We start from the raw sequence: 143,096 nt of genomic DNA on the forward strand, positions 1-143,096 counted from the left end.
TACTGAGAAGGGTTCTACCCTCCCCTACCTCCCAAACTTCTTCAAGATACTGAAGATTTCCGCCAGTCAGTGCACAATTATGAAGAAAAACGGCGAGCACTCAAGGCGTGTTTAAATAAAAAAGATGCACAATGAAAATCGCTGGCTCCGAATGAGTAAAGAAATTTCTTGTCATGCAGTTTACTGCTTGTGAAAATGAATTTCAGTGTGTAAGGAAGAGGAGAGGCAAGAAAAGACAGAGAGGTTAACCAGACGCACGTCCAGTTTGCTAACCTGCATTAGGTAAAGGCAAAAGTCGGAAAAAAGAGACAGAAGAATTGAACAGGACGAAAAAATCAAGCACGCACTTGTGAGAGCACACAAAGTCTACAAATAATCAATCTTTTCATTGCCTTTTGTGCCTTCGAGGCACATGTTTAGGGTCCTGAAATACCGGCTACAGAAAATGACTTCGAGTCCACTTGGGTCATAGGCACCCGGCGCAGGCCTCGCTGGGTGTCAAAGCAAGCCCAGGTGCGAAATACGTATTCAGTTCTGATTAAACGTTTCAGCTATTTTGATGAGAAACGGGTTCACCTCGGCAAATGCAGCATTTGGCCAAAAGCGACATAGTAGCATCGCATCGGAGCGTAATTTTAACACGGGATCAAGTTCTCGTAGATGACACCTTTGAAAGCTAGAAAGAACCAAAAAGTGCACGATTCCAAGTTAGCAAATAAAGTTGCTTTGCCGCAGCAGTCCTTGATATAGTAATTGGAACCCCTTGATATTCTACATGGGCTGAGCGGGCTGCGTCGTCGCCCGAGTGTTTACCGATAATGCCAGTATGTGCTGGTAGCCTCTGATATACGTATAATATTGTGAATTTAGCTATAGCCTGATCATGACAGTTTCCTGCTGTGTGCATCATTTATTCTATGGGTTCTTTTACGCAGAACAAACTGTCAACTCCAGAGAGGTATGCTACGATTCAACTCGCCAAGAATAATTCAGTCACAGCGCACAGTGTTGTCGATTGCGTCAGAGCACACATCTCACATACGTCCCAAATCTCAGGCCACTATTTGGCCCTGTTGCTTTCCCAAAGACTTCTTGCTACAATTTCGGACATCACAACGAAGTAGCTAAACAGTATTCGATCAGAATTTACGACCGAAACCAGACTTGCATCTCCAGTTATGTTTTATCTACCAGCCACAGGTAGAAAAAGAATACGAGCTACCACTCGAGAGCAGTTATACAGCAAGCGACGCTGCTATTATTACACGAGAAATGCTTGGACTGGAGTCAAGGTCATGCTGATGCATTGGTTTGGTGCAGCAGCTCTTCAGGTGCAGTTTTCGTTTGGGCTGTAACAATGAAAATGAAATTTAAACTGCCTCACATATTGACAACTACGACAGCATGGCTTGCTCCTGAGACAGCGGCCAGCTGCTCTAGAAAACAACATCCTCGTAAATGCGTCTTTACTTGGTGACTCAAAGGTATTTAGTATGCTTGGTACGTGACAGTATGCTGAGTATGCAAAAACGGCCACTCAGTTAAAGAGAACACACGAATTCATAAATTAGGTACTTCAGCGGCGAAAAAATGCAAAAGTAATGAAAACAACTGGGTGTGTAAACCTATTGAAAACTAACAGACAGTGACACTAAAGAAATCATAAAGGGTGTTATTAGTAGTAAGTCAAATGTATTTGCCATCAGGCGTCAGAACATGGTATTACCGTAATGGCTTCATAGTTTAAAGGCAACTACCCACTACAAAAGCACACACGTCACTGCATCCTTAGGCCGTGTATTGATTGCATAGTAAGTTCGAACAGTTTCATACCCCAGGTGTTGGAAGGAACAGAAGGCGTGCGCACGTGGGGAGGGTGCGGGAGGGCCGCACTTTTCATACCCATCTAAGGGAGGCCACCAAATGTATCCCATTCTATTCATTAGAAAATGCCCCATAATTTATTGAAATTCAAGTTTAAAACCATGAAGCAGCAGTTTTCGAACGGGGCTTTGTATACCCCAGAGGGTCCATAAAACCATTGTAAGGGGTACACGAAATCCGTCCCTAAAACAACAACGATTGCGTTTTTGGAGGCACACTATGACACGTGGCAGCGGCTCCTGTCAATTCTTGGTCTACTTCACCGCATACTATTCTAGCACTGCGGCGGATCTAACTTGTTTCCCCTTACTCATAAGATGGCAGGAAAGCCTTTGTTGCGGGTTTCTACAATATAGGCCAGGTTATTGTGACTTTTTTCTAGGATTTCACACTTGACAAGCCATCATAGCTATAAAGAGGTTGAATGTGGCAGCACACCGCACAAGGCATTCACAAGCTGCGAATGTTGCACTTGCTTGGCACTTAAGTTTGACCATTTCTTAGGAAGGCAAAATAGTAAAAGGCACCTGTGTCCTTCATTGCTGCCCTCAGACACAAAGGGGGAACCGAAACGCCCCTTGCTGAAAAGCACTGACATAGAGGTTTCCGACCATAGTTGCGGCTGAGAATCCCTCATGCTGCATTTCAAGAAATATCTGTTTATTCCCACATGTGCGCACATGGAGTGGAAATAGCTCCACTAGAACAAACGCTTTGGGCGTATAAAAAATTCGTGCATTTGCATAGAGAGAATAAAATGAGGGAAAGGCAGGGAGGTTAACCAGAAAATGGAGCATCCGGTTTGTTACCCTGCACTGGGGAAGGGGGAATGGGGAAGAAAGATGAGAAAGAAAGCAAAGAGGGAAATAGACGCGCGCAAAAAAAGGGGGGGGGGAGTGCTGAGGTGCTACAGTCTATACAATAGGCCACTGCCGCGCGAAAAATTCAGTAAGGCCTTCACTGATTTTCTGTGAGCACGCAAATTGTGTCGCCTTTTCAGCACTGATTATTCAGACAAAGGTCTGTCGTTAAGGTGAGCTAACGCAGCAGCTAGTTGCCGTCTTTGCACGCTGTAACGAGGGCAGTGACAGAGAATGTGCTCTATAGTTTCATCGCTGCCGCAATGACCGCAAGCATTTGCATAACATCACCTCTGCCATATGGGATGCGCCAATGCACTGCCCGTCCTTCACAGATCCCCTCTAGGTGGTCCACCAAGCCCGCGAGGGGGCTAAGGTGCTCAGACTCTTGGTCCCCAGGTGGGAGCGTCCTGCGACACAGTTTGAGAGAAATCTGCGTTTTGGAGGACCCAGTAAATGTTTATCCAATCCAATCATGTTTCCCCCCACTCCTTATCTCCGAAAAGCCCGGCATGAAAGACAGAACGTTGGGTGTAGCAAGTAGTCGATTAATTCTATTATTTGTAGCCCTTGTGAACTTCGGCGGGAACTGTCCATTCGTCCGTTCGCACCTGCTGAGTGAGTCATCGAACTAGGTGGTCACGTACCACGACGAGCTAGGAGAGACAGACCCACGGCTTTAGGAGCTTCGCCCTAAAGAATGGCTCACTACAAAGCAAAAATGTACGCAGAGCAGTTACTCCTGGGTTGAGTTGCGCCGAGCACTCACTCTTTTGCACGTGTTGCAACCTGTTTTCTCCTCGGGTTAGCCTTAGCAGCGCCACCCATGACCGTCAGCTTTTTTTTATTACAACTGCCCTTACGGGCACCCACTTTGTTCTTGCCACTACAAAACCTTCTGAAACATTGTAGTAAAAATCCAGAGTCTGGCGTCTACAAGAAGCCAGCGCTGCCCAGGTGGCACGCCTACTCTTCCTCCATGCGTGCCTAAAATTTACACGATGCATCGAACTGGAGAGCTGGCTGAGAATCAGCTAGTAGGACAGAGCCGCCACGAGTTGTACTACGGCCACGTTTTAACGTTCCCTCGTACACGTCGCGCGCACTCAAACAATTTATGTACGCCCTTCGGCACTACCCCCGGCTGTCCCCGATGTTCGTTGTGTGTAGGTACTTTGCAACGTGCCAGACCAGCGAAAAATTGGGCTCTTCGTTGAAAACTGCGGAACGATGTGGTGTGCGCGGTCGGATACTTTCGCGAGACCATGTTGTCGAAAGGATGGACAGTGTCCGATGTGAAGTACGTCTATGAGGCGGAAGAAACAGTTTGACCTTTTGAAGTAGTGGCAAGCATTGGTGGTGGTAGTGCTTAGAAGAGGAAAAAGGTACTAATTCCTGCAACCCGGCTGGGAGCACGGCGCAGCGCCTATGTGCCGAGCATTGTACGGCCACGGCTGCTTCTGGTGCGGCCCCCTGAATGCTCCTCTTCGCCTGTGAGAGCCCTAGTTCCCCTTCTACCCGCCGCATCTGCTGTGGCGCTAGCTATTACCCATAGAGTTAATATACAGACTCTGTATATTAACTTTAGGCTATCGGCGACACATGTGTTTTTTCCAAAACAACCTTCAGCTACAGTGAGCTATCTGTGCCAGTAGTTTCAAGTGTTTCTGATCAGTGCTTTGTCTTGCTCACGTGAACAGGTCACATTAATTTAGCTGGATTAGTGGCTGATGACAGAGTGACACATATTACCGCAAGCGATACGACGCGACGAACACAGAAAACAAGACTATCCCGGCCACACGGATAAAGCCCGGGTACTACGCGATCTCACGGCACGTTAAATAACTCCAGGTTGAAAATATCTTAGCCATGCATCCACTTCAGCGGGGCTCCTATAATCATGTCGAGGTTTTAGCACGTGAAACCCTAGATATTATTTTTATTAGGAACGGTCCGCCTTGGTGCAACAGTGGCTAGAACGCCGGTCTCAAAGCTTCTTTTAGGGGCGAAGCTCCTCTTAGTATAACCTTGTCATGCGTCACGCGTAACCTAAAGAAGAAAAGACCAGAAAGAAAAAAAAGGCAGTATCTGCCGAACAGTATAATAGACGGTGCTGCCTCATAGAAGTACATACAAACTATAATTGAGTGAGGATATTCTAGATGGCGCTGTACCACTACTCTCAGATTGGCTGTTGCGCAGGCTGTGCCTGGGTACACGAAGAACGACTGCCTCTCTCAGTCTCCTGGATAGTTGTCGTACGTGGCGGATCATTGGTGGGGCATGGACGAAGCAGAGCGGCGGGCACGTTGAAGAAGCTTGCGCTCTTTCCTTGGCTCGTGTCTCGTCGGTGTTACCTGCGCGCCGTCTGCATTCTCGAACACCATCGGATGCGTGCACGGGCGGACGGATGGACGCTTCGCCCCGCTCATCATTCACTCCGAGGACATGCTGTAATTTTTTCCTCGTCCGATAACCGCGCACGGTGGCATGGTTCACGTTAGTATTTATTTGTACGCCCGAATGTTTCCGGCCACGCTCGACAGGGTGGCGCTTCATGTCCACGGAACCTAGAGATAGTGTATATGAGATTTGCGCATAGGTATGCAATCCTGCACGCTGAGACGTCCATGCAATGCTGCAAAGCCACCGCTTCAGAATGTAAAAGCCGCTGCAGCAGTGGCTCCGTGCGTTTTCTTACTCGTTCATAACATGTCACTGGCGCAATAACTTTCGCTTCGAAAAAGAAGGGAAACTCGAATTAACAGTTGTCTTAGATATTACTGATGCTCTAGCTTGTTCGGTCACAGTCACCATATGAAGATATTTTTTCTTTAAATGGCAAGAAAAAAGCCTCGATTTAATTTGTGAAGAATTGTGTCACGAGAACTTACGTTCCGCAAGTCGCCACTCGTTTCCCGTGGTTTTTCACCGCTTTAATCGATTAGGCAGATGGGTCGGTGAAACAATTGCTAGAACTATCCTCCCATGTTTTAGAAGTAGCGCAAGCAAACGAGAATCTGTGGCATATCTATACGTTATCCTGTCACCGTGGCCACTACGCAGTACAGAGACACGGCGCTGCACAGACACCTCTAACTCTGGCGTTCACTAAAAGCGGACAACACAAGACGCAATCACAACACCAACAAAATAGCACTTGCGCACTCAGCGGAATCGCTTGGCCGGGCTGCTTGAACAGTGATGGTGGTAACGCCAGTGGCGCGGCGGCTGCCAGAACCCACGCAGCCGCTATAGCTGTAAAATTGGCTTTCTCTAAAATGGACGTTTTTTTGCGCACGTGAATGCGCTTGGGGAATGGGGACGTCAGTGAGCGGTGAGTTTTATCAGTGGCGCAACTCCGCTACCTAAAGGTAGCATATTTAGTAACTCCAGCAGAAACTCCAGTGTAGGTTCCCCATTGCATAATAATATTCGTTCGAAAACTCCCGCTGCCCATTGCCCAATCATCGAAAACCACTGCAACGAGACAGCAGCTTTGATAATATAGCTTTGGCAACCATAGAATACAGCGTCTCATTGCTTAGCTTTTCGCATTCACCGTCACCAAAGGCAAGGGCACACCAGCCATGCGCCAGTGAAAGAAGTCAGAAGTCACAATCTATACATTCTGTGAGCAAATGCAGCTGTGAAGTATTACACAAGTAAACAACACGTAAGCAAATTAGTAAACTAAGTAAGCAGGGGCGTATCCATGGGGGGGGGGGGGGGGGGGGAATGGCACACCATGCATGTGCCCCCCCCCCCCCGAAATTTGTTTTCGCTATGTCATGTAGAGCAAAAATGGCCATTTTAAGGAGGAGCCCCTCCCAAAATCAAGAAGGTGCCCCCACCCCCTCCCCGAAAAAACATTTCTGGCTACGCGCATGTACGTAAGGGACGCAAGAAACTACCACGGAAAAATGACCGGCGTTGCATAGAACTAAATACCAGTTTCTTTTTTTTTTTTCGGCTGTGCACATTGGGGCAAGAAAAAATAAATAATTCCGCCTTATGCAAATTATCACAATCATTCCCACTTTGTTTCACAATCACCTAGTCGGTCACTCGTACAAGCACACTAATTTGTGAACTTTGAAAAAGCGCGCCGCTCTCATCAAAAGTTCACCAACGAACACTTTCATCTGCTAAATTGATATAACAATAAAATATAAAGTTTTTACAAATTTAAATACTAACATGTTTTTTTGTTGCGAAAGAGTACCAAAAATGTAAAAACTATTTAGGGCAAACCTATCGAGTGGCGCCACCGCTAAAGTTCTCCGCTGATGGCCGCTTTCCTCCAATATTCCGGCTGACAAAGAAAATAGAAAAGGCTGTAACCATAAAGCATCCTAAAATAGAAATATCTATGCATGGAGGAAAGATCGTTTCTTTCTCCGTTTATATATGGGTGTGACTTAACACAAGCTTTGATAGAAGATCGTCAGGGTACGCTTCCCTTCCGCCCCCGTTTGTGGCACTTGCCCGAAAATTGAGGCATTCAAACATTTATTTAGGTGTCAGATACACCATAAAGTAAGCTTATAGTTAACTTGGGCATATGTGTATTTACGACAATTTGAAAAAAAAATATACTGGGTTTTTAGTTTTGATTATTTGTACCCCCCTCACCTAGTCGCGCTTCAAACATCAGTTGGCGTTGATGCCTGTAGCAATAGATTTTTGATGCTTTTCCTTTCAAGTTTTGCGACTCGTGACCCGCGTAAAATTTGATCATGGCTTGTGTTTAGGTATCGCTCACTTTTGCGGGTAGTTTCGTGCGTACCTTCTGCAGTTTATTTTTTATTTGCTGACGTGCTGTTCACTGACCTGAGACTTCAGAACTGAACTAGATCACAGAAGGTGCAGATAACCGTTCTTGTGACTGCCACTTTCGCTGGTTCACGACCGGCGTGCCCTCGCCTTTGGTGACGGTTGTCAGGGGTTGATGCATACGATGACACGACTGATTGAACGACAAACAACTGATTTATTAACGATTAAAAGAGATTACATTACTGATACCTCGTGAACCGCTTCGCGCTCGCCAACCATCCCTCTCTGTCTCTCTTGCGGCCACTCTCTTCAACCCGCTAGTAGTTCCACAACATCACAATAGGTGGCGCCAGTGCAGAGGTGCAGTGCGCCAGTGCAGCCTAGAGCAGAGGTTTATAACTACAGCCCAAGGTGCTAGGCTAGAAGGCGACGAAGCTATTGAATATATAAGAACAAGGGTGACAGAAAAATTTCAACAAAGAAGTGCTTTATGCACCACAATAGACAAGGATGAATCAAGTGGCGCAATGGCTTCATTTACACAAGGAGAGTGGGAAAGGGCTGAGAAAAGGGTTCCTAGTAGTACATCAACAGACCCAGATGGCATTCCAATTATGCTGATAAAGACATTAGGTCCGAAGTCTAAGCAGGCTTTAAGAGAGGCAGTGAGCAAACTAATAATCGATGGTGAAGTTCCCTATGGATGGAAACTTAGCAGGATGAGCATGATCTATAAAGGAAGGGGGGACAAAGCCGACATAAACAACTACTGTCCTATAACAGTGACATCAGTGGTCGACAGGCTGGCGATGCAGATTATAAAGGAAAGACTGTAGGCATGGATAGAGGATGAGGGCATGCTGGGGGAACTGCAGAATGGGTTTCGGAAACACAGGAGGTTGGAAGACAATCTGTTCTCACTGACGCAGTGCATCGAAATATCAGAAAAGGAACACAGGCCCCTGTGGCTAGCATTTTCGGATATCAAGGGAGCGTATTATAACGTGGTTCAGGAGGAATTGTGGGGAATATTGGACACACTAGGCGTGGAACATGTAGTCACTCATCTTTTAAAGGATATGTACAAAGGTAACAAGGCAGTTATAAAGTGGGAAAAACAGGTATCCAAGCCTGCAGAGGTCAAACGGGGGCTTAGGCAGGAATGTCCTCTGTCACCCTTATTATTCATGATGTACCTGCAAGCATTAAAGGCCAAATTAAAGGGAAGTGGGCTGGGCTTCCACCTTTTTTTTTTTTTTTGTCAAACAAGGAAAGCTCATTGAACAGGCACTACCAGCATTGATGTACGCAGATGATATAGTGCTAATGGCCGACAACAAGGAAGATTTGCAGAGATTGATGGACATCTGCGGTATGAGGGAGATAGGTTAGATTTCAGACTCAGTAAGGAAAAATCAGCAGTCATGAGTTTTGATGACAATGAAGGTAGTGAGCTTAGAATATAGGAGGTCACGCTAGAGATAACAGATAAATACAAATATCTGGGCGTATGGATAAGCAATGGGGCCGAGTACCTAAGGGAACACGAAATATACTTGACGACTAAAGGTAACAGGAATGCAGCGGTAATGAAGAACAGGGCACTGAGGAATTACAATAGGTATGATGTTGTGAGAGGAATATGGAAAGGGGTCATGGTTCCAGGTCTGACACTCGGCAATTCGGTCTTGTGCATGAGATCAGAATTAAGTTCAAGCAAGATTAGAAATTAAGCAACGTGGAATAGGTAGGCTTGCTTTAGGAGCTCACGGGAATACACCGAACGGGGAGTACATGGTGATTTGGGATGGACATCTTTTGAGGGCAGGGAAGCTAGCAGCAAGATAAAATTTGAGACGCGATTGAGAGAAATTGGAGAGGAGCTTTGGGCTAGGAAGGTATTCAGCTACTTGTTCATGAATAATGTCGATACAAAATGGAGGAAGCGAACCAGAAAATTGACTGGTATATACTTAGAAAACAGCAGGGGGCCATAAACCAAAAAGAATTATCGGTCAAGAAAAAGGTGAAGGAAGCTGAGACCGATATTTGGAGAATTGGCATGATTAAGAATACCGCACTAGAGGTCTATCAAACTTTTAAGTAGGAAATTGTCAAGGAAAGGATCTATGATAATACTCGAGGTAGTTCTCTACTGTTTGAGGCCAGGACGGGAGTATTGCAAACCAAGACATATCGGGCCAAATACGAAGGGGTAGACGGTATGCAGCGCATGTGGAGAGGAAGAAGAAACTGCCGAACACTTGATAATGTTCTGTAAAGGGCTTCGCCCTATATTTAAGGCCCACAGTTTTTCAAAGCAGTTGGGTTTAGGGCAGGGAGGGCAAAACAGACTTTAAGCGGGTAGAATTACCTAGAAGGAAGTAATATGATTGGTGGCTAAAGTCAAGGCACGAGTGAAAATTAAACGCTTCACTGCAAAGTACGGATTCTTAACCTCACTTTTTAAAAGGAAAAAAAAAAATCTAGTTTTTGGTTCATTAGGTATTACGGCTTGGTGGCGCTAGCCACCGACCAATCTAAAGGGTACAGCTATATCTATCCACCCATTCATCCATCCATCCATCCATCCATCCATCTATTCATCCATCCATCAGATGTAACTTGTAATGGCCTAACACCACGGAGGAAGGAACCTAACACAGTGAATGCCACGGAAGAAGTGGTGAATGTGACACGCTTTACTCTACGGCTGCCACTCTCAAGGCTGCTGTCTCGCGGCAGTGGTTTCCCACGATTGGGCAACATGAGTTTCCGAACTAATAATATACTTTTGTGGTCGTGAAGAGTTGTGTCACCATTTCATCTGCAATTTGGCTAATAAAACAACCTTGCTTCTTCAATCTTTCTTGTTCGTTTTCCGTTTCTCTCGCGCACGGAATTTGCGAGCCACAAGGCTCAATAAAATCGCGTATTTATAACGGCACATGGGAGGTCAGCAATCAAGAAAAAAATGCAATTTCGAGCTATGTAAGCCGAATGCACGACGTTGCAAAGGTGAACGTCGCTACCACTTTCAGTTGTGGCTTATTTTTTATAAATATTTGTTGTCCTCATGATAGTGTACTAGAATATTCTAGTACACTATATCGACATAGAGAAAATAGGGGAAGGAATGGTTGTTTCCTCAAGAAAAACTGTCTGGTTGTCCCCTCCATACATAGATGGCGATAGTGCCAACGAGCAGCCACAGAGTAACATTGGAGCAGCTGCTTCTATGGAAGTTGCGCTACCACTTTACTTTTACCCTATGATATTCGTCTAATGTTCAAATATATGAATTTTGAAGGCGATATTACATAATTACCACCGGCTCGGTAAGAACTCTTGTTTACTGTACAATCGCTTTTTATTCTCTTCGTGCGTTAGAACACCCGTGCTTTGTTGACGATCCGCTGCTTAACCTCTCTTTGTGATCACGAAATTCATGTTCGTGTCCCACTCGGGGTTGATGTGACATTTTTCTGTGACCAAGTTGCGCATTGCTAGATGATTCTTGTTGCGTATAGCTAAAGCTCACTTGACAAGCGATGACTTTAAAGAAAGCTACATCTTGTATATTTGGTGTGTTTCCAGGTTTCCTTTAACTTATGGCTCTATCGGAAAAGGAACTCGCTGTTCTGCTGAGGTAAAGCCTTCCTCCATACACGTTCTCTTCTTTCTTTCCTAACTTGGAGAAAAAAACGATCGCTGCAGTTCCAGCTGTACCTTATTCAGGCATACTTTTGGTTCATTTCAGCTTGTTGCAGGATGAGCAACTAGAAAAGCAAACTTTCGAATCCCTAGGCCAGACACTCCAGCACAATTTCGCCAAGCAGGACCACTTCCGAGTCAGCTGTGCCTTGGTTCGTCCAACACGCTGTACCTTTATGTCTTACTTCACTGACATGCATCAAATTTCATAAAGCCCAGTCGAACAACTGACTTTTTTAAAACAATGTAGTGTTTTCTCCTGGGGAAGCTAAATCCTTTCAACAAAGCATGTTGCCAGGAATCTACATTTTGAGCAACACAGATGTGTAGCCCACTTCATGACATCTTTTGCTTGACTAATACTGCACCATTTGGATGTTATGCACTATCGGGCACTAGTGGTGTATGTGTGGTCATTACATCCGATTTTTAGGTTACCCTATGTGTCGCTCCCTATTGGATTTTTCATACATGTATACACTTGTTTCAGTAAAAGAGCTGTTTGATTTCTCACAGTTTTGTTTCTTAATTAGCACGTATTATATAGATCTAAGCCAACAAGCTAGCGATTTGGGTTCACTCATGATAGTGATCAACGTACTAGAAAAATGCGTGACAGAGAGGCGAAGTGAGGACATCTTGAACTGTTTAATCAGTGCTGGTTTCCCTCTTGTAGTACATTTATCTGGGCACCACTATGCTTTGACTCAGATTGCAACAATGCCGAACTGGCTCCAGATTTGAGCCAAAGAACACGTTTGAGCGACATGTGCGGCTGCTCACCAAAGCACTTGGAGGATGGAAGTGGGTACATGTCACTGCATATTGTTGTGTGGGCCATAGCGAAGTTCGGACCTTATTTGTATGGGCAACCGTTTAAAGTAGTGACCGACCACAATTCTTTGTGCTGGCTTACAGGCCTCAAAGACCCCTCAGGCCACCTCGCCTGATGGAGCCTCCGCCTCCGAGAATTTGACATTACGGTGGTTTATAAGAGGGGATGCAAGCACACCGATGCTGACTGCCTATCATGTTCCCCAGTCGAGTCTACTCCTCCAAACCAAACTGACGACGAAAGTTTCCTCGTGGCCGTCATAGCATCCGACTTGGCTCAGAAACGACATGTGATGACCTAGAACTTTGTACACTCATCAACTATCTCGAGGACCAGCTTGAACTGCCACCACGAACATTCAGGCTCATATTTTCATCATTTTTCCTTCACGACAACATCCTGTACAAGCAGAGCTTTGATCCCAGCGCTTGAACCACCCTATGGTTGTACCATCTGCAATGTGAGAAGAGATCCTCGATACATGTCATGACGAACTGTTTCTGGGCTTTTAGACAACGCGTACTCTAGCTCGTATTTGCCACAAGTACTACGGACCTAAACTGTCCCATACCATCAAGCCCTACGTCAAAATCGGCCGTGACTGCCAGCGTTGCTAGACTTGACGCAAGAAATCTGGAGGTTTTAACACTGTGTGGAGTGGAGCTACCCTGACCACTGTTTTAACAAGTTCGCATGAACCTGCTAGGTCCATTCCCAAAATCTTCAGCGAGTAACTGCTGAATTATTGCAACAGATTATGTAACCTGTTGCCATAGAGTTTCCTAATATACACTTGAGGGAACTCTTGCACTAGTGTCCATGGGAGCAGTAACGCATGGTGCTTCAGCGAGCATGGGAATGGTGGGTAGTACACAGATTTGTCTAATCTTCATACTTCTGGCCTGCTTCTGGCTCCATGTGTGTTCGTGTGGGTTGGAGCTGTTTTTTCATGAAACGCAATCAACAAATGTTCAGCGGCTGCGCTTCACCACTTTATTCTTTCAGGCTTACCATTTCAAATCGGGTCACCGAATTCAAAAGGGTTCATTCTTTCGTTAAAAACAAAACCGAAACCAGCAATAAACAATGCCGTAAGTACAATTCGTCGCCTGCAAGTGCGAAGACTAGGCAAATCTGCGTACTATCCACCATTCCCATGGTCGCTGAACGATTGCAGCGCCAGAGTCCCCTCTAGTTAATTTTAGGAAACTCTATGGCCGTTGCTACGAAACACGAGCACTTCAACATGGCACTTCACGTGGTGTCGCCGACTTCTTCAATCTATCGTACTCCACTATGGTGCACTGGCCATGGTTCTTACAGACAGAAGCACGGCCTTCACTGCCCAGCTGCTGGAAGAAGTGATAACACTTAGTCACATCATACATTGCCAGACAACAGCCAATCATCCACAAGCAAACGGTTTAAAAGAATGACGCAATAAGACCATCACAGACGTGTTTTACATGTATGGCGACGTGGACTATAGGAACTGGGACAGTGTCCTTTCATTAACTTTCGTATATAACGCCACCGGGCAGGAAACTACAGGATTTATGCCTTTCCACCTGCTTCACGGCCACGAGGTTACTACGATGTTAGAAGCGGTGCTTTTACCTAACTAACGCCTTTGTAGCCAGCACCGAAAATGCTGACCAGTATGCACAGTGCGCCAAAGAAGCTCTTCAACTAGCTCGCCTGTGCATTTGCTTTCAGCAACATTACGATGCTGACAGGTACAATCTTCGTCATGGAGAGGTTGCCTACCGTCCCAGAGAAACAATATGGATCTGGAGTCCTGTCCGCCAATGCGGCCGGTTGGAGAAACTCCTGCGCCATTGTTTCAGTTCTTATCGGGTTCTTCAATGCCTCAACGATGTCACCTATTAAGTTGTCGCGGAGCTCGGCGCGCGATCCTTCCGCCATGTGGCACAGGCAGACGTTGTCCACGTGGCGAGGATGAAGCTGTATTGCTCACGTTGAAGACTTGCTTTTGCCTTCACACATTCGAAAGCATCGAGTCTTTGCTTTTGGAGAGGTGGAGTAATGACACAGGCATTTAGTGGGTATCTGGCTGTTGTGCGACCTATTTGTTTCGCCCCTACTTGTGTGTGGCAAAGCAATCGCTGGTGGTTGAGGAAGAAGAAGACTCGCTGCTCGACGAGAGGAGTTCTGCTGTTTGCCGTACTGCTACTTGTTCTCCATTTAGTACCATCACAATGTTTTATTGCAAGCACGTGATGCATGGGAGATATGTAATCGGATCTCGGTTATGGTCTGAGGTCAAAGTGAGAGCGCAGAGTGATCCGAGTTGAAGTGTGGTGCTGTGAGAGAGCCAGCTGAATGTACTCAGAGTGCTTGATTTCGACCCGTTTAACGGGATGCACTTTGCCTGAGCACTCTGAAGTGCTCCAACACAACCAGTCGAATGTACCGTTAGTCTTTGTCATTCACATATTCCTGACTGTATCTTAAAGCTTTGTTTGCAGTATGGAAAGGCCATTCCTTACACACCTTGAGTGTATAAGCACATAAAAATAGCCTTTTTTTTTATGCTATTGTCTGTCCTACTAAAATTAGCCAAGAGCTTTCTGCGCGAATGTCGAAGCACAGTACAGGGACATGATCAGAACATTTATTTAGTCAGGGACGTAGAAGCAACCAAACTTGTGACATTCATCCAATAAGTTGAAGTGACGTGATTGGGGTTGCCTGACTACGAGACATATTGTTGCTGCTACCGAGCTCGGAAAACACTTTGCAGTCACTTCTAGTGTATGCATGATGCCATGTCATGGCGGTGCTAACACAAACATCAGGCTTATGTAACCATATAGAGATGCTTAGCTCTTGCTAAAATGATAAATAAATCTGTGTATGGAGGCATAGTTGTCATTCAGCTTTTTAGTCTGCTACTAAAAAGTTGATGGTTTAGTGTGGTATGGTAACATTATATTATGTAGCCTTAGCCTACATCGTGTTGCTAGTGCCGGACCGATTTCATAAATGGAAATTGTATTTTCATTTGTTTGAAGAGGAGTTTAATGTATCACAATTTATTGCAGGCCCTGCTCATCCAACAATCCGATCTCATCAGTGGGCCATGCCAACGAATGGTTGCCCTCTACTTCCTGTACGAAATGTATCGAACGGAGTCAATTCACGTGAATCCTTTCATTTCAATTTTCGTTCACCTACTTGTGAGTATAAACTATTCATACTTGTGGGGCTGTATGTGCTAACAATACTTTAGTTTTTAATAATTCTTTGTCATTGGTGGAAATGCTGGGCTTTTGATGCATTTACAGTAACAGAAGAATGAAAAATGCAATGAGGCAAGCAATGTTTAATTATTAGGGGTGCTGCTCATGAGTTCTACGAAAACCCGCAAAGTGGCGGGAGGGTTAAGAAAGGAAAAATTGACAACCACCTGTTTGTAGCATGAAGCCACAAGAAAATCCATATGAATTTTTCTCAAAGAAAAGCTTCTTAGTTGTCGAAAAATTCGTCCTGGTCTGGGGCTTGATCTTGGGATCAACGCCTATCCGGGGCAGTTGGCTCTACCGATTGAGCTAACCAGGAAGCCAGCAATTGGCAGCACGAGGGTGAATTCGACAACTTGCAGGTTTCTGCAGAATTGGTCTTGTGCTTCGAGTTCTCAATAAATTCGCCCTATCTCGCGCTGCCAATTTCTAGCTTCTTGGTTAGCTCAATTGGTAGAGCAACTTCCCGGATAGGCGTTGATCGCAGGTTCAAACCCCAAACCAGGACGAATTCTTCGGCAACTAAGAAGGTTTTCTGTCTGAGAAATTCGTACAGATTTACTTGTGGCTTCATGCTAAAAACAGGTGGTTGTCCATTTCCCCTTTCCTGCTATAGCCTAAGCGTGTCCTTCTGCTTGACTATTTGTCCAGTTGTTAAAATCCACTAGAAATATGGCTTACAGCTGGGCCACTTGATGGAGGATTAGTGTTCGGTACTTGTATACGTGCTGTAAGCCAGTAAATTCCCTTTCCTAATTTTGAGTGCTATATGAATGGGCTGCAGGGTGTTGGTCAGCCTTTTTTTTTTTATCATTCACTGAAAGGATTAACTATGTTGCGAAACGAAGCAGCTTTGAGGAGGTATGTCCATGTTTAAACAGACGTATATTTATCGCAGTAATGACATGGTTTTGCAGAAAGAAAGATGGGTGAGTGATTTGGTTTGGGTTCATACTGATGTAAATTGCCTGGGCCAAAATTGAGTACAAAGGTTAAGAAAATGACAGGACATGAGCTGTACTCACAACTGAACTTATTATTGAAAAATTGCCCTATATATGCAGTTAGAATCATCACATATATAAAATTATTTTTGAAGGTACAAAATGAACCACATTAAGGTTTTATCAGCTAGAGGAACGTAGCCAAGTAAAAAACACATACAGTAATAATCTGCAATATGAATTGGCACTAAGCTACATGCATGTTGATGAAGGAAAGAAGTGTAAACTTAAGGGCTCATTTACTTTGTTAGAAACAATAATAATGAGAACTGACAGACAATTATGCCAAGTATAAGGGATATTATTAGAAGTAATTGTAATGTAAATGTGAAGAAAGAAAAGTGGATGAAAAGATAACATGCGGTGGGTAGGTACCAAACCTGCAACCTTCGATTAACGCGTCTGATGCTCTACCAACTGAGCTACCATGGCAGCTATCCCCCCATCCATTTTAAGCGTAGAAGCGTCAGTCAGCACCGCCTGTTGTTGCCATTGCGGCAAGTGTAGGACACTCATTTTTTGTCTATCGGCATTGACTGACACTCCTACGTTTAGTGCACATATATACTCCATAAAGGGGCTGGGGAGGGATAGTCGTCGTGGTAGCTCTTTTGATAGAGCATTGGACAATTATTGGAAGGTTGCAAGTTCGATCACTTCCCACGGCAAGTCATCTTTTTACCCACTTTTCTTTCTTCCCATTTACATTACAGTTACTTCTTATATCACCCCTATACTTTCCTTGGCATAATTTCCTGTCAGTTTTCATTAATATTGCTTCTAACAAAGTAAATGAGCCCTAAAGTTTATCCTTCTTTCCTGCACTCGTGAGGTTCTCTTTCTCGCTGACATACAGTAGTGCCTTCAGGTGGTATGCGAAGGATTATTGGTCAGCTGCCAGCTTGTAATAAGATCACATTCTACGTGATGCCAAGAAGCAAGAAATGGGTGTCCCACACTCGTAGCAATGGCAACAGACGGTGCTGACTGACGCTCCCACATTTAATGCACATACATACCCGATAAAATGAATGGGAAGACAGCTGTCGTGGTAGCTCAGTTGTTAGCATAGGACGCGTTATTCAAAGGTCGCAGGTGCGGTCCCTTTTCACTGCAAAATATCTTTTCATCCACTTTTCTTTATACACATTTACATTACAACTTCTAATTATGTCCGATATGCTTTCTTTGGTGTACTTGTCCTACAGTTCTGATTAACACATGTTGATGAGAAATTTGAATTCCTTTGGTTAGAGGGAAACAGATGTATGGGTGACACATTTGTCTTTTAATCTTTTTATGTGGAAAGCTTCAATTATTTCACTCCTTATTTTTTTTATTATGTCATGAATGTATAGCAGGATCAATGAAATGAGGTTGACATGCACATGTAACACATTGCTTGGCCTGATGACAGGTTGTGGCATTAAAAATGGAGAACGAGTGACAGTCTTGTTTTTACAAATGTCGTTAATAATGAATATGATGACCTCGAGTCATGGTGGATAAAATAAATTACAATTTTAGCCTTCTGATGAAAGTTGTTCCTGCATTACTTTGCTCTGATATGCGCATTAATTTTTTGAGAGTCAATTTCAGCTCAATCACTGATGCAAAGGAGCACGGAAGGATAGTCAGGCCAATGAAAAAAAACTATCCGACGGAGTTTTAGCAATTTCTTGCTCCATTAAACACCTGTGCAGAGAGAGGTCTTTGATGCATACCAGCCAACCCTCTCAATTAGTCTGGGCGAGTGCCTAATTTTTAGCAATCCTCCTCATTGTATTGGCATGGCCGCAAATCTCCCAAAAAACAGCCCCATTCCTAACAAGGAAAGACAATAGTTACAAAGGACAATGTGCCACAATTTTCTGGCCTTGTTCTATCGCACAAGAAGTCACTTTTGCCACAGTGCATTTTTGGGGGAAAGTGTACCAAGATTGCGAAGGCACTTTGAGCTGCCGCAAAGCAGCATATTTTGTCCCTTATTACACATGCTGTGCAATTACGAATACCAGTATGATTGCTGATGTGAGAAAAAACTTTATTAGCAATGATTATGAGTTGTGTGGGATGCTGCTGCGGTCTTGATGAATGTTTTTAAAACGTACGTCAGTTTTATTTTGTCGTGCCCCTCCTGCACCCCCCCCCCCCCCCCCCAAATGATCAAGCACAATCATAGGGGTTGGCATAAGTGGGGCAGAAAAATCGCCTCCCCCCAATCGCCAAAGAAGGCAGAGGTCAACATCTGCCCAATACATTGTCTTAGTTGGAAAGGGGGCGGGTATGAACCTTTATTCTGAAGATTCTACATGTGGTAGCACAGTATGCATTACTTACAAAAGTAACTGCATCTGGTTGTTTCCAGAATCCTCCTGAAGAAACTGGTGGAAAGAAGCCAGAGTTTGCCCATGTCATTCCCAAGCTGACATTACAAGAAAAATACTTCGTCACGCAGTTGTTGACTATTCCTGCAAAAGATGTAAGTCGTCGAATTCCTGGCTTAGCTCGTACCTATGCAGTCTCAAGCTTTCAGCTCGTTCATTTTCTCCTTTTAACGTGATAGCGTGGAACAGCTGATCTCGCGAAAATTCCGACGTCGGTGTCGGCATGGGCATCATTGGTTGTGAGTGAAAAATCTTCATCTTGTGTGTTTTGTGTTCGAATCGCCCCGAAGGGCTTAGCGGTGTTTGCGAGGCTTCCCCCAAGCACAACACCCTGAAAAAGCCGGGCGCCAGGCCGGGGTACGCTTGTGCCCAATTTCACCGGTGGGTATCCAGCAGTGAATTTCGAACATGCCACCTCCTGCAGCCGAGTCGGACGTCCTCTTCGTTAGACCACGGCTGCAGTATCCTGTGTGTGACAGAAAAATTGAGAAAGGTGCAAATAAAATAAATGATAAAAATTTTTGGGCCCAAGTGAAGATCTAACCGAGATCGATTGCGTGGCAAGCAGGTGTTCTACGATACAGCCACGCCTCTGCTTGGAATGAGTAAATATAATACCCCTGTGACAGGGCAAATCTAACCTCGTGTGCAGTGAATGTAATTCGTTTGTAATGTCATTTGTTTGCTGTCGCATGAAAAAAGTGATGCCATTAGATGAAAATGTCATTTTCGTTCGAATGAGTTCTCAAAACACATTCGCATTCCTTTTCGGACTGAATGCGTAATCTCGATGCCAGGGACTTTTAGTGAGATGGCTGTTAACTTATGTACATATAACTTTCGTAATGGGTAAATATCTTATTCTTTACTAGATTACCCTATTACGAGTTTGATGACGTAACAGCACATGCGAAAGAGCCAAAATTTCTACAAGAAAGCTACCTTCAACTATAGCGGATGGACGCCAGCCGTGTTTCATTCGGGCTCTATTGTCGTTGTTTCTTGCATCACTGGCGTTGATCGTCCGCTTGCACGTGTTGTGGTGATCAAGGTGCTAACTGAAATTGCTGCTGCTGTCTCACTTCTGCGTATGAAAAGTCAGTCATGCGCCCATGCTTCTGTTCGCTATATACTCGAGCTGCACTGTCATATCGTCTGCCATGTTTGTTTTTGAGCCGCTCTTGGCATGACATCATTCATGTTGTGAAGCTGTGGCAAGTTGTGTAATACGGCTGCGTTTACATTTTAAGAGCACCTTTTAGTGATAAAAATTTATTTTTGAGGATACACGCATGTTACATGAAAGTTCTAATACATTCTTCTTTCTCTAAAAGCCACGGCTCAGGAGGGATAAGGTCATAGTCATTATTTTAAAGTGACAATTGTTGCCTTCAAGTGACAGCACACATGTGAAATGACATTAGGTCTACTTAATGTAATTCGTTGCAAATGATATTCGATTTGCCGTGCGACAGGGGTATAACTTCCTCTGCTGGAAATACAGTGAAAATATTCGTCATTTGCAAATGCGCACTCTAAATACAGGCTTCACAATACTACATGTAATATTGTGGGTACAAGCGTACATTGCCATTGGGCCTGAAAACATTAGATTATCATAACGACTTCATGATTTAATGCCGGCCACCCATTACGAAAGGCGCACACATTGTTGTGTATACAGGATTTTCCGCAGGTGGTTTGCTCATTCAAATCTACGTGGCGCCTCAACACCGGGGACGTCTCCTTACCACAGCCATCCTTCTGCCCTGGCTTCCTGCAGCCTTGCTCAACAACCGCTTTGCGTCGTCTGCTCGGCGTCTCCGTAGCGTCTGTGCGCACGCGAGTAAAAAGCGAAACAGACGCTATGGGGGCGCGACGACGAGCAGACAAAGCAACGCCGGTGCTCAGGAGTGCTGTAGAGGGCCGCAGCAAAAAAAAATGGTCACAAAGGGGAAAGTCCTGCGTGGCGGCACCAATGAGTGCAGTTTCCTTCTGCCTCAATCGTATGATGTCGTCGTCCTACGCTGTGTGGCCCATAAGTTCGCAGGGCACGCGTTTCTTTGCTTTATATTTACGTCCTCAAGCTAAGAGGGCAAATTATTTGTCGGTATTTCGCAGTGTTTTCTAGATTCATTGTCAGATTCTCAAAGACAAGGCTTAGCAGGCATGGCTAAATAAACACAGCTAATGTCTTTAATAAAAACATTGCATACTTGATGTCAAGTCTTGTCCCCAGCATGAGATGACACGAAGCGGTAGCTGATTTCACCATTTATTTATTGCTGTGACAACAGTGGGCGAGTAGCAAAGTGTGAGTTTGGACGGAAGGGGGCGGTCGCGCCTGGAGGGGTACTGCCATGTTGACTTCCAAACCCAGCTACCGGCACTTACGGCCACGGCTGCTTCGCTGGCCCGATGCGCCATGCAAAGTGTTCGCTTGGGCAACTGGCTGGGAGAAGGCTAGTTGACGCCCGAAATGCCGGACATGCCTGATTTCCTGGACTGATCTGTGGCACCCTCAGGTTCCCCATAGAGTCAATGTATTAAAAAATCTGAAATTCTGAGCGTTTATAGCACTCGCCATCTGATTTTTTAGACTTTTTACCGCTAGCCGCAGACTCAATGTCACTATCGATGCCACCATTTTTGTTTTTTTCGGACCCTCGAACCCACCGCACCACAGATGCTGCACCCTCGTAACCTAAAATGTTGCAATCTAGCACACGCCAATATGTTTCCAGCCGTAGCTTAGGTTGCATGGTGCTGTGCAGCCTGGGCTCCCACAGTGGGAAAAACTACTCTGTTGACCTATGATCTGCCGTTGGCATGCCTGCCGACTTGGGGAAGGCGGTACATAACAGACTTTCCGGACCTGTTTTTGTCGCGGGAGCATCATACTGGATGCTGAGACTGCCGTCTCGTGCAGAAAGGACAGAGTGTCCGACGAACTTCCACGAGATCGAAGAGGCAGCGCCTAAACAGTCAACGAGCTCGGAGTTGGCGCGCATACTTGCCAACTCTCCCGAATTTTCCGGGAGACTCCCGAATTCGGACCTAATCTCCCTATTGTACGAATGTCATCTCGAATCGCCCGAAAAGTGGCCACCACAGCAGAGGCTGTTTTTTTTTTTTTTTTTTGCTCTCTCTTTAAGATCATGCGCGTAGGTCAGCCTTTTCTGCTGCGGCAGTGGCGGTGCTGCGGAAGAGCACTCGCCACCACACTTCTATTTCATTGTAACCATATTGTATAGTACCGCTGAGTACATTCTCGGCTCTGCGCATCTTGACGAAGGCTGGCTGCGAGAAGCGCTCGCAGCCGTACCGAAAGAAGGCGAGGGAAAAGGTAGTCTCAAAGGAAAAAGATTGCGGCGCTGTATGTTCACGAGTGCTCCGATAATGAGACGGCGAGACTGTCGAGCACATTCCATTTTCCAAAGGAGGGGTGGCCAGTAGACCGGCGAGATTTCTTGTGGAACACAACTTGCCGCTAAGCGTTAGTGATCACGCAGGGCCGTTGTTTCGAAAAATGTTCCCAAAGTGCGAGGATGCGAAGCGGTACGGGTGCGGACGTACGAAAACCACTGCCATCGTCGGAGAAATGGCTGCACATACTGGAAACACAATGGCGGAGGCTCTGAAACGCCGTGCTTTCGCAATCGCAGTGGACGGAAGCAACGACAGCGGGTCGCAAATGTACCCAATCGTGGCAACGTACTACGTCGAGGAATCGCGAAACGTGGAAAGCCGACTGCTTTGTTTGCAGGAACTTCATGGAGAGGCCACCGGACGAAAGATTGGAAACCTCGTTCTGGACGCGCTCAAATCGCGTGGTATACCGATTGAGAACTGCATCGCATTTTCTGCCAACAATGCCAATGTGATGATCGGCAAAAAAACGGCGTGGCAGCTGTCCTAAAAGAAGCCCAAGATAATTTGATAGTCGTCGTGCCACCTTATAAATCTTGCGGCCGAGAAAGGAGCCGCATGTTTACCTGCAAAATTCGACGAGGTGCTCGTGGACATCTTCTACTACCTTGAGAAGAGCGCCAAGCATAAAGACAGGCTTGTTGAATTTCAAGGGATGCACAACACAGAGGTGCGGAAGATTTTGAAACACGTGCCAACGCGGTGGCTATCGCTTGGAAGGTGTCTCAGAAGATTGCGGAAGCAGTGGCAGCCCTTGGTCAGCTTCTTTTTGAATGAGACAAAGCCAAAAAGCCAGCAGCGCCCAAGCTTTCTGGGGTCGTACCAGATCCCCAAGACAGCTGCAGCTTCGACAGATGTGCGCGACGAAGTCGAGCGAGATCACCAAAAACGGAAGGAGCCAAGAGACAAGATTGATGCAACCCCCGCAAAGAAAGTGAAGCTTTCATCTGAAAGTACCGGACGTGCCAGTTTGACCCGTGAGGAATGGCTTTTGTACTTCCTTACCTCTGATGTAAGCTTCGCTTATGGACTTTTCTTGAAGAGTGTCATCTCTGTGTTTGACAAAGTCTACGCCCAACTTCAGCCACAGGCACCTCAAATTCATCTGCTCCAGTCTCTCGTGATGCAGTTCCTAAGGGATCGTTTGGCTAGGTTTGTCGATCTCTCTGCCATTAAGGCCTGCTCTTCGCCACTGGAGGTTCCCTATCAAGATCGAAAGAACCAAAAAGCCAACGAAGATCTTGTCCTCGGGAGCCGCACATTGTCTGTTGTGGAAGGACTGCGTGCCAGTGAGAAGCAGGAGTTGTTTTCTACTGTTCGGAAGTACCTTACTGTCACATGTGACTATATACAGCACAAATTTCCACTGAAGAATGAAACCTTGAATAAAGCGGAAGTCGCTAATTTGAAGTTTTTGAACGACGCATTTTTAACAAGCCTTTGCTTTTTCGTTTAGTCCTTCCCGCAAATTCTGTCCCAGGGGAAGAATGAGTCAAGAGTAGAAGTTTTCGATGCTCTTGAAGGGGAATTTGCAGAACTGCAGGCACATCGTATTTCTGAGGACATTCTAAGTAAAGAGAGGATTGATGTTCAGTGGTCAGAAGTGCGAAGAATCACTAGCGTTGATGGAGAAGTGAAATTTGGTAGAGTGTCAAAGGTGATGCTGCAGCTGCTTGCCATTCCACACAGCAATGCTGAATGTGAGAGGATATTTAGCATGGTTAAGAAGACGAGGACTGAATTTCGGTCTTCGCATTCAAACAAGGCTCTATGTGACCTCCTCATGGTGAAGAGTCACCAAACTGGACGTTGTTTTGAGCAGGTGTATTCTGACAACTTTTTGAGGCTTGCGAAGTCCGCAACTGCCAGGTGCCTTCACAAGTAAAGAAGTTTGGTTCAAGGAGCAGCTCAAAATAAACATCCCTACCCCTCCCTGATGTCAGTCTTCTCCAGTCTCAGTAACTTCCGCTATGCAACCCCCCCCCCCCCCCCCCCCCCGCTGCGGTCTCCCGAATTTTGATGCTGCGAGGTTGGCAGGTATGGGCACGAGTACTGATATGTCATCGATGTACAGCGACAGCGTGGCGTTAACTGAAATGGAGGCAGACATAATCGGGGGCAAGTAAAACGCAGTGCAAGCGAAAATAGAGAAATAGCCACTTTTTTTTTGTTTTGTGCCTAAGCCACCGAAACGATGCATTAGCTCAATTGCAATGAGAACCCTGTACTTCTGCTGCAACCCTCTCCATCAGTGAAAAATACCTATTAAAAAGTATGGTTTCACTTGCATTCGTTTTTCTGGACTACTATATTTTCCGGACGTTTTCGCAATCTCTTGAGGGTTTGGGAAATCGGACGTCGAATGAACCCCCTTCAGACCACATAGTGTGTGCATAGCAGGTTCGAAAAGATTTCATAAGCATAATTGTTCATCTTATAAAGCGTGCTGCCCTTTATGAAGAATGCACCCATATATAAAAAGCTTCACTGACTGACACAAGCCACTTATAATGGTACCGCTTACATTGTAGTAATTCGAAATTTTTAGTACGCCAAAAATGAACAGACAAAGAGAAGGGTTGATGCATGTTCGATCAGTTTTGTTGGCTTGAAAACTTCTCGAATAACATCATACCATAAGAAGTATGCACTAAGTGGTTGAAGTACACGCTGAGGACAGTATACCGCTATTTGCATTCAACTCGCTATTTGCGCTTCACGCTGAGGCTTAAGGGTCCTCCAATTGGTACGTTACGTGTTTTCTCTTGTTTTACAGTGTAATTAGTTGCCATGTGTAATAACAGAATGAAACCTTAAAATGTGTGGGTAGGCACTGAAATGTCATGCTCTGACTGTTCGCATTTGATGTTTTTACTATAGCACTACTGTCATAGAGAAATCGCTAGAGCAAATTTGAAACTACCAAATCTGCTTAGTGCCCATTTAACAGAATATTCGTGGCGAAGGTGAGTGGTAGACAGAATGTATACTTATAAGGCATTTATATGTTAAATGTGAGATTATAGAAAGGTCATACACATGAGCATTTCACATGCAACTATCATCTTCGTTGCCTTGTAGAACATTTAATTTATCCCTGTCCATATTGTGACACATCAAGCAATCTTTTGGTGTGTATTTGTGTCTTTTATGAAGGTTCTAAGCTAGAGCTCTAAACGCTACGAAACAGCACTGGCAATCATCAAGGCACCTTAAATTGTGATGTAATCACAAAACACTATAATATAAAATAAATGTTTTAACAAGCATTGTCCAAGTTTTGCCTCCGTTGAATGCAATCCTTTTACGTGAGAAAAATGTGTGATAGAGTTCATACAGTTTTGAAAATGTGTTAGTACTGCTTTGAGATTAATACTTAATTGCACAGTGTGTTTTTATTAAATAGAATTTGTTGGTTGTCTGACAGAATCTAATCTAATCCAACTAAATGACACGAAGTGTGATACCCTTATTTGTTATAATTAAAGTGATAACGCGTATGAAAGATTCTTGGATTACCATTTGGGTGTGTGTTCAACAGATGTTTCATGGTAAAGTAAAATTGTTGGAAAATAACTAACAAATTCTTTGTATACATGCATATCACGCAGATTTGACCATATGAAGATGTGTTAATATTGGTGTTTATAACTAATGAAAAAATTTTTTCAATTCTAGCTTTTCAAAAAAACACCTTGGCAGATCTTGAACTTGGATGAAAGCAGCCTTCAGGTTTGGTTGGCATTTATTTTTTATTGGGTTTAAATAATGTAGGCACTGCCTCTTTTTAGAACTCATTGTATTATCTTTGACAGATGGGGGATTCTGGAGGCATCCAACTGTCTTTTGCTGAGCGTCAGTCTGAAATGCCACAGTCCAGCCGGTCTGGAATACCACTGATAATTCATGACCCTGACCTCAGGAGGCCAATGTAAGCCATGAATATTTTTTGGCATATATTAAAGTGCAATATGAAACATTTGTCTTCAAGTATGCCAGTTATTTGAATGTTTTTATGGCCTGTATGCTGCTGTTTTAAATTCAGGCATTTCTTTTTTTTTTGCTGTGAATGAATTTGAGTGAAAGCTTTTTCTGTCTCCTAAAACACAGATGTCAGTTGTTTGGATTATGCTAGTCTATTCCTAAAGGTATTAAAGGGACGCTAAAGACAAAGGGCAATTTATGTCAGAGTGAAAACTCAGTGTATGACAACATCTAAAACGACAATATTAACAGTAGTGCCTTAATTACCAAGAAATCAAGCTGAATGTACCACACGACGTGCGCCATGAGTGGGACATTTGCAAAATCTTCCCGGTGACTTGAGAGTGTCTGACTACAATTCTGCAATTAATCACTAGTAATCAAACTATTTGCAATTAAAGAAACTTTTTGTCCATCAAGAGGCATAATAAAATTCTTGTCCATTTCTGTTTGATTTATAGAAAAAAGAATTGCCTGGCATTACTATGGGGAAAGGCACAAGTGGCTCTAAATATTTTGTTTTTGCCTCGTCATGCTGGATAAGTGGTGCCATCTAGCAGGGCCCAAATGAACGAAGCAAGCAGAATCATGAGATCCGGGGTCGCAGAAATTCAGTCGTCATTGTTGCTACTGGGGCGCCCGCTACTTTTTCTCTGCCACTACTGGTGTCGGCTGCCGTGTAGTTAAAGGCGGGCAATGTTGGGCACGGAAACAGTGACGTTTAAAAGACAACTTTCATGGGGAAGATTTTAAGTGCACTAATGTGATGCGGATCAATAAGATGTGATTTTATTTCAAAATAAACACTTTCTTGGCACAAAAGTAGCACTACGAGGTTTCTGGACGGCTATTTCAACAATCGACGTGAACCTAATATTTGCCTTTTGTATCTCTTTAATCATAAGAGATGCATAATTTCTCTCACAGAGTCATATCAACATCACCCACCATGGCGGCTTAGTGTTCTGCTACTAAGCGAGGAGGTTGTGTGTCTCGATCATTGCTTCAGCAGCTGTATTTTGACATGGGTGAAATTCAAAATTGTTCATGTACTTAGTATGTTCACTGGGATGTAGACGTTCAGTAATTATTGAAGTGCAAATTATGTGGTCAAAGTTAAACTGGAGCCATCTACTTTGGCATAAATCAACGTGCACCTGTGTGTTTCTTAATGTGCACATTTTGTTTTACTTTATTATTGTACTCTGTCTTGTGGTTTTATAAAATATTTAGAAGCTTGTGCTTAGGAAGGAAATTAAAAATACAAAGGAATAAGGGCTGATCCCTCTTAAATAGGAGTCATTCATAGTACAAAAGTGAAACATGTAAGACCTTACCTAAGAAGCCTAATGCATTCACAGAAGTAGTTGCAGCTTTGTTGCCTAATTCAAAGTTTTTTTTTCGTTTCGACTACAGTGGAACATTGATTATACGTCCCTCGGTTTCGTGACGACCTGCATATTATGACGAATCGGTTTGGTCCCGGCGAAATCCTCATAGAAATATTGTATTAAAAACATTACTTATACGACGCAGTTTTATGCCTACCCCGCATCTTACGACTTTCAGATTCCGGCCAAAATATGAAACGACCTTTACTCAAATAAAATATCGACCAAATATTCACAAGTGCGAAATATAAACTTGCGTTCCCCTAGCTTGACGATTGAAAAGTAGAAAGGGAGATGGGATGACCTTTTACAATGGTATATTTATTCTGGAAGTTCATGCAATTCTACATATGCCTTGATCGCATGCGTATGGTATCTCGGGCATTACCTAGTGAAGCTCTACCCACACAGGGTAGCTTCAGCTGGCCGAAAAGCTGATATCTTCACGTTTTCAGTCCATGGAAACTTTGGTCAACATACAGCTGATCTCCTGCCATTGTCGCACTCGCTGTCACAGGCTTGAGCACATATAAGGGCGCTACGCAGCTGTTTACATCGTGCAAAATTACTTTCACTTGACCTAAATGTTCGTATTAAGAGCGGGACACTACTAGTTGCAGTTCACAAGGCAACAAATGACAATGTGCACAGTTCAGTCGTGCACAAAGGCATTGCAAACTCATGGTCAATCACCAATGAGCGATAGTGATGACACTGTGTCTGACTCTTTTGAGGGGAAGTTGTTGGCAATGCTGTTTTGGTTTCGTTTTCACGCGCGGGCAATTTTTTTTTTATATTGGTAGAAAGATGCACGTTGGATTCAATTTTTTTTAAGGTTGCGAATAAAGATTTGCCCACACCTCCGTCAGCTAAGTAATGCTGCCATTAGCTGCCACTGGCTAGAACAATTCAATCTACCTTCTTTGCAGAGGCACAAGGTCGTGCTGTGGGCTTATTCAGGCAGTCCCTGCCCGTTTTTTAAGCAAGGCTACGTGCCCGTTTTTAAGCACGAAACTTGGGTTATATGACAGTTTTGCGTGGTCCCCCGAAAGTCTTATAATCGGAGTTTCACTGTATTCTTTGAAATACCTGCATGCCCTTTCAGCTGAGGTTATTTTCATGGAAGTACAAGTTCGTATTTCCTGGATTATAAAGCATAAAGCACTTGTTAAAAAGTACCTTAATAAACCAAGTAGTGCATTGAACCATGCTTTTATATTTTTTTCTTCTCTCTTTCCAGAATCGGAAGTGATGCACCAAGTCCTGCAAAAGCAATGCAACAGCTTTTGACTACTGAAAAGCCCCCTGTAGAAGGAGTGTTCCAGCCTGAGTTTCTTAGGCTTGTTCCCCCACTGCACGATTGCGATGGTGAGGTGAGTCACCAGTTTCTGTTATTTGAATTCCTATTGGGGAGGGGTATTCGTGCCGGTACCCACAAGATTCTGCTATCAAAATAGGTCTATCTTGTGAACCTGGAACCTTTGCTGAAAGTTTACTGTGTGTAATTCCAGCTTGCATTTTCCGTCTAATGATATGTGTTCGATAATGGCGCATAATTTAATGTACTGGCTATATATTTAGTATTTTAATGATACTGGACTTCACTGCCTTCGCTGCAGAAGTATAGTAAGCTATGCTAGTCAGAATTATTTTGTGGATGCGGTACATGAGATAAAAATTAATGTTTACAAAAGCAAAATTTCATACAGAAAAGAGGCGCAGCCACCAAGGTCAACCTGATGTGACCCTGTGTAAGTTTGATCTCTCTCCTTTATGTTGTTGTCAGCTATTAGTTTGATAGCATTAGGCTTGTGCAAATAGTGAAGTTTCGGTTCGAAGCAAATTTGAGGGAATGATGATTTAGGTCAAATAATTTAGAATCGAATTTTGGCTCGAAAAACGGCATATTTATCATTACCTAACCTGCACAGCTTTTTTTTAATTGCAATGGAGTCAATAGGCAAAAGCATTTTTTCTCATCCAAATGAAGTCGAAACAGCTTTCAATAGTAGCAAGACTTGACTTTAAGTAGGGTGCGAGTAATGACCTGTAAAATGCATAACATTTTAAAATTCATTATACTTAGAGCATACAAGCTGTCATTACAAGCTTAATAAGCTAATGAATTGTTGCGAAGGTAATATGTTCATTCAAAGGGCCCTGCAACACTTCTTCAAGTAGCCATTAAATGAATTCACTAAAGAAGCTTATTGCCTCATGAATTCACCACCGTGAAAATTTTTAAAATCGGTCCAATATGAACGGAGTTGCAAAGATTTCTTGCGCGCTGAAGTTGTATTCTCTCTTCTCGTCCCGACCAAAGTGCTGGAGGCTAAGCGGGGAGTAATGGCACAGGGAAAAAAATTACGTCATGCGCGCACCATGACCTTGAGCACTTTTTCTCTCTTCTTTTTTCTTCGAATACGTGGCTTTTCAGTGTGACTTCGCAGGTACGTGTAGACAACATGTGGCGGCCTCTCGTGGCGGCCCCAGTAACAACAGCGTGCCATACTGAAATTACGACATGGTTGATACAACGGCTGTGACTAGTAAATTTTGAGCTAGTGGCGTCATTTGCCAGTAAAAGAGAGCAATTTTTAGCTGACTTTGATGATTTGTTGTGAATTGCAGGGCACTGCTGCGCTAATATTTGGCTCGCATGTTCTCGGTAGCCTGGACGACCGATTGGACGCGTTTTCTGACCATGGGCAAAGAGTACTGCACTAATATTTGGCTCGTGGGTTTTCGGTAGACTCGACAACCGATTGGCAGCGTTTTCTGACAGTGCTCAAAGAGTGTTGCAGGGCCCCTTTAATTTTAAAGAGAAGCTCCGTGTTAGACTGGATTCCCCCTGGGTGGATGCTTTTACGGCTTAGTACTACTACCGCATGTAACCACCCGTAAGGTGGTTACATACAAAGGTGGACTAATACAAAGCTATTCGTTCATTGTGAACACTTCGAAATTCTCATATAAATAAATTCGAATCGAAGTGTTTGAATATTCATACAAGCCTAAATAGCATCAAAGTGCTCGTTTGAGATGTGTGGTTGTGAACTGAAAAATTACATTGTTCATCATTGGAAATTCGAGCTGGCTGTAAGTGAGATAATAATAAAAAAAAGTATTCAGTTTGAGGAGGACAGTGGATTGAACTTGCAATCGCTCGATTTTAAGTGGGATGCGTTCAGCCGCCTGGCCACCTCACATACGTCCTCCGGCATACTAAAGGCAAGCTAAATATATATGCCACTTAGCATTGGTAATGCTTACAAATCGGAGGTTTTTTCTCAGTAGCTTGGCACAACACCTGGAGGATTCGTCCTACCGTTAGGCCGTGCTTAGTTGCACTGCAGGGCATCAACACTTTGGCTTTCCCTGCGACTCAATTTCGGTCTCAGAGAAGAAAGGCTGGTCTGGCAATTGGGAAGGCGATAAAAAAACGCCAGGCCTGCGTGGAGGGCGCAGCACAGTCACAGCTAAAGCTAGAAAAGGGGTTTTTCAGAACCTTTACGAAACACTCATTGGGTAACTACTGCAAGCACACTTTCTTGACACCAACTATGTCATTATTAATAAATTTGTTTGGGTAGTAAACCGACCTTCTCTATGCTATTTTTCGTCATTCTTGTGAGAAGCGTGGTATCCGCTAAACACTTGCAAGGAATTGTGTGCCAATGGTTAATGCAGTGGCTGGCGATGATGAAGAATTATGGGCTGAAGTGGGTATGCGCCACGGTTAATAGAGGAACAAGAACAAGCTTTTGTGATGGGTTGGAGCATTGGATGGCCCACTCGTTATGCTAATTGCATTGTGCGACAACTGGTTGTTCTTTTCCTGTTTTAAAACGCTTTATAAGACATACTAACGTGATTGCTTTCCCGACATCAAGCGTGCCTAAGACAAGTTTGACAACAAGTCACAAGCACCAGTGTAGCTCTGTGGTATAAAACTGGTCTGGCACCCAGCGGATTCGGGTTCGAGCCTCACTGTGTCATTGGTGCTAGGTCAAGTCTGCCTGAAGCAAGCGTGACCACAAGTTACAAGCACCGGCGTAACTCAGTGGTAGAATACTGGGCTGGCGCCGAGCGCATCCGGGTTCAAGCGACACTGTGTCATTGGTGCAAGTTTTTTTTTTTTTTTTCTAATTTCGCGCGATGTGGTTATGGACACCCATGGCGGTGGCGGACAGCTGCGCTTGACCCGAGTTGTGATATCATAGCAGCTTTCGCTGTGAAACACGGTCCAATAAGGCTATTCTGTAGTACTCTTGGAAGTGAAGCTTAAGGGTCCTTGATGTTTTTATTAAAGTTTAATTATTTATGCCTGTGTTTAACGCAATGTGAATGATTTTATAATATTCAGATTTCAGTGTCTCATGACTTTATGACTTTGCTGGAAGCACCTGTTTCGAGCATAGGTTTCTTCAGTGATGAAAATGCAGCTCCAATCACTCCAAACTGTGATTTTTGCTGGTAGTTGCTCCAAACTCCTTTTGAAATGGCACTGAAAGATTGATAATGACGAACTTTTGCTGTTTGACCAGCTCATTATAGCTCTGATGAAACAGAAAATAATTTCTATACTATCATTCCACTATGCTACTAGTGTGCAGCGTTATTGGCTCTGATCTCGTTTATGTGACAAGAACTGCGACGTTAAGCATATAGCTCATTTGGCAGCTTCCCCCCCCCCCCCTTTTCCCCCAGGTAGATATGCAGGCTAGTGTAGTAAAATGTGAAAATGAGCAGGATTGTTTCTAGTTCATACAGATTATGTACTGCCTATTTGGCAACAGTTATGTGAGACTTCGGTTAGTTCTAAAATGTGGTGCTCATTTTTACCGCTTTCTCTGGTTTCTGCGACAAACACCAGTATTTTAAATATTTAGGTAATCTTGCAGCACATTATTGACAACCAGCCATCGTTTTAATTGTTTGCTTGTTGAAATTTATGTTGATTATTATTTCTGAATAATATTTCATAATAAATACATACTAACATTTATGAGATGCTTTGACAGTACTTTGAACTTCAATGAGTGTATGGCAAGTTTTATGTCTGTTCTTAAAAAACTTGTGGCTAATTCAAAACAGTACTTTTGCTGCTCCGAAGTATGCTCTAAAGTTTTTATATTCCAGGAAATGAGGAACAGGAGACAAGCGAGGGAAATAGCCCGAGTGCTCACGTTGTAACCTTTTTATCTCTTGTTCCTCGTTTAGTGCTTTATTTCATAATGCCTGTTTTATTTTCATATTTCACATTTAACACAGCTATAACATCCACCTCGTGGGTCAGTGGCTAAGAAAATCGGCTGCTGACCCGAATTTCGCGGGTTTCGATATCGACCACAACGGTCATGCTTCAATGGAGGCAAAATGGTACATGTCCATGCAGTGTGCGATGTCAGTGTGTGTTAAAAACACCAGATGGTCAAAACTTGTGCAGCCCTCCGCTACGGGGTCTCATAATCGTATCGGTGGTTTCGGGATGTAGTATAACCCCACTTATATTGATATTAATGCAGCCATGAAGCAACACATGGAGTATTTGGTCCAACACTCATGGCTAAGAGATTTCTTTGAGATTACCATACTGCTGCAGGCAGAAATAAGCTTGCAGTAAGTCAGCAGTGAATAAAAAAATATGTGATGAAGCATAATACTTAGTAATGGTAGTACCATGGCCGCTGGATGAAAAAGCGCACAGTACAGCCTAGCATGTCGAGCGGTTTTCTGTGGCAAAATTCGTGTCGGCCGTAACTATTTGCTTTTACGGCCGCTGCGGCACTGCGGGGCAGGGACGGGAAAACAGGTGCCGGCGGCTTCATTAGGGCAACAGCTGCAGCTAATTAGTTGGTGGTTATCACAACATTGATCTCACTTGACTATTTTAGCATTTTTTTCATCTCATCTGTTGCAGTCCATTCACCTAAGTCCGACCATGGATATGATTAATTTAGTCGTTTAAATGCCCACGTACGTGCCGAGAATATTTTGCAAGACGTGTAAGAAAGTGGTTGTTACATTTACGAGCATGAAAGAATGCACCGTTTGTTATTTAAACATATTTAGATTTCTGTAAAGTTTCTTCAGCACCTTTCACTTTTTTTGGTTCACAATGCTTGACAAGTATTTATTTGAAACTTTGGAAAATGCCCATTTATATTTCTTATACCCAATAATGTGTGCATGAAAAACATAATTTGAATCAATTTCTTAATTTTTGATACAAGATACTGTGCTGAAAAATGACTCGGGTGCAGATGTTTTATACAAGGAGATTCTACGGAGTGATGCCCTCCTTATATCGTAACTTTGTGCGTGCCTGCGCCACAATCGTTTACCCTTTAACGTGATAGCATTAGAGAGCTTGTGTTGCAGAAAGAAATTCTGCCGACGACGTCAGCATTGTTGGTTGTGAGTGAAAAATCGAGAAAGAAGCAAATAAATAATGAATAAAATTTCAGGTCCCATTGAGAATCGAACCCGGGCCGTTCGTGTGTCAAGCAGGTATGCTAGCACAAAGCTATGACGTTACTTCCAGCTGCTTTGGGGAAAAAACACTACATAAATGCCATGTAGTGGAAGGAGTCTCCTTAACACATTTTGTTTGACAGGTGTCATTTGTACGTGCCTGCGCCACAATCGTTTACCCTTTAACGTGATAGCATTGGAGAGCTTGTGTTGCAGAAAGAAATTCTGCCGACGACGTCAGCATTGTTGGTTGTGAGTGAAAAATCGAGAAAGAAGCAAATAAATAATGAATAAAATTTCAGGTCCCATTGAGAATCGAACCCGGGCCGTTCGTGTGTCAAGCAGGTATGCTAGCACAAAGCTATGACGTTACTTCCAGCTGCTTTGGAGAAAAAACACTACATAAATGCCATGTAGTGGAAGGAGTCTCCTTAACACATTTTGTTTGACAGGTGTCATGACGAAAACGAGCCCATTCGGGGATTTGTAGGTGCATTTGGGAGGCCATCAAACTATGTCATTTCTAAAATAGACAATTATGTCCATCAAGCGGAAAACATGTCATGCCTTTTCCAGAGGTGTTGATCAAGCCAACAGCAAACACTAGATAATGTGCTACCATCTGCGAGGCATTGTGAGACTCTTTATGGCCACCGAGATGGCGAGCACGCGGCGTGTATCTTAAAGGCCATGCGACTCTTGCTTTAGATCAAAAACCTGCATGTACCATACATGCGTGTGTGTCTGTGTGCTATCTGCGAGACATTGTGAAAAACGTGTCTCGACTACAGCAGAGCGCTGCTCTAGCAGAGGGAAGTGGCCACACTGCACAGTCACTGCATTACTACTATAGATACCTCGCACTTGCGTGTGTGTGCATTTGTGTGCCCGTGTGTGTGTGTGTGTGTAACAAAACATATTAATAAATATGCACTTAGCGGTTGAAGGGCACACTAGGGGCGAGATTTTGCTATCGCGTTCAACTAAGCTTAGGGGTGTTGTCCCCCCCCCCCCCTTTCTTTTTGTGGTTGTTTTTCCAAATGGTGGCATTAGATGACAACCGGATTTTCGTATTTATACACGTAGGAGCACTAAAAACCTTGTCTGCTGTAGGTGCTTTTGTCAACAATACATGTTAGAAAAAGACACTGTAACAGATGACAGAACATGACTGAAACAGCCAGAGGGCAAGGGCGTTGTTGTGCAACAAAGATTCGCCAGTGCCAAGAGGCGTAAGGAGAAAGAGGCACCTCCTTGATTTGAAACTTGGGATCGGCAGAAAGACGTGGTTTTGTACTCTGTATGTTATGGCAGAAAAAAAGTTGCAGGAGGAGGAGGGTGAGGGTAGTGTGCCACCCCCGGGCTTTGTTCCTTCCAGTGCCCATACAACAGCTAACATGAAATGACCAAGCCGGATGGATTGGTGGTCGGTATAGACTGGAAGTAAACAGGGAAGCAAAAGCTGGAGAAGACTTACAGAACAATATAGAAACATAGCTTTAAAAAAAATCTTTATCATTTTTTAACGTTTGTTTCAGTTATTATCACTATTGTTTCAAAAGTGACCTGCCTTACTTTGTAACTGTCAGGGGCTGTCAATGTGTGGGCTGGCTGCCATATATATCTGTTTAAAAGAAACCCTTATCTTCTGCCGCCAGCTGCTTTTCTTCACCGCCAGCTGCTTTTCTTCTGCCGCCAGCTGCTTTGCCTGGCACATTGTGATGAGGTTAGTTGAGTGTGTGTGCCATTTTGAAAGTGACCGCAAGACAGTTCAACTTTCTCAATGAAAGGGATGCACGTGTTTTTCACGGCAACCGACATCAGTGCCACATAGCATCATTACAGGGCAACAACACTGCAACTCGACAGCAATCAAAAACAATTGGAACCAATCACAATGGTTCCACGGGTTTGGAAAAAATGGCAGAAAATAGAAAACAGGAAGGTGGCGTCACAGCGGCTGGATGCAAGAAAGTTTGCAGCCAGCATCCGTGTGGGTGCAAACGTTAAAACACGCTTGGCAAGCACAGAATATAGCTTTTTTTTTTTTCGGTGTTCTATGTTTTGGCGTGCATTTCGATCTGTCCAGCAGAGAGGGAATCTGACGAAAGACACGGATGACAGAGATTGAGGATCGGCAGTGGCTATAGAATCACGTTCCGATGAAAATGGCTTCATGGAAACAGACGAAACACTGAAGAGCGCAATGACGCAAGCAGTTGCCTTCGTGTGTTTTCAGCCTTTTCATCACTCTTGCCTTTTATCGCTTTCAGAATACCAAATCCGTAATAGCGTGTGCCCAGTTTTCGGTACGGAAGTAGTCAGTCAATAAAATATCAGAGTGGCTAGAATTTCCTCCCACGAAATAGTCATACACATGCTAAGCATTATTACATGTTTGGATAAAGAAAAAGGTTTGTCTCATTTTGTTATATCAAACATTTGCAACTTTTTAGATCACTTTTGTTTCTAAACAAAATGATTAAATTTTCAAAGGCATACTCAGAGCCACAACAAATAATTTCAATGCGTTAAGAAAGGTGTAGCGCCGCCAAGTTGGTTAGTTGTGGTCTTTTGGAATAAGTAAAAGTCCGTTGATTCGAACTTCACGAGACCGGAGAGAATGGCCGAATTAACCAAGGGTACAAATTATCGCAAGTACGAACCAAACACTTGTAAATAGTCTCTTACACCATCAGACTCTTATTTCTTAAAAAGTCTGTGATTGCGGTTTGCTTCGCAATGTGCAACAAAGTCACAATTTTGCGAAGTTCCTGCAGGTGGCTTAGTTCGCACACACTTTCCGAGGAAACCATGCATATGTCCTTCACAACGACCAACGCATACACAGCTTTCGTCATTGTGTGCCATGGAAGCTCGTCTGCATCTCTTAGGTCCTCGTCAGCCGATTCTCATTTGCCATGCAAGACTTCGGTGACAATATCGCTGTCGGTCACTGTGCGGCCCACGGCAACATCTCTGTCAATTGCGAAGTAATCACCCAGGGGCACATCAGCTGGCATGATGCCGTCTTGCTCTTCACCGGTTTCTTCATAGGTCACCACACCCGGATCAGCAGCATCGTGCACGAAGCCGCTATGCTTAAAGCAGTTGGGGACTACTGCAGGCGGTGTGTTGTTCCTCACGTAGGTGAGCATGTGGATTGCGCTTAGTAGGCTTAGTTTGTACTGCTTGCCTGACTTCATGTAGAGCAACATCCACTCGAGTACCTGCCGTTGATAGCGGCTTTTCACAAACTGTATGAGTCCCTGGTCCATCGGCTGCACGGAAGCCATTGTGTTCAGAGGCAGGAAAAGCAGTTCTATGTTCTCGAGCCCGGACACCTTCGTGTGCGCACTACAGCTGTTTAGCACGAACAACGCCTTCCGAGCCTTCGTCCCAAAGTGGTGATCGAGCCTACGTAGCCAGGCTTGAAAGAGTTCGATAGTCATCCAAGCCTTCCTGTTGAACTGGTAGTCGACAGGCAGCTGCTTAATATTCTTAAAACATCTTGGCTTCGCAGTCTTCTCAATTGCCAGCAGCGGCAGCCACTCTGTGCCCGTCATGTTAGCAGCCAGGAGAGCTGTCACGAGCTCTTTACTTCGTTTTCCACTGATGCACGGGTCCACCTTAAAGGCCATTGTCTTGACAGGCGGAGCGCTAAAGAACAGCGCTGTCTCATCAGCGTTGAAAATGTTGCACGGCTCGTACGTAGAAAACCGCACAAATAGTTGAGACCGCCAGTCCCACACAACACTTTCGTCAACAGCTTCTCTTTCACTACACACGTTGCAAAACGCGAGCCTGTTTCGCTTCTTGAAGCGGTCGAACCAGCCTTCCAACACATTGAAGGAGTCAATGTTCATGGTCACCTTGAACTACTCTGCTTGTGCGAATATAAGGGGGCCATTCAAAGGCAAACGTGCAACGCACGAACTGGCAATTCAGCGCCACAGAGCTTCTTCTAGCTTGGGATGCGCTGCCGTTCGAAGTCTCTTCCTTTTTTCGCCAAACATGTCCCCGTCATACGCTTGCATAATCGGCTCTTCATTCTTCACGTAACTGCTCAGCGTGCTTTTCTTCACATTGAACTTTTCTATGACTATGACTTTTTTCCGAGATGCTCCCACTTGCAACACCTTCAATATTTTCACTTTCGCAGCTAAATCCTTTGCTTCGTACTTCGCCCTCTTCGCTGCAAAAGTTGGGGCTGTTGGGGCCGCAGGAGACGCAGGGGAAACCATCCCAGCATCACTGGCGCGGTGGTCACGCCTGCACGCATTAAGTATACAACATTCATACACACAAAAAAAAAAACGCATGGTGAAAAAGCAAAGGCGAATCCGTAAGTTGCCCGTTGCTGATGACAGTAGCTATGCACTGCCTTTCATTTTGGTTGTAAACCACCATGTAGTTTTTTTTAGGGGGGGGGGGGGTGCTCTTGAAATGTACTACTAATTTCTACCCATGGACGAAATTTTGAATCTCAGAGGTCACAATCTGATCCCAAAGTTGTTTAGGTGCGCCATCGATTTGGCCGGCACAATCCACTGCCCCTTCCACATTGTGACTCGACCACAGTCGGGCGTTCGAATTAACTGAAGCACGGCCGAATTTGTCCAAAATAGTCAGAGTTTTCAGTCATAGAACAATGCACATTTTAAATGGGCAGACGCCGTGGCTGATTTGACTGAAATTCTGATATAATGGGGGTCAAATTAACAAGATTTTACAGTACCAGCAGAGTATGCACATGGTTATACTTCTTCCGCGAAACGCAAGTGGTTGTGGAGTTGGATCTTGGGCTAGGCAAGACCGAATATTCCCAAAAGCTGCACATCTGTACAAGAAAGGTCAGTAATTAAATTACATGTAGGCTTTAGACAGATTCTAAAATATGATTTCATGCGCTCAAACATAGCTGTCGCAAGCGCACTGTGCCTGTGATCCTGCGGGCGCTCGCGAAACCTGTCTCCCCCCCCCCCGCTTCCTGATGGCGCCGCAGCGGTGGTATGGGAAACTAGCCCCAACATGCTGGTTTCAGAGCACGCGGCAGACTGTGCCCGTGCACTTTTTCATCCAGTGGCTGTGTTCTGTGGTAGTAGTAGGCACAACACTGTACCTTTTGTCTGTGATGCACTCTTGTTTTTTGTTGAATGCTTCCTGCAAATGCTTTCTGAATAAAATTTGTAGCAATGGTGACCATAATAAATTCTGTAATACAATGGATAACAATTCCCTTCATTAGTATATGATACTAACTTTCTAATTTTTTAAAATCGTGTCAAATTTATAGATTTAGACTGTGAGCACTTAACAAATGTGGTGCGTGCAGCAGGTATTTTAAAACAAACGCCACTTTTGTGGTACTATTCAGCATTAAACTTATGCCAAATGCAGTGACGTTTTATGTATATTCCTTCACAAAGGCTCTTTTAAGCAGTGTTGGACAAAACTGTCCGAAACCACTATATAGGTGGCATATATTTCGAGATTGGTAGAATTGTAATCAAAGTTGAGTGATCAGTTCATAACCTCCTTTCCCCTGTAGCTTTTCTGTCAGTTTCTCACTCATCGTGATCGCACTGCACTTTTGCCGTTCACCCGTTACGCCACCATTCTCACACTGCTGAACTTTTCAGCTGGCATGGCTGATTCCATTTGAGCAGGAAGAACACTTGCCGTTGTGGGATCCTACACTCTGCCAGAGTGACACCACAGGCCCTGAAGCTAAACGCCTCATGGCACGTGCCTTCAAGAGCACCCTCACGCAGCAGCAGCAGCAACAGCTCCTGGACGAACTGACTGCGGACCCAAAGCTGGTGTACCATGTTGGCCTTTCACCTGCAAAAGTACATAATTTCTTCTGATCTAGGATTTGCTTCTCAGAGTATTGATCTATATTCGCAATACTTTCAAAAGTGTTGTAAGGCTAATAAGGTCTTGTAACCTATGCATTATGCAAACCTGTGCTTGTAATTCAGACTCTTTATAATGTTTACCACATTGAATTGGTTTTATTACATATTGCAACCTACTAACTTCCTAACACTGTATTGTAGTCGTATCTTGAATTTGTACTGTAACTTCATTGTTTCTATTTTTGCTAAAACCCTGGCAAGGACACTTTCGTGATTAGGTACACATTTTTCCCTCGTTGCTTTCTTGTTTGCAACACTGACCATTGTAGGTGCTCTTCTCTCCTTCTATATGTGTAAGCAACTAAGCTTATATGAGCACACCTGGAAAATACATGTAGGGGCATTAACAATATATATTTTGAGGACATAGGATTGCACTTTTTGTGTGTATATTTGCATGCACAAAACAAGAAAAAAAAGCGGTGCAAAGTGAAGACGAGCATTGCTGTACATGCGAGGAACGTTTCATGGTTGCAGTTCTCACTAAATAAAATTTGACGAGTGGTGTAACATTTTCTTCAGCTACCAGAACTGGTGGAGAACAACCCACTCGTTGCAATAGAGGTCCTGCTGAAATTGATGCAGTCAAGCCAAATCACAGAGTAAGCGTCTTGCTTTCAAGTGTGCTTGGTTCAAACTTTGTGTTCTTCCCTGGTCTTTATGTATGTCATTACTCCTGCGTATTGCTAAGTGATTCCACTCCTGCACCAAAGTGCGCCAAATCAGATTTACTGCACCATCTTGATAATGTCAACAGAAATTGTGCAAAACTGCGCCAAAGTCTAGGATTTGGGGGGCGTCTATCACTGGCAATAGCCACACCAGCACGTCAGAACATTTGCAGCTTGTGGTAGGGGCCGCCAAAGTTGCCACCAAATACCTAGAATCATTCCGCTGAATGATCAGCGGTCGCGCGTGCAGCATGCTTGGTACCGACACACCTTCTATTGTGCAAGCTGGCACAAAAAACGAACTCACCACTGCGGCTCATGACGTCTAGAGCAATTGTAGCGTGTAAGTGTGGCGGTAATTCATCAGGAGACGTCGCACATTCGAGAAACGCTGTTTATAGCTTGTTTTAAAAGTCACATTGAATATAATTTAAGCAATTGGCGCCAATAACTGTGCATGGGCTTCCAGAATGTCTGTCGCGTCTGTATCTGGACATCACGAATGTAGCGAAGCACTTTTTACACAGTATTTTGCGCTGAAAGCACAACACACGTTGCAAAGTATACGAGCTGTCTCTGATGCCTCCGAAATAGCGCCCGTGCCAGCGATCGCGAGCTTAAAGTCAAAGATCAAAGTTCACAATTGCTGCTGTAACGACTCCCCCCCCCCTGCATTTCTTCGTGCTTATTGAAGACGCGTGGGGTGTTCCTTTCTGCTAGAGTAGCAATCAATAGCAGGCCTATCATGAGGGGTGATGTTATCGCAAGTGCCTTCCGTGCAAGGTTGATAGGTCGGCTCTGTTGATCTTGGCTTCAGCCACGTTCGTTGCACCCGCACGTGTGCCATTTGTCACCCACATGTGAAACATATGATGCAGGATGTTATCAATTCGTACATTACACATAACGTGAAGGTGACCGCAAGAACCAGTCAAGAATGTCTATTTAAGGGGGGACACGGGTCTTAAAAGCCGAAAATCGCAAAAAAAAACTAGTTTTTGAAGTTGAAATTTTCTGAATCTGCAACTATTTTTGCACTTATCTGAGAAGTTTCAAGCTTCTCGCATCATTATTTGTGGCACAAAATAAATTTATAACACACCTGTGAGATGAATATGAGCACGAATAGACGCTAAAGTCGCGTTTTTTCCACGCCGTACCATTGCCGTTACACATGAGCTATCATGGCCATCTTGGTCTCGTTTGGAAGGGTCGTTCTTCATCTTCAATTTCCCGCCACCAGTGGTTCGCCTTGCTAATTGGTTTTTCAGCAAAAACGCGTCATCCAGAAGCACCACCGCGCGATTCTATTGGCTGCTTGGGGCACGTGACAAAACCTAGGCACCCGATTGGCCAAGTGGCGTTTCCGGCGTCTGCTTTTTCATCGTGACGCACACACAGATGTGCCATTTTGTCATGGTGCTGTCGACTGCCTGCCGTAGTAAAGACCCTCACCGCACTAATTTGTGAAGCGGGTGTGGCGATTGTTCGTTCGCTGTGAACGTCAGAAAGAGGCCCGCTATCACTCGGGACAGAGAGGATGGCAAACTCACGGCGTTCAACGGCAGTCGCCGAGTCACCGGTGTAGGCCTAACTCACGTACGAGCCCGTCGGTTGTCGACAACGTCGCTGAAAGCGGCAGTGTTATGGAGCTTCAACAGTTACAGGACGGCAAGTTAAAAAGGAGAAGTGAAGCTACAAGAAATATCAATCTTTGCAACGATAGAATGGAAGCGCTCTTTTATCGCTAAACGTGCCGATGCTGCGTGTTCCCCCCGTCTGACCTGAACTGCGTGACGGGTCGCCAGAATGGAGTTCGCCGCGCGTCGGCAAACAGCATAAAATCAATCCGTTTACGGTGAACGTGCTCGCCGCTTGCGCAATGAAGGCTACTGGCAACAGGTAGAGTGCTCGTAACGACGCGTCCGGAACGATGAACATATTGCGCCGCGGCAATTTTACGTGAAAAGGAAACTAACACCTCGCTGCTCTTGGAGCCTTGAAATTGATGAGCGAGTGCACGAGTTCGGTCTGCGACATCAACAACTCAACCTGGACAAGCCGGAAAACCGCTTTATTATAGGACAGATCGCGGATTACGCGCGCACATTTGTCGCACATAGGCGTCACCGAACTGGTTAGCAGCCTAGTCGGCAGACGAGCCCAAGGCGACCGCATCAGCTCGCAAGTGTGCCTCTGCGGAAAACATGCAGCGGGCATTGAACAAACGTCATTTAGGTGACGCAAAACAGAAGGGACTACATGCCTGGTGCTTACTGAGAAAGCTGAATTTGCAAATCATTGTAAATAAACAGCTTTTCCATGCTACTGTCTGCCCAAAATGGGCTTGTTGTGTTTTTGCATTTCTCAAGATTCAAATTTTGCTGCAGTTGCAAACTTGTCTAAAAGATATCTCTGCCTCCAGAGCAGCTAGGACTGTCATTTTTCTTGTGGCATGTAGCTGTATCTTTAGTTTACTCAATGGTAGGTGTGAATTTTTGATTAACATATTCAAAAAAATTTTTTCCCAGAAATTGGAGCATAAAGTGGGCGTGTGTGCAACACTGAAGTGCAAGGTGCGACAAACCTTGCTAAAATTGTCAAATAAACTACCGTTGTGTAGCTTATGTTCATTAGTATACAGACATGTGCCAATAGTAGCTTTGCAATACAAATTTCCTGTCTCATTATACCGGCAAACAATAGGTAACTAATTTTAGGATATCTCAAAAGCTAATTGGTTTAAAGGAACAGTAATTCCATTTTTGAAATCAGCATAAAAAACTCAATCACACTGTGAATTTTCTTTATAAACGCATGAAAATATCTGACATTTCGTTTCAAGTACAGTGTCTTCCCTTAATTGCTATCACAATAAAAACAAAAGAGCTTTCGCCTTCGAGTCGTCTTGCAGTCGTTACCCTGTGAGGTTTCTTTTTGTACTGCTTAGGCACTAGGGAGGTTTTGGTGTACAGGTGTACACCAAAATGTCTCAGTCATATGCAACTTCACTGCAAAAGGAAAAGGAAGTTTGTTAAACCATGTACTTCATTTCTGCACTCACTTTCTAACACTTTCGCAGAAGCTCGGTTGAAGCGTATCTCCCCATATGGGCAACACGGTACATGCGCAAACTATATTCTGAAAAAACTGCGAGAATGCTCTTGCTCCAGCACAGAGGGGCCGAAAGAGAGGGAAGGGAGTGTCGGAGAAAGTTGTCCTTATGGGGCCAGTCAAGTGAAATCATGTTACGCCCATCGATAAAATGAATACTGACGACCCTCTCTTTCTCGCTGGAGTCGCCTTCGGGAATACATTTGGGACAGTACGAGCCTTTAGTATTGAGGCATTGTTGTACGTCGAAGCATTTGTCTACCATGGTTTCTGATAACCACATAGGTGTATTTAAAATGTTATTTTATAAAGCACAGTTTTAGTGAAACACTGTGCTGTTTATTTTCTTTGTAAATAATCGCTTTGTAAATAATCGCTGAAATGCAACTTGCTTCTCCAGTGTACTCCAAAATGTGAAGTTAGCAGCTACAGAGTGCTCCCATATGCAAAATTACCTCGTACATACAAGGTACTCAAAAATTAAAGTTGTTGCTCAGAAAATCGTTCCTCATCACGAGGCCTCAGTAGCAACAATGATATATTGGTGGATGTGTTCTTGATGTGCTTTTTGTACGCATTATATAATTGCTGTGTAATTGTTGCATTTCAGGTATTTTTCAGTTTTGGTGAATATGGAAATGTCGTTGCACTCCATGGAAGTTGTAAACAGGCTAACAACCGTGAGTATGGAGTTAAAAGTCTTTTCCAAGTACAGTCTTCTTGCATACATTTAAATAAGCATCGTCTGTGCATGAGTCCTGTCTGCTTGAGACAGATTTAGTGGCACGTCCGCAGCAGCCGTACAGACGCAGCCTCCCATTGTGAATGGCTGGCAGGCTGTCTCCGTACGGCTGCTGCAGAGGCGCAACAAAATCTAGATTATTACACCACTCTGTATTGTTACTGCAAGTCAGCATGGAACTTGCCTCAGTGTATCTGCAGTGTGTGATGGCATTATTGATAGACAGTGGTTGCAATGCGAAATTACTTTGCTCTAATGAGAGAAATACAGTACAGTAAACCCTCGTTAGCTCGAACTCGCATATCTCGAAATCTCGGTTAAGTCGAAACTTTTTTTCGCCGTGCATTAACCTCCCATAGGTGCTATGTATTTTGCCCCCTCTTATCTCGAAACGTTTTCCAGGGGGAACAGTGGATATCTCGAAATCTTGACAGGGAGGGCAGAAAGCAAAGTCTACTCCCAACAGGAAACGAGGGCTCCGTGCGAACGCTTAGCTCTTACTATACGTGCCGAACGCAGTCGTGAAGGGCGAATTTGAAATTCCAGCGGACGCAGCCGTTTCCTATCAGCCTTGTCAGGCAACTGTGGGAGTGATCACGTGTGCGCACCTGCGCGCGACTTATGCGCGGTGGGCGGCGTGTGCAGCATGCGCTCGTCAGTACGCAACCTAGCCCTTGCATGTGCGAGCTGGTATTCTTTGTTTTCCTCGCGATCTGTGCACGACGCATCTTGAGCTCAGTTTTGCTGAGTAGTGAGTGGTCTGTGCAACGGACGCTTCCGTATCGACCAAGATGTTCCGCCCAAAGCAGTGCAAATCTCTGACGTTGGAGAGAAAAGTCGCGCTAGTCAAGGAAGTGGAAAAAGCAAGTCGAAGCAAGTCGTGCATCGCCAAAGAATTCGGCATCCCTTTGTCAACCCTCTCGACAGTGCTTAAGAACAAACAAAAGGTTTTGGAAGGCTTCGAGCAAAGCTTCTCAAGCAAGCGGAAGCGCATTCAAGCGTCCAAATTCCCGGACGTCGAAGCAGCACTTCTGTTGTGGCTCCAAAACGTTCAAGCAGCCAATCTTCCCGTGACAACCCAAATGATGATGGAGAAAGCAGACGCTTTGGCACTGCAGATGGGTCACGCGGATTTCAGTTGCAGCAATGGCTGGTTCGAGCGGTTTAAGACGCGAAATAACGTGTCATCGAAGCCTATCCACGGCGAAAGCGGCATTGTTGACGAACAGGCTGCAGACGCATGGCGCAAGCTATGCCTAGCCGAGCTGCAAAAGGAGTACGCGGACAAGGACATCTTTAACCTAGACGAAGCCGCTCTCTTTTACAAGATGCTGCCTAACCGCACATACACACCAAAAGGCGAAGCGTGCTCAGGCGCTAAGCAACGAAAAGACAGGATAACAATTCTTTTTGGTGCCAACGCTACCGGCGATGAAAAGCTGCCCCTCCTCATCATTGGCAAGTCGCTGAATCCCAGGTGTTTGCGAAATGCACGGCTCCCGAGGGATGTGACCTACCGCGCAATTAAAACAGCCTGGATGACGGCGGCACTTTTCGAAGAGCATGTCCGTGCGCTTGATCAGAAGATGGCAAAGGACGGTCGGAAAGTGTTGTTTGTTGTGGATAACTGCCCCGGCCACGGAAAAATCGACAACTTGGCGGCTGTTACGCTGGAGTTCCTGCCGGCGAACATGACGTCCGTTCTCCAGCCAATGGATCAGGGAGTCATTGAGATGGCCCGCAAGTATTATAGGAAAAGCCTGCTGCACCGAATTCTGCTGTCATACGACAATGGGAAAAAGTATGAAATCGATCTGCTGGGTGCAGTCAATCTGATGGCCGAAGCCTGGCGCCAACTACGCCCGCTGGCGATTGCTAACTGCTTCGCACATGCAGGGTTTTCTCGCGCTCTGGAATCGATCAAAGAAGACATTGGCGCAGAATTCAGCGGCTGTGATGAGCTGTGCAATGAAGTGCGCAAGGCAACTGGCTGCGTGAGCAATACTGAAGACGGCGAGATCGCCTTTGAGGAGTATGCGCTCTACGAGGCCGACGTCCCCGTTACCGGAATGCTGTCGGACGCCGATATCGTTGAGATGGCCGTGAACGACGCAGATGACCATGCAGATGAGGAAGAGCCTCGAGAAGTGCCTACGACGACAGAAACACGTAACATGCTGTGCTTGCTCCGCAGCAAGGTCGAATGCAGCGGTGGCGACCAACGGCTCATGCGATGTGTTGAGCAACTGGAGAACGCCTTTCTCGGACCGAACGCTAAAGCGAAACAGGCGAGCATCACGCAATTTTTTGGTCCTCGATAATAAATTTTTTCCCCTCCGAATTCTTGTGCCTTTACTACGGTAGCTGTTTTGTGCAGTGGAGCTTTTCCTAGCAGCACTGGCTTTTCTTTTACAGTGACCTGGGCGAACATTTTCAGCGTTTTGCTTAACTCGAAATACCGCCTATCTCGAAATTTTCCCCGGATTTGATGGCTTCGAGTTAACGAGGGATTACTGTACTGTCATATGTTAAGCTGTTCAGCGGGCATTTAGTTGAAGCAAGTTGTGTCAAAAGACCTTGACACCGAAATTTCAACCTCGAAAACAATTGGGCTGTTTGATTGCTGTGCATACTTGGGCACATCTGATTGATCGTTAGTGGTGAACGTTGCCTTAAGCGTATGTACAGTTGAATACAATCACATTGAACCCACATATTTTGAATTTTTGGGTATATTCAACTCCTCACAAGTTATCCCCTTGAAATCCCTTTGTAAAAGTATAGAAATTCGCACGTTTATATCGAACAGTATTTTTACCCGCCTTCGGATATATCGAACACCGCGCAGGCTGGAAGGTGCGCTTTGGCACTCCCCTTCCATGCGATCTCTCTGGCAGTTCAGCTCCGCGCGCGAGTTGGAAGGCGCAGTTTTGCACTCGCAGCGCCCAGCGACCTCCGCGCGGTACTACGCCTCCGCCAAAGCCTGAAATGCTCAAAAAAAAAGGTGAAGGTGAGAGGGCTCGGGCTACACAATCTCTAACTTGCGAAACGGCTTTTTTTCTTTAAGACGATAGTCTTTCTTGGGCACCTTCGACGCAAAAATTTTGGTCTATTTGTCTGTCTGTTCATTTGTCTGTTTGTCCATCCTTAACGGTATCGTGCTCTTTAAACGGCACCAGGAGATACCCCAAATGGCGGACCTCATCCGCAGCACCCACCAATATTGCTCAAGACTCAGCGTTCATACTTGTGCGATTGTTTAAAAAGCAATAATCGCGCTTATCGGAGGCACCGTAGCACGTATATATTTTGTATATGTGTCTTTTACTAGAAAAGCATACATAAGTAATTTTAAGGACCGCAGCACTTATCACACTGCACTGACCATGCAACACTCGCGCGAAAAGGAGAGTGTTTTCAGCGCTTTGCTAAAATGAGACGGTAGTGGCACCTACTTGTCGCCTTGCGTTCTACACCTTGTCACCTTTGAGACGGCTCAGACCCAGGCATTTCGTTTTTCAAGATAACTGCCAAATAGCGCTGATGTCTCACGTGACCTGACTTGATGCGCTCCTTCGCCTCCGCTGCACGCTCGAGGCACTCTAATGCAGCGGCTCCAGCATACCATTCACCAATTTGTTGCGCAGAACATCAAATAACTATTTTTTTTAATCTCTCCAACTTTTCACGTTTTAAAAAGATGTGCATAGCTTTCACCCGATATTTCGAGGTTATCCGTAGCACGACCTCTGTACCGTGGTCGTGGCTGCGGTGACTACATCTTCATCATGGTTTTATTATCATGACATTTTGCCATCCGCTATCACTACACATATCTCACGCCACTGTCATGATTTTATTACTTCCATGTTTTAACCCGCGTTAGCGCGAAGAATTTTAAGGCCCCTTTACAGCCACCCATCATATCATTGTTCATATCTGTAGTCAATTGAAATGGCGCTCTTTGGCCATCAATTGGCCCTTGCGCCATTAAAACTACTCAACATCATAGTGAGTTCTTAGCAGGTGAGTGTGCTGTGTGTCATTTCATCGTTGACAGAAAGCTTGGCAGGAGAACGTACATGGTCTTTCACACATTAACTAATACCACAGTACCTACGGAATTTCATTCTTTCTGATCCAAAAAGTTCTTTCTTAACGTCACTTAAGCTTGAACGCACGTCGTCCAATGGCACTCCTCTGTAGTGAGTTGTTATTTTTTTATAAATTTAGTGAAAAGTTGCTGAAATCGGGGTTGATTAATGATGCCAGCATTAATTACAAAGTAGGTTCGAATAGTTATGGTTCACTTTCTGAATTATTGTACAGAAAGGTGCTAAGTAAACATCAAAGTGACAAGCAGATTTTGGCTGTCAGGGCTCCACTGAAACAGTGCGGAGGACAGGTTAAGATGGTGAGAACACAACAGCGCTTTCTGTTTTTGTAGATTAACTAAAGATTCATGTTGCAATGCAAAATATCATATTTACTCGCGTAATTAACCCATCTTTTTTTAGAAATGTTGATGCCACTTAGGGGTGAGGGCTCATTACATGGGAGAAAAATAAGTTGAGGGAGTTATCACACCGAAAATTTCGTATGAGGGTTCTTAAACACGCACTGTTCGACCGCTGCTGGGTTTCGATTCGATGCAAACTACGGAGTCTCTGTTCGAGAAATTCGCTCTTCACAAAGTAAACCTGACCTTATTTTTTGGCCCGCAAAATGCGCGACGCACTTTTTGTGAGTGGAGTGTGATTTTGTCCCCCGCTTGGGTGCGGCAGGTGCCCGGCACGTACGACGCGACTGCATGCACGTTGCAGGTGCAACTTGGGCCGTCGGTGTGGTGGGAGCGGTTGAGCTTTGTATTTCGCTTTGTTTTCGTGCCGCTGTGTTTGCGTGGCACTATAAGCTGAAGGATTGTTCTGCGTTCGACAGATGGCACTATGCCGTAAATTGTGCTACTTTTAAAATCCGATCAATGCCGCCCGTGCTCGCTCTGCTCACAACTGTTTAGTATGGTTGTTAAACTATGTTTTGACATTTATGGCGTGACTATTATATGATATATTGGTGTGATTTAATGTTTTTTCAATGGTCAATGGCCCTGGCTATCACATTGAAATAAAATGCACAGATACATTAAAAACACATTTTTTTTTCCTCAAGGACCAAGGTGGGTGTGGTTTCATTATGCGAGTAAATACGGTAACTAGGAAAAACAAAAGAACGAGCCCCTTATTCTACTTTTTGCCACAAATTTTTGCTCAAGCTATTCACCGACTTGCCCAAGCGAATATTCCGCTATTTGAGACTTTTAGGGTGAAATACCATCGAGACAGAGCAGTGCCCTGGTTCACGTGAGCAAGTTTGTCAGTATTATCTTACCAATTTCTGCAAGCCTACCATGAAAAAAAAAAGTGTTAATCTCAACGATAAGCCTAATCTGAGGTGATTGATGCACATCATCAATGCCGAAACAAAACATGAATGGCCACACTGCCAACTATAACTGATTTTGTATGTATCAATGAAGGCAAAATTTTAGTTCAATGCAAACCATGCTGCTTTGAATAGCATGATACAGGAATGCTGAACATGGAGTCGAGCCCCTTTAGAAGAGACACTGTGATATAGAGACAAATCGGTATAAGAGACACCAGTATGCCTACAGTAAAATAGGGGGATATGAAAATGCATGTAAGCTTTCCTGCTTATAAGAGACACCTCGTATAAAAGACTAGAATTGCTGGCCAGAGCTTGCCTTTTGTAAAGGTGTTTAACTGTAGTATTTTTTAGGGGTGTACGAATATTTGAACTTTCAAATATTTTTTTAGTAGTGTTTGCTGTTGGATTCGATTTGGATTGGAATTTCAACTATTTGAACTTCCCGAAGACAAATACAGTGGAAGCTCAGTAAACGGAACCTGAAGGGACCGGAAAAATATGTTCCATTTGACAGGAGTTTTGTTTACTGACAAGTGAACGTGGGTGCAGAATGCAAGCCCGAAACCAAGCATTACAGAAGCAATAGTTCCTTTTAAGCAGTAGTTCCGTTTAACACATTTCCGTTTACTGAGAGTCTATGGTACAGTTAACGTCTGATGGACCTCTCCCTGTTTGCGAAAATTGTGACGTCACCGCCCTCAGTGCAGGTGCTGGTTGCAAAAAAAGTTCCGCCGACGGATCTTTCTGCATGGCATTGCTGCATGGGTCCACACTGCTTTGATCGAAGTTTCTGCGAATTGCGATTTTCTAAAGTCACAGCTTTTAAAGAAAATGGTCACTGCCTATGTGGTGTTTTGCTCATTGTAGATGGCAGCCGTAAAAAAAAAATTGTATCTTTTTTTAAAACGAGCCAGTCACCATGAACATGTTCATGGTGACTGGCTCGTTGAAAAATATTTGCATGTGCACTGCAGTTTCAAACGAGGTACAGCATTGGCGGCAGCAGGGTTTCAAATTTCGAGTTGCTGTGCGCAAGCTCACTGGTAAGATTCTCACTCACTACATGAAATTCTGATTTGAGATGAGAAGAAAAAAAAAAGAAGGATGTGGGAGCACTTTTTTAATGTGCGTCTGGCCGATGTTAACAGATCTTCGGGGAAATTAAAGCAAAGTTCTCCCATACGGCGTTCCTCGTATCCCTCTGAAAATTTATGCAATTTTAACCTGTTAACTTAATTACATACATAAACTCTTCCACAGTTACCTCACTCTATCTGATGCTTAAAATGTGTGTGCGCCCACTTCCTTAGCTCCTTTACCCCTGATACAAAAACTTGGAACACGCATTGTCACTTCATCAAGACCGAGACTCTCCAGTGCTTCCATTAACTCTTTTGTTACCATGCCTGTTCAAATTGATCACCGGTGATCGACACTTTTGGATCATTTATTTTGTTATGATAAATTTGCTTATTGTGCACCTAGCACTTTCTAGTAGTTAGCCCAGTCACTCAACTTTCAATATCAATTTGAATTAATTAGCAGTTATCCACAAGACTGGAAAATTGCCAAGGTTATTCCAGTGCATAAATAAGGAAATGCAGATCATTTCGCCAACTTTCGTCCCATATCTTTAACATGTACTGTATGCAAAATACTAGAACATGTCATCCTCAAACACATTAAGTCATTTCTTGAGAGCGAAAACATTTTATCGCGGTACCAGCACGGCTTTAGGCGAGGTTTATCTACTGTAACGCAGCTAGTAGAACTAACACACTATATATCGAACTGTCTTGATAATGAGAAACAAATTGACCTAATCTTCCTAGACTTTTCGAAGGCCTTCGATAAAGTATCTCATGTAAAACTACTCCGAAAGCTGGAATATGTGCTTGAGGACACAGTCATTGTTACTTGGGTTAAAGATTACCTAACTAATCGCATGCAGTACATAGAATTCAACAATAAGACATCCCCAATCACACCGGTATCATCAGGAGTTCCTCAGGGTACTGTTTTGGCTCCGATTCTCTTCTTTATTTTTATTAATTATTTACCATCACAAGTACCAGTTAACATAAAACTATTCGCAGATGATTGTGTGATTTACAGCGAAATTAGCACAATTCAAAATAGCATAGCTCTACAAAACGCCCTGTCGAAGGTATCCGATTGGTGCAAGGAGAATCAAATGCTGCTGAACTCCAAAAAGTGTTCGCGCCTGACTGTAAGCAGAAAAAGAAACATTTCTGAAATTCTTTATAATATCAACAATAACCCCCTTGCGTGGGTAACGGAGCATAAATACCTAGGAGTTACATTAACCACTGATTACAGATGGGAATTGCATATTGACATCACTTCTTCAGCATTGAAACGTCTGTTTACGCTCCAACGACAGCTGCGACAGGCCCCACCTCACGTAAAGCTGTTGGCCTACACGACATATGTTCGGTCCGTGCTTGAATACGCCAATATAGTCTGGGCCCCTTTTAATAAAGAATTAATCAATAAGTTGGAAGGTGTCCAAAGCAAAGCGGTAAGGTTTATCTTTAACCGATATAAAATGAGCGACTCTCCGACAGAGCTACTAAAACAAGCTGGCCTGTTCACCCTCGATAATAGAATCAAAATAGCCAGATTAAAATTTTTCTATCAACTAATTCACGGCCACCTAAAATTAGAGGTCTCAGACTATATATCCGTAGATCGATCAAGGTTAACCAGGCTAAAACATCCCCAAAGGCTAACAGAATACTGGTTCAACGTTGACTGTTTCAAGTACGCTTTCTTTCCATTAGCAATAAGGGAATGGAATTCTCTTGGCAACTCAATAACTGGTACCACAAGTTTAACAGAGTTCTTAAGGCTGGTAGAAAACCAAATTGACACGATGTGACTATAAGTTGTTATCACCGAGTGAATGTGTGTATCAACTCATTTGTGTTTCATCTTATCACTAAATCATGAATTTTTGTAAAGATTTGTAATGAAAAGGTTTTCTTTTTTTGTAATCCCTTACGCAGAGGAATGTTGTAACCTGTAATATCAAAAACTGTACGGTATATTACTTTTGTAAAATGTATGTGTTCCTTGTTCATACTTATTCAATGAAGAATGTATAATGTGTACTACACTCCACTGACTGTGTAACCCCACATTTCTTGAAAATATCTGACATGTACTGTGCCTATTCCCTTCCTGCAAGAATCCCATGAGGGATTGGCAGTATATTTAAATAAATAAATAAATTTCCCCGTTTTGGCAACATAGTAACTTTTGACAGACCTATGCGCAAACCAATGTGCGTGTATTGTTGAAAAAGTGCGCTAGGCTGGCGAACTTGACAGAAGTGCTTGCCCCTCATGATTATGCTACAGTAACATAGAAGTTCTGCAATGGAAAAAACCTTTGCAAGCCTATTATCGAATTGAAATATCAGCTTCGCAATTTGACAATGTTGAGCAGAAATAATTGCCAGAAATTTATGCCAGATATTTAATAGAGGGCTGTTCTTAAGAGTTGGGGAAAGTTGTTCTACAAAAAATATTTACGAAGGTACACCGCGCGTTTAAAGTGACGAGGTCGCCTTTTCTGACAGTTTCCAGCTGCTTTGGTTTTGCTTGCATTGTTATATCAGACACAGGATCGCATCTAGTGTCACTAGTCGCTCCTATGATGTCATCGTCACGCACACATGGGTGCGCACCTGCGTTGCAAAAAACATGCGTCGCTCAAAACTGTGTTGCAACCACGCCTGAATTGAGTGAGGACGAGGTTAGAGTCCGAGAACGACAGCACCTCAGCTTTATGGTGACGGATGTTTTGCGTCAGCCTGAGACACCTGCAGCCATTCATGGATTCGTTTTGATTACGACCTCAAGTTGTCATCTCTGCCGCAAGTGTGTAGCTGATGACCTTTGTGCACAATCCTATAGCCCCTATAGTTATGTGTGAGGTCCACACGTCCCTAGGCCACGGTGTGCTGGCGCCGGCTGCAGAGACAAGAAGGCCACTGGAGCACATCATGGCTCTTACCTAGGAGCAGCACGAAACCTTTTAGAACTGTGCGCAATATTGTTTTTTAATATGATGTGCAAAATATGCAAAGAAATATGCTTAGATGCTTATATCGGAAAGCCAATCTATGCGGAGTGAGGTGACGCGAGACGAAATAGCAAAGTTCATTAGACATCTGATTTATATAGGGATTATTCACATCACGGGCATAAATCCTATATTGAAACATCTGCAGGCACTTATCACAAGACAACAAGAATTCACTGAGAAAAGTGTATGAGTACACTTGCATCTCACGAAAATCCATGCAATGCTTCATCGCGTGGCATGAGCAACGAACCAGCACTACGGTTCTGATTTTGTGAGTCTATATGAAGAGAAACATTTTGTACAACATTCATTACTTTTTATACTGTTCCTGGGTCATTTATCCACAAAATGTATATTCCGAATTATCTTCGTTTTCAGTATTTTTGCATATACACTCAAACCTCGTTATAACGAAGTTGAAGGGGGACTGCAATGATTTCATTATATTCATTATTTCCTTATATTGATTATAGCACTCATGCTAAGATGGGTGCACATCAATAAGCATGCAAAGAAGGAAACCACCTCGCCCCCCGATGTACTGCTACGCGACCACGCGTGTGACAAAAAATGAACACAGTCGAATCTGATCAATTCGAACACAGTTATTAATTTTCGGGTAATTCGAACTCACGCTGAGGCCCTGTAAAAGCTATGCGTATTCCAATGGGCGAAAATGCCCTGTAATTTCAACGCGCAAGCACTTGCGACGATAATTTCGAACATACCGCGCCCCGAATGCTCTCAGCACCATGCCCGATCCCGCGACGGCACCTCTCAACGCTGCTTGCGAAGAAGGAAAAGAAGGAAATGAAAGAAAATAAAAAAAAAGAAACTGTGGCAGGTCGTTTGCTCTCTTTCAAATGCTGATCTGCAACGCGCCTGTGTCACGCCTTAACTCTTTTCCCTTTTCCGTCTCTGCACGTAGAGAACCTTCTCCTTTCAAGGCCGCGTGCGGAGAGAGAGAGAGAGAAAATTGGCCTCGTATCTGCTTGTTACACTGCAAATGTCGTCTATTAAATAAGAAAATTGGTGAGTGGTATTCTAAAGACGCTGCGTTAGAGTGCCTTGAGGGTGCAGCGGAGACGAACGAGCGCATCAAGTCACGTCACACGCGAGACATGAGCGCATATGGCTGTTATCTTGGAAAATGAAGCGCGCGCGCCCTGAGTGCCCTTCTCGGAGGTGATAAGTTGTAGAACGCAAGACGATCGGTAGGTGCCACCACCGTCTCGTTTTAGCAAAGCGCTGGAAACACTCTCCTTTTCACGCAAGCGTTGCATGGTCAGTGCAGCGTGATAAGTGCTACGGTCCTTAAAATTACTTATGTATGCCTTTTCTAGTAAAAGGCGCACATTCAGAATATCAACGTGTTGTTATGGTGCCTCAGATATGCCCAATAATTGCTGTTAATTGAAAATCACACAAGTGTGAACGCTGAATCTTGAGCAATATTGGTGAGCGCTGCGGATGGGGTCGGCCATTTGGAGTATCATTTCGTCACTTTGGGGCCGTTTAGGCTACGGTTAAGGACAGACAAACAGACAAATTTACAGACTGACCAAACTTTTTTGCGTTGAAGGTCCCCAAGAAAGACTATCGTTTTTAAAAAGAGAAAGCTGTCACGGAGAGTCCTCCTTTCTCGATGCAGAGGGTAGCAGCCAAGATGCAGTGGTTGCCAAGTGAGAAGAAAATCGCTTTCCATTGGGGCGGCGCTTCTCGGTCATGTGACCCGCTGAGCGCTTTCTCAATCCTCTTGCTGGCTGTTTGAGGAGGACGGCTCTCTCGGCCACGAGGGGCGTGGCTGTAAGTTTGGCGCGGGAGTTTGGAAAGAGCCACACCGAACAAGCATCAAACTCCGCAGGAAACGATATGCTTAACACACTACGGTCATTTTTTTAAGACTATTTGATAGACTAATTATAATTTGTTATATCTATTTACCAGTTATTTTACTTCATCACAACGAGGTTTAAAATGCTTGGTTCTCAATGGAGCTTTGAAAGGGAATTTCATTTACTTCGTTATATCTATTATTTCATTATATCCCATTGCATTGTTATGAGATTTGAGTGTATATTGTTTTTTATTCCACTGTTTACTAGCTGGCGACCGAAATATCTACACTTTGCACATTTTTTTTCTATATAAAATATTTTTTGTTGGTCTACAACATATATTTTTCGCAAAGAACATCTTATTGTGCAAAGTTTGGTATGCTGCAGTGCGTGCTTGAGTACTCTTTAAACTGGCAAAAACGATCTTCCAGAGACATATGAAAAACAACCATTTTCGCGTGGTAACGAAAGTATTGAGACGTATGAGGCCTCTGATAATACAAGTTACACTTTTATTACGTTTGTGTTCACCGCGCCGTAGCGTATACGCAACGTCGGCAATGCTAAAGGACGCTAATAGCTATGTGTAGCTGTATGTCAGCCCTGAGATTGTTTTTCTCCAGCGCGTAGTGCAAACGCTGACGTGTACGCACTCATAGATGATCACGTCAAATGCATATTTACAGTGACTAAAATGCCGAATGGTGATTTTTCGTTGACTACCGGTCACTGCCACAAGCCCACCACGAGTGTCAATGTTTTTGCAAACAAGATGCATCATGTTTCACACAGCACAAACTACACAATAATCTCAGTTTCATCATCCGCAAAGGTTAACCAATAAAGTTGATGCCTTTCAACGCGCACTAGACGCTACAAATAATAACACTGCACATTTTTAAAGACGTTGCCGCTTTTTCTCGCATAGGCTGCCTCATGTGTTCGCTTCTGTATGCCAGCCAGTGTGGCAAGTTTTTTGTCATGCAGTTTACCTCAAACCCACATGTTCTATGACTCATACCACAGCTAATCTTGCAAGATTAAGATGAAGTTTAAGCTTTTTAAGAAAGACAGATTTTGCTCCAAGCACCGCGTTACTATACCACGCTGAGACTCCAGCAGGCGGGTTTTTCTAGCCGCCACCTTGCACATGTGCCACTGACATTGTGCTGTGACGTACCTCTGGAGAGATCTATTGGCAGTGGCCCCTTCAGATTTTTTTTTTTTTTCACGCTTTACCACATTACATTGTCGCATTGCAGTGAAGTTGCCTCTCAGACTTTGGTACGGTAGCAAATGTATTAACTCGTGAAACCGCCGATTTCAACATGGATATGAACTGTGCCGTTACAGTATCCCCTTCATATATTTAATATGCTTGATCAGATTACATTATGGTATTGCGGTAAAGCTGCCTATAAGATCTTGCTACGGCTGTAAATGGAAGGATTTTTGAAAGTGCTTGTTAAAAACTACGCGGCATAGTTGGGGGCTTTCATCTATTCTGTTTCAGCACAAGTCAGAAAAAAAATGGAAGATTTTCAGCATTCAAAATATCAGATGTTTTGATACAAGGCATCTTAGCAACTCTGAATTCAAATGTAACACGTTTTTGTCCACCAAATCTATTGGGCTTTCACAGAAGTTGAAGAGGGAAAAGGTGGAGGAAACAGTCTTTTCCTTTCATGTGTAGCGTGTTGTTGACACCACAGTGGTAGCTCCAAATATTGTAAATAAATATAATCTGGCTTCTGCATTGATGAAAACTGAAGCGGACGATGCAGCGCAGGGTAGCAGGGCCGCTAGAAGGGAGAGAAAAAAAAAAAAAAAAGCTGTGTTCGATGAGTAAACCGTTATTGAAGGCACGTTAGTCTCTGTCTTTTACATAGTTAGGTGCCGAAACATGGGATCGAACCAGTGACCTTTAGATGCTTCAGAGACTTTTGGGAACGTGTCATCCTCACCGTTAAGGAAGCACTCAAGTGATGCCTCGGTCGGAGAAGCTTGCGTTTCAACGCTCACCATGCTAGCAGAATTGAAGCGTCAGTTCAATATCATCTGCTTACATACTTAGAGGATGACATCGCGTCAATGGGCACTCTTACAACACCCCACTTCTCAGTCGGCAAGCGTACCGTCACTCTTCCCAAAGTACCCTTAGTGCCCTTAGTGCCACTCAATTGCCCTTAGTGCCACTCAATTCCTCCTTCGAAGAAGTGCGCAGCATCAGGAACATCTACTTCGGTACCTGTGTAAGTGGCGGAAGGAGGAATGTTTTGCCTCCGCATGCCGACTCCCACAGCAAGTGTACGCTGTCATCTACTGTGACACCCGACAACCATGTTCTAGTAGATCTAAATACGCTGCCTCTCACGTGCAAAGTGGGTCGTGTCATTGGGGCATTTGCGAGAAAAGATGTACGGTACTGTGCACACCTTCCTGAAAAAACTCTCAGATGGCCAGTAATTTCAACGTCCCGCGCGTGCAATGACTCTACCCCCTGAATGCACACTCTTGGAAGGCGGTTGCGTGAAGATGATGAAAACTAAAGAGGATGATGCGGCGCAAGGTAGCAGGGCCGCTAGAAAAGAGGAAGTAGTTGTGCACGATTAATAAACCGTTACTGAGAGCACATCAGTCTTTCTGTCTCCTACATGCATTGCCTCATCTTTGCTAACATAACTATGGAACACCGTCCCTACAACACTTCACCAACCTAGCCAAAAGGAACACTTCCCCGTGTTCCTGTCTTGTAAGAGTGGGCGGAAAAATCCTCCACAAGCTTTCTTATGTAGTTGTCACTTCGAAGTATTTGAAAAGAAGTAAAGAAAATATTCAACAACTATATGAAAAATATTTGAATTCATTCTCACTCAGACCTTCATATTTGAATTCGCTTTTCACCTAAAATTTCGTGATTCACGCAGCTCTAGTATTTTTTGAAGTGTATCAAATAACCTGGCAGTGGAGCCTGCATCGAATTTAAGTCAACTCACAATTTCATATAGCTTATTTTGAAAAAGTATCAACTTGGGAGGATTGACTGCTGGGCTAGTTAGTTTTTATATTGTAGTTAAATTGTGGTAGCATAGGGTAAAGACTGTGTGAACAGGCGCAAAAGATGTGAAGGTGAGATGAGACTTTGAAAGTGAATTACAACCATTGGCTGTACAGCAATGATAATAAAAGCTATGGCTGTGAAATTTGCTTGGTATTTTGAAGGTAGATGCAGGTCACACAAGAGCTCAACAGTAGTTGCAGAAGTAGTGTTTAGATTTTTTTAGGAGCAAAGCTCCTTACAGCGGCACCCGTTCGTCCCTCGTAGCCATTGTAGTGTGTAACAAGGTTAACATTTTGATCTCCAAGGTGGTGCCGGTGAGAGATTTCTTCTGTGCATTGTTTTACAATAAAAGATAGTGCTCATTGTATATGCCATTGGCTGCTAAGGGGGACTGAGAGACAGGAGCATTCGGCTTTTAGTTAACGCGCACGCTGCGATCCCCATTAGCAGTTATTGGCATGTACATTGAGCACTATCTGACAAGAAAGGGTTGCTATGTTATACTTGCTGGGTGTAACATCCTTAGTTTTAGAAAAGTTTAGCGAGCGTTGAGCCGCAGGGCCATGAATACAATGAACTAGTATATGCCATGAACTCGAGGTGGTTAAAGGTGGGAAGTAGACCCGAAGGGCAGGCCGTAAGAAAGTGTGCGTGTGCCACCTCTCGTTTAGTCCTTGGAATGTCTGCTGCTTCTATATGGGGAATTTATGATAAAAAGATGCGAGATGGTGGTACTTGGAGTGTTGAATAGATGGACGAACGGACATACAGGCAGATGCATGGATGGACGCATGAACGGACGCAGGAGTAGATGCATGGACGAACGCAGGGACGGGTGCACGCACGGACGAGCCGTAGGACGCATGGATGGTCACACAGACGGATGCATCGACAGACGGAAGCAAGAACAAATGGACGGACGAATGCTTCGCCCCACTCTCCATCATTCACTCCATGGATATGCTGCCATTTTTTTTTTCTACATATGTATTTTGTAATATCTACGATCTGCAGAGCATTGCAATTTTGTAAAAAGGTAGCCTGTGCTTTACAGAAGAGGAACTAAAATTGTGAGCTCACAACAAAAAGATTTTTGTTGTTTTTATGTTTGTCTTGTGAAAATTTACTCATATATATATATATATATATATATATATATATATATACACACACACATACATACATGCATACATACATACATATATGTCAAAAATTTGTTGGCTTATGCCAGCTAGTTCCTGAGAAAGGGATACAGAAATTTCAAGAATGGTTGTTTTGAGACAAATGCAGAAATGATGTAGGTGTTTGCGTATATTCCTTCTCAACGTGTAAAATAAAATGACCAAGTGACCAAACATTCATTTTGAAACTGCGAGTTCCCAAGTCTGATGTATTTTTTAAAAAATAAAGAAATGCACTGTCAAGTGTTTGTAAAATTCCAAAGTTGTATTTTTCAACCAAAAGAGGTCTCTCACCCACCTTAACTGACAAGGATGGGTGCTTCTAACATGTTTATTCATGGGCCACCCACTGATCCATTTTACCTAGTGTGCACGTGCACCATCGCATCATGACAGGATGGGGGAGAAGACGTAGCTTGAAAATTCCTACATGTCAAACTGCATTTTGCAAGAAATTACTATATACAAATACTCTGTGGCGATGCTAACACTTCCTGTAAAGTTGTTTGTGCCTCATGGCGCACACGTGTTTCACGCATAGGCAACAGTTAGGGTTCACAACTGTTGAGCGGTAGGTGGCGTTGAGCTCGAGAGCACTTACCATCATTATCATCATCATCACGGTTAGTGCAGTAGCACCAGCAACGACGCCTGTTGGCGACACTGGCTGGTGGAAGACGAGACATGAGCGGCAGGGTTACCAGATTTGGCTGTTAATAGCCAAATTGGGCTACTTTGTGTTCGAGTTGGCATTGATTTTTCCTCTTTGGCTATGTGGTTATTTTTGGGCTGCATTGCCGTCGACTCGACAAGAAACTTCACGCGATTACATGAAGGCCACAGAAAGACTCAAACAACCGCTCGCCTTTAGGTGCGGTATTCCATAAATTTCTAGGGACTACATCGGCACATCAAAGCACCTCCTTAACAGTAGCAGATTTGAAAACTGTGCGAGTGCAGGGAGCAATCATCTTCACCTTGTGTGGAGGGGGGGGGGGGGGGTTGCTGTTTTGCTTATCTGCACTTGATTCTCTTTTGAAAGATGCTCGTGCCATTGCATGTTTGGCACTGTTTCACCATTAGATTTGGGTTTACTATTTCGTGCTTAGCGAGAAGTAGAGCAGTCTCAGTTGGCCATGAAATAAGCTGTTCAAGCTTGGTGCTTGGCTTTTCGTCGCCGTGACAGGGCAAGCTGCTCTCTAGTCACGCTACCAGACAGCACGCGCACTCGTGGGCCAGGGTTCGCAACACCTTATAGACAACCGCGCTCGTCCGCGGCCTCCTTAATAATGGCACACCTAACTTCTGCGCCAAGCTTGATGAGAGGACCCCCCGAACGGGCAGAGGGCGGAGAGCACTCGAAACTACAAGAAGGAATGGGAAAAGAAGCCAAATTTGAAAGATATGTTTCCTATCTCCGGAACCGATTATTTTACTATTCTGAACTTTATATAGTTTGCTCTTTTACTATAGTTGCCTCACACTGGATGTTTCTTTAGAAAAAGTTCCATTCATGCATAAAATTGTAATGTAAGGTTCCATAAGTGCTCAGTAATTCTGTGTACCAGATGAACAGCTCCTCCATTATTTTTTACACATAGACTGCCTCTCTCCGTCCTCATGCGGACGGTGTGATGTAATGCCTATCTTGCAAAGTAAAATTGCCACCGCACGTTCAGGGCCTGAAACTTCACTCAACAAGAGACGCATCCAAACAACATGAAGTGTTCTGCAAGTCCCACAGCATTCATCTTTTCTCTGCTTTTCATGGAAGTTTTTGTGTTTGTCAGGTGACAAACATTTTATGTGTCTTACAGTAACTACATCGTCATTTCGAATGGCAAAAACAAAATATATTATGCAATAGAACTGATATGCATAAGGCAGCAAAAGAACACACACACTCAAAGGAACAGAAAAGGTTCCATTTGGGTGGTCAGTGCCCTTCTTTGCTCACCAAAAAAAAAAAAAAAACTAACCGGCAGAAATTTCCGTGAGAACCTAATTGCATGAGTGTGAAAAAAATCCCAAACAAAGAAACGAATTGGGCTATTTTTGGGCTACTTTAAATTTACACATTTGGCTACGTTTTGGCTACTATGGATTCCAATTTGGCCATTTGAGGTTTGTGCCATCTGGTAACCCTGAATTGAGCGGTTCTCCATGGGAAGTGGCGGTTTGCGCGAATGGTCGTTTTTTGCGGTGGTTCCGCTGCGGTCGGCACCGCGGGTCGTCTTCCATGGGCTCTGTGGGTCGAGCATTGGCGACGCTGCCTTTGCGCTACCTTGTTTATGTTTGTTATATTGTTGAGAGTTGTGGAATATTGCTTAAGTTTGTTTTAGTGTGTTGATCATAACAGGTGTATTGATTCGGCTGACGATGTATCGTTCTTAAAAGTAATTGAAAAAATTTGTAGTTGTTTGGTTGGGTCCGACCGCATCTGCTGTGTCCATTTGTTCCGAGAGCATAATGCTTCATGTTTACACCCCACAACTCGGAAGAGTGACTGTATAAGTGAAGCATTGATATAGCTTCCATCTTCCGTGCTAGATTTCTCGCAATGTGCTTTACGACACGTGGAATCCTTTTGTCGCCCCCTCTCTCCGAGCTGGGATGATGTGTCAATGCACATTTACAGTTAATTATGCACATACCATTCGGTGGTTCATCAATAAACATCTTAGCTTCATTCATATTTATAGCTCCATTCTTGTTTTTTTATAGTCTATTATTATTTTGCACTGACTTGGCTTAGGTGTATGTACTTCAACTTGGGTCAATGCAATGTATGAAAGTGATAAGGCATCTCTGTTGCTTGTGCAGGCCGTGGAGCTCCCTACAGAGTTTGTACACCTGTATATCTCAAACTGCATATCGACTTGTGAGACCATCAAGGATCGCTACATGCAAAATAGGCTGGTGCGACTGGTTTGTGTGTTCCTTCAGTCCCTCATTAGAAACAAGATTATCAATGTCCAGGTAAGTGGCTCTGTTTCCAAAGGTGGTATTTATGGATGGCTACTCTGGAAAATTTATCTTGAGAATAATTGAAGTGTTATATTCTGCTGTATACATCTTTCACGCTATGGTTTTTCCCAACCTTTTTTTTTTTTTATGAATGTGTTTGTAAGAAACGTTCTTCCAAAAGCTGACATGTTCATTCTGCTTCATAAATTTTCATTCACTGACCTTATGCCAGATATATTATCATGAATTTGCCTGTTTCTTGTGTGTACTTTTTCTCCATGGCACAGTAGACTAATTGGGATAAACATGAAAGTAAAATTGGACGTGTGGGCCCATATTTTGATCAACTCTTTTACTTAAGTGCAGTCCCTGACTGTCCATTGCTTAGATGATCACTTTGCAGAAAGCAATATCAAGATTCAGGGAGAGTACTGTATTTACCTTAATATAATGCATGACCTTTTTGGGGGGGAAAAATAGACCTTCAAATTACATGTGCATTAGATTTTGGTATAGGCGTTTAAACTGCCCCATATCTGTGTTTTTGTTTTTGGGTTATTTAAGTGAGGTGTGTTTTGGAATTGGGTGAATACTCTACTCAACAAAAGGCTTAATAAATTTTTATGACCTTATTGAAATCAGTCCAGTAATCTATTGCTTGTTGCAGACTTTAACGTTCTCCTTGTTGCCTGGGACAATGACTTTCCCTATGCGCTTTCAATTGAAGCTGGACATATTCTTAATATTGTGTTGTTTCATGATTTAACACAACTTGTTCATGCACCAACTCGAGTCCAAGGTACCACACAATCAGTCTTCAATCTATTCTTCGTGAACCACAGGGTATTACAGCAAAATCCGACTATCCGAATCTTAGAGGGTATATCGGACCACAAAATTGTATGCCTGGATATGCAATTAAGCTGCATCCACTAGGTCATAAAGCCAGAAACTTTTGTTCCTGTGTTTGCGCACGCAAGCAATGTTGACGTACTTGGCGTACTAGACAGCTCATTCACACATTTTGTATCCCTCTACGAGTCTGATAAGCACTCAGTTAATCATTTGTAGGCTGTGGAACTTTTTCAGAAACCTTGTGACAAAATGCATTGATGACATTTTACCACGTAAGCGTAAAATATTACGTAAGACTAACCCCTGGATAACCAAAGGGTTAGTACGCTTGGGACGAAGACTTAAAAAAATAAAACAAAAACAGGAACGGCACAACGAAGCATCCACAAGCAACTAGATTTGCGCACTGAGATTGCAGCTTAAAAATTGTATTGCTGTCGCTAAAGCTCATTATCAAAATGTTCAACTAAAAAAATTTATTTCTTCATCCCCGGCGAAATTTTGGAGGTATCGGTCGCCAAATAAAAAATCAGCACCTATTCTTCTCATAGACAGCAATGCTGTGACTACCAGCTCAGAAACAGCACGCATACTCAATGAATACTTCTGTTCAGTTTTCACTAATAATAATGGCACGAAACCTGAATTTTCTTTGGTGATTTGCCACCGATTGGAAATATAGAATAGAGGAAGAGGATGTATTTTTCCTCAAGCTCAAGTTAGACAATAAGAAATTCAGTAGGATCGACAACATATTCAATGCCTTTCTGGTGTGCTACGCAGAATGGAGTTCTATGTACCTAAGCCTAATATTTCGGAAATCACTTTCTCGAGCAGAACTTCCTCATGACTGGCGTTACGCAAAAAGAACTCCCATACCAAAAAAAGGCAAATTAGTACATACCTTCCGCATACAGATTAATATTGTTGTTATGCGCTTGCGGTAAAGTTCTTGAACATATATATTATTTAAGCACCTTTTTCTGTTCATCGAAAAAAGCAACATCGTAATAAACAGTCATCAGCACGACTTCCGAAGCGGCTTATCGACGGTTACTCAACTGCTTGAAATGGTACATGACCTTGCCTTTGGTCTAGACAAACAAAGCCAAATAGATATATTATTTCTAGATTTTGAAATTGTGTTTGACCGCATCTCACACCGTAAACTACTAATCAAATTCAAGCAGATTCTGAAAAATGACTCTTTATTGACCTGGATCGAAGCATACTTGAGCTGCAGGTACCAATGCATCGCGGTCAATGAAACCACAGTCGGTGGAACCACAGTCGGTGGAACCAACTCGCCGTCCACACCAGTTCAATCTGGCGTATCTCATGGATCCGTTCTGGGACCTCTTTTCTTTTTGCTTTCTATAAATGATATTGTCCACAATATACCAGTTAAGATAAGGCTTTTCACAGATGACTGCGTGCTTTATTAAGAATTGAGCGATTCTATCAACCAGCTTCTTTTAAACAATTCTTTATCTAAAATTAAGGACTGGTGTACGAAATGGCAAGGGAACATAAATCCGAAAAAAACTGTTGTGATGACCATAACCTGAAAAAAAGATGCTTTAAAATTTCAATACAATCTAGGCAATCACTCCTTGTCTATTGTTTTGCAATATACGAACCTTGGCCTTGTAATCACGTCTGATTTAAAATGGAATGATCATATAGCTTACATTGAAAAAAAAAAAAAAAAGGCTCTCAGAAAACTAGGTCACTTAAGAAGAACACTAGCTAAAGCAACCCGAGAGACTAAGCTTCTTGCATAAAAAACATACGTAATGCTGTTACTAGAATATGTGTCGTCTGTATGGGATACCCACACACAAGTTAACATAGATAAACTTGAATCAATACAGCGAAAGGCTGTACGGTTCGTTTTTAATGCTTACCGACATTACGCATCTTCATCAGCTCTTTTAGAGAGTGCTAAGCTCAAAACTTTGCAACGGAGACGTTACCATGAATGGAGTTTTTCTACTTCATATATAATGATAAGCTAGCAATTTGGAAAACCAATTACATTGAACCAATTTCGTGCCACGAAACATGCTCCTCCCACCCTAAAGCAATTGGTCAGCTCCTTCGTCACACTAACCTATACAGGTACTCTTTTTTTCTCCCGCTCAATCAACGACTGGGAGAAGTTGTCACTAGAGGCTCTGGAAAGTAATGACCTGAAATCATTTTTCTGTGCATTACCTGCTCCATCTTTCCGATAGCTACACTCCCATTTCCTTTACAGTGCCATTCTTCTTGTGCCCATCGTACTCTTAGTCAAAATGTTTGTCTCACCAATTTGCCATGCTTGCAACTAACATGCCCGGATGTACTTTTTGCATTGTTACCGACTATACTTGTACACTTGATTTATTTTTCTTTTTTTATGCACAGCAAGATCTGCCGAGCACTACTTTCGCGCAGTTTTTGGTATTGCTCTTTATCGCACAACAATTGTGGACTGCATTTTCTGTTTTCTTTTTCTGTGAATCAACGCATTTCTTTTTTTTTTCTACACATTTTTTGTAATGTGTTCATTGTACTGCCTACTGCTGCCCAAAGTCTGGCATTCAGACTGGCAGTATTCTCCTAAACAAATGAATAAATGATACGGCAGTAAGCTGGATGAGCATATGAGGGGGGAAAAAGAAAGCTCAGATGAAGGAAAGGAGGTGAAGCTTTAAAGCTGTTGGAAATAGCATCTCTGCCTTTCATGTGTGAAGTGTTGTCGGCAACACTTATGTTGCACCAAATCATGTACATAAATATATTTAGGCCTCCCCATTGCCCCATTCTTGATAAGACAACTGTGAAACACCACCCCACCAGCACTTCATCAGCTTGACAAAAGAAGCACTTTCTTAGTGCTTTCTTATTAGAATATGCTTAAGAATGCTCTCCAACTTTTTTCTCTGATTTCTCTTTGAAGTATTTGAAAAGTATTTCAGAAATGTTCAAAAATATTTTGTTCGATTCACATTCTTTAATATTCCAGTTCACTTCACACCCAAAATATTGCTACTTGCACAGCTCTAGTTTTCTTTAAATATGGAGCTGAACCAGGAAACATGAGCACTCTCTAGTGCCACCACGTTAAATTTGTATTGAGGGGATGACCAAGAAAGATGTTGAACCCGTTTAGATGGGTGAATTGTCCTTTCAGAATTAGGCTAATATCTATTTGGTGCAAAATATACTGGTTACTACACCTGAAAGCAAATGCTTAACTTTAAGTTTTCTTTTTTGAATTTTGCACCTAACTAAATGTTACAGTATTGCCCTTTAAGGCTCTTTAAACTTGGACATTATGAGGCCTTGTACAGAACATTATTTGCTTGCATGTTGCACTCATGGACCTTTGAATAAGTTTTGCCTATTTTCATTGTCTGATGCGTATGTGAATCAATGTGAAGCTGAGTGATTGAATTTCATGCTAAAAAAAAAAAAACAGTACCTTTAAAGAATCGCTGTGAATGTCATCATCAATGATGATGATGAACTGAAAACGTTATGTTGAGCATTTTTCTTCTCTAGTGATGCGGCCATGTAAATTGTGCTTGATATGTCAAACGTTCTGTTATTTAGCAAAATATCATTGAACCCACTACACTTGTAGTCCACTTGGTCTCCTTGGTAGAATTTCTAGCTAGAAGTGTTAGGCTTCCAGCAATGCAGTACTGGTATTCCATTTTACATAGTAGAAGGAAAGAGGTGTAAATTTAGAGGACATTTCTTTTGTTAGACGCAATATGAATGCAAGTAATAGACAATGATGCCAAGGAAAGTTAGGGGATTGTATTAAAAGTAAATGTAATGATAATGTGAAGAAAGAGCTTCGCCACGGTGGTCTTCATGGCTAAAGTACTCGGCTGCTAACCTGCAGGTTGCGGGATCGAATCCTGGCTACAGCAGCTGCATTTTTGATAGAGGCAAAAATGCTGTAGGCTCATGTACTCAAATTTGGGTGCCCGGCAAAGAACTTTAGGTGGTCAAAATTTCCGGAGCCCTCCACTACGGCGTCGCTCATAATCATATGGTGATTTTAGGACATTAAACCCCACATATGCAAAGAAAAAAAAATGAACGAAAAGATTATCATTGTCTGTCAAATCTCATTAATTCACATGGCAGCTAATTTCAATTAGAAATTTTTGGTTCCTTTTTTTTTCGTTTATGGAGACTGGCTTTTTCACCGTGTGCATGAACAGTGAAATAGTGCTCTATTGTGGGCATTTTAATATGCGCTAGTGATTTTGGCAAGCATGCTGACATTATTTCAGGCACGCTGCCAACTCCTGAAATATGATGGATGTTTGAAACCCGCTTTTTCTTTTCTGTAGGATCTCTTCATTGAAGTCCAAGCATTTTGCATCGAGTTCAGCCGAATCAGAGAAGCAGCTGCTCTATTTCGTCTTCTCAAACAGCTCGATACAGCGGAACAAGGACCGTCATCACCATCTCAAACAAGTACGAAATAGCTCTGTGGATCACCATGGCAAGCGGAGCAGTTCTGTGAAATACGGCGTCGTTCAGAAGTTGTAACTGAAGAGCGTTGTGATTTTTATGCTGCGAAGAATTCTCTTTTATGGTTTTTTCTCGAAAATAAACTTTTTTATGTTTGTGCATCAGCGTCGTCAATTTTATTGGGCAAGTGCCTCAGTGTAGCTTTTGCTGGTAGTTGTGCGAGTAAATCTTATGGGACGCACAAGTTTGTAGGCTAGAGCTAGGTATAGGTGTGTGTGCAACATGCTGCAAGCTTTTGCAAATGGTGCTTTTTGGAGCAGGTAGTATCGATAACAGGTATTGTAAATGAAAAAAACTACGCAGGGTGATTTGTGGGGTGCCAAATTCGTGTTTTTATGAAGTACCACTTTCTTTAGGCTTTGTGTGGACCAACTAAGAGACTTTATGGCAAGCTTTACTAGCTTGGCAACCATCTTCAAAATAACGATCACCAACCCCTTGTCAGCAGCGTTGTGGTGTGTGTAGTCAAGATCATGACATGCAAGAAGTACTGTTTTCTTTTAGCACGTGGGTTGTGCTAGAGTGGAACTCAAGCATTTCACGAAACAGAGTTTATGTATTGGTCATCTTAGTAAGCGAGCTCTAGCTTCTGCTTAGCCTTATTCTGTTTTTGCTTCTCTTAAGTATTATACTAGGTGACATCTTTTCTCGACAGCACTGTGAAAACTATAGCACTGAAGCGCATGTCTGCTGCCGCACCAAAAGAATACGAAGTACTTACATTTTCTGGTAATTTTTTTATTTCATTTGCTTACATAAATTTTGCTTTATTTATTATAAAACTCAACCAGTTGTAGGACTTGATAGGTGAAAAATGTTTATTGTTCATTTTGCAAATATGCCTTTGTTTCCTTTCCATTTCTTAGACACCACCACCTTCTCAACACACCGGTTTTTCAAAAACAAACATGGTGTCAATCACGTAGTGGGTCAATGTGCGGCTGCAGATGCTCTGTTTAGCTCTCTAAGAAAAGTGTACTAATAATGTGACGCTGAAACATACACTGAACCGTCGAGATGTTTCTTCCATTCACATTTCTACTGGATATGATTTTCTAAATGCCTTAACGATGCGAGCAAGCAATACCAAAATCGGCCCACAAGCGATACTACTTACGGAGCAACACAAATGTGCAAAAGTTTGCATTTTGTAGCCTTCGCGCTATTAGTGTCAAGATAGGTTGACGCCAAGTACAGTCCCTCATTTTCAGAATCAAAACATTCAGCACTGTGGGTTGTCTCCTTTTACATAGCTCCAGAGCAGCCCTCCAACAACTGGTGGGATTCTGCGATGAAAAAATTTTATGTTGCGCTTTCAAGAAAATTGGCTCCTTTGTTGCCACTTCATAACATTTAGACAAGACGATTCCCCCAGAGATACGCATTCACTGACAATACAGTAGCTTTAACAGAATAAGTTTAGGTATGTTATGGAGTAGTTTTCTACATTTTGGTATCTTTTAGTAAGAAAGTGAAATCACTCAAAAGTTTTACGATGAATTGGCTAATATTCTCTTCTAAATACTATCCAAAGTTGGCAAATATATGTGCATTTTTTATTGTGAGCAATTACAGCCTTTATATATGTGTCTTGGAGAATAAATGCTGTTATGCGACTGTGGACTCTTGCAAATGATGCTGAAAGCTGCAGTTGTCACACAAGGGCACCAGGCTTCCGAGTGAACGCAAGCTTGAAATGACTGCTCAAAAACACCTCGTTTTTAAGTTGCATTCAAGAACATATTATTGTCAACCTAGTAGCCTTTTAAACAAGACATTTCTTGGGAAGGTGCAGGCTTGAAACAATGCAAAATGGGTGAAAAGGGAGTTTCACCGAAGCCAACATTTCAACAAAAGGACATGTCTTTGTCAGGGCACCAACTACCTTCTTTAACGACATGCCAATGTATGCCCGGCTCGCTCTCCCCAGCCTAAAAATGGAGGAGAACGAGAACAAGTCTGTGAGTAAGAAGAGCAAAGAAACAAGAGGAGGAAGCTATTGAAAATTGAGAGATTTGGATTACAAATGGTTTGTCAGTTTTGTACCGCAAGGAAGTAAAATAGGGAGTAAAATACCACCCCACAAAGACTGAATACTAGTTTTGGTCTCTGTTGGGAGTAGTAAGGGGTCATTTTGCACGGCCACAATCCCAGTAGGATTGCAGTAAGGTGCTACTACATGCCACACCAAAGTGGTTACACTGGTGGCAAGATCCAGCTGAGAAAGTTCATATAATTGCTATTGCAATAAAATAAGTTACTTAACTGATCAGCCACACCTGACAAAAAACTCTCTTGCATGAAAAAGATTATGAATACGTGTTGGATAAAAATTTAAGTCAAATAAGTCCTCTTAGATAATCTCAGCAAGATAAGGAAATGGATAGCATACTCATGCATTTGTCAACTGCTTCATGAATGCAAAAGGCCTCAACGATCTCATGCTCTATCTCTTCCTTTTTTTAAAAACAGTGTACCAAAAAGATCAGAAGAGCACCTTGAACACCTGGCATGGTCGACCAAAAAACCACCAATCATGATATGCACCTTGTATGTTCCTTAGCCCTTTCATTGAAGCATCTTTTAAGATATTTCAGATTCTTTTTCACCCTTTGTTCCAGTGGTTGATAGGCTTGCCACCTGTCCAGCTTTAGACCGGCTCGGTTAGTTTTTTTAGACAGCGGGTGTCACAGAACGAGCGCTAAAAATGAGCGCGCCGCCAAATTCTTGCGACAACGGGCGGAAGAAACGCTGCGAGGTCAAAAAGAAAAAAAAGAAAAAACAAGCATCCAGGGCTCCCCGGGCGCGCGACGCCTCTCCTCTCGGAAGCGGCGAAGCGATGAACCTCCTCACCCCACAGCGGCGGCCGAGCAAGCCCGCGATTTTTCCAGAAGGAACGGGGCGGGGTCAGACCGAGTTGAATCATCCTCCGGGGAGGGCATTCCAACCGTCTCACTCTCCCCTCAGCCTTCGCCGCGTATCGCGCCGACGAAATGACGAGAAATTTCTGGAAGGCGGCGCGGAAGGTATTTAATCGAGCGGCCGAGACGAGAAAGCAGGAGAAGACGGAAAGTTAGCGCCGGAGCGCGTAGGGATTCCGCCGTGGAGTCAGCGAAGGTGCTGTCTGTAGTGACAGAGCAGGAGATGAAGAGGAGTTCCACCTGAGGGGTGAAGGCTCGGGCTACAGGCAAGAGCGTGTGTTTACCGCTATCGAGCGAAGACGCGTGGCAACAGCTGCGTGTGTGAAGCCGACGGGTTCCGGCGAAGAAGTTGAAGTTTGAAGAGTGGCCAATTGAAGACGCGAGGTTTCCTGGAAGAGAAACTTCAGGGGGGCAGCGGAACGACAACAACGCTGGACTTTGAGTGAGTGATTCTCGGAAGAGTATCATTCAGACTTTTGTTCCAAGGACTTTGGACTGAATAGGTTTTCTATCTCTTTAGTCTTTAAGTGTCTTGGTTGTTCAAATGCATGCGACTGCATTGTAGTGCGTATTGTTGTCCGTGTCCGTTGTTTCAAGTGTGGCTGATTGTATTGTGTAGTATGTTGATTGATTGGTTTGATTGGTGACATATTGTATGCAACTATTGTGGAGTGTGCATTTTTGTGTATTATTTTTGATCTGCCATTATTGAGAATATAATTTGTTTGTTTATCAACTCTCGGCTCTGACTTGTTCTTTGGGCCACAGCCGGCGTCCGCTGGCGCGCCAAAAAGGACCACTTCTAAATTGTCCACGCTTTCGTGGTGCGGTTCGGGGGGCCGATACTTCGGCTCTTGGAATTAGCCCGGCGATTGCCTCCCTAATAAACGGGACATGTGTGACAGCGGGCCAGTTGCCAGTCCATACCGGCAGTCATGGCCTGTTTATTTTCACAGCAGTGAACGAAGCGTCATTCTAATCATTGGTAATCATTGGTAATTATTAGCAGCTATAGTATTAGATAGGTCAGCTTAATGTGCCATTTTTGTTTGTACGTCAGGCTTAGTTGGCTGAAGGAAAGCAATGTTACATTAAAAAGCACTGCATGCCAAGGACATGACATGGCATCTATTGTTAAACACTAATTTAATCTCCTGGTAGCTCATTCCCCCACCTCCCTCTATTGAAGAAACGCTTTTTTCTTTGAGAAAAGGTGGCAACCCTACTGGTTGACCAGCCATGCTGGCATGACCTTTTGTTTTTCATAACTGCGTGATTGTGGCACATATATATCCATAGGTGACGGCAATAAAGAGCAGTTGTTGGCCTGCACCCATGGCATTTACTGTGTTTGTTGGTCCTTGTTTCGTAACGCTGAACTTTCCTAAAACGTCTGATATGTACGTTGGAAGTCCCATGTAAATCTCAATACCATTTCTATGTTATGCTGAATACACTCAGCATCGAACACACCAGTGTCAGAGAGGATGCTGCTTGTGTTCTTGAACACATATATTTCATAGTCTATTGTTTTGGTCAGTACCACTAGAAACACCTGGGAGAATGAGACATTTTGGCCATGTTGTGAAGAATGCTGTATTCTTTATCATGAAACCAGCATACAATTAAGCCAAGGAAAGCATAGGGAACATTATTTGTTGTTTTTGATTTGTGTAATAATTATAAAGGAATTAATGTAAATGAAATAGCACCCTTTCCATCCATAGAATATCAACTGACAACTGCGCTTCAGTTGCTTGATCAATTGAGCTACAATAGAGGGCACACACTCATTCATATTTTGTTGGGTATTTATGGTCCCTATATGCCCGGAACTGCTACCTAGTGTCATTTGCAGCCAAGGCAGTGAGTATGGAACACCCTTCACGGATGCTTACCTGTCAAGTGGGAGGGGGTAAAGCGAGCGGAGACATTGCGGGAGCGCACTGCACATGGGTTGAGAGCCAAGAAATATTTTTCAGACAATCAAAAACAGTTATCTGAGTAGAGGGCCAAGTTCATACATATTAGAGGGCCGAGTTCGTATAGCGAGTAGGTCGTGTTCACTTTTCAATTACTAGCAGACTCAGTATGCAATAGTAGAACACTTATGGTGCGGTAATATTTCCATACTGAGAACGCCTAAAAGTACAGGTGCTTGTTCTATTGGGCCTTGGTCTAATATATACTTTTGTAGACTACTGAGACACGTAATGACGCTTTAGTCACGCAACAGATATGCAAAGCACAAGTTAAATATGAAATGTGTCCATGCGATAAAGGTGGAAAAAAGCCAAATCTGTCTGCTGTGCCTGACCCAGGCGTCGGCGAGGTGCCCCTCAGGTCATGTGAAATATTTCTGCATGCTTGATGTGTGCTTTGTCCGGAATGCACATTTGGCATCCGCCTCGACAAAGCGGTGGATCCTGGACACAGCTCCGTGTAGCCACGCTAATGTATGAATAAATGCGTAAGAGCAGATTTTGTCTCGCTTGTGCAATCCTGTTACACGAAGACACCGTGAACTGGTCCTTCTGTCACAAACGAGCGCTCAATAAAGCATGCGCCTCCAAATTCTAACCACTTTGTGGAATCGAGGCGCTGCTCAAGACGTGACAAAAGCTGGTGCAAAGAAGAAATAAGCCTCAAAGTAAGCCGTGCGCATGGCTCTTCTCTCCCTCGAAGACACCGCCACCCCGATTAACCTCTTCGCATGTATTGCCGAGCGAACTTTACAAACATCTCAAAGGAAAGTGGCGTGGTGATGCAGAGTTACGTCCCGTTACGTGAGAGGCCCCGCTCTTTCAACAGCCTTGACTGTGCGGTGCACCCACGAAACGCCTAGAAATTTCGGGAACGCAGCGGCTAGTTCATATAAGCAAGCAGAGGAGAGAGTCGCATCAGCAGATCGAGGCGAAGTGTGTTTTCCTCCTGCAGGTGAAAGCAATTCTCTTTCAAATAGGAGAAGAGTGTGTGTCTACCGCCTGCGGGCGAAGACGTATTCTGCAGTCGCAGCACGTGAATGGCCAACGTGTTACTGATGAAGAAGTTTTGTTATTGAAGTGCAGACATTGGACGACGCGAGAGTTTCCTGGAAGAGAAACTTCGAGCGCAGCGGGATGACAATTGGCGCTGTACTTTAAGTGAGTGTTTCCGTGATGAGAAGCATTAATTAAGGCTTTGTTTCAAGAACTTTGGACTGAATACATTTGACGAATATTTCAATCTATCGGTGCCTTACTCAGCCGATGCATCAGATTGCATTGTAGCGCCTGTTGTTTGTGCCCATTGTTTTGAGTGTATCTTGTTGTGTTGTGTAGCCCGTCCTTTTCAGTATTTTGTGATTTGTGACATATTGTATTGAATTATTGCTGAGATTGCATGTTTGTGTGTGTTTTTCTGCCATATTTGAGAATACTTTTTTGCTTTCCTATCAACTTTTTGCTCTGCCTCGTTGTTTGCGCCACAGCCGGTGTTCGCTGGCGTACCAAAGGAACCAATACTAAATTGTCCGTGCTTCCGTAGTGCAACACAGGGGGACGATATGTCAGCCCTTCGAATTATACCTGTGATTTCCGCCCTAATTAAAGGGACCAGTGACACCTTCCTATGCTCTTGCTTTAGAGTAGCATATATTCCCCTTCCTCCCATAAAAATGCGTATATTTTTTACTTATAAGTACTGTGAACTAGTAGCTCCCTTACAGTAAGGTTGCTTAGGATCTCGTTGATAGTGAAAACTTATTTTTTGTAGGCACAATAACGAAAAGACACCAAAATACATGTTAATTTTTTTGCTAGCCACTGGCAGTAATACTATGTCGTGCATTCTTTGCAATGTTAAAGGTTATCTTACTACTCCTGCAATGTAAATTCATGTGCACTGCTTTGTGTACTACTTGTTTGACCTTAGCCCAACTCTCTGTATAAGCCTTCTCTTGTAATGTTGAGTCTTCTGATATTTAGATCTGTAATATATATCAATTTTTCATATCTGCATTCTCATCTTGTCAGCATGTTGCTGGTCTGCTGGTGAGCGTAGCCGACAAGATCGCCAATGAACAGGAGTCCTGTATTGATGTGCCGTGCAAGTGTATTGTTCCTGCAAAAATGATTGCAGCATATATCTCCTTTATCAATATTGTGTAGAAGTGGTTTGGAGCCTGGTTGAGCTGTGCTAGTCAGGTATACGGTAGAAAACAGCACAATGGGGAGATGAAAAAGGGGCACTAATCTGGGTGCTTCTTTCACTTGTCCCAGTGTTTTTTTTTTCTTTAGCGCTGTTTTCTCTTTGTGGAGGGTGCCGCTTTTCGGACAGAATACGAAAAAGTCTGACGTTGCCCTTGCCTTGATAGCTTGTGCATCCGTATGCGACGAAGTGTGCAGGCATGGTGTCCGTGCAAAACTGCAAGAGCAACGACCTCATGGTATGCCTCAGGGTACCGAAATGCCAAAGATGGGGTGGAGTCATCTGCTACTTTTTCAACTGCTTAAAGGGCGCTTGCGAGAGGCATGCTTGAAAAACAAGGAAAACTGATTGAACAGGCACTACCATCATTGATGTACGCAGATGATATAGTGCTAATGGCCGACAACAAGGAAGATTTGCAAAGATTGATGGACATCTGGGGTAATGAGGGAGATAGGTTAGGTTTCAGATTCAGTAAGGAAAAATCAGCAGTCATGATTTTTAATGATAATGAAGGTGGTGAGCTTAGGATACAGGAGGTCACGCTAGAGATAACAGATAAGTACAAATATCTGGGCATATGGATGAGCAATGGGACTGAGTACCTAAGGGATCACGAAATATACGTAACCACTAAAGGTAACAGGAATGCAGCAGTGATGAAAAATAGGGCACTGTGGAATTACAATAGGTATGATGTGAGAGGAATGTGGAAAGGGGTCATGGTTCCGAATTTGACGTTCGGCAATGCGGTCTTGTGCATGAGATCAGAAGTTCAAGCAAGATTAGAAATTAAGCAACGTGGAATAGGTGGGCTTGCTTGAGGAGCTCACGAGAATACACCAAATCAGGGAGTACAAGGTGATATGGGATGAACATAATTTGAGGGCAGGGAAGCTAGCAGCAAGAAAAAATTTGAGAAGCGATTGAGAGAAATGGGGGAGGATCGAGCGTTGGGCTAGGAAGGTTTTCAGCTACTTATACACGAAGAATGTCGATACAAAATGGAGGAAGCGAACCAGAAAATTGACGGGTAAATACTTAGAAAATAGCAGGGGGCCAAACCAAAAAGAACTATCAGTTAAAAAAAAGGTAAAGGAAATGGAGACTGGCATGTGGAGAATTGGCATGATTAAGAAGTCCGCTCTTGAGATCTATCGAACTTTTAAGCAGGAAATCGCCAAGGAAAGGATCTATGATAACACTCGGGGTAGTTCTCTACTGCTTGAGGCCAGGACAGGAGTATTGCGAACCAAGACATATCGGGCCAAATACGGAGGGGTAGACACGGTATGCAGTGCGTGTGGAGAGGAAGAAGAAACTGCCGAACACTTGATAATGTTCTGTAAAGGGCTTCACCCTGTAGTTCAGGATGGTGACGCAGAGTTTTTCAAAGCACTGGGGTTTAGAGACAGGGAGGGCAAAATAGACTTTAAGTGGGTAGAATTAACTGGAAGGAGGTTATCTGATTGGTGGCTAAAGTCAAGGCACGAGTGAAAATTAAACCATTCACTGCAAAGTACCAGTACTATACTGCACTACTTGAAGGAAAAAAAGATAAACCTAGTTGGTGGTGCACTAAGTATTACGGCTGGGTGTCGTTAGCCGCCACCCGATCTAAAGGGTACAGCCACATCAATCCATCCATCCAGCCATCCTTGAGCATGCGCAGTAGCTTTTTGCAAACTGTCCATTCCTGGTTGTTAGATTCGCAGTAATAGTAAAAGTAATCACTATAAATTCACAAAACCCGATTATAATAAATAAATGCGGCTGTGTTTTCTATTTATTTTTTTGTGATGAAGGAGCACGTTAAAAAAGGGGCGGAGGGGGGGGGGGTGGTTGGTAGAAAGTGAGAGAGGCGTTTTTACTACTGATCTTCCAAAACATACGTCAACCAGCTTCTAAATATATTTGTCAGATGCTGTTAGAGGGTGGACTCGAGCACAAAAAAATCACAGCATATCCACGGACTCTCGTATGCGACTCTTGCTCAGCCGTCACTAACTACAGCAAAGGCCGCATTTCGCCTTAAGCGCTTCGCATCCTCTGCCAGGCACCACAATCCAAAAAACAAAAACAAAAAAAACATGTTCACCCTGACAAGGATCCCCGCTCACGCGGGCCCAGTCCACCCACGCCTCCCCAACCTCAACGAGGTCACGCACTCTCTTGCGCGAGGCCTTGACAGCCGCGCTGGAGCTACTAGAGACGAGATGGACACCATGGACAACCTGACTACCTACAATGATCTGGTTAAGAACTTTTACCTCAGACGCCGAGCCTTTCTCCCACCTCACCCCAAGCTCAACCGGGCACAGGCCACCACTTTGCGTCTACTTCAAACAAACACGTATCCCTCACCTGCCCGCTTTCACCTCATATCCACGGACGTGTACACAGCCTCCCACTGCCGGTGCTGCGGCACTCACCCGGCTACGCTTAAGCACAGGCTGTGGCAGTGCCCGGCCCAGTACAGGCACACTAACGCTACGACCCTTTCGTCGAAGCTCCATGAGGCTCTGCGGAGCCCCGCTCTTGACGACCAAACCTGGGCGACCCAGCACGCCTGTGAGGGGGCGTCGAGACAAGCCCTTGACGTCCCCTCATGGGAGGCCTAGGCCCGGCCGCCTGAACCTGCTGGTTTCTTATAATAAAGTTTATTCCTCCTCCTCCACGGAGTGAATGATGATGAGTGTGGCGAAGCGTCCGTCCGTCCACCTAGTTAACACTCCAAGTACCACCATGTCGCATGATTTCATCATGTACAAGTACCCCCGTCCGACAGACATTTCAAGGACTAAACGGGAGGTGGCTACCTACTACTATACACACATCGGGGTTGCACGACCCACGGCATCATGAGCTTCGCCCCTTAAGTAGACCGGAACAAACAAGGCAGAGAAAACGGGTTCACCGGTATAGTGACGAAAAAATATGGGGCCCTTTTTTGGGGGGCGCCAAGCATCCCTGCCGGGATTCGAACCCGGGACCTTTGGATTAGAAGTCGAACGCGCTATCCACTGCGCTACAGAGATGAGGTCGACCGTGAGAAATTTCTAGTTGATGCGAATTTCGTTCAATGAACTTGTTATTTGCGACACTGCCTGCAGTGAGCTGAAGCACACTTTGCTGACTTAAGTACTGTCGGGTGTGGGCGACAGTCCGTGCATTTTGCTGCAGCGATCATGCTTACTGTAGGTCGACCTCGCTGTGACGTTTGTTACCATAGAGTTTAGCAAACACACCTTCGGCGCTAATCGGCGAGCGTTCGTGCTAAGCCAAAATAGCGCTGGAGGAGACCAAGGAAGTTTGGAACTATATACACCTTCTTACGTGGTGTTCTATATCGCAGTCAAGATGACGGAGCTGCCACGCTAAAGTATTAGTAAATTGGTTTTTGTCATTTTTTACGAATGACCTATTATCACTCCCTTAAAAGAGTGATTGAGAGCATGGTACGTGTCTGTCAGAGGTGAGCGCGATGTGTGCGCAATCCGACGATCACCTAAAACCCGGCACGAACACTTCGATCAATCGCGACAAGGGCCGATTCGGATTAGGCTTGATCCGGACCGGCTGCTGCTGCTACATGGTTACTACTTTTAATTGCGATCAGGCCTGATCGGGATCGAGACGACCAAAATCAGTGCATCAGGATCAAGCACCGGCGTAGCTATGTGGTAAAGCTGACGCGCAGCAGACCAGGGTTCGAACGCCATTGTGTCCTTGGTGCTTCTTATATACTTAGTTTTTTATTATTAACATTTCGAGCTATTGTAGTTACAAGCACTGGCGGCGGCGAACATCTACTGCGAACGCGACCCTTATATGATCTCATACAGCTTTCGCTGTCAAACATATGCCACGCAAGAACCTTGTTCCACAACCCAAAAAGAAACTGACGTTTGGCTAACACACACGTTCCTTCTTCTCAAGATATATAAAGTGCTTCGAGTTCCCGGGCAGTGCTCTCATGGCTTGTACCCAATCTTAAGCTCCTGTAACTGCTGCACATGCGCAGGCGAATGGGCATTCTCTTTATTGATTATCGATAATTCATGTTCCCTTTCACGAACACGCAAAGGAGCATGAGTTATCTCGATAGAACACGGAGTTCAGTGTGTGCTGCCATATTTAGGCAGCGTGTTGCCCCTTATCTATCTCAAGCGCGGCGGCGCAACAACATGAATGCCTCAACTGCCAAAATCAAACGCTAAACTTTCTCTGAAACTGCTTCTTGGGCGAGCTGGTTCATGATTAAGATATATTTACCAACGCAAGAAAGAAATAAAATGCAGAACTTTCTGGAAGGAAACACACATTGCTCTAAACTCACAACTGATTTATTGTTTCGAACGCAGATACTTTTTTGTAGGCACACGTAGGAACAACAGAAAGAAAACACGGCGAAAAAGAAGCGGTGAACATCACGTGTCAACTGCCTGCCGAAAGGACTAACAACCGAAGGTAACCGCGCCATTTAAAATTCTTACGCCACAGTGTACGGCCCTGATATGAAAGAAATGAAAAATATATATATATACTTGATCCTAAAACCAACCTGGGCAAACACGTTAAGCCAGAGGCCTATAAGCAGCCACACACGAAAGATAGAAAATATCTAAAACGTTAAACACTGGAACGAAATATTAAAACTATTGAAAATGCATGCGCCGTAGGTAGCTTATTTCCTTTCTTGAGAGGGATAATAGAGGGCCTGATTGATTGATATGTGGGGTTTAACGTCCCAAAACCACCATATGATTATGAGAGACGCCGTAGTGGAGGGCTCCGGAAATTTCGACCACCTGGGGTTCTTTAACGTGCACCTAAATCTGAGCAAACGGGCCTACAACATTTCCGCCTCCATCGGAAATGCAGCCGCTGCAGCCGGGATGTGAACCCGTGACCTGCGGGTCAGCAGCCGAGTACCTTAGCCACTAGACCACCGCGGCGGGGCAAATAGAGGGCCTGCTTACACGCAATTGTCACGTGGTGTATCGCTTCGTTTTTTCTCCTGTTTTGTTCCTGTTCTTTCAACGTGTGCTTTCAAAAAGGCCGACGTTTAAAGTAATGAATGAGTTGCGAGTTCAGCGCTGTTTGTGTGTGTGTGTTTCCTTCCTGAATGTTCTGTCTTTATTTTGCGTTGGTAAATCTATATTCACCGTGACACTTTCCACCCAGTACGGCGGCAAGCGTGCTTCACGATTTTTCTCTCCTTGAATTGTGCGCTTTTTTTCTTTTCTTGTGAAACGTCAAAAAGACCTTCCTCGACAGTCCGGAACGTCGTCACCATGTGCATCGCAATCTGCAGAGGCACCTTCATGAGGTACGTACGTATGCTATAGCGGTGGGGAGAAACTAGAACAGCGTGACTTGTGACTCAGTTGAACTGTGACATGCCTTGAATGTCGCTACGGGGAATTTGTGCTTTTAGCCGTCGTCATAGTAGCGAATACGGCTCCAGCTTGTGCTAATGCACCTAATGGGCTTATCATTAACCAGTTATCGGAACACACACCCAATGCGAATATCTTAGCCAAAGCATGATCTTTGAGTGCTCGGTGACATAGGCTAAAAGCAGAGATTTGCTTTGCGACAGTGCAAGCGTGTCGCGGTTTGACCGAACAGACAGCCACGCTTTCCGCACTTCACGCTTCTTTGTATCGCAATAGAATGCCGTCATATTTGTGCTCGATGGGCGCAATTTATTATGATGGGTGAGTCGTAATATCTCATTGTTAGCATGCGGCCTGCTCAAAAGCATGGAAGTGATTTGGTGCTGCATACCACAGGCAAAGTAGAGGCAAATTGTGGCTGAACGTTGAAATACCTGCCGTCAAACTTGCATAGACGCTGTTGCATACTTCAAGTTACTGAGTTTGTTATTTTTCCTATTCTTTTCAAATATCCACTGTTGGTAGAGCTCGACGTATTTCGTTGTGAATTGAGTTCTGCGCAATCATCAAAGACCGCACCGCTAAGACTGTGATATTCACAGACAGTGCTCAGAAATATTTTCCTCTGGCCCTGACTGTTGTATCCAAAGACGGCGCAGTGGTGCTCAGACGACTTCTTGAGAAAGGGGCAGCGTGAATGAGCGCTTTCTTAAATGTTGAAGCAGACGTTCCGCTTGTACGTTAACCTCGTGCGATAGACGCACACTTGGCAGTTCAGAATAAAATGGCGTCTGGGGTGCGAGAGTATGCCGCCAGAAGTCCAGCCGCCTGAATGCGAGATAGGCGTGCTCTGGTTTATACACAGGATGAACGGGAACCAATAACTGTAGCATTCGTAACTTACCATGTGGGTGGCACGCTCCTTTCGAAAGGCGGATGCTGCAGTGTCCGAAGCGATTTTCGACCTCTATATCTTACTTACGGTGAGAGCACAAGACATACCAAGTCCTGCCATTACGACATAGGCGCGTGCGCATACGTCGCACGGGGCAGCGAACTTTGAAGCGTGCTCTGCAAACCTTTCACGCCATCTCACTATTGATGACGAAAACATGCTGAAGCCTCGATCTCGGAGTATCGCCAACGGCAAATCGTGTTTGCGACAAGTTCGCAGATCCCACGTACAGTGAAAATCAATGATATGCGAAGCACGAAGGAGGAAGGTTGATATGTGACTTTAAAATCAGCACAACGTTATACGAGGCGGACGTAAATTATGCCGTACATGACTCCCATGTCATGATTGTCATGTTTGAGCTTGTCATTTACCATAAAGTTTCCCACAAACTTTGTGAGAAACTATTTTTGTGAGAAACGTTATGTAATTTACCTTTGTCATCTGTTCACATGACGTGACACAAAATTCTGTGAATGTGGAGCTATATAACGAAACGGCCGCCACCACGCTATGAGCTTAACTTGTAGTCATGACTTACATGACATGCATGTCATGATTTCCACGGTAGGGTGTATCACTTATGCTCGCCATGCAGTCATGTCATACCATACCAGTTTTGCAATATGCCATGTGAACGAAACCGCCGCAAGGGCAGCAAGACCACGACATGTCAATCATGACATTCATGACATGCATGTCATGATTTTCATGTAATCGGTTACGCTTGTCATGCAATGATGCTATGCCACACCAATTTTGGTGTTGATACCATTATCGAAACGGTCAGGAGAGCTAAAAGACGTAGGCGGCTAGATTAGACAGACAGACAGACAGACAGACAGACAGACAGACAGACAGACAGACAGACAGACAGACAGACAGACAGACAGACAGACAGACAGACAGACAGACAGACAGACAGACAGACAGACAGACAGACAGACAGACAGATAGACAGATAGATAGATAGATAGATAGATAGATAGATAGATAGACAGATAGATAGATAGATAGATAGATAGATAGATAGATAGATAGACAGATAGATAGATAGATAGATAGATAGATAGATAGATAGATAGATAGATAGATAGATAGATAGATAGATAGATAGATAGATAGATAGATAGATAGATAGATAGATACGCTCAATGTCGCCGAAGTTTGCTAAGAAATGCTTCGCATTTAATAAATCGCCGGAAGTATGCCAGAGAATGTGTTTTATGTGGCTTAGTCATTTCGCGCAGCGCGTTGAGCGAGAGGTGATAGAACTGACTCCCAGGGCTGCAATTTCTGTTAAGTTTTTTTTTTCGATCGTCTGTAAGTGTATACTTTAAAGCGACATATCCGCGATCATAATACGTCAGTGTAGCAGTAGCAGACTCCAGCGTAAAACACCTTCGTGTTCAAAATACATCACTTTTCTATCCCCTGTCTAAACCTCAATTATTTCACTTAGATTACCCTGCGACTTCTTGGTCGAACCCCCGTAGCGGGTAACAGCACAGAGGCACAAGCAAGCAAGAAACGATGTCTTTGAAAATGCTGGTGGTCACACCAGGATGGAAATGTTCATGAATATATGTACACAATACAGATTTTTGTGGCGATATAACTGCACACGAAGATCTCTCAGCTGATAAATTCTGCCAACGCTGGCATTCCCCTACAAGGGCGCCTTTATCATGGCGCTGGGAACAGAGTGATTAACTATATTGAAGTAATATACGTCATTCAGCTCGAGAAAAAGGAAAAATACATTTCTCGTCAGTAAGCTGCGCCTGGGTAGGGTGATGAAGAGCTAAAACATTGCACTTCCATGGTCTCACTGCCTCCATCACAGACTCCAACGCCCATGATCAGTTTTGCGGAAGCCACGCACGTTGGTACTACATGTACCACCCATTTCTCGACGGTTCACGCACATGAAGTATCACTTTCAGAAATGTCGCTGTTAAATGCTCGAAAACTGCTGCTTTGTTTGCCTTACAGTGAGTTAGTCCATGATGAACACAAAAACATTGATCAAAAAGTGCACTGGTACTGTAAAACTGTTATGGATTGCTTGCGTGCCATCAAGTGGACCATAGCCATAATTTGTAGTCGATGGAAAATCAGGAACCTATACTCCGAGCCTCTTGCAGGCTCTAAAAAAGGTCGTAAATAAATGCAAGTAACCTGTACATAATAGGCTGATATGTCGAAATACTGAAGCGTTGCACCAATACCACATAGCGCGCAGAAGACGAGAAGAAAGAAAATTTGTTTCGAAAGCACGAGGTAGTGCTGCTCCAACCTGTGTCTGCATGGCGCTGCCATGATCGGGCAGCGACGAGGGCGCTGCGACGTCGCTGCCGCGGCGTCCGCGTCGTGACGTCGAGGCATTCTTGAAGACACGCAATTCTAGGACCTGGTGAGCAGCCGGTCCCCCCGTCTCTGCATCCACGCTGCCACAGCCATGCTTGCTGCGCTGCGTTTGCTCCAGCTGCTTATGTGTGTCGCGACCGCGGCAAGCTCGGCTAGCGTCTACCCTCGCAGCTTCCAAAGTGCCTGGGAAGAGGAGTACCGGAAGCGACAGCCGCCCCCTGCCTTCGAAGATCGCTTTAGGCACGACGAACAGCGATTGAACGAGAAAGAGAGTGATTTAAAGAAACAATGGCCACGATTCTACGGTCTCGGTAGGCCGCAGGAGGTGGAAGCCGCGCTGCCACCGCCTCCGGAGCCTGCCGACTTGTTTCGCAGTATTCTACAGCGCGCGAACAGATTCCGAGATCTGCACGATGACAGCAGCAGTATGTTGGACAGTCACATTGCACTATCTGGTCAGGCTGTACGAGAGGTCTTCTCTAACGCCACGGGCAAGTCTAGGACGGCAGACATCAGTCGCATGCGAGTCCATCCGGGTAGCCTCGTGCCACGAAAGAGGCGCGTTGGTCTGCGCCGCTTCACGAGGAAGCTTTTCTACAAACTGCCGAGTGCAACCACAACCACGACTAGGACACACAGGGCCACCACCCCTACAAGCTTACCGATGACGAAAAGTACGACAGCCCATACGACAGCGTTCTCGCTTGCCTTCTACCCAACCCGCCACCGGAAGCTATTCGTTAGGCTTCGCAAGGTAGATAAGAACCGACTAATCCAGAAGTTGGCAACCAAGGGCTTTGTATTCACTACCCCCAGAAAGCGCGCGCTGGCTCAAACGAAAAAGACCCGCCAAGACCGCATCAGGCACCAAGAACCTCGGCGGCGTCAGGAATCCCCACTGCACGCGGCCAGCCCACGAAGTGTGGTAGAACAAGCATACGCGTTTCCTGAACTTGCCAGGAGGTCCCGCAACTCTCACCTCAGTCTATCAGACGGCTTTCTCCGCAAGCGCTTCGGCACATTCAAGGACCTCGAAGTTCACCTTGTCAGCGGTGGTTCGACGACAAACTTCGAGGTACTAGACATAGAGGCCGTGTACAAGCGGGCAGCCGTCTACAAGACGCCCATGGACAACAGCTCCGTGGAGTTGTATTGCTTGGCAGGATACAGAACGGCTGCCAGCGTCACGTGGCGCGTGAATGGCCGGCCGCCTGAAGAGTTCGTCAGCACCGAGACGGCCTTCTCGAAACGCGACGGTGGTCTCAAGGTAATCATATCGCGGCTGAAGCTCCAGAAGCTCGAGGTTCTGCCCACGACTACCGGAAACTACAGCTTCGAGTGCGTCGCTAACATCGACGACTCAGACGCTCGCGCTTCCATAGAAGTGGCTGGCTTGTTCAACAACACCTGCATCGACAGCGGTGACTGCGAAGCGCGGAACGCGCTCTGCACATTCGGAAAGTGCGAGTGCAAGGACTTCCTCCCGGTGCCCTTGAACTCCCGGCATACGACGTGCCGCTCTTTCGGCTACATCGGCTGGCCCTGCCACTACGACGAGCAATGCTCCTACGCTGTGCAGAACAGCGTGTGCAGTGCCAAGGGCCGATGCGCATGCTTGGACAACTACAGGCGCAACCGGGACAACCAGTCATGCGTGCCTCACAGTGGCCTGGGCGCCGAGTGCTCCGACCAGAAGGAGTGTGAAGGTGTCCATGCCGTGTGTCGGGCAGGACACTGCCGCTGTCCAGAGGGAACCAGCCCCAGGGCGGGAAGCTGCTTCGATCTGCCGGCGTCGCCGCTCTTGGAGCGTATGAAAGACAAAATGTTTCTCCCCGCCAACATCACCATTGTACCACCGATAGAAGACTCGTCGATGGCAGCACCGTCTCCCACTGTGCTGCCCGTGAGAAGGCCATCTGTTTCCTCAGCTAGTTGTCTGGGTCGGACTGCAGGAGTGGCTCAGGCCATCCTCCCGCTGTTCGCCAGCCTCGTGTACATTGATATATTTCATCAGATAGCTTCATCGTTGTCGTGTCACTGACTCTCACACTTTGATAACGCCTTACATCAACCACAAAACGTTCTCGGCGGCCACCTGTTCGCAGAGCCTTTGGGCATTTTGCTTGAAGCTGTACTTTTCGACGAGCATAAACAGCAGGCCCATCTGTGGTTATCACGCTGATGAATGCAAAGCTGCAGCTGAGATGTTAGCTTTTGCGTACTATTAACCACACTGGCTGGCTCGAAGGACATGGGGGCTGTCTGTTGGGTTTCTCCGTCATTCCCTGTAAAGCGAAACAATGCGTGAACATAATAGAGCGAGCACGTGCAAATTATTGTTATCTTATTGTTCATACTTATTATGAGAAACAAGCGTGGGGTCTAGATATGGCTTCTCAGAAGACCGACATAGATAAGTGTCACGCGTCCGTTCGCAGTATAGGCCAACTCTTTCAATCAAGAGCGAATTCCATGCACGCAGTCAAGAGAAGAAAAAAAACGTGGGTTGCAAAGTGTGGGAACACTGCTAGCGTAACACTGCTAAGAGGCATGCAACATGTTGTAGTGGTGTAAAAGTGGGTGCCAATAAATGGCTTGTGGCATTGTTACCTATTGGGCCGTGTCCAGCTTATAGCTGCATTTTCTACATATTTTTTGTTTTTTATTATTTTTTCATTTTTTTCTTTTTTTATTATTGCCTGCGGTCGTATGAACGAACATTTATCAGGTATACTGTGCCTGCAGTATGAAATTCATTCATGCATTCATAAAGCCTTCTTTTTAAAAATCACAGCATATTTACGGGGTGAATGACACGCAGATGTCAAGTTATTGCGGAGGTGGGAGTTGGGGGAGCAGCGATTAAATTGCAATGCCCACCACTAGCTGGTACGCCATGGAGTTGAGGGCGCTGCAAGCGGCGCCTCAACGGCAAAGGCGCATTGTGTATGTTGTACACACATGCGCGAGTGGGCAATGTCATGGGCCATTTACGATAAAAACAATCCACGGTGATTCGCCCACCTTTCATGATTCATTCCGTGGAGATGCGTGGATTTTTTTGTTTTATTTTCTTCCCCCTCTCTCTCTATTTTTCGCTTCCTCTTTGTGCCTCTCTTTGTCTCAATTATTTTCTCGTTCCATTAACTTTTTTATTTCTGACTTGCTCTCTTTCTATATCTTTTGATTGTCTGATTCCTTTCTCTCTATCTCTATTTTTCTTTTTATTTGTATTTTCTTTTTCTTTGTGCCGTTTCTTTCGCTCTATTTCTTGCTCGCTCCCTTTTTCTATTTCTGTCTCTATGTGCTTGTTTTCTCGCCAATCGCAGTTGTTCGGACAAATCGGTGCAGCGGGAGTGTGCGTGCAGGGCGTGCGTGTTTGGGCAGCAAAGCAGATGATGAATAGAAGAACGAATTGAGCGCGTGACGCCGAGTTTCTGCTTTGAACGTGCTAGAAAAATAGAGGCCATTCATGATTATGGTAGTTGGTGACGTGTAATGTGAGAGCAGTAAGCTTTAAAAAAAAAGGTATGCTGTTTTTAAACCAAGCGCGAATCAAACCAAGTACCACTTGCCCATGAGCATTAGGCTTTGAGGGGACGTAACGAAACGTGGACGGTGCTAATATTTATTAAAGTGCATATGTATGATTCCTACGGACTCCTCCTGCCCTGTAAGTATAGTGCTGTGATAAGTTACGGCCCCCTCACCATGTTCACCTCCTTACAATAGCACCTGTTCCTTAACGTAGCTTTGTATTGTCGAAAAAAAAATATCATCTTCATCATAAACATCATCGTCGTTGCCATCGACAGAACAGCGCCAAATAAGCTAACGTAGTCGATCCCAGCCCATGTGGAACTATTTATCAGGAAATGCCTTGTAGACTTGCGCGAAACTATGTTTCTAATCACCGATCATTCTTTCAGCGATTATTCACCCGATCAGGCTGTGCACATTTTGACGAAAACTGTCTCGCTTGACATAGACTTGCCATGTTCGACCATGCCTTCCTTACGTGTAAAGAAGATGTAATCATAACGATCAAATTGCAATGAACATATATATCTTTTGCATCGCCAATATGGCACAAGTATGAAGGCACAATTTTCCGAGGATGACGACAGCATCCCGAGGCTGTTTAACGACGATGCGATGATGTGAGTTGAATGCCGATAAATGTAGTGTGGTTGAGGCAACGATGATCGATTAGTACAATGATGCTGCAACATGAGAGGTACGACGACTATGACGCCATACTATTGCGACTAAGACGTCGTAAGGTCATTGTGCTTCCTGTGTTTGTAACTAAAACGACTGCATGACGAGGACAGCGTTTAGGGACGATGAGAACAAAAATATGAAGCGACGACAAGGAGGTATGTTGCCGATAGAACGAGCGTTAAGTCAGGGGGTATTGCATGGTCATTTTAGGATGACGAAGACAGTATGGTGATGGCATGTTGCTGTTTATGCGATCGGAAGCACGCTGTCGCTACGACCTAAGGGTGTGGTCGTATCGAAAGCATTATGACATGCAGATAACGGTGAGACAAGAACTAACACAATGCGGGCCGCATAGCTACAATGGGTCACAGTGAAGGTCTGAGCCGAGCGGAACCGATCACAGTGACTGTATTGACTATGACGGCTTTACGTCGTAAGTGTTATATCATCTAGGCCAACGCGCATCTTTCGATATGACATTTACCTGCAATCTGGGCCACCTGCTTCAAACAGTCAGCAGACAGTCGTAAACCCTAAATATAGGAAGACAACAACCACATTGTCATCTTTCTCCTTTCGGGTGCCATTTCAGCTGTGCCGAAGCGACAGTTCCATACGCGTATCAATATGATGGCACAAGAACCTTGTCAAAACAGGCCAGTGGGCTGCACTTTTTAGCGCTATTAGCAGCGGGGATTTCAACCCAGCTCCTTGTATGCGACATCGACATAAGAGCGACAAAGAAATCAGTCAGAAACCTTGATGGCGAGAACGACAGCACAATTTTTTTTATTCTCGTCGACCAGTGCACTAAGCAATAGCTGTCAGTTCAGGAAGTGACTGCGTCCCGCCAAGTGCTGAGCTACGAGACGCGCCGAGTTCGGCAAGCGGCAGCCATCTTCTCGATGAAGGGTGCCGGCGGTCAGCTGCTTCCGACGCTTTTCACGTGCAGCCGGCGGCCATCTTGACCCTAGACGAGGCTTCCCACCTTGAAGGTGAAGGTGCGCGTCGGGGGAGGCACGTCCGGCTCGGCGTTGAACGCGACCTTGTCGCTCTTCACGTCCTTTGCCAGCTCGTCATCGGTCTGCGACGCGACCTCAGCGTCTGCGGGCGGCTGCTCACCCACCATGACGGTACCAGAATTCGCCGCGGTGTTGATGGGGGTAGCGCCCTCACCCTCTGCACGGGGCAGCTCCACGACGACAAGCCTCGTCGCGGACAGCACCTCCTCGCCGGCCAAGGTGCCGGTCGCCTCGCCGGAAGGCTTGGCCGCCTCCCGGGATGAGGGTCTGAGGATGCCCGTGACACCGCCCTCGTCTCCCAGCTCGGGCTGGCTGGCGGCCTTGTTGGCTTCCAGGACGGCATCGGCATTGGGGCCCAGGGTAGCGGTGTCCGTGGATACGTCCATCGTGTCTGCTGGATGCCGACCGTCTGAGCTGACCGATGACCGGTGCGCTGGCACGAGGATCGCGCTTCGAACGTCGCGTGCCCGCGCGTTCAGCGTGTCGGGTAGCTCATTGGCTGCCCAGCCTTGCGTGATGGACCTGAACTTTCTTTTCCTCTTCCGCGCTGGAATCTGTGCGCGTGTCGCTTCGCGGGCAAAAGAGAAGTGAAAGACGAGAATGAAGCGTACACGAAAAGCCAGTGTTCACTTAGCGCCTTGGTCCACTTAGTGAAAAAAAAAAAAAACGAGAAAGAAGCAATAACATTACGAGATCAAAATCATATTACTTTTAGTCTTAATTCATTTTATTACGAATCATTAGCCGTTTTTTTTTATAAATCCTTGAACTTTTTCGAATGACCTTCCAAATTTTAAACTACTCATTCTTGGCCAGTCTCCCGACGGACGCTGGTCGCGCCCGGCGTACGACTATAAAATATAAAATGCTCGCGTTTTGCTGATGTAGCGTCGCTGTGCCAAGCGTACGGGCGCGTCAACGCTACATCGGAGTATATTGGGCCCTTCATGATGCGCTCGCGGCCGTTTTGCTAGCTCCACATATACCAAACTTGGTGTACCAAACGACTGCGAGTGCATCATGAGCGTAGCATGTAGTGATGTTGTTATATGACACGCATCTCTTGTTTATCTTGTTTGCACCAGTGTCCAGTGTCATACGTTCGTCATTCATTCACATCCCGTAATACCAAATTTGGTATAAGTGAAGCTAGTTAAACGGCCACCAGCGCAAGGCTTGCGCGTGGCGAGTAGTCATGTTGTCACATGACACGCACCTCATGATTATTATGTTTTCAAAAGTCACATACCTTCGTCATCCATTCACGTACTGTAATACCAAATTTGATATATGTGACGCTAGCGAAAGGCCGCGAGCGCATCATGAGTGTGGCATGTAGTGATGTTGTTACGTGACACTCATGTCATTATTTTTATGTTTGGGTCTGTCGCTTGTGTTCGCCATGCAATCATGCCATACCACAGCAGCTTTGCAACATGCCATGCGAACTAAACCACCGCAAGAGCTGCAGGACCATGAAATTTGAATAATGACATTCATTTCATACATGTCATGATTTTCATGTCATGAATAGTCAAATATATTCTTCATACAGTCATGTTATGCCATATCAAGTTTGGTATTGATACCATTATCGAAATGGCCAGAAGAGCTAAAAGTCGTAGCCAGATAGATAGATAGATAGATAGATAGATAGATAGACAGATAGATAGATAGATAGATAGATAGATAGATAGATAGATAGATAGATAGATAGATAGATAGATAGATAGATAGATAGATAGATAGATAGATAGATAGATAGATAGATAGATAGATAGATAGATAGATAGATCCGCTGAAAGTGTCTGCAGTACGCATAAACATGCATCGCATATAAAAAGAAACTTCCTTGTCTGCAAACCATTAGCTGCTCGTACAACTTTAGTGTCCGGTAAAACATAGCCAACATTTGCTATACATTAGCAAACGGTCAGTCAACACTAAAGTTGTCATTAGGTAACTATCAGACGACGGTTATCAACTTGAGCAAATGCCAGGTAATGTTAACCAGGGATGGTATTGCACTGAGTGTCCATAACCGTTTCTTTTTTTGTGTGTGTGTGCGTGTGTGCGAACTCAGCCTTGTGTTTAACTTAGTTTTCTAGATAAAGAAGCGCAAACAACCGGGAAAATGCTGGAGCTGGGATCAAGCACGTGGGTGTTCGTTAATGTGCCTATTTGTGCGATTTTAAAGTTTTGAGCTTGTTCAGTATACTTCGTGGCGGCAACTTATATACAACAGGAGTAACGGGCGCTACAACTCGGTGCTAAAGCTCTGTGCGTTTATATTTTTTTATTAACGCGACACTAACATAAGAGGCGCTACCGCTTTGTTAAAGTTCTCGATAGTAGAATTTTATGTCTTGGTTTACTTCGATCGTATGTAGTTTTCTTCTTGTGTTACCCATAAAATTGTGTATTTGTTCCGTTTTTCTTTATATGAATGCGAACACTGCTTATGAAGTCTCAGTTCGAATCACGTGAATGTTTCGCATTAGAAGGGGTAAGTTTTTCAGTGTACACTGCAGATGAGCGCTTGATGAAGACGGGAATGAAGAATAACCGACAAGGCCCCAGGCGACCATGGCCTTGTCCGCCTAGTACTTCTTAAGGGGGCGAATATGAGAAACTTACAAGGAAAGATCGCAGACCTCATCGTATGGGAAATGCTGCAAAAAACAAAGAACATGTATGCCAAATAACGCGGCAATAACTCTCGACTAGGGGTTAATAATAGCATTCCCTGCGGCGAAAAGTACAAAATAAACCGGAGACAGCTGCTGGCGCTGGGCGTGCAGGATTTACCTGTCGCAGATACGAAAGCGAGGCGAGAGTCAAAGCACGTCTCGCAGGTCACGCCGTGATATCAAAGAACAGCAACGTCCTTGAAGCAACCGAGACGGCACGCGATAGCATCTACGCGAGCGTACAAAGAGAAATAAACTCTCCGGAGGGTGTCTTTTTGTATGGATGGTATACGCCGGCGTTCACCTGTAGAAGATATGTCGTCCGCATTCTTCGGCTGCTGCAGGATTTTCGACGTGGCTGGCGATTAGCTTAAACGACGCTTACCTTTATCTAACAGCCGTTTCGAACTCGCTCCTGTTCATTGTAAATCATATCGTGAAAGAGGCAAACGCCTTTGCCGCCCCGCGAAGTCTACCTGTTGCGATCATCACTGCGATCAATCTTTTCACTGGCGGGTTCAGTGGAAACTATGTTTGATTGAGTGATATGTGGGGTTTAACGTCCGAAAACCACCATATGATTATGAGAGACGCCATAGTGGAGGGCTCCGAAAATTTCGACCACCTGGGGTTCTTTAACGTGCACCAAAAGTGGACACAAGGTTTGAGTGTGTGTTTAGAAAAAAAAATGTTTAATGATTTCGAGTACTTCGTACTCAACTATGGGAGAGCACCGAGCTGTCCCGCTAAAAATAATCTATTCTATGAGTGAGACACTCGTATTATCTTGGGTACCGATGAAATGATACATCGGAAAATTTCTCGCGAAAGCTCTAAGCATAGCGATCCTCGCGACTGGCTCAAGTGTTTTGTATTTCATCTTAGCACTCATTCAGTATTCTCGTCAAGCGACTGGGCTCCCACGAAGAAAAAGAAATGATTACCCTTAAAGCTCATTTCTGTGTTTACTTTTTTCCCCCTCCGACAAGTGGTATTTTATTGCCCGCAAAGCTTGCGGCTGTGTATACGTGCGAGTGATCACATTTATTTAAGTATGCCGTAGCCTTGACATGCGTGTGTTTTGGGTACTTGGGAAAATAATTCCACACGTCTGAATTGCCATTTAAAAAGAAGCATAAGCCTGGCATGGTAAACTCTTATGATCGTTTTCTTGCACAACTGCTTTACTAAACTTGAACGTTGTATGAATGATGAAACTTTACTTATAGTACGTCCGTGTATCACGCCGTTTCATATTTGTGTTTTTTGTGTGTAGAGAAAAAACCGTTGTGACACTGGTGTTTCTTTCAGTCAGAGTATGACCAACTGTGACTTCTATGTAGGCAATTCATTCATTGCTTGTCAATTTACGCCTTATATTCACCCTGCCATTCATGGCAACAGTGAAGGAGCATTTTCACTTGATTGATATGTGGGGTTCAACGTCCCAAAACCACCATATGATTATGAGAGACGCCGTAGTGGAAGGCTCCGGAAATTTCGACCACCCGGGGTTCTTTAACGTGCACCCAAATCTGAGCACACGGGCCTACAACATTTCCGCCTCCATGGAGCATTTTCACTTCCACAATCGACAATACATCCACATTATCTATGCCTCCTTGCTGATACGGTTCAGTTTTAATCTGTTGCAACGCAAGGCGTTCATATGATATGCCAATTAGGCGGATCAACGTTACTTGGGTTCTTTCGCTATCGAACTCAATGGCTTTAGAGCAGCTAAATGCGAAGTCTCTGATCAGGTATATAAAATCAAGAGTATTCTCACAGATGACCAGAAGCACCAAACATTTGGTATGTGCTAATGAGAATTAGTGAAGTACAGCGACTCGTGAAACGCAAATGATCATTTTGTGAACGATTATTCAAGAAACTAAAACAAATGCAACACGTTTCAACATTGTTTTATATCTATCAGTACACGATAAGCAGTACGTGGGGAACAATACGCACACCAAATATAGCGAAATTTAATTTTTTTAATTCCGTTTATTCGATTCGAACCTCCTTATAAGGTTTAAGAAGAAGTAAAAAACGTGTTCGTTATTAAGCATGGTGTGTATCTAAATAAGTCTTAATCCTATGTTACATGCAAAACGCACCAGCTTGTTTGACGGTTCCCATGGCGCTCTCAAAGCTACTTCATATTAAGGTTCTCATTACACAGAAGATTACGTACCGTCAGCAGCAGATCGCAACACATCATTTGTTGAGTAAACGATGAAAAATCACAGCATATTCGTGGAGTGCATGATGATGAGTGGTGCGAAGCGTCCGCTCATTCGGGAATCTGTCCATGCGTTCGTCCGTCTATGCGCCCATCCGTGCGTCAGTCCATGCAGCTGTTTGTCTGTCCGTCCATCCATCCATCTGTTCGTTCTTTAGTGAACACTCCAAGTACCGCCATCTCGCATCTTTTTATCATATTTTCAGCATATAGAAGTAACGCCATCCAGCGGAGATTCCAAGGACTAATCAAGAGGTGGCACTCGCACACTTTCTTACGGCCTCCGCTTCGTGTCTACTTCCCACCTTTCATGGCCTCCAGTTCATGGCTATATAATAGTTCACTATCTTCATGGCACTGCGCCCAACCCTCGCTAAACCTTGCTAAAACCAAGGAGATTACGCCCAGCGAGTTTAACGTGGCAACCTTTTCTGGTCAGATGGTGCTCAAAGTGCGTCTTTCTGATACTAGTTTTTTTTTAGTAAGCATCAAATTGAAGGCAAATTTTATTGGAGATTAAGTCACCAATCCTCGTCTCTGTCAGTCATTTCATAAAAAACAACTATCTTTTTTTATGATCAACGTGCGTGGATTTCCTCCTCAATTCAAAAGGGTGCGTGCGTGCCGCTGCTCTGTAGTCTGGCCGTGTAAGTGGCTTACTACTACTACTACGACTACTACTACTACTACTACTACATACATCGTGGACGCCCAACCAACGGCATAGGGAGCTGCACCCCCAAAAAGTTACCTGGCGTAATGCTACACCCGTACACGCCGGCTATTTACGTCGAGAGGGCAAAGCCTCAATCAAAACGCCGGTAATGACTGCGTCTACACTGCCGCCCTTCAATCATGGGCGTGGGCAAAACCATGCGCCTTGAGGCGTCGATGTGAGCATAGCCATACAGCTCGCAGAACCTGATGGAAAATCGAAAGCTCGGCACAGTCGACTGAGACGCAGAACAGGTCTTCTTGCATATCCAGTCGGAGATCTGCGCAGGAGTGCAATGCGAGCACTGCACAGAGCCAGATATCATGAAACGCTATCGCCGTCTTACGCACGCGCTTACGCCTTGCCGGTGGGTTACGGCGATGGGAATGTTTCGGTGCAAGGCAGGCGGCGAACAAAGCACCTCGTCGAGGCGAGGCCGGCCTTCGGAGCGGTGCCGGCGCAGTTTCCGCGGCGTGCTCTCGTAGACACCGGATGGTCTCAGTGTTTCTTATCAGCGCCGGTGCATGGAGATAAGCACATTTTTCCCAGAGCTCGTGCAGTAAAGGCAGCTATATGCAAATGAGCTTTGTTGCGGATCGACGATAGCACTGCCAGTGGTTCAATATTGCGCGGCTGTATTATTCGAAATTTACGGCGCGGACGGCTATGGCGGTATGGTTTGGTTGGGTATAGGTATACCTGGGCTGCCTTATGGACTACAAAGCGAAAACGCACGACCTTTTACGCATTTTACTGGGGAAACAACAACGCCCTAGAGATGAGAAAGTCAGGAATGCTGACCCCGTTCGTCGGCATTCCGATGGCTTTAGATGCGAAAAGCGATTTTTCATTCAACGACCACCATTTCGTTTCCACAGAGATGTGGGATGTTGTGCATGTAAAACTTGCCTTTGCGCGACGGAAAATTCCTTCAGAAAGAATATTGAAACAGCTAGATGCGTTTATATATATAAAAAAACGGACACGCTTGCTTTGTCGTAGATGTGTAAGGGTTCGTATGCTAGTGGGAAACATCAGTACAAGGCTGAATTCACTTTGGGTGCCGCACGTTAAAGAACCCCAGGTGGTCGAAATTTCCGGAGCCCTCCACTACGGCGTCTCTCATATACATGGTGGTTTTGGGACGTTAAACCCCACATATCATATCAATCAAGGCTGAATTCACACTGAATGTGCGTGAATGTTGACCAAGGCTCACGGCAACTGATGGTTGCACCAGCGACCGCGTCGTCTTTCCAGTCTTATTGATTCTTCGTATACATTCCTCAAAATTGTTGATTTGCAAGCAAAGTAGGCAGTTGCGAAGAACTTCGTCACTCGACATGTGTTAGTGGCTGGTGCGAATTCGCTCCAAGTAAAAACTTTGGCACTGCTCTGCATTGTCAATACTCCCGCGAGTATATAGAATACAGCGAGGCTTTGATGTTAATGGGGTGTAATCCTAACAGAGGGGATGCATGGTGTATGTTTACGAGGTCGAATCATGTGCGCTTTCGCAACCCAATAATACGCATGCGTTCAATTGGGTTAAAGTGGAAACAACGTATATATGCAGGTGACCTGCGGAGTTCCGGTACTTTCACCCGTAGGTCACGGGATCGAATCTCGGCTGCGGCTGCTGCATTTCTGATGGAGGCGAAAATGCTGTAGGCCCGTGTGCTCAGATTTAGGTGCACGTTAAAGAACCCCGGGTTATTGAAATTTGCGGAGCCCTCCGCTACGGCGTCTCTCATAATCATATGGTGGGTTTGGGACGTTAAACCCCACATATCAATCAATCAATTAATCAATCAATCACTACGCTACTAGATGGGTGTGGGAACAACGTCATGCATGACTTAAAAATTGTTTTTTGAATGTTTACGTAAATTTCTTTCCGATTTTCATAAGCTTAGGTGTACATTGATGTGCAGTTATACGCTCTGAATGGGAGTTACCTTCTGCTTCATTTCAACCGAACTGTATGCTTAACATAACGCTCTCAAATACTATCGGAAAATTGCCAAACAGGCATTCACGAACAAGACGCATTGAAAAATCACCAGCAGGAGCTATAAAGATTTTTCACAGGAAAAACTCTAGTGTGTGATGCCTCAATAGAGAGATACAATTACGGGAGAATACAGGTCGATTTTGTCCACCAGAAGTTCTTTAAGCTTCGCTTCATTGAGAGTTGCAGAGTTGTTTTCTAACTACGCCTTCTTCGAAACGGGTTGGCCGTGGGCAGGAATCGAACCAGCGTCGGCGAGCACAGCACCCCCACAATTTAGCCGCTAAACTACCACTGCAGTTTTTTGGAGAATTGTCTTCCGAGAAATGCGGGATCTTCGTTCACTTCATTGTTGCTTATTTTTAAACATCTTGTTTTGAGTACAACAATCCAAACATTTTTTATTGGCACATGATTGTGCCACCAAGGACACTGCTGACACTCCATTGTGCGTATATATATAGATTGTGGCTCCTGGGAAGCGCTTGAACATCTTAAAGTATGCACAGTCCCGCATTCTCCCACAGCAGGCATCGCAGACTAAGAAATACTGGTTTCATGGATTTAAAAGTGGGCAACTATAGAGATTACCTCCTTCCGAGAAGTGTTTCTCGACGCGACAAGACCCATCTAGCTCTACTGACTTTTAGGTACCAAAGGAGCCTGGCCACCCACTTATACGCGTTGTTTTGTGTTTTTTTTTTGGTATGAACTGGTACTCGTTTAATTCTTCGTCATTGTTTTCTTTGCGATTCCTATCTTCTTCTCTTTTTCTTTCCTCCTAACTTCATTTCCTCTTCCCCCCTCCTCAAAAGAGTAAGCAGGCGTTGTGCCTTTCCGCAGTTGCTCATTGTTCCCTTCCTCTTTTATTATGTGTCCTTGCGTATCTGCAAATAAAATAAATAAATAAATAAACAGTTTTAGGAAAACATATCTGTGGCATGAAATGCGCAGCTGATTGCTGCAGGAAATATAATGAACTTTTACCGCTTACTGGAGACAATTTTGTTCAAATTGATCGAGTGCTATCGTGAAAAAAAGACTACTTGTTTTAACGGGAATTTAATAGGTTTTCGTAGTCCATGACAGAATGAACTGTAAAGTTCGTGCGTATAATTATTTTTATCCTTTGAACGCAAAGTCTAGTAACCTACAGAAACTATCCAAAGGTAAACAAAACATCGTAACGCAAAATAAAACAAACACAAACGCGTGGCTGCACTAAGTGTTAGCCAGATTGCCCAGAAACACGTTACTTTAAGGTAAATTTATAAGAAAATAGATAATGGAAGATAAAAGCTACCAAACATAAATTTCTACTTGCCAGTGGCACACCCAAAATATGGTATGGAGAAGGGGGTTGCATGTGTGTTCTGCGTGAGGCATTCGCGTACAAACACGTGCATGAACGTACATAAAGTTGGTTGACCCCCGTCCTCACCCCGAAAAAAACTTCTGCCCGGACCCAAGAGCACCTTGGCCGACGCATATGGGGTCTTGGCTGAGCCAACGAACGTATCTAAATTTATGTAAAATGGTTTCTCTCTCGCTCTACGTCCTTAGTACTTACCTTATACACATTCCCCGAAGGCTGCGTATAGTCGCCTCACCTTACGCGAGCAACAACTGCTCTGCTTGAAAGAAAACCGAGACATATGTATTATAACTTTTATTTCTTTCAGAAAATTGTAAAGAAGATATCTTTTTTAAGAATAAAAGTTCCCGTTACATAAAGGTAAGCAACCGATCCTTGGTACACTTCTGCATTTATTTTGCGATTGAACAACGTTCTTACGAAAGACTTTATTGAAGAATAAATATCTCCCTATTATGGGGACGTTATCACCTGCGCTTCGACAAGTTTGACGAACACGCACGTGCATCGACATTGCGCAGGGTAGCCAACTGGCTGCCCATAGGCTGGTTAACCTTCCTGCCGTTCTTTTCCTCCTATTCTTCTCAACTCGAGTTTCCTTAAGTTGAACAGTCAAAACGCAAGTAGGAATGAGAAAAATCGGTGGAGGTCAACCAACAAAGACCTCTAATAGAACTCCCAGTCTCCACAATTCCGTTCAGGAAATGCACAACGAACATACTGCTACCTTTACTACATAAAGGAGAGAAGGCCTTATGTAGGGCGACTCAGCAAATTGTTGTACAATGTGTATGGATGCGAGGGAAGTATATTGTATATTGAGTTTATCGGTAGTAAAAAAAAATGGGCATGGCAGCGCTTAGGCAATCATATTTTCCCGTAGAGTTCCGCAGATGCCACATTGTAACCTCCCGCTAACTAAAATCCACTTATCTAGTTTTATTTTTTTTACATTGTAAACTGTGAGGAAACGTTCTCGCGTCTTTTCGGGCACATGCACAGCAGCGCTTCTCACTTAATACTGAATACTTTTTAGTTGAACCAGGCTTCGGTAGCTTGGCATAGTGGCTCAAGTAGTGTACAACCACTGGTACCAAAAATGATTATATGAGACCCTTGAAACTTTCAGGGTAATCTATTCCAACCGTTAATCCTCTGATGCAAGTTCACGCGGTTTTCATTCAGTTTCACAGCTTCGCAACCCTTTACTTTCCAGTCTCGCTGGAGCCGAAAGAGAAGCCGTTGTTTATGACAATTTTAGTCGGAACCGCGTCCACTCCGCTTATCGTCCTGCTTGTTTATTTATCTGTCTAAAGCTTCTCAGCGTATATAGCTCAGGATGTATACACGCAACCTATCCAGAATGAGCCTCGGGCAATTCCCCTGTAAGGCCATCGTGTGTATGTGATAACTCGCATAGCAAGAACGGCCACCATGGAAAGAGACGCTAAGTCTCTTGCGATTGCCTTTTATAGTAATTAATAGGTCTACTCCGCTGCATCACGGATACTTCGCTCTACAAGTTCACCGGTGTCCCAGAAAAAGGTCACGTTCCATTCGACGATTGGCATTGCACAGTCCCTTCTATTTCTTGAGAAGCAGACAGCAAGAGGTTTCATGCCATGCTCACACAGAACAGGAAACCATGGGAAACTGAACATGTCAAGGCTTTGCGGACGAAAGCACCGAACACTGCGTCGAACACACGTGAATACACATTTCTCCGGCTATGGAACTTGCGTTGGCAGGTGGAACGAGCGGGTTTCTTTACCATGGCGTGGGCTTTCAACGTTGAAAGCTAGCTCTCACTGGCTAAAACGGTCGTCCCGCGTTCTGGCTCACAAGGAAAAGAATTTGACGAGCGCCTCGTAGAGCACTCTCGGATGAACTCCCGGTTCGGCCGTGTAGCGGACGCCGCGAATGACGCCGTCGTTCTTGTGGAAGCCAAACTCTCCTACGATGGCGCCCTCTGGCGTGCGTTCCTCATATCGAAACTTGCGAAGGCTTCCGCCTGTGTCGACGGTGTAGCCGAGGCGGTAGCTGCTGCTGATGACTCCAGGCTCGGTCAGGTTTTGGCCACTGCCAGTGTAGTCCAAGAACTCATCCAGCAGGTGGAAGGTGGACGAGGCCGAGCCTTCCAGGGCTCCGACGCCGTCAGGCTTAGAGGCGGAGGTGTTCGGTGAGCGCGTGGTGGCACTTGCACTGTTTGTGCTGGTGGTGGTGGTGATGGCGCTGACGCTGCTCACTGTGCTGACGACGGCTCGCGAGGCCACGGGAACAGGAAAATGCTGCTGCTGCAGCTGCTGCAGGTCCTGCGGTAGCTCCGACAGTGGCGCCACTCCGACGGGGGCGGAGTCCAGGACTGTGGCGCTCAGCAGAAGCGCCGCCAGCAGCGCAACCCAGTACACCTACGCCATAAGCAGGGATTCATCAATAACAATTTTTTTCTGACGCCCAGTACCACGTATGCAAAAAGTGGCCCTCTGTGAGTATATTCCTTCAGTCGGTTTAATGAAAAGCTGGTCAGCATCCCTGCTTTTTTATACTACTGATCTTCGTTTCTTTCACTCTGTTTGATTTCACCAACTACCATTCGAAGTGGCATAACTGTCGCCAGAACAACAGAGAGCTCCGTTGGTTGGTATTTATTCTAAAAGACAGGATGTGCAAACACGGACACAAGAGGAAGTCAGGGCACCACAAGGCGTGAAAATCTTGTGGTGTCCTTGCTTCTTTTTTGTCTCCTTACCTACATTTCTTGTATTTTAAAATAAAATAGTATTAACTTTTCACAGTAGCAGTATGGGTAGGTTGGCTTACAGGTTATCTGCACAATGCCTATGATAAATTTTGTTGGTATGTGCTGTATGTATTAAATCATAAAGAAATGCATGTGAAATACACATCGAATGGAGACAGTAGGGAGTCGAACAAATCACATCTAGGTATCACAAGAATGTTTACTTGCGCTATTGCCGAAGAAATGCCGCAAAAATAATACGCAAAAGTTGCATCATGCATGTTTCACAGAGACCCATGTACTCAAATTCCGGTTCAGATTGAGGAACATGATGTGTTTAAAGTTAATCGTTTATTGCTATCCCCAGGAGCACATGGACAGTACCAAAGCTTAAATACAAAAAGCACAAGTAACAAGTACAAAAGCACAAGTTTAAATACAAACAAGGTATCGGAGTTATTTATTTTTATTTACTTACTTATTTACTTATGTTCGCGATGGCGCACTTCACGGTTCGGCACTAGTTTTGATTACATGATGCAATTTCGCATTCCTTGGATTTTATTTTATGGTATAAGCGCCATTTAGGAATCTACACCCTGCGAGTTCATGCTGAGCTGCGCAACGTAATAACAATTAGGTCAATGTGACGAACAAATAGCTGACTTCGTTGTGTGCGGCATAATGAGCAAATTTTTGAATAAATCAATAAGATAGGGGCCAACACAACCACAAGTCGTGTTCGTATGGCCGACTCTGCTCAACAAACGCCGCAGCGGGCTGAAAATTTCTTTCCCACTACCGCACCATGTCATTTGCGTCACTTAGTGCTCGAGCAAGGTCGAGATCGCAGGCGGGGTGCGGCAAGGACAGACAGGCCACGCCTTTGCTGAAACGTGCGTTAGCATCGCGTTGCAGAATTACGCCCGTGGCAGGCCTCCGCCATTGCATCCTTCCTTATTTTTTACAGCAATCTGCTACCTCTAAAGCCACCCAAAATAATGAAATACATTCATGAAGCTTGTCATTTCGAAGCGTTTATTATTAATATTACTCTTACTACTGCCATTTGGTGATATGTCACTAATGATGGAATCATAGTAACTATCTTCATTTATTATTTTTGAAACCCCTATTGTACCAGTGAACCTCATTTTAAACACTCATTAACCAAAACATATTCGAAATTTAAAACAAATAATATCTCTAAAATGAGGTACCATCCGTCTCATGGCCGATCTTCCGTGGTGGGTGGCTCCAGGTCACTAAGGAATAACCAAACAACTGCTAACGATATGCCTATCATCTGCACTCGTTGGAACTTCCTCTTAATATTAATGCAAGCATGAGATATTCATGGTAATTCACTAAAGAATTTTTTTTAAATTGATGAAACTAAATTTTCGTCATGACTACCTCTGCATGGATAAAGTGAAAAAGACGTTTTCGTCACTGCTGCTTGTGAGCCATTTGACCTTTTTGAGTACTCGTCGATAACGCTGACGAAACGCGTAAATTATTTGTGATTTAGTCGTTCGCTACTGTAGTTGTTTTCGTACTTGTAGGTATTGTTTTTGATAGTTTTGACGCGGGACCAGCAATTTTGAGCAGACCACATTTCTATTAACTAACACGTAAATAAAATTCTATCAGTCTGCATATTGCCATATTCTCAAAACCTTTACACATCCTACATGTGTCCCATGAAATACAGTGTGTAATGAAATGCAATGAGATTTACTACCTACATTACCAATAAATAACAAGACAGACACGTCATACACATGATCACACATGCCGATAATGCAAGTGTAATAATAATACTTTCTATTATTCCTGTTTTTTTTCTGGATGCATTCCGGAATGTAATGTTATTGACCAACTTAATGTCGAGCAGCGTATAACTGACCAATTTATAAAAAGGCTGTAAGGTAGACATGTTAAATAATCATCAGCTTGACTGCGTAATATGTAATGTATCTTTCTCGTGATTTGCTTCTTGTATCGCCTTTTATGCTAGTACAATCACCGTTGCAAGTGTGACTTATGCTGTTGTTTTGTCTGTTAAGTTTATATAACGTGAATGTACTATTCAATACCGCTTGACTTGTGCATGTAGTCTCTTGTTGCCTAATTTGTGTTGTTCAGCAAATCTGCTACAGCCAGGGTAACTGTTTTTACTGATGTTAATGGTTTTCCTCTTTTTTTTTTCGTTTACTCCCATTCTTCTTAAAACCCTGTAAGGGGTTAACAGTATGTTGAAAATGAATAGAAATAAATAATAAACAAATAAATAAAAAGATAGCTTTCAGACGCCAACCTAAGCGCACCACATTTGTAGCAACTTGCACAGGGGACGTGCGGCTCTTCAAAATTTTTAAAGCAGACAGTCGAAATGAAAAAAATAACAATGAATCAATAATTACCTCTAGTAAATTTCCCCTCCCCTCAACAACATGCTGGCGGGAAAGCTGGTATACATAACGCGGAAATATAATGAATGAGCGAGTAAGAAATATTTTAAAATCAGGAAATTAAGCAGGATGGCTTCGTGATTGCGAAGCCACGAGTCCATGAGCGTGGTTAGCATCTTCCCTTCACAACTTCGATGCATGACCTAGCACTTTCAGGGTGATTTATTGAACACCATTTGGCGCAGTGCAACTTAAAACGAGGGCAAAGAGGCGACAGACAAAGACGTAACTGATTAGGCAACCACAAGCCCCTGAGAGTCAGTAAAACCAATTTTCTGCGAAGCATAATACACTATTGGGGATTTATTTCCTGATCCTTCTGGTTTTCCACCTAGGATGACAAGCCAATATGGAATAAATGCAATATTCTTCAGGATATCAGCTTTACTTTTTCTGTGATGGCACACCAAAAAGTAAAAAGAAATGCTGATTTCTTTCTTAGTCTACACAAGCCTAGACTCCCATCGACCGTTATCTAGGTAACTGCAATGGCTGACATGCCATGAACTCAGATATGTTTGCGCAGTGCAAGAATAAAATTTAAGATGTAGCAATGTCGGTTGTGTGGACAATAAACGTTATCATGAGGGTATGCGGACGGCCTTTCTTTACGCGTGCGAACGCTTTTCGCCTGGTTGTATTCACGCCTCAGCACGAACGTGCATCAGTATACGAAGGAGCTATGTAGGGCCTTTTCAAATGCAACGCGCATTCTAAGGCGCAGTCAACCTTGGACCAACAGAAAAGCGTCGCTGCCACTCCAGCTGTCGGTCGATGTCCATGTAAAATACCGAAGTGTTAAGGGGTAACGTAGAGACACGTGCATGGCGTTTCTACCCGCGTAGATTTCCATTCCTAATGCTTCAATCACGCCGTCCGCGGTCACGCGGTCTAATAATGCGAGCACGCCGCGCATTCGTTTGTGCCTCGCGCGAGTGACGGCCGACGTTACGAAATTCGTCCCTGTCGATAGGCGCTCAGAATGCGTGCGCAGCCATCACGCCCATCACGACCGACCGGAGGCGATGTTCTGCGCCCGCCGCAATCGATTTCACTCCTGGATTCGCTTGCACTTGTGAGCTTAGTCTCCGCGATGACAATGCTTACGCTGTCCGAGAATTTCAGCTCCTTCAACTCCTTATGTTTTATTCTTTATTTCTTATCTCTATTTCTTAACTAGCTTTCCAACCTGTTCGGTTTCTATAAAACGAAATGTACCAGCGGTAGTGGTTTAACTGTTATACGATAAGGATACTAAGCATGACAATGCATTCTCGAGCTGGGACAATGAAAACCGAAGTTTTATAGGGGTGAAACGCAACAACCGCCTTGTACTTATGTTTAGGTGCTACTAAGATAACCAAGCTGCTTAAAATTAATCTAGTGCCCTCTACTACGGTGTGTTTCGTAATATGGAGGTCTTCTAGGTAGTAAAAGCTTCTTTTATATTTCCTCTTTTCTTACTCTTCTTTCTTATTTATGTTAACTACTATTACCCCTTTCGTTTCCCCCACGTGTAGTGTAGCCAACCGAGCTGAGCTCGGTTAACCTCGTTTCCTTTCCCCTTCATTTTTTCTTTCTATGTCTCTTTCTTCTACAAAACTGATCAAACGGGTCGTAAGACAAAGCGAAGCGAACGCAAAACACGGTTTATTGCCATTAGAGGGTAACATAGAGAAAGCAGAATCTGCGCAGACGACTGAACTATTAGCAAGCTAAACGAAATTCACAGTGCCGAGTATCTCCTGAAGTTATTTCGTCCTCCGTACGCCTTTCGCGCTGGTTTTAAACCACCTCTATATAGTGTTGATCTCAGTATATTCAAATGGTAGTTACCGTTAGCAAGCGAATGTTCTGTCGTCTGCATACTTCTTTTTGTATACTTCCTTCATACTTCTTCCTTCTTACTTCTTCCTGTTCGATTCTGTCGTAGTAATGTCATATTGACAGCCTTGCTCTGTGCAGTAGATTCGTTAATTTTAGGCCACAGCGCTTCACTCTGAATTTTGCGAAAGTTGCTTCTCACAAAACTTGTTGACATTTATAGTTATTTCTGTTCACACAACCTAAAGAAACCAAGTTACGATCATATCATGTTAAATGTAGCAGAAGGAAGAGGAGTAGGAAGAGCGCTTTTGTTAGCAAAGAGGTATTTTTTAAAATAATATTATGAGTATGACTTTTTCAATCACGTTCATTTGTAGTCGAGCTTATATGAATATACTGTCTGGTTGGAATGGGAGAAAAGCAGTTATTGCACTCTTTCAGTTTTACATGCATTAATTTTATCATAAATATTCACTATTGAAAATCCCTTCTCGGTAATTTAATTCTTGGCCGATCCCCTTCAGTGGGTATGAGCCATATTTAGGACACCACCACTATCATCATCATAAGCTGCTCATGAACGTCTAGACATTTCAAAGTAGCCGATTGTTGAACAATCGTCCTTTCAGCGTGCCACTTAACAAGAAGTGTAAGGTACCGAAACACATGCAGTCACGTTCCATCTCCTAAACGTGACGGCATCTGGTCAGACCTGCATGGACAACACCGCAATGCCCCGTGAGGCATAGATGAATTTTAACTAGGGCGCAACAGACGCACCAACATTTAACGTCGACACACACCCTCAGTTGCACTGCAGTGTATACCGCGAACTGGAACCCTAGGAGGAACCGAAATGCCGCTCTACACTAAAATACGCCGTTACTTATAAGCTTAATCGCTTCAGCTTGGCCTCCAATCGAAGACGGAGCACTGTGGAAAAAGAATGAAAAGAAAACGAAAAGTAAGTATAATGCGAAAAAAGAACCGGCGTTGGTATAATCGCTGTGCCTCAAAGCGCGCGGCTACCTCAAGGCCGCAAAATGCGGCATACATATTCGAACACAATTTCTCTCCTTGTTTTTTTTTTTTTTTTCTTTTTGCTTCCACCGGTCAAACTGAGGCACGTTTCAATCCGACAACCACGAGCCAGACGGCTCTTTGGGAGGCCGCACTGACGATAGGTTCGGCATGTCGCGCCAAGTGTTTTTTGTTTGTTTATTTTCTAATTTTTTTCGTGGCTCGATTCCAACCGTTCTGGCACCCATGCAGCGGCCAGCGAGGCGTGTGAAAGCGGACTTTCCGCAGGGTTGGCGAAACGACATTCGTTCTTACTTGAAAACCCCGAGGAACGTTCTCGAATGTGCAACACATTGATATGTGGCATTATATACCCCGTAAGGGCTACAAAAGGCGCCAAACTGCGCGCCTGAAGAGTGGTGTTGCCCGTCTTTGGGCACTGGTTGTGAATTAAAATGTCGATGCCTGCGCACGCTTTTCTGCAATTGAACGCCTTTAGATCGAACAAAATGTTACATTGTTCATCGTTGTGTGCCTCACTAATGATGCCGTGCACCCTGCCCTTTCAACCCGGTCGCGTTCTTTCGCGCCTAATTTGGTCGTCTCTATTTCTCGCACTTGTTTTATTCGTTCGTCTTGATGTGAGCTGTGTACTACAGTGCCTGCCTTTCGGTTTTTCTGCCAAGGAATCGAACGTCTTACGAAGCCTCCAAACCATCAACGCTATCAAGGCTGCGAGTTTGCGGCAGCTGATGCATGAACAGCTTTTCAACGGCGACGCCAACGGCACAAGTTTGCCTCGAGTGTCTGCGTTAGCAATAATTGATATATTTTGAGAAATTGTGCGCATCGAGAAAATGTCGGCTACGATCATTCTCGTACTCGTATAGGAGTCACTAAGTAAAGAATTCAACAGTTTAAACTAGAACTGACATGCTCAATTAAACTTTTTTTCCCGAAAGCAGTTTAACTGCGGAACGTTTTACCCGGATATATTCATGAATTGCCATTTTGCGAGTGTTCTCTTTGAAAGTGGTGTGTAATATATGAGAAAGATAATATAAACATCTTACCTCAACCTCAGTAGGGCTGCAGTTCATAAAAATAGGTATATGAATAAATTTAGTGCGCTTCGTCCTTCTAATATTCAGGGAACAAAAAGAAAAGAGGTATGTATTATGACGAAGCAACGAGGGTGGCACGAAGAATTGACGTCTGTATGCATTCACTACGCGACGAAGTGGGTTCCTTAATGTCCTGGTATCCAGTCTATTGTATACATTTCATATGCTCATTTTGCAGCAAATACCTGATCTAAAATTCTAAAGGCTATAGCTTATACGAAAAAACACGGTGACAAGCTTAATCTAAAAGAAACTGGTGGGCAACAATATACGCGATACAATAAGCGGCAAAATTTTTGAACAGCGCTAGTGAGCTCAAGGAAAGGAGATAAACAAGTAAAGGCGTTGTCTTACGACAACCTTGGTCCGCGGAAAAGAGCGACTAATACAGAGTTCAACGCCCGTACGTGACATGCAGCTACAACAAGTATTTTGAGACACCCATATTTTTTTACCATGTAGCCAGAAGCACTCATGTTATACTCGTCCAGTATAAAACGAGTTTTGAAACCAAGTCGAGAAATTGCTGAAGCCTATGTGATTTCGGGACTATGTTCTGATTGTGAGAGTACTTGGTTAGTTCTCCTGAGTGATGAACGGAATGACGTTTTTTTTTCTTAAATTTGTCATGCAATTTAATATCATTTGCTGACATCTAGCATTGTATTCGACGCTGCTTACGGGAATGGCGTATGCTCGAAGTTAGTGTTATTACTCTTCTCTACTTTTTCACTTACACTAGCTCCATTCAGTATCATAAACTCTAATGACACTCCTGTAAGATTAAGCGGCGATGATTGTGCTAACTGCATAAACTTTGACATCTCATATGTAATTAACAGTTGTTATTCTGTCATTTTTGTTTGAACTCTCAAATCAATTCTTGAAATGGCGCCTAGAATTAGTCCAGTAATGAAAAGCCGGTAAATTCTCCAATGTTGAATCGTTCTGGCTGTTGGACCGGCCGCCGGCAACGCGCGGAAGAACTGGTTGTGCCTGCAGCAAACCGGGTAAGCGGGAACTTTTAGGTTATCCTCAAGAGACATCGTTATCATAGCATCCGGTGCCAACAGGCCAACACTGTTACAAAGGAAACCTGCTCGGTGGCTTTATTATCCTTTCCCGCATATGTATTTTTGACAACTGAAACTATATATGCTATGATGACCGAGTATTTCGACCAGCTGTTCGCTGCCAAAAATACCGCCGAGATGTGTGAAGAAAATCAGCTCAAGGCTAGCAAATCTCTCGTTGATGGGATCTTCGGAGAGTGGCTATCGGAAAAACCCTTTAAAGGTGAAGGCTTGCTACAAGGAAATGTTCATTATGCACTACAGGGCTCACTAACGATAATCACTTTTTTCGCAGAAGCAGTGCTTCGCCTCTGGACTTCCCCAGTACCCGACTGCAAAAATACTTTTTGCTATGGGCGTCTTACTGCAGCTTCATGTTGCTCTGCTAACGCCCAAGCCCACTTCATCATTGACATCTGTTCTTACGTTGCTATGTGCCGATCCACTTTCAAGCTTACAACATAAGAGGAGAAAGCATGTACAAAATGGTAGTATGAATTGCTGAACAACATACGATGTCCGTCGATATCACCGTTAATGGTGACTGTATGTGTGCAGCTTTTTAATTAGTAGCTATTCGTTCACGGAACTTGTGAGTACCACAAACAGAGTCGATTGGTAGTGCAAATATTTTAAAAAGGCAAAACAACGCAAGAAAGAAGCGGGTGCGCTCAAAGACGATGCGCCATTATTCTATAGTGCATGGATCCTATAGTATGGACTATTTGTAGCGGCTGTTTACGAAGCAATTAAATGTAAGCATTGTAAACTTTAGAGTTTTCTTCTCTTACAAGTTATACAACAGCAGTGTCGGTCGAGTATGTGATACCAAGTACAACGTGTGTGAGGCAGCAGCAAATAACTGTGCTAATAAGGCAGACTTTTGTACGATATACGTCACGTGTTCGAAATTCATCCAATATGCCACTATGCGGCCCTCACGCATGGTCCATTTGTAAGACCACCATTTAATTTGACCACAGCACCTGATAGCTAATCATTTAATAATAATAATAGGTCCTTTATTTTTCATCAAGCACAGCATGAAAGAGGCAGGGAGAAAAAGCTGATGAGCAGCTTGATTAGCTCCAACCCCATTTACGTCGTATATCGCGGTTTACATTAAACAAATGAAGGCAGCCTCGACCGCCCTGTTAATCGCGCACCGTAACCCCAAGAGTTCTTCCTCTATCCCTCCCGTCGGGGCAACGCAGATTTGTTTTCCGTGCGCGGACGCGATGAACTCGGCAAACGAGGTCCACTAGGCCGCACGCGCAGCTGGAGTCGAACGCCAGAACTTCCCACGCCTGTGCCCCACTGACCACATCATCCGCCCTCCCGAGACCTACGTGATCCTCCGCGGTCCGGACCACTAAATCGCCGGAACAACCACAATGCTCGCGATAGCGGCGATTCATGCACACTCGTCTGCGTTTGGTCGTGCGCGCACGAACGCGTATGACCATACGCGAGATTTGCTTGCGCACGTTTTTTTTTGTTCTTCTTGTTTCTCGCTCTCTTCCGCCCGCTCGATCACAGTTATTTTCTCTCCATTCTATCGCAAGCTATTGCATACATCTGTGACAGCAAATGTGCCCAAATTAAAAAAACAACAACAAAAAACTGGTTTCCGTCAATACGCGTGGAAGCAGAACCTCGTTGATACGTTCCCGTTTCGTTCGACAATTCGGCGCCAACTTTCTCAAAACTACGCGATGCTTTAGGGAATTCGGATTGTGCGTTTTCTCGGATTGTACGTTCCCGAAAAAAATACGCTTTTTACACGCGCGTTCTTACTTACATAATCGTTTTATGAGGTTCTACTTACATGAGCGGTGAGACTGGTAGTAAACAATAGCGTTTCGTGCTCCTCACTAGGGAAAGTTTCACCTTTGTTCGTGTGGTATCGCACGTTTTAAGCCTTTCCGATGTGGCAACAACAGCGCGAGCCATTTTTCTGGTCACTTATGTGAACAATTTGCTGTCCTAACGAAGACGAAGTCCCCTTGCCGAGACGATTTCTCCTGTGACGTTCCTCAGTCTCGACTCTTCATCCCTTCAAGCATAAATATTATGAAGTACCATAGTTCGTGCCAGAATATTCAGCTTACAGTTAGTTCGAAATTTTCTAGTGTCATTCAGATAGAAATGCAAATAATGACACCTACAATCAATACAGCTCGCTGCCGAGAAAAAATCTTCAGGGTGTGTGTTGCACGCTTCGTAGCAGTGTACGTACGCTATACCTGCTACACCTACAACAGGCCGCTGTTCACCGAGACGACACACTTCACATAACGTACGCAGTCGTATCGTGTGTTTCATCAGAGAGGAACACTCGCCATTACGCCCTTCCATTGGCGGCCTCTTTACATCCGAACAGCCCGACATCGGAGAAATGCAAATGTCGCTAATGCCACCTTATCGCTTCTCAATATTAATTTCGCAATGCACCGTGACTCGAAGCTCGAGCTGTCTCTCTGAATAAACATTTATCTCTATACCAGTTTTTCAGAAGTGTTTCACTAACCGGAGCTTCCGACGATGCTTTTTCTTGCGTGTTGCAAATAATCATTTATTATGTCTTCCTTTAACTAGATCGCTTCTGCCCCGTCGCAGTGGTCTAGCAGCTAAGATACTCGGCTGCTGACCCGCAGGTCACGGGTTCGAATCCTTGCTGTGGCGGCTGCATTTCCGATGGAGGCGGAAATGTTGTAGGCCCATGCGCTCAGATTCGGGTGCACGTTGAAGAACCTCAGGTGGTCAAAATTTCCGGAGCCCTCCACTACGGCGTCTCTCATAATCATATAGTGGTTTTGAGACGTTAAACCCCACATATTAATCAAACTAGATAGCTTCCTTTCCTTCATTTCTGTCTATTAAATCTGTTTATCTGCAACCTGTTTGCAGTAGGCCTCGATTTCAGCTGTGTTTTCACGCTTCAGTAATGTGTGGCATAGAGATAGATTTTAGTGCAGGCAACTTCCATACATTCTGATGAAAGCAATTATGGTGCGTATTTAACCGCAAAAGACACAAGGGTGAAGTATAGAAGGACACCGTTAATATAAGCCAAAAAGATAGGATTGTGTCACAGATGCCACCGGAGCCACCCTAGTATCATGCGAAGTCCCTAAATGAATACTTCAACCGGTCCACAATATCACTGGTAGTCGTGGGTGTCCGTATTTTGAATGATTTACTGTTATACAATACACTCTACCAACTAGTCGAGCTGTCTGCGTTATCTGAGGCAATCGAGCCCGATTTCACCGGTAATGCGCCGACAAGCTGCGAAATTCCTACGTGCAATTGTAAGAAATTCTAGGTTAACGCTGTGCTTCTCTGAGCCAATCCAAATGACCTGCGCCCCTCAAGACAAAATCTTTTCTATCGCTCCTATAGAAAACGTTAGTTGAAGCACATCGGCAGAAGTGGCGTGGGGCTCGAGTATTCCCGTTGCTCTTGCAAATGAATAATATACATGTCACAAGTCTTTTTTTTTTTACGTCCATATTGTTCCAACGTCGATAAAAGTAATCGCCATCTTACAATCATAGCCACGTTACATGGCCATCGCCTGCTAGTGAATGCCTTTGAATCTGTTTTTAGCAACTATTAACTGCAAAGCAATAATTTGATACCTGCGTCTCTTCGGAAATTTTTATGAATGTTATAGAGTGGCTACATCTTAGATAGCACGGCATTCTTAATACGTTGTCATTTTCCTGTTACTTAGTCAAACGGGCGATCTTCAAAGGGTTATGCAGCATTCGAAAACGCTGTAGCGTACAGTTGCACTAGCATTTTATTTAGCTAAGCGAATACGAAAATCTCTTGTCCAAGATGCGAACAATGTTCCTAACGCAAACACACTTTTCGTATCTGTACAACTGTTGCCACCTTGTTAACTATGTAGCGGCATCAAATAATTGAGTCTTTTAAACAGCCGCCCCGCCGTGGTGGTCTAACGGCTAAGGTACTCGGCTGCTGACCCGCAGGTCGCGGGATCGAATCCCGGTTGCAGCGGCTGCATTTTCCATGGAGGCAAAACTGCTGTAGGCCCGTGTTCTCAGATTTGGATGCACGTTAAAGAACCCCAAGAGGTCGGCGTCTCTCATAATCATATGGTAATTTTGGGACGTTAAACCCCACGTATCAACCAACCAATCAATAAATTAGTCAATCTTCCAAACAACCTGCCATCAATGTGCAATGACCGCATGAACATAGCTTCTTTAGACATGTACTTACAAGCTGCGGTGAGCATGCTGGTCGCGATCGTTGAACGAATCTCAAGGGCCCAAGAATTTTTCGTTCCGCCCACGTGAATGTTTGACAGCAAAATTTTAGCCATTGCCTACGCCCTTCTTTGACACACTGCCAGCGACCCGAAGTCGCTAATATGTAAGACAAGGTCACCTGCGCAGTACGGAGCAGCATCCCGATGTCGGCCATGGAAGGACGGCAAGACGCGTGCGCCGCCACAGTCACAGACCGAACAGCATAGCCGCGCGTTTGTGAAGGCCCGGCGCTGAGCGGCTTGGCAGATGTCGCAGTGGAATGGAATCCTTTGTCCCGGTGCCCTTCGGTTCAGGAGGTCCCACGTGCCGAATATTCCCGGTTCTTGAGTGCCTCAGTGTTCTAACGATGTACAGCTTAAAGTAGAACTCAACTAACTTCGTACGGAAAACACCGCTGGTATCAACGCCGCCAGGATCCAAGGAAAGAACAAACGTCTTCTATTCCTGAACGAGGCTTCTCTGGTTATCCGTCAGGAAACTGTAGAGTAGCCCGGCAGTACGGTAAAACAATCTTTTGATGTTGTCCTCTTGGGTTCAGGCTGTCGTTGTCGAAGAGATGATGGCAACTGACGCGAGTCAAGCTCGGCGCGCTTGTCAAGGACAGCTGCTCCGATGGACTTGGATATACTTCCTCACCGTCGGAACGCGCACTCGAATGCGCGCAGGGGACTGCTCAACGACCAACACTTCTTGAGTGAAGACTCTCAGCGCCCGAAAACCACACCCCAGTAGGTAAAAGTGACTCTCCTGGGCTCCGGCGGCTGGGATATCCGGAATGTACTTGCGAGTGATCCTGGACCTCTCCTCTCTGGGAGCGCGAACACAAAAGAGTTGTATCTTGACAGGTGAAAGTTCTTGAATGTCGTTATCTTGAAAGAGAGTACAGCTGCAAGGGACCTGGAGGTTAACGGTAGTCCACAGTTGTCAGCGGAAGAAGCGTGAGCGGAAGGGCAGCGGCTCCGGAGGAGGCCTGGGGCTCCTGGAGGGGGAGGTGACCCGCGCGGCGCAAAGCGTCGCTGCTGCCAGTCGCTGCGGTAGCTAAAGAAAAAGGAGAGCGGCGGCCAGTGGCCGCGCTTTCAGCGACGCCAGCAGCAGGTGCGAGGGCGCATTCCAGTTTCGCTAGCGGCGAGGAAACCACGTGGTCGGTGCACGGCACCCCGCGCGTGTCGTCGAGCCTTTAGCTGAACGCGCGCTCTCAACAGCTGATCCGATCCGCCGCGACGGCAGCCTGGGCAAGGTCGCCCAGTTCGCGCCCGTTGGCTTCGCCGCACTGCGCTACCCTCTCGGGCGAAGACGACAAAACAGGAACAAGAAACACCTCGACTTGTCTCGATTAAAAACGACCCGCTCATTGCTTTGCTACACGCTGGCTTTTCTTTCCCTCTCGCGTCTCGTTCTCTTGTGATGGCATATATTTGTTTGATTCGCATATTGACCCATTGTGCGTGAGCGAGGCAGTTACAGTCTCTGGTATGCCTGCGGGCCATCACGCCGATCATAGCGCCCTTCTCGTATCGGTCCTCCTTCACTTCCCGCCCACCCAAAGCCTGTGATCGTTGTTGGCTTTCGTTTCCGGCTGGAGCCAACTGGTTGGATTGCTCCCCGCAATTTGCTTAAATGCGTGAGCGTGCTTGCGTGTGCGTGCATGCGATCACGTTCAGCGGTGGGCACACGTGAGTGACTCCAGATGAATTAAAACCGAGGAACCTGTCCGAAAGAGGGGGAGAAAGAGGAAGTTCGCTTGGTTGAGAAGTCAGGTCCGGGAAAGCGGAGACCCACTTCCGGCGTGAATACTAGTCCGCAGGTGCTCATCAGAACTGTTAGAGCTGTGCGCTCGACGGATTGGGCTTCAACAGCTGTTAGGTAATTGACGCAGTCATTTGACCATTACCGGCAGCTTCTTATTGAATTTTCTGCCGCCATGTTTGGGAGAAGAAATGACAAGGTGAACGAGTAACGGTAGTAAAACAGATTGTCGGTATCTAAACGGAAGCTCAAGTACACTTTAAAAAATAGGGTAGCAGTACTTGCTATTTTTGGGGCTGTGATGGCTTGTCACATACGTTACAGACCTGCTATTAGGTGCAGTTTAGTAACGGCGAGGGTGGTGATGAATATTACCTTTGCCATTACTAACAGCTTTTAGTAACTATTACTACCCAAGCTGTTACTAACCACAGGTAGTAACCTATAAATGTTTTTAAAAAGTAGTAACCAATTACTATGTTTTATTTGGCACCTTACTTTTGATTTGTTATTACTGGTCAATCACGTCCATTACGGCACAACTCCGGGTGATTTTGCGTGGTGAGTCACGAACGCGATGACTAGACAATAAGTAAACGACCCGAGGAGTATATATAGGCCTTACTTTGAACATGCCTGTTAGAGGATAGCACTTGTGCTTCAGAATGAGCTATAAAATAATGTGAGCCTAGATCACTATACCATGCTACCTAGCTACGTGTGTTTGGGGACGCAGCAAACAAACTGTATAAGCCGTACTTATAGAATATCATACGTCATATCTATTTAGTATAAACGTGCTACAAGAAAGAATTATCTACAACGGCTGAAACAAGCTACCGAACTTAATAACATTGCCTCAGTGCACTTGAATAGATCACTGTGCTGCTATATTGGTGGTTTAAAGGTGATAATCGTCAATAGGGTTTACGTGGCAAAACAGCGATATTTTATTCAGATAGGCTAAGTGAAGGACTTCGAATTAATTTTGACCGTATGTTTAATTTGGATCCACCTGCCATGTTTGCTGTAAAATATGAAGTTTGTTGTAATAGTCTATTACAACGCGAGTAGCACTTGCTTATGCTTCATTCACTTGTACTTCTCCGTTTTGGTATAGCAGAGCGACGCTTAGGTGTATCGGTGACGTAATTTTTACCAGGTTTTTTCCCAATCTGTGAATATCTCCTGCGTCATATTTCCGTTTAGAAATGATCCATCAATACGATTCCTCCTATAAACTAATACAATAGGTATTACCCACTATGTTAGATTATATAGTGAACGGCCGGGTAGCAAAAAAGGTAGTAACTGTGTGGGAAAGTTAGTAATGGCATGCAGTTAGCTACCTACGTCATTCCAGTTACTAATTGTGTATTAACTTTAGTAAACAGGTATTAAACACTGAGTAATGGTTGCATAAGTGGTAAATAACGTATATGTAGTAAAAAGGTAGCAAAGGTTTAGTGATGGTTCAAGGAAGGTAGTAAGCGCTGCAGTTACTACCTATCTGCTTGCCGTTGCTATAGCTTTAATTACTTTAATAGCGCGCGATTCATGGCCTTCAATGTATTCACCCGCACTCTCAGCGAGTTAAACTAAGGCAGGTTCATAGCACGAGCTGATGTCAACTTCTTACACCACTGTATTTAGCGCTGGCTGGTGCAAACGTAGGCTTGTGACTATCACTCCAACCCGCAATCACCGCGCGAACAGAGTTATATTAAGCAATAAAGTATATAGATACTGTGCTGTTTAATGCACTCAACAACACTCTTGTACGTACTACAGGTCTTCTAGAATCACGCATGAAAAATGCAGAGCAAGAGCTTCGGGAAATGGAAATCGAGTCTATCGATCATCGAATAAACAATTGCGCAACATTTTGTGCCGAGTACGAACGCATGTAGCCGTTCCATCACTTGAAAAAGCGGCATCGATGGAACGGTGCAAACAGTTCTCACGACCTTTGGGCATTGCTTTGAAGGACGCAAGACCAGTTGGCTGAGCCAGCGAACCATCCGGTATATGAAGCCGCGAAAAACTTCCCGACCAATATAAGGCTCCACTATTTGTACGTATACGTTCATGAAAGTGTATCAGTCTTCCGTTTTAAAGTCCGGTCAGGAAAGAAGACGCTAAGCGTTGGAGCGTTGTTTCGGTGCTTTCCAAAGCCGTGTTAGCAATCTTTTCCTATGTGAAAATGGCTATAGGTTGACACTTGAGGTGCAGCTGTCACACAATATATAGCGGCATTTAAGCATATATTTGGGCAAGGCGCTGCTTGATGTAAGATTGTCTAAGTGTAGTACTATGAAAATGTTTTTGTCTCTATAACCACGCGTGAACTTTAATAGACTGCGCACAAACACTGATTTAGATTGAACGGCTTCCGTAACGTTCGTCTAATACTCGGGACGAAAATGATGAGAATCAAAAAGCGTAGGATGGCCTTGGAACTGTGAATTTCATTCAATATATTTAAAAACTTTGAAATTTTGAGTTTTTGTTTGAAGTGTACTCATGACAGTGTGTGGCAACGTGACCCTTAAGCATGACGCATGCGGCATTTTTGATAACGTTTCCTGAAGTTTTAATATTTTGTGGAACGGCTACGACTGCCATAACTGATACATGATGCGTGCAATAAGGTTTGAAGGATTGCTTTTGGTACACAGAAACTATAGTTGCTTGAAGTTAGAGAATCAGAAGTTGTTGTGTACCCAGGTGCATCAAGTCTCAAAATTCGAGTACGCAGTATGAGTTGTGTATGAGCGTGAGCGAAACCCAATACGCCAAATACAGTGTATCGGGTACAAGCGGGCATCGGGAACACCCGCGCAGCCGTAGGCCACGTTATGTCGCACGAATTGTTTTTGTGGCACGTGCATACATACAAAGAACTCCAATTAAAGTTCCTGTGTTTTTTTTTTTTTTTTTTTTGCAAGGGCAACAACTCTAACCCAAGTGACGGCCCGGAATTCTTGAGTCCTGGCGGCTTCCTTGGCACACTAAACAACCCAAAGTTGATCTTCAAGGACAGAGCTATGTAACACAGCCTGTAAGCGCACAGAGGCTTGTAGCACACGTCCTTAATATTTCTTACCAATCATTCCACGCTCGCCTATGCAAAATGTCGAACCAACTAACCCAAAAACTGACTATATGTTGACTACTTCATCACACGTTCAGGCGGTCGAGCAAAGTCAGCGTGACAGCGCAGTGCTCGTCAGACCTGGCGTGTGGATTTATCTCTTGGGTGGTTGGTGAAGCGAAAGCGAATAATCATTGCCAATGTCAGGTTGGGCCTGCTAGCGAATGCGCCAAGTATAACCTTTTCTTCTACAGTTTATTAATGACAAGCGTGAGCAGGGTTCCTGGGAAAGCCAACTATGACCTCAGCAACACTACCCCCTCCCCCCTCCTCGAATCGTCTATCGGTGAAGTCCATAAGCACGCCCAGGGTTCCCCTTCAACTGCAGTCGGGCTTCATTCCGGCCGTGGAGGTCGCATTTTGATGGAGGCGAGACGCTATAGAGGCCACTTTCACTGCGTGACTTCAATGCATGCTAAACCACACCAGATGCTTCAAATGTCAGGAGCCCTCCGTGAAGTATCCGTCTTCTTTGCAGCGAAGAAAAATGAATGTGGTCTCGGCATATTTCACTTCTAGCACGAAGCACGCAGCTTTCAATCTCACTTAATATTTCTGTTAAACAGCCAATCCTCCCTCCAACGCATGAAGAGTCGCCTCACGTTCGGAGCGAAAGGTTCGAGATGTGTTCTCAGAAAACTGTGCGTACGCTGTCTTTCAAAGAGGGCTCCGGTTATTATGACTAGCACTGTAATGAGGTTCGGTTTTCCCACACTGGCTGCGTGGGTGATACTTAAAAAAAAAGTCTAGCTCAACCATACTCGCCTAATGCCTTCACTGTCCCTAATGGGACGTCAGTTCCCGTCCAGCGTGTAACGATGCACGGGAAGCAGTGGAGCAACGTTTAAACTTGACAGCTGGTCTGGCACCGCCGCCTACCGTAAACGTTCCAGCCGCTGACCCGTAACCAGCTACTCGTTCCCGTAGTTCTCGCAAAGTGCTGCTGCCACCCGGTCGTAAAAGTCTCGGCGCAAGGCACCCGGAGGTCGGCGACACTCTTAAATCCGCGCCTGTTCCGACGTAAAGGGTTCAGGAGTCATACCTCAGGAATGACTCAAAGAAGAAAAAAAGTTGCACAGAGAAACTTCGTAACATAAAAATACACTCCCGTACAAGCATAGGTAAGGTGAGCTGATGCGGGTGAAGGCTAGGAGCCAAGGAATCATAAGGCACTCTAACTAAAACCAGAAACTTCAGAGAAGCTCTAAAGAGTTGGCTGCCATGCTACCGTGAATTGGAAAGCGAGAAATACAAGTTAATTCAGATCCTTAAATTTACCTCTACAAAGAGCACAAAAATAAAAATAAGGGGTTAGTGGGAGGTATCCAGGGGGAAGGAGGAAAGTAAGCGATGAATAATAATGCCGGGAGGGGGGGGGGGAGACAGCAGTCGGGCACATGATAGCACCATTTCATACACACAGCATCACTGCGATAAAAAACGTTCTCTGAAGAACAACTACACGCACCGCTTGCAAAAATAAACAAAAAAAAACCATTTCAAACGTTGCAGTGAGCGTTTATTGCTCCTGTCAAAAGCGAAGCAAGTCGACAAATCCGGAGAGGAAATGCGAGCTTTCTGGCTCTCAACTCGTCAGACGAGGTCCGACGCGGGCGAGTGCACTCCGCCACTCTACCAGGTTGAATTTCAATCACCTCTCCGAGTACGTTTACACTGCCGCTACAGGAAAGAAAAAAAAAACGGAGAGAAAAAAGCGTCCGACTTGGCTTTCTTGAGAACGCGAGAGCCCTTGAAAAACGGAGCTGTGCTAATTGGATAAGCACCCCGGCCTAACGCATAGTGGGTGCAGTGCAGGCCTCTGGGAAGGTGCGAGAGTTGTTTCATCAAACAAAAGATAAAACGCAGTTGGTATACAGGGCAAGGGTCGAGAGGCTTTTTAGCCTCTTATGGCCCGGCTATTTTGCTTCGAGAAAAGTGTTTAAGCTATGGTTAAAAGCTTTTTTATGTGAGCTAGAAACATTCAAAATTACACTCACACCACTTCACAACCCTAGCAGACGTTTGTTGATTCGGTTAAGAGAAAAAAAAAGAGAGACAAACATGCCTTTTGAAGTGGAAGATTGCCTTTTTATATGCATGTTTTCGCATCTCAGACACACATTTCTCACTCGGAACAGTCCGTGATTTTATTGTTGAGAAGGTGATTTCAAACTATGACACTCAGTGAACACAGACGCACGAGTTCTTTAAGCAATCCACTAACTTGGAAGCAAAAGCGCCATGCAAGTACGCGTTTTCTTTTTCTTTTTTTATGTCACAAAGCGCCCCAAGCCGATGGCTTTGCTGACATGTGGCGTTACATGACTTTCGAATGGTAGTTAATATTACCTGTCCTGGTCTGCCAGTGTGAATTTACGAGTATTGATGCCACATGTCATAAAAGCGTGACAACAGGATACATAAGGTCACAAAGCACAGCATGACGTAACCGAGACGCAAGTGTGTAACAGCATGTACGTGTCACCTCAGCACAGTACGTAACATGTACTGTGCAACCTTCACTCACATGCAAATGTTAAGTCTGATTGTGTTTTGCGCGAAACTCGTGATTCGCGTATTTTTTACGTGTATTTCGAGCTGGGAAGAGGGGAAGGGGGGCGGTGCTGAAATGCATTTTGAAAAGGAACGGGGTTTTCAATGTTTTGCCCGTATTCAAAATTCTATGCAAAATAAAAATCCGGCAGACCCAACGTACTATTGAAATCCATGCAATGCTAAGGACTCAGCGAGACGCAGTTCAAACCACACTCTTTAGCTTTGAGACTACTCAAGGCATTCATGCCGCGGCGCGTAGTTCTTTGTTGTCTGTTTGTAATAAATGAATGGATGTACATTAGACTAGACAACGAGCTAATGAAGCGTATATTCTGGTGATACCTTGCATGTCTCGTTATTTATATTTCTCAAGTTCATGGCGCAGAAATTTTAGTAAATATCGTGTTAATGGAACACCCGCGATGGTACTAAGATTGTCTCATGCAAATCAGGAAGTACACGCTAAGTACGATACTATGTTTTGGTTATGATGTATTGTTTCTTTTACTGATACTCTCTTGTCATGGGAAATAAGTTTGGTGTACATAAAAATAATGCAGCGGCAGAGAGAACACTGAACCGTCGAATAACGCGTTCGATGCTCTAACCGCTGAGCTACCACAGTGGCCTGAGAACACTGAACCGTGTTGTGCAAATCATGAGGTACGTGTTATGCATAGCATGATTTTCATGTTACGACCTGTCATTTACGTTCCTCACACCCACAAGACAACCCTTGCCAACTTTGAAATATATATATATATATATATATATATATATATATATATATATATATATATATATATATATATATATCTTGCCAACTTCGCAATATATATAATATATATATGAATCAGCACGAAGGCCGTCTAATCGAAAATTATGCCGTACATTACACGTATATCATGATTTTGAATGATTTGAAGGTTACAAATGAAGGACGGCGAACTTCAGAGGCTCGTTTTATGTTATTTTTTGCTAGACGCAGTAATAACTAAAATTGACTGAAAATAAAGCCAAGCAAAGTAGAGGGTATGTCATTTGCAGCAAATATGATGCAACTGTCAAGAGCGTGAAGTGGGCGAGAAGATGAAACTTAGCGCAGGCAGGGACCGAACCTGGGACGTTCAGGCGCAGTATGACTGATCTGTGGCTGCGGTTATCCACTAGCAAACATTTTCGGTTATGTCTTTCACATTATCGGGTACATTTTAAACCACAATAATGACACATGCGAAGCGTATTGTTTCTGTCGGCGGTACCATAGAGATGGTATTATTAAGGAATAATTAATCAATTGATTGATGAAAGGTGCACCGCAATACGATAAACTGTTTATTTTCGTTGATATCCGCCTTTCGTATATTCGAGTTAATCAGTAAAAGCTATTATATTACTTAATTTCAATGCAGTGATGACAGGCGACGAGAAACTTCTGGAATTTCACTATATAATGCCGATCAAGAGCCATGCCTGTGACACTTCGCAGTGCATTGTGGGGCTGGGCGAGTCAGATAAACACTGCATAGCTCCGACTGTTTTCTCGAGTTCCAAGTACGATCAGTCCGCTGCGATGGTGTAGCGGTTACGTTGCTTAGCTGCTGACCCGTAGGTCGCGGGTTCGACACCGGCCGCGGTGGTCGCATTTTGGGGAGGCGAAATGGTAGAGGCCCGTGTATTGCGCCATGTCAATGCGCGTTAAAAAACACCCAGATGGTTGAAATTTTCGGCGTCCTCCACTAAGGCGTCTCTTATAATCGTATCGTAGTTTCGGAACGCAAAGACCCCACGCGTTAAGTACGATCGTATAACGACGCTGTCGTCAGTCAAAAGCCCACTCCATTTACCGTCGCATTGCGCATGTGCGATACCTTACGTTTCGCAGCCAGCATTGACACGCGAACACTCCGTTAAAACACACCCTATATATGTTCCCTCTTGTATCGTTTTAAACAGTATCCGTCAAAATAGCTTCATGCAATTAGCTAAAACGGTTGCTTGTATCAGTTACTTGAACCAGCAACAAATATGTGTGGCATCTCCACAGCTGTGCAACCTGGGGAAGTGTGGCACACATGTACCTACAGCGATTCCCGTTCCTAGAGTTACAACTGCTTCGTTTGCCAAAGCGTCGGTGACGCGAACGTTTGAGGTATACATCAAACTTGCTTAATAAGCATGTATGCTTTCCTCTACACGAGTGAAGTATTGTTAGGCGGATTCACAAACTCGATGTGCGTCATGTGCGCTTTATCGACTTCACGCTTGGTATACCGTAGTGGAGATAGGCGTCCTCTGAGGCGAGCTCCGTGAGGTTCTTTCCCGCATCAGATGTAATGGCGTAGTGACGCAAGCACCTACGCCGTGGTGGTGCAGGTGGAAAGGAATTCGCTCGCCGGGGAGGTGGTGCCGCCTTTTCTTCTGCCCCACCAGAGTCAGGCCCATGCGCACCGTGCTTCCGAAATGTTTTAGCGCTTTTAGGTTAATAAGGCAACTACTTCTTGGCTATTTCTGCTATCGTAATAATTTAGACCTTCTTCGTTCATTTCAACTCGGGTTTGAGCATTGCTAGCCTTGTTATGGTCTAACGCGTTACTCGACGCGTTACTGTGAGCGTGATCACGACACATGAGACGAATGGACGACCAACATGGTCCCTGAAGTGCTCTACACTTGAAAAAAAAAGCAGCATTTTGACCTCCAAGGTGGTGCCGGTGAGAGATTTCTTCTGTGCGTTGTTGAACAATAAAAAATTCGCAGCGTGCGCGTTAACTAAAGCCGATTTCTCCTGTCTCTCATTCCACTTTAGCAGTCATTGGCATGTACATTGAGCACTATCTCACAAGAAAGGGTTGCTACGTTATACTCGCTGGACGTAGCCTCCTTGGTTTTAGAAAGGTTTAGTGAGCGTTGGGCCGCAGTGCCATGAATACAGTGAACTAGTATATAGCATGAACTCGAGGTGGTTAAAGGTGGGAAGTAGACGTGAGGTGCAAGCCGTAAGAAAGTGTGCGTGTGCCCCTTCTCATTTAGTCCTTGGAATGTCCGCTGGATGGCGGTGCTTCTATATGCGGAATATATGATGAAAAGATGCGAGATGGTGGTACTGGGAGTGTTGGTTCGATGGACAAACGGGCACACAGACAGATGCATGGACGGACGCACGGATGGCTGCACGGACGGATGGACGCATGAACGGACGCAGGGGTGGATGCATGGACGAATGCAGGGACGGACGCACAGATGGACTTGCGGACGCACGAACAGACGCACACACCGACGGGTGGATGGACGCACGGATGGTCACACAGACGGACGCAAAGACGGATGGAAGCAAGAACGAATGGATGGACGGATGCTTCGCCCTACTCTCTATCATTCATCCCGTGGATATGCTGCCATTTTTTCTAAACACACTTTTTCTTATTTAGGGATGGCTTACTGCTCTCCCATAGTGAGTACCAAGTACTCAAAAGTGTTAAACATTTTTCTAAACACACAGACTTTTCCTAGACACACGAAAACACTGAAAGGGTCACGTGGGACGGCTTTCAGCTATCCCATAGTACAGTACCAAGTAAGTCGTTAACAACTTCTTCTAAACACACAGTCTATGGCCTCGTCACGTGTAAGGCCCAAAAGACAGCTTCCAGCTTTCCCATAGCAGAGTACCAAGTTCTCTAAATTGTTAACCACTTTTTTCTAAACGCACAAACTTTCTTAAATGATTTAGATTTCTAATAATACTACTAAATATATATCTGACTTTAACGTCCCAAAACCACGATTTCATTATGAGAGATGCGTAGTGGAGGGCTCCTGAAATTTCGACCACCTGGGGTTCTTCAACGCGCACCTAAATTTAGGCACACGGGCCTACAAAATTTTCGCCTCCATCGAAAACGCAACCGCCACAGCCGGGATTCAATCCCGTGACCTACGGGTTAGCAGTCAAACGCGAAAACTGCTACAGATTCTTAATTTGCCCTTGTGGAAGTAAGTGTCAACATTTGTCCTAACTGCAACTTGTGAACACACTCAACGTCAAACTCGAGACAAGTGAGGTCGCAGTGAAAGGAAGCATAAGTACGGAAGTTAGAATAGTAAACTGATAAAACTTGCGAAGCAGGCAAGGTGCAGGTGAGCTAAGTGATTATTATCACAATTTTAGGCCTTAAAACATCCTGGTAATCCTCGTCGTAGCGTTGATAATTAAATCGCGCCGTCACGTGTTCTCGTTACCGGCTCGCGTTCTACGCAGTAAGGTCTGGACGTGGTGCCAATATACACCTATTGATTCGTTGAAAAAAGAGAGAGAAATAGAGAGGAAAGGCAGTGAGGTTAATACTAACAAGGATAAAAAAACAACGTTCGAAACTCCATGTACAAGCAGGAACACGAATCTTGTATGAGCGATGGTGATGAACAAACTTTATTTAAATAGCAGAAAGGTCCTCCCCCCTTTCAGGTGCGAGAGGAGAAGGGAGGGCCAAACCTAGACGACGGCCATGATCCCATGGGCCCTGGCGGCGTCTTCGGCCTGCCGTATTAAGCGGGCTTGTAATTGAGAGTCAGAGCTGAGGAGCACGGTATCCCATCCACTCCCGTCTGGAAATTCGCCTCTCATGGGGGCCTGCGGGCATGTCCATAAAATGTGGCTTAAGTTCGCCCTTTTGTGGCAAAATTTACACTTGTCCGAATGAAGCTCCGGCACGCAGCGGTTCATTGTTACCGAACTAGGAAACGTGTGGGTCTGGAGTTGGCGCCACGCCACCGCCTGTCCTTTGTTCAATGACGAGTGCGCGGGAGGATAAATTTTCCTGCTTAGCCTGTAATACTGCGTAATATCTCTGTAAGTGGTCATCCGCTCAAATCTCTCATCGTCCTCCCCGTTCGACCAGGGCAATCCAGAGGCTCGGTCTGTAAGTCCTCGAGCTGTCTGGTGTGCAGCCTCATTGCAGGGTAAGGAGGAGTGAAAGGATGCCTAGACTATATCTATTGTTCATCGTTCTTTGCATCCAGCCAATATTCTTAAAGCTATTTGGGATATTCGCACTCGTGCAAAGTTTCTCACAGCTGTCTGCGAGTCGCTAACAATTAGTGAAGTCGAGGTGGATGCTATGGCCATTGCAATAGCTGCTTCCTCCGCCTCTTCTGCAAAGCTCGTTCTCACCGAGCCGCTGACCTTATGATTTACTTTGTAGTCCACTACTGCTATAGTCAAGTTGTCATTTCCTTTGTATTTGGCCGCGTCTACGTATGTTGTTTTCGGTAAATCTTTTACAATGTTATGTATATTTTTCGCTCTTTCAGCTCTCTTTGCTTTGTGATATTCGGGGTCATGTCTTTTTGGAATCGGTAAGATTACTAAACATTTCCTGATTTCATACGGGATATCTTTTTTGGCGCCAAATTGATTTGCGTAGTTTATTTTCAGTTCCTCTAGTATGGCTCTACCTGTTTTACTCTGCGTTAGTCTTTCATATTGTGCGATTCTTTGAGCTTCTATAAGCTCTTCTGATGTGTTGTGAAGCCCTAATTGAAGTAATTTATCATTAGAGGTAGTAATTGGAAGTCCGATCGCCTGTTTGAAAACTCGTCTAATGATTCTGTCAATCTTTTCTCTCTCGGCCACTTGCAGTCTGAGGTACGGAATCACATATACAATACGACTGATGACAAAAGCCTGTACCAGTCTTATCATATTATTTTCCTTCATACCATAGTGCCGGTTTGCAATTCGTTTAAGTAGACGCATAGTTTGCTGCGCACTGGTTTCAAGTAATCTGATTGCCTCTCCGTTGTGCCCGTTTGAGCTGATTCGGAGTCCCAGAATTCTTATGCTTTCGACCGTAGGTATTTGCGTTTTTCCAACAAAGACTTTATTGTTAGGTTTTTCCTGGATGCTTTTCCGACCCCTACATGTCGGGCTATAGAAGAGAAGTTCCGATTTTTCCGGTGAACATTGTAATCCTGTATGGATGGCATATTCTTCTACAACATTCACTGCTGTTTGTAAAGTTTCCTCTATGTATCCGTCACTACCCTCTGCTACCCATAAGGTAATGTCATCTGCATAGAGGCTATGGTGGAGCCCTGGAATTTCCTTCAGTCTGGTAGGGAGACCTATCATGACCACGTTAAAAAGAAAGGGGGATAGGACTGAGCCTTGCGGCGTACCTCTGCTGCCCAGACTAAACTCTTGGGATCCTGCTTCGCCTAGTATTATTCTTGCAGTCCGGTCAATTAAAAAGTCTTCTATATAATCGTACACTCTTTTTTCTACCCCGAACGCTTGAAGATTGAAAAGCATAGCTTTATGTGATGTTTTATCGAATGCCTTTTTAAGATCAAGGCCAACTATGACCTTTGTGTCGTGTGTATTGAGACCCGAATCAATTATTTTGTGTTTAATCTTAAGCATAATGTCCTGTGTAGACAGTTTCGCTCTGAAGCCTACCATCGTATGAGAAAAGAGCTCATTGTCTTCCATATAATATAACAGGCAAGTTAGGATGACATGCTCTAATAACTTTCCTATGCAGGATGTCAGAGAAATAGGCCTAAGATTATCAAGATTTAGTTTTTTGCCTGGCTTGGGAATCATTATGATTGTTGCCGTTTTCCATTGCTTGGGTATCTTATCTTTTTCCCAACACTTGTTCATATATTCGGTGAGGGCTGTGATAGACTTGTCGTCTAAATTTCTGAGCATTTCATTCGTGATCCCATCGGGGCCCGGGGCGGATGTTGTGCTCAGTTTCATTAGTTCCGATCGTACCTCGGCCTTTAATATGGGTCGGTCTAGGGAATCATTTTCTTTACCTCTGTACGAGCTTAATTGCTCTTTGGTTGTATCCCCAATGTATCTCTGTCTGATTTCTTGAATCAGTTCTTCCTCTGTGCGTTTGTACTTATGTGCAAGTCTAATAAAGTTTTGTTGTGCTGTCTTGCTCACTTCCGAGTCTATCAGACATCTTAACAGGTTCCATGTTTTAGAGAGACCTATTTGTTTTTTCATCGCATCACAATTTTCCTCCCATTGTTGTCTGCATAGTTGCTCCGCGTGCTTCTCAATATCTTTACGGAGGGTGGCTATCCTTTTTCTGAAGCGTTTGTTGTGTTTTTGTGTTTTATCTCGTTTTTCTAGGCTCTTTTTTGCCTCCCACATATGTAGGGCTTACTGTCTGTGCTTTCTAGTCCTTCTGTTTTTGTTATGGTCTTAGTTGCCATTTGAATATTTTGCTTAAGGTTCCCTAGCCATTCATCTAAGTCTTCGATGACATCGCATGCTTCCTTCTCTCTGATTTTTCTAAAACTATCCCATTCAACCATCCTTAATTCTTTGCCTCCTCTTTTACGTGGACCTGCTTTAAACGTGGTCTTAATTATATAGTGGTCACTGCCCATATTTTCTTGTGCGTTAAGCCAATAAGGTTCGATGATATTCTTAGTAAACGTGAGGTCAGGAGACGTGTCTTTGGATACGCTGTTTCTAATCCTACTTGGGAAAAGGGGGTCGGTTATTAACGTAAGGCCCTCCTGTTGGGCGTCGATCCAGAGATTTCTACCTTTGATGTTTTCTTTGTCATAACCCCATGCCGCATGCAACACGTTGAAATCTCCTACTATAACCAGTGCTCGCTTTTTAGTAATGCTGATCGTTTTTCTAAAAGGTGACCTAAATTTGGTTTTTTGTCTAGGGCTGCTATAGACATTTAATATGAATAGACTTTCACCACTCTTCTGCGATGGAACTAACTCAACAAGAACCTGATCGACATCGCAGATTTCTGTATCATGTTCTATCACCGTGAGATTTCTTCGCACGAGGGTTGTTACGGACGTTTTTTCATCAGGGGTGCCATAGGATTTGTAATTCGACAATTTAGCCATTCCTCCAGTTTCCTGTAAGGCGATGACGTCTGGCGCCTCCTTTCTGTTTAGGAACTTTTGTGAGTTACCCCGTTTTCGGCGATACCCACGACAGTTTCACTGCCAAATTTTATACTGATTACGCCGTGCCATGTCTAGGAACGGTCCCTTCCCCTGCGATTTTGATTACTTCGGACGTAGTCAGCCAGTTGTAGGGTTTAGTAGTAGTTTTAACCCTGCCTGCTCCTATAGACCTCAAATCTGTTTGCGTGTTCTCCACCAGCGTTAGTCGATTTTCTATCCATCTATTCTTTGTTTTATTTTTACGAGCTGCAGCTGCAATCTTGTGAAATGTTGAATTACCTTAGTAAGTTCTCCGGGCATATTCTCGACTTTCTTTTTCAGGGGTTTGAGAGGTCTTCATTTTCTACAGGACATATTTCCTCTGCTCTTCGTTTCGCTGCATGCACTCCTGACTCCTGTGCAGGCGCTGGAGTTAAAATTCGACTACACGATGCTATGGAGCTACTTGACTCGCGCAGCTGATTTTGCCGGAGTTAAGCGTTCTCTTCCTTTAGTTGTTTTATTTCGTCCCTCTGTTTCGCGTTTTCACGGGTGAGTTACTCTAGCATTTTTTAATATGGTTTAGTTCTTGACCTAGATCCTTCTGCCACAACCCCAGGCAAACTCCCAGACCGAAGAGACTCCCCTGATACCTCGCCCACCTAGCTCACCGTTTGTCGACTGTCCCGACCGCCGTTAGGACCCTCGTGGGACTGTCCTTGAGGTGATGTCGTTGCCCTTGTCTTGGATTTGGCCCGTGACCTGGATCTGTGTGGACGAGTGGACCTTGATCTGGATGTGGATCTGGGTTCGTGTTGAGTTCCTTCTCTTTCCCTTTCGGTGAGTCGCGGGAAGGAGCTTGAACGATCTCTGCGTCGTCCTCCTCTGTCCTGGGTGGCGTTGCCATTCTCCTTCGTTTGATTTTCTGGTGAATACTCTTCCCTCCATGCCTGTGTTGCTCTAGTGTTCGACAAAATCTTCGTTTCTCTTTGTTCATCGCATTGTCGTTGTTCCTTTTCCCACCATCTTTTCTTCAAAAGGTACGGGGTCCTAAACCGTTCTTTGCATTTTTTGTCCCCTGTAAGATTATCTTACCCGCAAAGGCTGCACCTAGGGTCGCCTAGGGTCGCACTGGTGGTTTTCAGTTGAATTGAGCACCCCACAACCATGACATTTCTTGCTGTCAGGCGGTGGGCAGACATCCGCCCGATGTCCAACTCGTCCACAAGTAGTGCATGTTTCATATTGCTTCTTGTATAGGAAGCACCTATATTCGGCACCACGGTAGTATACAAAATGCGGCACAAACAACCCTTCGAAAACAATGACCACTGAATCCGTAAGTCCCATACGTCAAGCATGTAGAATCGTCGAGTTCCTCAGATTGACCAAGCTTTTTTCTATGTCTTCTTGATTATCATACTTCGGTATTCCGTGGATAACCCGTTTGGATGTGTTTTCCGGTGCTGTTACATAAGCGGCTGTAGTGTAGCTCTTGGCATAGATCATAATTTCCTTGATGTTGCTGTATTCCTTCGCATTGGCCAGACTAGGTGTGATCATGATCATTGCATTTTGTCGCATGTTGATTCTGAGAGTATCTTCCCCAGCAATGTCAGCCTGTACTTTTGCCGCTCGTAGAACACAGTCTCTTATGAGCGCTGGACTCTGTCGCGTCAAGTCCAGGCCACCTCCTGGGCGTATTACTACCTTGTAATCGTCTTCTGGTAGTTCTTTTGGCACTGGCCGGCGAAGCAAATAATCTTTCAGTCTCCGAGACGCCTCCTCTGACGCACCTCTCGCGTTTGTGGCTGGTACCGCGTTTCTCTTGTTTTTTGCCTTCTCGCGTCGTTCATGGGCCACAACCCATCCTTGGGTGTCGTTGTACTCTTCGGGAGACAGCGTCTCCCCCTGAATTTCCACAACATCCATTTCGCAGGCTTCGAATAAGCCGGGGGCCTGGCTTGTCGCCTAGCTGCCAGCGCGTAGATGGCACTGCGTTGGCACTGCGATGGCGTAGCTAGGGCGACGCCGTGGTGGGAACTTAAAAGAAGTGTCACGGCTCAAAAACAGCAAGCCCACCTGTTATATCCTGGCATCGGACGAATCGGGTGATCGTCTGGCGACAACTGTGATGGTCTTGAATGCCGTGGTTGTCCTTATTCAGCCACGAAAATGAAAAACTGGGAGAGCCCAATCGAGAGGCGTCCAAGTGGCTTGGCCCCCTAGCGGCATACCTCTTGTATCAGCGAGAGAAAAGAATTTATTTACGTCAAGCGAGAATAATTTGTTCTCAGAAACCTGACAGAAACCCTGCTTCCAGTATAGATGTAGGGGAAAAATGCATGTGGCCTGTGCCCAAAAGACTTGACGAAAGAATGAAAGAAAAAAAAACAAAAAAGTAAAGAAAGAAGGAAAGCAAGGAAAGAGGGAAAGCAAAGAAAGAAGGTAGAGAAGGAAAGAAAAAAGAATAAAATAAACAAGGAAAGAGAGAAGGAAAAAAATGAAAGAATAAATGAAAGAAAGAAGAAAATAATGAATGAAGGAAAGAATGAATGAAGCAAAGAATGAGTGAAGGAAAGAATGAATGAACGAAACAGTGAAAGAATGAATGAATGAAAGGAAGGAAGGAAGGAAGCGTGTTTCGTTTTGATGGAAATAATTTTCGGCCACCCATTTGCAGCAAGTGTATACGTGGAGAATGCAGGTGTATTTCTCTGTGAAAACAAGCTCCCTTTTCGGCGAGGAATTCTTTATGCTACGAAAAAAACTGAATTATTCGAGGTCAAGAGCATAACCCCCCTCTTGCTTCCTTCTGGTTCTTTTTTATACATATTTCCTCAGTTTTTGATTTTCGCATTGCTCGACCAGTTTTTCGTATGCATAAATAGCTAACATTGCATGAGTAAAGAAAATTATGTTTCACTCACCTCCATAATGTCATTGGCCCCGAGACTATCACGGAATTAAAAAAAAAAATGTTCCCTGAAAACGAGCCCAATGTATAAACCCTCGCCCCTAAACTTGCTTTCCTCATCAAGAAAGCTGAAGCGCGTTACGACGAACATTGATTGATTTATTGATATTTTTTTATTATTTACAGATACTGCAGGCCCTACCCGGGCCCATGCAGGAGTGGGATACAAACAATACATTCAAGCAATAACTAGTAATACACTGGAGTACAGGGCATAAATGAAGGAATACATAACAATCAAGTACAGAAAAGTCAAATATATTTTCTCGCTGTTCAACAGAACTGCGCTCAACTAAGAATATTTTCAACATTTGTAGCCGGATGATTTGCACTCAAATGACACTATTTTCTGCATACATCACTTATATGGTGAAATTAATCTTTTCTATCTGTTGATTGAATGAAGCCGTCGAGGCAGCATTCACTACTTCCGCAGGTAATGCGTTCCAATGAAAAATTGCGCGAGGAAAGAGAGTGAACTTGTGGGCATTAATGTGGCTAGGTGGCTGCCTAAACGTTTTGTTGTGATTTGTCCTAGCTAAAAGTTTAGAAGGCTGCTGAAGGTATCGTTCCCGTGATAATTTAAAGTCCCCGTGATCAAGTTGGTAGACGAATTTTAATCTGGATATTATCCTGCGCTGTTCTAGTATTTGTAGGCTTGCCCTATTACGTAGATTAGTTACACTATGTTGTCGGGAGTAAGCGGAATATATAAAGCACAGAGCTAAATTTTGGACCCTTTCTATTTTCTTAGTCAAATATTGTTGCCAAGGGCTCCAAATAATGTCGGCATACTCCAATTTTGGTCGCACGAGGGCTTTATACGCTTTTAGTTTTAACGTGGGAGGAGTGTTACGCAGTTTTCTTTTCAAAAAGGATAATTTCTTCAGTGCACCCGAACACACATTTTCAACGTGCGTTTCCCAACTGAGGTTACTGGTAAGTGTAACTCCCAGATATTTAACCCGATCAGCTCTCGTGATTGCAGCATTTCCTATGAAATATGTGAAATGAAGAGGTAACGTTTTGTTGGTAAACGTAACGGAATTTGTTTTTGAACAATTTATTTTTAGTCCCCACCTTATACACCATTCGTTAATTGAGCGCAAGGCATCATTAAGTTTAATTTGGTATTCTTGGTTATTTATGGATGTGTACACTACGCAGTCGTCCGCAAATAGTTTAATCTGGATCGGTGGCTCGACACAGAAATAAATATCATTAATATAAACCAAAAAAAGAAGAGGTCCGAGGACTGAGCCCTGCGGAACTCCCGAATGCACTGCCAACTCTTTCGAGAGACAGCCATTTATGGTAACACACTGTCTCCTGTTACTCAAGTAGCTCGCGATCCATGCTACAACCTTCTGCTCAATGCCTATAGCTAATATTTTTGTTATTAAATTCTGATGGGGTACGACGTCAAAGGCCTTAGAAAAATCCAAAAATATGGCATCGGTTTGACCTTTCAAATTAAGCGTTCTAATTAAATCATCAGTTATTTCAGCCAGTTGGGTGACGGTCGACAAACCAGACCTAAATCCATGCTGCTGGGCATAGAGTAGTTTGTTATTTTCTAAGTAAGTGATCATGGCCTTAAATATAATGTGCTCAAATAATTTACAGCAAGTACTAGTTAAGGAAACAGGCCTGTAATTGTTAACTTCCAAAGTGGAGCCCGATTTATGTAGCGGAATTATTTTTGCCGAGCGCCAGTCATCAGGAATAACTGCAGCGTCTAACGATGCAGTGTAAATGCGATGTGAATATCTTGCCACCCAAACAGCATATCTACACAAAAAAGTATTAGATAGTCCGTCCGGACCAGGCGATTTCTTTACATCTAGTTTGTGTAAAAGGCAAAGGACTCCATCCTCAGTGATTTCCACTTCTGGCATGAGGCTATCAGAGTCATATGACCGCAACTGAGCATGCGTGGCTGTCCGTGTAAAAACGGACTGGAAGAAGACATTAAATTTGTTGGCAATGGTAGTCGCGTCAACAATACTTTCTCCCTCGACCCTGATCTCTGAAATGCCTCGTTTATCTTTTGACAGATAGCGCCAGAATTTTTGGGGTTCATTCTTCATGAATGACGGTAGAGTATCTGAAAAAAATCTTTCCTTTGCCGATCGCGTTAGTTCTCGCAGCTTAGAAGTAAGGCTTGAAAAATCACTCGCGTTCTGACGCATGCGCTGACGCTTAATTTTGCGTTTCAAATGGATCATTTCTCTCGCGAACCACGGATATTCCCTATTAACTCGTTTCTTTTTTAACGGCACATATCTTTGCTCGCAAAAGAGAACAATTTCTCTAAAATTTGACCACATTTCATTGACTTTATTAACTTGGCTAAAACAATCAAAGCGCGATTCCAAATATTCTAAAATAGCGTTATCATCCGCATGAGCGTAATCTCTCACGAAAGTATCCGACGGTCTAGTAAATGAACGTGTTCCCGAAACAGGACATGACACAGCAAGCAACTTGTGATCAGACATTCCTTCTTCTACATTGGCTGAACAACCTTGGAACGAGCTGCTAACCAGTGCCAAATCAAGGAGGGATGATGAACTGTCAACCCTAGTAGCCTCAGAAACTAGTTGTTGTAAGCAGAAGTTGAATGCGGTCGTAATCAGTATATCTGCACTTCGAGATTCTTTGCCATTATAAGAAAAATCAGCCCAGTTTATACCCGGTAGGTTGAAATCTCCTGTTATTATAATCCGGGATCGAGAATTTGTATTATCTGCATGGTAGTCTTGATTGGCTTCTAAGTATTCGGGCGAAGAACTCGGTGGTCGATACACGCCCCCTAAAAGTATTCTTTTACCAAGAAATTTAATTCTGCACCACACGCTTTCGTGGTTGTTGATGCCATCCAAAACAGTAAATGCGACGTTATTTTTAATAGCGATTGCTACTCCTCCCCCGCGTGACTCCCTATCTTTACGAATAAGCTTGTAAGAAGACGGTATGACTTCCGAATCTTGCACATCTGCATGTAGCCATGTCTCAGTGATTACTAAGACGTGTGGCTGGTAACAGGAGATAACGTCTTCAAGGGAACTGGCTTTGTTAACAACACTACGCACATTCAGTGAAACAACTCTGAGAACTTTGCTCACAGGCTGCCATTTTTTACTGCTGCTTCTCGTGTTCACTCGGGTTGTTGCAGAATGACCAGAATTCCGCCGGGCCTGCGCATCACGTCGTGTAACTTCCAGCCGTTGGTTTGAAAGCTCGTCCCAGATATAAACTTTATCGTCTACTTTCAGTTTATCAAACAAGAGTGAAACCTTTGCTCCATTGGTTTTTTTCCACTGCTGCCGAATGCCACAACCTGCGGCGTAAGTCGCGAACTCTCTTGGAAAAATCTTCAGATATGGAAATCTGTGTTCCTTTTAGCTTGAAACAAGCCGACATAATTGTAGTTTTCTCAGAGTAATCAAATAGCCTTAACATAATAGGTCGGTGTTTCCCAGCACGTTTAAAACCTACTCTGTGGATGCGCTCTATCGAATTCACTTCGACGCCGAGTAAGTCCTTAAATACTTGTTGTTGAACCCTGTCTTGCAGAGATTTGTTATCTTCTTTTGATTCTTCACTTAAACCATAAATCATCAAGTTGTTTCTTCGACTTCGGTTTGCAAGGTCATCAACTTTAATCGTAAGCTCGTTCACTAGTTCCCTCGTCCCCTTGCACGCTGCATCGTGCTCAACCAGCTTTTCCTCGCATTTTTGTAGCCGTCCAAGCTCTTTTTCAATCGATGCTATCCTTTCTTGAACACCACCTATAGTTTTTTTCCACTTGTTTCAAGTTGGCAGAAAGCATGGTGAGCGTCTTATTGGTTTTCGTTTGCTCTTTTAAGATTTTTCTAAGAAGCTGACTGTTTACAGTAGCCTCGGATTCTGATTCCGAAGATGGACCTGGGTTCAGCTCCACGTCTCCCGATGCTAACAAGAGCAATCTAATGACAATCAAACAGTCACACAGCGAAACAAACAAACATTGTGGGCTTGGCAGCACTATCAAAGTAAGAGAATCGTCACGAATAGACTGATAGACAGGATATTTGTCACCAACCTGGACGAAAAAGCAGAAATGCATGAGCGTCCGTCCGAAGAAGGTGCTGCCAAGCCCACTGAAAGGCCGCTGAAGATGGACCTTGGTTTTATAGCCTAGCTGGTCAGTGTCCGCTGACGTCACACTGCGAACGTCATGGCGTCGACACAACACTTGAGGCGTAGCTTCCCATGATGATGTTCCATCGAGGCCTTGTCCCTGCGCATGCACGATGGTACTGTCCTGTGGTGAGGCAATATCTGCAAATCCCACGGCGGCATCCGCCCGCAACAGGGCAATCTGGACGAAAAAGCAGAAATGCATGAGCGTCCGTCCGAAGAAGGTGGCTGCCAAGCCCACTGAAAGGCCGCTGAAGATAGACCTTGGTTTTATAGCCTAGCTGGTCAGTGTCCGCTGACGTCACACTGCGAACGTCATGGCGTCGACACAACACTTGAGGCGTAGCTTCCCATGATGATGTTCCATCGAGGCCTTGTCCCTGCGCATGCGCGATGGTACTGTTTTGCGGTGAGGCAATATCTGCAAATCCCACGGCGGCATCCGCCCGCAACAGGGCAATCTGGACGAAAAAGCAGAAATGCATGAGCGTCCGTCCGAAGAAGGTGCTGCCAAGCCCACTCCTATATATGGGGTTTAACGTCCCAAAACCACCATATGATGAGAGACGCCGTAGAGGAGGGCTCCGAAAATTTCGACCAGCTGGGTTTTTTTAATGTGCACCCATATCTGAGCAAACGGGCCTACAACAATCCCGCCTCTATCGGAAATGCAGCCGCCGCAGCCGGGATTTGATCATGCGAACTGCGGGTCAGCAGCCGAGTATCTCTGCCACCAGACCACCGCGGCGGGGCGCGTTAGCGTGTATCCACACGACGGACATATCCGCGCAAATCCCTCCCGCGGACGTTCGTTCCGCCGCCCGTCCGGCTGCGAAGCACATTCAGACGACGGACGAAGCGAGCAGACGGACGCGCTGGAGAAAAAAAAACATGGCGGCACTGTCTGAAGCGAGAGCTGCCCGCTTCAAATCTTTAAGCTCTTCGTAGCGCATCGCGTGGGCTGTTATTCCCAAACTGATGGTTGTGTAGGCTTTAGGTCTGTGTCCTCGAGCTTCGACGGCAACGTATACATGACTATTTGGTACTGTTTCCGAGCGCCGTACTCGTTTTCTGAAAAGTGTAGGCTTAGCGACCACCGCTATTGCCAATACATGAGCTCGGTGATCTGCGGTAGCGCTGGGGCTACCATATCTCGGAGCTCATGATAATGTGCGAATGTTTGCTTATTCTTCTTTTCTATAGATGGCGCGACCAGTCTGAAAGTAGAAAACCCATTCATCGCTAGCCATTCGAGGTTTAGGTTTCCGTCTATGACGCTGAGTTTGAAGTTGAAGTGAATATGGAGGTCGAAAGAAAGCAACGAATAGCTGCAATGGCTGTTGTATTAGCAGAATTAGACGATGAAGCGCTGTTCTTCCCTGTAAAACGATCTTGTTGGCAAAAGGACTACATCGCTAACAAGCATCTGGGTATGCAATATCAACTCTATCGTGAACTTTTGCTTAGCGACAGCCAAGAATACAGGAGGCTTCTGCGAGTGTCGAGAGAGCAGTTTGTCCAGTTGCTGTCGCTCGTAGGACCTCGCATACAACGACAGGACACCGTAATGCGGCGAGCCATATCAGCTGAAACAAGGCTGCAGGTCACGCTACGATACCTTGCTTCAGGCAAGTGTTGCACGTCTGTGCATTTCTACTCGAAACATTGCTCCTATTGTTGCATCCGAGACTGTTCAGACTTGGAGAGCCTCGCTTTTAGAGGTGGCATTACGTTGTGTGTTGTAAAACGCCAGCAAGGTCTTGAATAGGCACATATGTGACACTAATAAAACAAATCTTGCGAAGGCTACGAAAGCCCTCTTACACAGCCTCGCTGTCGTTGATGTACAGTTTGGCACTCTTGGCATACATCTGCGAATTAGTGACGGTATTTTTTTCCCTTTGTGCAGGAGAGAGCCACCACTCCTTGAGTCGCCAATTTCGTCTGGGCCACTCGACTGTAAATGATATCATCCATGAAACATGTAATGTAATTTATGAAGAGCTGAAGAATGAATTTCTCAAAACTCCAAGCACCGAGGATGAGTGGAGAGACGTCGTTGCTGGTTTCAGTAGAAACTGGAACTTTCCAAACTGCGTTGGAGCGATGGATGGAAAGCATGTGATAATTACTAAGCCAGCAAACACGGGAACAGTTTACAGAAACTACAAGAAGAGCTTTAGCATTATACTGTTTGCCGTGGTCGATGCGAACTACAAATTTTTGTACACGGATGTTGGTGCGCCAGGGTCACAGGGAGATGCGGGCGTCTGGCAAACTACGCCTCTGCAAGCACACTTGTCAAACATGTCGGCTGGTCTTCCGGAACTGGTCAAGGTGGGAAGCTTGCCTGATCTGTACTTGCCACCAGTTTTCGTCGGTGATGACGCGTTTCCTCTTGGAAGAAACTTGATGAAACCGTTTGGGGAACGTTCGTTATCAGAAGAGAAGAGAATATTTAATTACAGGTAATTTATGTCACTACTGAAACAGCACTATGTGATATTTAACCGTTTAATCGAAGGTGCGCTAACCCAGATTTGCAGCACACATTAGCATGCTACTATCTTCTCAGTGGTGTAAAGTGTATAAAATTATATCTTACTTTTTTTAATGCTTTACAGGTTATCCAGGGCTCGGCGTGTAGTTGAGAGCACCTTTGGAATACTTGCGAATAGGTTTAGATTTCTGCACACCGTGATTGACGCTGAGCCAAAACGGGTGACATCAATGGTGAATGCAGCATGCGTATTGCACAACTTCCTCGCCAATGAATTGAACGCAGCTGACTCGTGTGCCGACACAACGCCTACTGCAACTCTGTTCTCTACACAGCCTTATTCTCGCGGACGAGTAAGTGCTGTTGGCTCCGCCGTACGTGACAGCCTATGCGAATTTTTGAATGGCAGGGGTGCTGTGTCATGGCAGCGTACGTCAGCCCACTTGGAGGCCGATGTATACAGAAGGCCATAAGATTACGCAAAGATAGTGCAAGATGCACATGCGTTGTCATAAAATAAAGTTGTTGAAAAATAAAATGCGGTTTGTTTAGTTGAAGGGCGAGATCTTGTATACGCTGTCATATGAATGGCATTTCAAATTACGGATATTTACTTAAAACTGAGTTTCATTCACACTGACAACAATGCTGGAGGTAAGCAACGATTTATTAACTGGCAATATTAAATGAGATCTGTTGAGCTTTCTTACTCGCTTTTGTTGATGTAGATTTCAAGTGCGCTTAAGATAGCCTTCTGGCATGGGATCAGCTTATCCTTCGGAACCTCGCGCATGTGTGCAGCAACAACTTTACCAAAATAGTCGATATCATCTTCCTGCTGTGTGGTACTCGCTGGTTGGCCTACGCTTGCAGCTATTTTTTCCAACACAGTTTGCCGTTGGGCCAATATTTCATCTAAACGATGGGGAGATCGGCGCCTTTTCTTCTGTGTTCCTTGGCGGGACATTGCAGAGAGTGCCTTGCCCGCAATTGGGTCGTCCACGGTAATGTTTTGGTCGTCAGTCGCTGCAGCTGCATCGTCTGAGGTTTGTGAAGGATCATCAATGTCTGGTCGTACCTGCAAGACACAAAATGGCGCACAAAGTCTCTCGCAATTCCAAAATGTAATGCTTTGCAGACACACATCTGCGTATCTATTCCGATTACAATCTGTATTACAACCACGTAAAAGCAATGGTACATTATTCGTGATTTGGCGTAATTAGAGCGCAAGATTCAAACTTCAGTGTCAACAATTTTTGGTCATATCTAATTTAAATATAGAAACGACGTTTGAATAATTCAGCACACCAAGCAACTAATCTTAATGTAGAATTATTTTGGTGTGTGTTCAAGCATTGAAAAGGTTGTAAGGCTGTATAAGAAAGTGCTAAGTAATAAAAAATACATATTGTAAAAATTTACGCGGCACAAGAAGGCTTCATCACAAATACGAAAAACAAGGGCAGTTTACCTTCATGGTCTCCGCCGCAGCTTGGCATGCATCAGTGCTCACAGAACGCCAACAGGTCACTTTTGAAGCATCCAAAAACCTGAGTGAATTATAAAAGCGCCAGCGACCTTTATAAACGTCCGAGCTTGGCATTCCACTCTTTGTGGATTCTACTTTCTTCTTCTCCAACCGGTATGTGCGTCTCTTATTGTCAAAGAAGCGCCGAAGGGCTTCTGTAAAAAAAAAAGAACAAAACAGAGGGGGGGGGGGGGTGATTATAAGTACGATTTACACCATGCAGTTTCGGTCAATCACCATCACAACACATTATGCTGAAAAAACGTGGCTGGTGCTCTAACGAATACTGCAGTGAATGTTTTCAGTTTTACCGCAAGCTTACGCATCACAAGCAACGTTTGGCGGACTCGTCGCCATTAACACTGTTCTTGAATTTCGCGCCGATTCCTTGATTAAAATGCATTTTTATTGAGCAGCCCTGCCTCCGGCACGGTAGCATGCTTGGGAATGCGCTGACCACGGCCGTCACTTGTAGACACCAATGTGCCCCACGTCATGCATAACAGGTACATTCCAGAAGGTTATTATCACGAAACCCACCCATATAATAACGCAAAACATAGAGAGTAAATATAAATGGTACTTACTGGCATCGTACGGCCCGTACGCAGGCCACTCCTCGTTCATTTCCTTCGCTATGCGTTCCCATATACTCTCCTTCACTGTTGTGTCCGCGTACTCGGCGAGTGTCATATCCCACAATGCGGGGAACTGCTCAACAAGGCGCAGCAGAAAAAAAGTTGCGTCGTCGCTCAAGTTCATAGTTGGAGTTGTTTGCGGTAGTGTGCGTCGAACGTACTTCCCACGCAAAAACCCAAACAAGACGAGCAGAAAAAAAAAAACGTGCCTGTTGCCAGACCCTTATAACTTCGTCGGCTAAATTTACGAAACCACACGAGAAACAGAAAAATAAGCGCTTGTTGCCACACTAGTATTGGCGTCCTCCGCTAAATTTGTCGTGTTTTTCCGCGGGAATCCGTTTGCGAAAAAGAGCGTGGCATTTTCCGTCCGCGACGTCCGCGGACGCGGCACGGATGGCGGAAATCCGTGACGTGGGGTCACGTGACGCGCCGTCCGCCGCGGAAAAGACGGATTTGGTCCGTCGTGTGGATACACGCTTACGATGAACACACGCATGGGAGGGTACGGTATGACATCGTATGGCATGATATGATGCCATACGATGTCATACCGTACCATTCGTATTGTATGGCACGGTATGCCGTGCGATGCTTTACATAGTACAGTATAACGAACCGTGGTATGACATGTCATTTATTTCCTCCTCCTCACTCTCACATGACTTCTCATCCTTACTTTCCTCTCTCACGCCTTGCTGCGCTATACTATGCAAGTCTCTGCTATGTTTGTCCCATTTTTTTATATCCACCATTATAAAGGCAGCGAAGATATCAAAAGCGCAAGCATCCCACAGTAGATGGAGGGAAGCATTGTGTTCAGAGAACAAGGTTCGATAATAAAATATACCTTCTATAGTGAAAGGAGCACATGCAGAATATATACGTGTTGTTACAGTGCCTCAGATATGCGCAATAATTGTTTTTTAATCGACAAGTGCACAAGTATGAACGCTGAATCTTGAGTAACATAGGTGGGTGCTGCGGATGGGGTCAAATATACCGGCCGTTTCAAATACCCGATGCTGTTAAGAGTAGACAAACAGACAAATGTAGGGAAAGACAGACAGACAGACAGACAGACAGACAGACAGACAGACAGACAGACCAAAATTTTTGCGTCAAAGGTCCCCAAGAAAGACTATCTTCTTTAAAATACTAGCATAGAGAAATAAAAAAAAGGTCATTTTTTTCTCTATGATACTACACTCTAAAACGTTATGTGAAGGAACTGCGCCGTTAACCCAAAAAGGGCTCTTTGTTCCTCCTAAAGGCGGAATGCGCGCACAAGATTGCACACGGCACGGCATGGAGGGGCACTTTCCTCCTCGTGGAGTAAAGCGCCCGTTTGCTGGAGTATAACTGCAGGAATGTTCGTGCCATGTGCAAACACAAGCCTGTTTCCTTTCAGACGGTGCCGTATATAGCGTCGTGTGGTGCAGTGGTCAGTGTACGCGTTGGCATAAGTTCGAATCTCGTGTGTTTGCTGCAAGTTTTCCGAAATTGATTTCTGAATGTGATGCTTGCATCTCGATTGTCCCTTTAATCAAAAACCAGCGCCCACTTCGAAAAGCTGGTTAAGCCAACCAAAACCTAATTTTTCTTTTAACTGTTGCTGCTTTGAGGAGTAACCACGAGAGCGTGGATACTCCTTCGCACTTACTCATGATTCGAACTAAATGGTGCAATGGGTGTGACAAGTTAGTCACTCCTGCTAAAGAACCACCTCGACACTTCTTTTCCTTCTTTACTTCTTAGAGTGTGTGTAGCTTAGAGAGGAATGAGCTTTCCTTTTGTGTATGTTTACATGCGTGTCGCTATGGAGAAAAGGCATGATGATGATGATGATGATGATGATGATGAGGAGGAGGAGGAGGAGGAGGAGGAGGACGACGACGACGACGACGGTGGCGGTGGTGGTGGTGGTGGTGGTGGTGGTGGTGATAATGTTCCTTGCTTGGATCATTGACACCTACCCACTCCGGGGGATCGGCCATGAGTCGGGTGGATCATACATACTGGATTTATGATTAATATTTAGCAAGAACTAAAACAGTGCTAAGTGCTAAAATAGATGTGGTTCGGCTCATACGCCATCCATTTAGTCTGACACACGCGCACTTCGTCGTAGGTTCTCTTGCCATGACTTCATGCGTCACACATCTATTCTAGACAAAGAACATGATTTTCAACAGTGGTTAGTATAACTTGTGAATGATTTAGTGTGCCACACACACACACACACTATGGGAAAGCAGTTAGTTACCTTGTTGTTAGGGCTGTTTTAGAATTTGGTATCTAAGGAGCTAGGGGACCGAAGAAATTTCCAAGCTGCCAGAGCGTCTGCGCTAATCTGAAGCCGCTTTGGGGCTCTTGCGCTCACGTTGTTTAAAAAATGGGCGGCTATTACGATTTGCGAACGTGAATGCCCAGCGAAGTTTTATGAAACACCATGCATGCTGATGGGAAAGGAGGAAAGGGAAGAGTGTTACATGTAGTGGTATGTAGCGATAATTTTGAACTAACCATGATTACTGTCAAGACCGTTTTCACTACATTCTCGGCCTAGAACAAACCCGAACCTGATATGTTCGGCGTGGTTGATTGATTTCGGTCGCTTTAAAATTTCAGTCTTAAGCCATTCCTAACAAGCGCCAACAGCAAGCCCGTGTTAGCGGGCTTAACGATGACAGTATTAAGACCACCTACGGCAACTACTTGTGTG

The 143,096-nt window shown here is 44.4% G+C and overlaps 3 protein-coding genes and 1 non-coding gene across 4 annotated transcripts; 1 reads left to right on the top strand and 3 right to left on the bottom strand.

Annotated features, from left to right (window-relative positions):
* The first annotated feature begins 10,731 nt into the window (after window positions 1-10,731).
* Window positions 10,732-68,561, top strand: LOC142817910 (CCR4-NOT transcription complex subunit 11-like). Its single transcript, XM_075895861.1, has 13 exons — window positions 10,732-10,864; window positions 11,124-11,175; window positions 11,287-11,392; window positions 15,141-15,275; window positions 18,711-18,824; window positions 25,837-25,890; window positions 25,974-26,089; window positions 28,774-28,906; window positions 39,653-39,862; window positions 40,454-40,533; window positions 44,327-44,396; window positions 62,923-63,078; window positions 68,277-68,561. The coding sequence occupies exons 2-13, from the start codon at window positions 11,138-11,140 to the stop codon at window positions 68,412-68,414; spliced, it is 1,350 nt and encodes a 449-aa protein (XP_075751976.1). The 5' UTR covers window positions 10,732-10,864; window positions 11,124-11,137; the 3' UTR covers window positions 68,415-68,561.
* A 9,973-nt stretch (window positions 68,562-78,534) lies between these two features.
* Window positions 78,535-78,607, bottom strand: TRNAR-UCU (transfer RNA arginine (anticodon UCU)). The gene has a single exon. It is a non-coding gene; the product is annotated as a tRNA-Arg (tRNA).
* Window positions 78,608-98,863: 20,256 nt separating this feature from the next.
* LOC142817911 (uncharacterized) lies at window positions 98,864-114,220 on the bottom strand. The gene is made up of 2 exons (XM_075895862.1): window positions 113,265-114,220; window positions 98,864-100,992 (listed from the first exon to the last, which is right to left on the bottom strand). Exons 1-2 carry the CDS (start codon window positions 113,298-113,300, stop codon window positions 100,423-100,425), a joined length of 606 nt encoding a protein of 201 aa, XP_075751977.1. The 5' UTR covers window positions 113,301-114,220; the 3' UTR covers window positions 98,864-100,422.
* Window positions 114,221-138,851: 24,631 nt separating this feature from the next.
* Window positions 138,852-140,857, bottom strand: LOC142817912 (uncharacterized). Its single transcript, XM_075895864.1, has 3 exons — window positions 140,321-140,857; window positions 139,677-139,888; window positions 138,852-139,280 (listed from the first exon to the last, which is right to left on the bottom strand). Exons 1-3 carry the CDS (start codon window positions 140,493-140,495, stop codon window positions 138,909-138,911), a joined length of 759 nt encoding a protein of 252 aa, XP_075751979.1. The 5' UTR covers window positions 140,496-140,857; the 3' UTR covers window positions 138,852-138,908.
* Between the last annotated feature and the right edge of the window lie 2,239 nt (window positions 140,858-143,096).

The sequence above is a fragment of the Rhipicephalus microplus genome, chromosome 5, assembly GCF_043290135.1.
Source record: "Rhipicephalus microplus isolate Deutch F79 chromosome 5, USDA_Rmic, whole genome shotgun sequence".
Taxonomy (NCBI): domain Eukaryota; kingdom Metazoa; phylum Arthropoda; class Arachnida; order Ixodida; family Ixodidae; genus Rhipicephalus; species Rhipicephalus microplus.

What these genes read in the sequence shown, in the direction of transcription:
- LOC142817910 (XM_075895861.1), top strand. Translation starts at nt 11,138, where the DNA reads ATGGCTCTATCGGAAAAGGAACTCGCTGTTCTGCTGAG. An exon ending in GAACTCGCTGTTCTGCTGAG is followed by an intron (nt 11,176 to 11,286) that starts GTAAAGCCTTCC and finishes GGTTCATTTCAG; the next exon opens with CTTGTTGCAGGATGAGCAAC. An exon ending in TCCGAGTCAGCTGTGCCTTG is followed by an intron (nt 11,393 to 15,140) that starts GTTCGTCCAACA and finishes AATTTATTGCAG; the next exon opens with GCCCTGCTCATCCAACAATC.
- LOC142817911 (XM_075895862.1), bottom strand. Translation starts at nt 113,300, where the DNA reads ATGGCCGACATCGGGATGCTGCTCCGTACTGCGCAG. An exon ending in TGCTGCTCCGTACTGCGCAG is followed by an intron (nt 100,993 to 113,264) that starts GTGACCTTGTCT and finishes CTTATGGCGTAG; the next exon opens with GTGTACTGGGTTGCGCTGCT.
- LOC142817912 (XM_075895864.1), bottom strand. Translation starts at nt 140,495, where the DNA reads ATGAACTTGAGCGACGACGCAACTTTTTTTCTGCTGCGCCTTGTTGAG. An exon ending in GTACGGGCCGTACGATGCCA is followed by an intron (nt 139,889 to 140,320) that starts GTAAGTACCATT and finishes TTTTTTTTACAG; the next exon opens with AAGCCCTTCGGCGCTTCTTT. An exon ending in CTGCGGCGGAGACCATGAAG is followed by an intron (nt 139,281 to 139,676) that starts GTAAACTGCCCT and finishes TGTGTCTTGCAG; the next exon opens with GTACGACCAGACATTGATGA.